At 40.1% G+C, this 144,179-nt stretch overlaps 1 protein-coding gene across 1 annotated transcript; it reads right to left on the bottom strand.

Annotated features, from left to right (window-relative positions):
- Positions 1–31,301: 31,301 nt before the first annotated feature.
- LOC124795822 (peptide-N(4)-(N-acetyl-beta-glucosaminyl)asparagine amidase) lies at positions 31,302–100,187 on the bottom strand. The gene is made up of 9 exons (XM_047259904.1): positions 99,860–100,187; positions 92,501–92,688; positions 81,951–82,217; positions 81,523–81,583; positions 69,370–69,552; positions 59,208–59,555; positions 35,115–35,376; positions 32,200–32,358; positions 31,302–32,110 (listed from the first exon to the last, which is right to left on the bottom strand). The coding sequence occupies exons 1-9, from the start codon at positions 100,070–100,072 to the stop codon at positions 31,938–31,940; spliced, it is 1,854 nt and encodes a 617-aa protein (XP_047115860.1). The 5' UTR covers positions 100,073–100,187; the 3' UTR covers positions 31,302–31,937.
- Positions 100,188–144,179: the final 43,992 nt, after the last annotated feature.

Raw genomic sequence — 144,179 nt, forward strand, 5'->3', positions numbered from 1 at the left:
AAACAACAACAACATGTCAAATAGCCATTGTCACAGCAAATCAGGTATATAAACTTCCATGTGACAACTGCCCACAATTCTATATAGACCAGTGGTGTACTGTAGGTCTCTAGAAGAGCATAGCATTCCAAAGGATTGGAAAAGGGCACAGGTCATCCCCGTTTTCAAGAAGGGACGTCGAACAGATGTGCAGAACTATAGACCTATATCTCTAATGTCTATCAGTTGTAGAATTTTGGAACACGTATTATGTTCGAGTATAATGACTTTTCTGGAGACAAGAAATCTACTCTGTAGGAATCAGCATGGGTTTCGAAAAAGACGATCGTGTGAAACCCAGCTCGCGCTATTCGTCCACGAGACTCAGAGGGCCATAGACACGCGTTCCCAGGTAGTTGCCGGGTTTCTTGACTTTCGCAAGGCGTTCGATACAGTTCCCCACAGTCGTTTAATGAACAAAGTAAGAGCATATGGCCTGTCAGACCAATTGTGTGATTGGATTGAAGAGTTCCTAGATAACAGAACACAGCATGTCATTCTCAATGGAGAGAAGTCTTCCGAAGCAAGAGTGATTTCAGGTGTGCCGCAGGGGAGTGTCGTAGGACCGTTGCTGTTCACAATATACACAAATAACTTTGTGGATGACATAGGAAGTTTACTGAGGCTTTTTGTGGATGATGCTGTAGTATATTGAGAGGTTGTAACAATGGAAAATTGTACTGAAATGCTTGAGGATCTGCAGAGAATTGACGCATGGTGCAGGGAATGGCAACTGAATCTCAATGTAGACAAGTGTAATGTGCTGTGAATACACAGAAAGAAAGATCCCTTATCATTTATCCACAATATAGCAGGTCAGCAACTGGAAGCAGTTAATTCCATAAATTATCCGGGAGTACACATAAGGAGTGATTTAAAATGGAATGATCATATAAAGTTGATCGTCGGTGAAGCAGATGTCAGACTGAGATTCATTGGAAGAATCCTAAGGAAATATCCAAAAACAAAGGAAGTAGGTTACAGTACGCTTGTTCGCCCATTGCTTGAATACTGCTCAGCAGTGTGGGATCCTTACCAGACAGGGTTGATAGAAGAGATAGAGAAGATCCAACGGAGAGCAGCGTGCTTCATTACAGGGTCATTTGTCAATCGCAAAAGTGTTACGGAGATGATAGATAAACTCCAGTGGAAGACTCTGCAGGAGAGACGCTCAGTAGCTTGGTACGGGCTTTTGTTGAAATTTCAAGAACATACTTTCACCGAGGAGTCAAGCAGTATATTGCTCCCTCCTACGTATATCTCACGAAGAGACCATGAGGATAAAAGCAGAGAGATTAGAGCCCACACAGAGGCATACCGACAATCCTTCTTTCCACAAACAATACGAGACTGGAATAGAAGGGAGAACCGATAGAGGTACTCAAGGTACCCTCCGCCACACACCGTCAGGTGGCTTGCGGAGAATGGATGTAGATGTAGATGTAGAGTTTGACTATAAGATACCAGGAACACATGGATGCCTTCTGGTTAAACAATTCTTATAAAAACATCGCTGCAACACATCAGAAGGAACATGACCACTCAGTCAAAGCCATTAATGATAATCTGTAGATACTACTCACTCACAGGAAAGGAAATAGAATGAATCTTCCTCAAGAGCTAAACATTTACATCTATAGCTCCCACCACACTTAATTCTCAATGAAGAAGACCTTGCAAACAATTTCTTTCTACACATCTTTAATGAAATATTTTTAAAATCAGAAACTGTACCTCATGGCCCTATCACAATTAGCAAATTTTTTGAAGGAAAAAAAGACAATGTCTATCTAACCTTATATAATTTGCAAGCAACCTTTTGTAAATTATAAATGACAGTGTGGTTCCATAATCAAGTAACAATTTCGCTTTCATTATTTGTAATATCTGTATGTATAACATATTTTCACTTCTTTGACCTAAGCTCTTTGACTGTAACTTCTGTTTTCAATGTAAACACATTGGATGTTGTGAATGCATGTGTTTCTGAAGTTACTAACATCCAAAGTGCACTACTTAATTAAGGAAATGGTATGGAAGAACCAATAATTAGTGTGGTGACTAATATACAGTTAACATGTAAAAAATGAAATATTTTTGTAAAGCAAATGTGATAAATGTAATGCGAAAACAATATGGATATATCATAGCCACTTCCAAATGTTTCATTTGAGTCTATTTAGCCATCATAAGATTCTTTTTTTATGGGATTATGTACATGGAATGTAAAACCACTTGAAGATGAGCACAAGCCCGAGACCAGTCATGTGTTAAATAAAATCACCTTGTTTAAGGTGCGTTGCTTATCATACAGCCTTATAAAGATATTTTATAGCCTCGAGTAGCCTGACTTGGCGCATTTATGTTGTTTTTGACATAGTCAAATTGTAAATAAGCAATCTGTGTTTGTAGAAAGTTGTGAATACAGGAAAAAACTCTTTAATAGTCAAGATCACATACATAATTTTCTATTGATAGCTAGTTTTGGCTAAGTTAGCCACCTTCAATACAAAAAACCTTTTTGTTTGGTGTACTTCATCAATTAGTGGGACATATGGTCATAATCTTGTTTATGCTGTGTTGGTTATTACACGGCCTTACACATTTTTTTTATAGTCTCCATTCACCTAACTTGGCACATTTATGTTGTTGTTATTTTGGCATATCTCCAATATGGCTGTGTCCAATAACAACATAAATGGGCCAAATCAGGCAAATGGAGACTATCTCCATCTCCATCTCCATCTGCACCTGCACCTGCACCTGCACCTGCACCTGCATCAGCATCTTCTGCAAGCCACGACATGGTGCGTGGCAGAAGGTACCATGTGCCACTACTAGTCATTTCCTTTTCTATTCCAGTCACAAATAAATCAAGGAAAAAAATGACTGTCTGCATGCCTACTTATAACCCCGAATTTCTTGTATCTTATCTCTGCAGTGCTTATATGAAATGTATGTTAGTGGTAGTAGAACTGTTCTGCAATCAGCTTCAAAATGCTGGTTCTCTAAATTTTCTCATTCCTTGAAAAGAAAGTCCCTTCCCTCCCTTCCCGAAACATATCTGTAATACTTGCTTGCTATTCAAACTTACCATAACAAATTTAGCACACTGCCTCTGAACTGCTTTGGTGCCTATCAGAAACTTTGTAAGGCTGTATAATAATCAATGCGATTTAAACAAAATTATGAGAATGTGTCCCACAACTGGTGCTGTACACTTTCTTGACCAAAAAGACCTTTTTCTAAATCCACAACTTTCAGTAGAATATATGATTTGGATTATTATTTTGGCTGTTCTGATTCCATTTGTGTAATTAACTTGCATTAGGGCAGTCATAATTGAAAAATATAATCAACTGACATTAGTGCTACATTTATATACGAGAAAGACTTTGTGAGCTAACTAGCATAATTCAATATAATAACCCACATCAACAGACAGCTAAGCATTCCAACTTTCCTGTAAAGTATTCTGAATCACCTAAAATTAATTATCTTCCACAGCAATTAAAATCTAAGCTTTAGGCGAATGATAGTTTTCATCACGGATTTTGTAAGAACCACTGTCACGTTCTGAACTTTGACTACCTACATTTGTTACCTTCATTTTTCTGTGCAAAATGAATGTAGCATTGATTGAGTAACTCAATAATTATTAATTTCATGTAATTAAATCTAATTTGCAATATGGTGTTCATTCATATAAACAAGGGGATGCACAATGCATAAGGATGATGGTGACCATACATTTTCCCTCAATTTGTGATTTGCAACATTTTTTTTATGAATCAAAATTGCATTAGTTCTTGTAGTTCATCAAAAACAGCAAAATCCTACCTAGCCGAATTTTAAAGCATAATGTAGTTTTCAAAATATCAGTTTGTTCCTATACCAGTCTTTATTATAAGTCACAAAATAGTCAGTCCGCAATTTAAAACTACACAAGTAACATCTATGTCGGGTGCACTCTCAGCGTTGACTCAAACCACGATTTTAAAAATTTTGTTTGTGAAAATATGTGCACCAACAATCACAAAAACTCATTAATATTAAAGCCTAAAGACTTCAGAGTGATTACAGCACCTTTACTTAGTGAACATTGTGACTGTGTTGTGATCAAGTATTATGGAATGTGATTGTCAATGAATTAGTGATTGTTAGGCATAGTGAATCTAATTATGGACCAACTTAAATGAACTACAGTAGTGTAATTCTATCTGACAAATTACTGAAAGACTATGCTAAGTGTGAACTTTGTCATTTTTATATTAATGTGAATGTCATTTTTGTACCACGCTAGAACGTTCAGCTTCACTACTGGACAGTGACTTAGGCATTGTGCTAATAATTTTTATGTAGCAGATAAACTGGTAATTGTATTTAATAACTGAACAATGAAAGAAAAAAAATGTATGTGTTAATGTCAACTAAAATGTGGTGTTGTGTATACCTTTGAGCAAACACTATCCTATAATCACCTAAACTTTCAGCTTTGAGGTGATCAAGACTGGTGCTACCAGGGACGAGACTACAAAATCCACGTCAGTTTTGATACATGGTACCCCAGGTGCAGACTGTTCCACCCTGGCACAGTAAGGACTTATGAACTTTGCAAAATGTGGCTTTGTAGTGGAACTCGCAAATAGTGTAAGTGATGGTGAATGATTTATATACAGCAGTGAGTGACTACTGCACAGTGGACTATAATTTTGTGTGGTGTAAATGAACTGAAATTATAAATAAACTGCAAATAGGACAGTGCACAGATAAGTTTCTGGAACAGAGGAAATTTTATTATATGAAACATGGACAGAAGCAGGTGCTATTACATGTAGAGACTTTTGACCAACTTGGGATCAGGACTGCCTGACATCATCAGTGACACCATTTTCTATAGCAACTGATGAGGAACTGGCAGGGTGGAGTTTTATGATGTAAACAAAGCAGCGCGTGAGTGCAGAGTTACGACAAGGAACAATGAGCTGACAACATATTTCAATGGTAGCAACACTTGGCGCAAAAACAATTTAGAAGTAAAATTGTCTTGTTGTTTAGGGGCAACTAACTGGGCTCAGCTACGTATTACCACGATTGTTTTGAGTACACCACAAAAGTTTAGCGATAGTTCAGTAAGACAAGACTGTTCCAAGACGATGGCACCGTTTGCCAATGCATTCGAACCTTTGCTAGCCACTTTGGAACAAGAGCTAAGAAGGCTAAACATAAAAGTCAAAATATCACGTGTAAGGCATACGCTGATGAGATGAGTCTCGTGGCTGCAACTGACAACAATGTAGAGAAGGCTCTACAGATCATTGCCCTATAAAAACTGGTGTCAGGAGCAAAGTTAAATAAATCAAAATTAAATATTAAGAATGTTTGACAAGGAGTACCTGTGCAAAGCCTGAGACAACTAAATGTGGTCTCCAATATAAAATTATTAGGTGCTGACTACAGACACAATATAAAACACACCATCTCTGCCAACTGTAAAAAAATCCTCAAAAGCATATGAGTGAATGTGCATGGGCATACATGAGGAAACTCTATGACCTTCAAAGCGCATCCCTGGAAAACATGTATATTATTTCAAAACTAAGCTATGTGATGCAAGTGATACTTATTCCTTGTCAGCCTTAGGTCACTTTTTAACCCACGCAGACATTTTCAAAGTTAAATTTGAGACTCTAACTCTCTCTGCAAAAAATGGTGGAGTAAAGTTTGTGGAAATTAGTATCAAGTCCAAAGCTTTATACTTATGTGCAATTTACAAGCTGTGGAAGAGATCATCTAACAGCCTAACATCTCACCTGTGTAATGAACTTACTCCCGTCAATGTGAATCCACTTATAAATGTGTAATATTTACCAGCCATATTCCACCATCTCAAGAATTTTTAATCGAATTCAGTTATAACAGGCACACATTCTAGCAAATAACATGATGAAGGCGAAGGGAAAGCACTTAAGTACCTCCAAGAAGATTCTGAGATACTCATCCTCCCTGCAGACAAAGGAAATTCTATGGTCCTGATACCATGATTAGATTAGATTAGATTAGATTAGATAATACTACTTCCATGGATCATGAATACGATATTTCGTAATGATGAGGAACAAGTCAAATTTTCCAATACATGACATAATTAAGTTAATTTAACAACATAATTAAATATACTAGAGGGAAACATTCCACGTGGGAAAAATATATCTAAAAACACAGATGATGTGACTTACCGAACGAAAGTGCTGGCAGGTCGATAGACACACAAACAAACACAAACATACACACAAAATTCAAGCTTTCGCAACAAACTGTTGCCTCATCAGGAACGAGGGAAGGAGAGGGAAAGACGAAAGGATGTGGGTTTTAAGGGAGAGGGTAAGGAGTCATTCCAATCCCAGGAGCGGAAAGACTTACCTTAGGGGGAAAAAAGGAAAAAAGGACAAGTATACACTCGCACACACACACATATCCATCCGCACATACACAAACACAAGCAGACATTTGTAAAGGAAAAGAGTTTGGGCAGAGATGTCAGTCGGGCAGAAGTAAAGAGGCAAAGATGTTGTTGAAAGACAGGTGAGGTATGAGCGGCGGCAAATTGAAATTAGCGGAGATTGAGGCCTGGCGGATAACAAGAAGAGAGGATATACTGAAGGGCAAGTTCCCATCTCCGGAGTTCTGACAGGTTGGTGTTAGTGGGAAGTATCCAGATAACCCGGACGGTGTAACACTGTGCCAAGATGTGCTGGCCGTGCACCAAGGCATGTTTAGCCACAGGGTGATCCTCATTACCAACAAACACTGTCTGCCTGTGTCCATTCATGCGAATGGACAGTTTGTTGCTGGTCATTCCCACATAGAAAGCTTCACAGTGTAGGCAGGTCAGTTGGTAAATCACGTGGGTGCTTTCACACGTGGCTCTGCCTTTGATCGTGTACACCTTCCGGGTTACAGGACTGGAGTAGGTGGTGGTGGGAGGGTGCATGGGACAGGTTTTACATCGGCAGCGGTTACAAGGGTAGAAGCCAGAGGGTAGGGAAGGTGGTTTGGGGATTTCATAGGGATGAACTAAGAGGTTACGCAGGTTAGGTGGACGGCGGAAAGACACTCTTGGTGGAGTGGGGAGGATTTCATGAAGGATGGATCTCATTTCAGGGCAGGATTTGAGGAAGTCGTATCCCTGCTGGAGAGCCACATTCAGAGTCTGATCCAGTCCCGGAAAGTATCCTGTCACAAGTGGGGCACTTTTGGGGTTCTTCTGTGCGAGGTTCTGGGTTTGAGGAGATGAGGAAGTGGCTCTGGTTATTTGCTTCTGTACCAGGTCGGGAGGGTAGTTGCAGGATGCGAAAGCCGTTTTCAGGTTGTTGGTGTAATGGTTCAGGGATTTCGGACTGGAGCAGATTCATTTGCCACGAAGACCTAGGCTGTAGGGAAGGGACCGTTTGATGTGGAACGGGAGAGGAAATTCTGGAGTTCTTCTTCACTGTGAGTCCAGATCATGAAGATGTCATCAATAAATCTGTACCTAACTTTGGGTTGGCAGGCCTGGGTAACCAAGAAGGCTTCCTCTAAGTGACCCATGAATAGGTTGGCGTACGAGGGGGCCATCCTGGTGCCCATGGCTGTTCCCTTTAATTGTTGGTACGTCTGGCCTTCGAAAGTGAAGAAGTTAGGGTCAGGATGAAGCTGGCTAAGGTAATGAGGAAAGAGGTTTTTGGTAGGGTGGCAGGTGAATGGCGTGAAAGGAAGTGCTCACTTTGCCACGAAGAAAAATGATCCTAATCCTACTCCTAATGGTCCAACTCCCCAAGACACTATCCAAATGGAACCCTGCCTGGAACAGTTCCGTCCTCCGTCACAGCGGGACCCACCTCCTCTTCCTCAAAATCACCCTCTCCAAACTTTCCACGAATTTCTGACTTCCAGCCTTGCCTCTCAATCCTTCTTAAAAAACCTTAATCCTACTCCTAACATCACCACTGCTGAAGCCCAGGCTATCCGTGATCTGAAGGCTGACCGATCCATCGTCATTCTTCCGGCGGACAGGGGTTCCACAACCGTGGTACTTGATCATCGGGAGTATGTGGCTGAGGGACTGCGTCAGCTTTCAAATAACACTACATACAAAGTTTGCCAAGGTAATCCCATTCCTGATGTCCAGGCGGAGCTTCAAGGAATCCTCAGAACCTTAGGCCCCCTACAAAACCTTTCACCTGACTCCATCAACCTCCTAACCCCACCTACACCCCGCACCCCTACCTTCTACCTTCTTCCTAAAATTCACAAACCCAATCATCCCGGCCGTCCCATTGTAAATGAGGAAAGCCCCCACAGAACGTATCTCTGCCTACGTAGATCAACACCTTCAATCCATCACATGCAGTCTCCCATCCTTCATCAAAGACACCAACCACTTTCTCGAACGCCTGGAATCCCTACCCAGTCTGTTACCCCCGGAAACCATCCTTGTAACCATTGATGCCACTTCCTTATACACAAATATTCCGCACGTCCAGGGACTTGCTGCGATGGAGCACTTCCTTTCACGCCGATCACCTGCCACCCTACCAAAAACCTCTTTCCTCATTACCTTAGCCAGCTTCATCCTGACCCTAACTTCTTCACTTTCGAAGGCCAGACATACCAACAATTAAAGGGAACAGCCATGGGCACCAGGATGGCCCCCTCGTACGCCACCCTATTCATGGGTCGCTTAGAGGAAGCCTTCTTGGTTACCCAGGCCTGCCAACCCAAAGTTTGGTACAGATTTCTTGATGACATCTTCATGATCTGGACTCACAGTGAAGAACAACTCCAGAATTTCCTCTCCAACCTCAACTCCTTTGGTTCCATCAGATTCACCTGGTCCTACTCAAAATCCCATGCCACTTTCCTTGACGTTGACCTCCACCTGTCAAATGGCCAGCTTCACACGTCCGTCCACATCAAACCCACCAACAAGCAACAGTACCTCCATTATGACAGCTGCCACCCGTTCCACATCAAACGGTCCCTTCCCTACAGCCTAGCTCTTCATGGCAAACGAATCTGCTCCAGTCCGGAATCCCTGAACCATTACACCAACAACCTGAAAACAGCTTTCGCATCCTGCAACTACCCTCCCGACCTGGTACAGAAGCAAATAACCAGAGCCACTTCCTCATCTCCTCAAACCCAGAACCTTGCACAGAAGAACCCCAGAAGTGCCCCACTTGTGACAGGATACTTTCCGGGATTGGTTCAGATTCTGAATGTGGCTCTCCAGCAGGGATACGACTTCCTCAAATCCTGCCCTGAAATGAGATCCATCCTTCATGAAATCCTCCCCACTCCACCAAGAGTGTCTTTCCGCTGTCCATCTAACCTGCGTAACCTCTTAGTTCATCCCTATGAAATCCCCAAACCACCTTCCCTACCCTCTGGCTCCTACCCTTGTAACCGCCCCCGATGTAAAACCTGTCCCATGCACCCTCCCACCACCACCTACTCCAGTCCTGTAACCCGGAAGGTGTACACGATCAAAGGCAGAGCCACGTGTGAAAGCACCCACGTGATTTACCAACTGACCTGCCTACACTGTGAAGCTTTCTATGTGGGAATGACCAGCAACAAACTGTCCATTCGCATGAATGGACACAGGCAGACAGTGTTTGTTGGTAATGAGGATCACCCTGTGGCTAAACATGCCTTGGTGCACGGCCAGCACATCTTGGCACAGTGTTACACCGTCCGGGTTATCTGGATACTTCCCACTAACACCAACCTGTCAGAACTCCGGAGATGGGAACTTGCCCTTCAGTATATCCTCTCTTCTTGTTATCCGCCAGGCCTCAATCTCTGATAATTTCAATTTGCCGCCGCTCATACCTCACCTGTCTTTCAACAACATCTTTGCCTCTTTACTTCTGCCCGACTGACATCTCTGCCCAAACTCTTTGCCTTTACAAATGTCTGCTTGTGTTTGTGTATGTGCGGATGGATATGTGTGTGTGTGCGAGTGTGTACCTGTCCTTTTTTCCTTTTTTCCCCCTAAGGTAAGTCTTTCCGCTCCCGGGATTGGAATGACTCCTTACCCTCTCCCTTAAAACCCACATCCTTTCGTCTTTCCCTCTCCTTCCCTTGTTCCTGATGAGGCAACAGTTTGTTGCGAAAGCTTGAATTTTGTGTGTATGTTTGTGTTTGTTTGTGTGTCTATCGACCTGCCAGCACTTTCGTTCGGTAAGTCACATCATCTGTGTTTTTAGATATATAACAACATAATTAAGTTAATATAACAAGTTTCTAATTTTTTTTAAATTTTTATAATTTTTTTGTTTTTTTTTTGTTTTTTTTTCTTAATTTATATCTAAAACTTCCTCTATGGAGTAGAAGGAGTTGTCATTCAGAAATTCTTTTAATTTCTTCTTAAATATTTGTTGGTTATCTGTCAGACTTTTGATACCATTTGGTAAGTGACCAAAGACTTTAGTGGCAGTGTAATTCACCCATTTCTGTGCCAAAGTTAGATTTAATGTTGAATAGTGAAGATCATCCTTTCTCCTAGTATTGTAATTGTGCACACTGCTATTACTTTTGAATTGGGTTTGATTGTTAATAACAAATTTCATAAGAGAGTATATATACTGAGAAGCTACTGTGAATATCGCTAGATCCTTAAATAAATGTCTGCAGGATGATCTTGGGTGGACTCCAGCTATTATTCTGATTACACGCTTTTGTGCAATAAATACTTTATTCCTCAGTGATGAATTACCCCAAAATATGGTGCCACATGCAAGCAATGAGTGAAAATAGGCGTAGTAAGCTAATTTACTAAGATGTTTATCACCAAAATTTGCAATGACCCTTATTGCATAAGTAGCTGAACTCAGACGTTTCAGCAGATCATCAATGTGTTTCTTCCAATTTAATCTCTCATCAATGGACACACCTAAAAATTTTGAATATTCTACCTTAGCTATATGCTTTTGATTAAGGTCTATATTTATTAATGATGTCATACCATTTACTGTACGGAACTGTATGTACTGTGTCTTATCAAAATTCAGTGAGAGTCCGTTTACAAGGAACCACTTAGTAATTTTCTGAAAGACATTATTGACAATTTCATCAGTTAATTCTTGTTTGTCAGGTGTGATTACTATACTTGTATCATCAGCAAAGGGAACTAACTTTGCCTCTTCATGAATATAGAATGGCAAGTCATTAATATATATTAAGAACAACAAAGGACCCACGACCGAACCTTGTGGAACCCCATTCTTGATAGTTCCCCAGTTTAAGGAATGTGCTGACCTTTGCATATTATGAGAACTGCTTATTTCAACTTTCTGCACTCTTCCAGTTAGGTACGAATTAAACCATTTGTGCACTGTCCCACTCATGCCACAATACTTGAGCTTGTCTAGCAGAATTTCATGATTTACGCAATCAAAAGCCTTTGAGAGATCACAAAAAAATCCCAATGGGTGGTGTTCGGTTATTCAGATCATTCAAAATTTGATTGGTGAAAACATATATGGCATTTTCTGTTGAAAAACCTTTCTGGAAACCAAACTGACATTTTGTTAGTAGTTCATTTTTACAGATATGTGAAGCTACTCTTGAATACATTACTTTCTCAAAAATTTTGGATAAAGCTGTTAGAAGGGAGATTGGACAGTAATTGTTGACATCAGATCTATCCCCTTTTTTATGCAAAGGTATAACAATAGCATATTTCAGTCTATCAGGGAAAATGCCCTGTTCCAGAGAGCTATTACACAGGTGGCTGAGGATCTTACTTATCTGTTGAGAACGAGCTTTTAGTATTTTGCTGGAAATGCCATCAATCCCATGTAACTTTTTGCTTTTCAGCAAGTTTATTATTTTCCTAATTTCAGAGGGAGAAGAGGGTGAGATTTCAATTGTATCAAATTGCATAGGTATGGCCTCTTCCACTAACAGCCTAGCATCTTCTAATGAACACCTGGATCCTACTATATCCACAACATTTAGAAAATGATTATTAAAAATATTTTCAACTTCTGACTTTTTGTTCGTAAAGTTTCCATTCAATTTGATGGTAATACTGTCTGCCTGTGCTCTTGGTTGACCTGTTTCTCTTTTAAATGTCACGTATACAAGCAAAAAATGTACAACTTAATAAAGGATGACACTTACAGGATCTTTAACACGCATTCCATGGTAAGTCGGTGAAGAGACTTCATTTATGAGCAGCTGCGTAGCCTAGACTTTATAAACTACCTAAAATTATGCAGCAACATATGAATTATAAAAACATCTGACAGTGATGCTCAGCCCCTTTTTGGGCAAATGGCAGCACCACACACAGAATTTTGTACAATCCATCCAGCAGCTCCAGAACTTTTGACTGGGCAAAGAAGACCTCATGGTGAGATTGAATGTGGTATCATTTTTTAAAGGGAATCTCTAAGAGACATCCTGGACCTCATAACAGGAAAGCCTGTGTCAACACTGACAAAACTGCTTGAAATTGTGCTTACATCAACATACTTTCTATCTGATGGAAATTATTATGAACAAGCAGACAGAGTGACTATGTGCTACCCACTATCACTAGCGGGACAACTATGTCTATGGAGGCATTTGAAGAAGTAGTCCTGGAATCAGCAGTCTACAAGCCCTCATGGTTTTTCTTTCTTTCTTTTATGATTTGTAGATGATACATTCGCAATCTGGCTGCATGGGTGACAAAATCTGTAAGACTTCTTCCAGCACCTTAATTCACTGCACCAAAACATCAAATTCTCAATGGAGATAGAAGAAAATAATCCACTTCCATTTCTGGAGATGGGCTCATCCAGCAAAGACTCGATGGCACACTTAGACACAGCATATACTGTAAACTGGTGCACGCAGATTTGTACAGGCAGGTCTCTTCACAACAGAAGGCATCCTAGGCACACTAAGGCACAGAGCACGCGAAATCTCTGACCATCCAGTTTAGCAGCCAAATTACAGCATCCACAGGTTGTGATCTGAATGAATAGTTATAGCAACTGCCAGATACAATGTGCCATTAAAATGAGGAAGCCAAAGCCAGCCTGGTGAGGGTGAAGAGAAAACTGTTGCCATGGCAATCATCCCGACATTGGGAACGCATTGGTGAAAATCATACGAATGCTCTGGAAACATAGTGTCAAGTTTGTATTCCGCCCACCAGCTGAGACAAAAACCTTGTTGGGGAGAATCAAGGATGTCTAGGACTCTGAAAACAGTAAGTCTGCCACATCTCCTGCCAGTGCTGGAAAATATACAGAAGCCAGACTATCTGGATAGTACAGGAGAGATGCACAGAGCATTAATGCCACAAACAGCCGGCAAAGTCTACTGTAGCAGAGCAGTGCATCTTCCACAGACAAATCATGAATTATGACAGCACCAAGTTGTCACAACAGTCCAATATCTCCTATTCCAAAAGATGCTGCAGAAATCTGGCTACACAATGAACTAATAAATAAAGACAACAGTTTCTGGTTAAGCAAGGTTTGGGATCCAGCCTTGAGCGTGGTCAAAGCACAAGGGCAGTCTGCATGGAAACTGGTTCCCATCACAGCAACTGAAGAGGGTGAGAAAATGTTGCCACAGTGCTGGCACGGATCTGTGGCCAGTGCTGTTGGCAGTGAGACTGAGGACAACAGACCATGCCCCAGCGACATGCATCCACCACCTCTACACCAGGTCTGCACTCACCGATGGCCAGCTACAGGTCACTAGTCGAAGGAGGATATAAAGACGGAAGACACATCACAAGGAATGTCTGGAGATGGCAAAAGATCGTCTTGTTGAAATAGTCTGCCTTTTGGGTGACAACATCTGGCTGAATACCCGAGAAATATTTAAAAGGGAATTTACCTTACCTTACATTCAAATGGGAATTTACATTAAACAGATGGACATAAAGGTACACATGGGATCAAGCTCAAATTCCCAGCCAACAATTGGAAAGCAATCTGGAAAAATATCAGTTACTGTAATCCACTCAAACATGATAGTGACCTGGTACAGCAGGGAAGTTTTGATCGATCAAAAACTTTATGACAGTCACCTAGCAGTCTGACCCATGTGCACGTCTTCCAATTTAGTAAATAATGATAAATATAGATTTTTGTGTAAAGAAATAACTGAAATTACGCAAAGTGTCAGGCTGGTGTTAGTTGTTGTTGTTGTTGTTGTTGCGGTCTTCAGTCCTGAGACTGGTTTGATGCAGCTCTCCATGCTACTCTATCCTGTGCAAGCTTCTTCATCTCCCAGTACTTACTGCAACCTACATCCTTCTGAATCTGCTTAGTGTATTCATCTCTTGGTCTTCCTCTACGATTTTTACCCTCCACACTGCCCTCCAATGCTATTATAAAAACAACAGCTCCCAAATATACAAAACCAGCACATTGTCTGAATCCAGATAATATTCCATATCCAACAACAAAATGCTATGCTGTGAACTGTATTAAAGAACAGACAACACACTATATACTGACACTACAAAATAAAAGCAACAAAGATTTTTGGTTTTACATCAATACACAGCACCACAAAAAAAAAAAAAAAAAAAAAAAAAAAAAAAAAAAAAAAAAAAAAAAAAAAAAAAAAAAACACTTACTATTATATAACAAACAAGTGACTAACTAATATTGACCAGAAGATAGGGAAATTCAATATAGTTCATCATAAAAGTTTCAGCTGCTATTCATAAAGCATTATTTATTTTCATTTTTTTCAAGTAACTTTTTTACAGTTTATCACCAATGCATATTCATTAAAATTTGATAACATTTTTACAAGTGAAGGCCCTGACTGGAGAAACATGTAGAAAGTGTATCCCCACAACCTTCCATACTTCAGACTGGAGGAAAAATGAGCCATAATGTGCATAATAATTTATAAACTGATTTTGCTTTATATAACTGTGATGTGTTTTTGCAATTTTAAAAATTCTTAAATAATTTTTTAAGGGAAAAAAATGAGTAGCATTACAGATTTCAAATTGTACACATCAGTGGTTCGGTTCTAGGTAGTAAATTTTTTTTCTCATTTATTTGAAATGCATTTTTATTATCAAACCAAAATGTCAGTTAACAACTACTACTCAGATTTTTTAATAAAAATAATCTATTTAAATTTAATTACTAAATGCACAAAAATGTGAATATTCATGACAACTGAAGTTTTGTTTTCGAAAATCCTTTACTTGAAATTCTTGTACCATGCTTTCATGCTTTAGCATTTCTGAACATCAGTACAGAAGTTGTTTCCTGGATTTCCATGTTACAAGACATAGTTACTACCTCCACAATGATCTCATTGAAAATATACTGTTAAGGAAAGAAAGTATTTAAGGCTAAAAGGCTACCAACTTCAAAAGTTAATACTCTAGAAGTAAAATCTGAAATTTCTTTGGAGTCTCTGAAATAATAAAAACAAAATTCATTATTTCCAGGTTGATTCTCTTTCTTTCCTGAATGTTGTAATAAATAGTGATAGTTCACTAGTTTTTGCGTTCATCAAATGTATTCACTGCATCAAACCGGACTTTTAATTAATTCCACATTAAATGTATAGTAGCCACATAGTAACAGCCATTTACTTTAGCCACATGCCGAATACTGAGCTAGAAGTTCTGTTATGGTACCACATTTTAAATCAGTGTCTCGTGCTATTCAATAGGTGACAGCAGCACTTCTGAGTGAATTCTGGGAGAAACATTGAGGCCACCTAAGCACTGGTCACTCTCTCTCATTACAAAGACCACTCTCTCTTTTGTCATGGGTCCTGATCAGTGAACATTTGAGGCAAAATATTTTTAAGTGTATACCTGTCCTTTTTTCCCCCCTAAGGTAAGTCTTTCCGCTCCCGGGATTGGAATGACTCCTTACCCTCTCCCTTAAAACCCACATCCTTTCGTCTTTCCCTCTCCTTCCCTCTTTCCTGATGAAGCAACCGTTGTTCGCAAAAGCTTGAATTTTGTGTGTGTGTTTATGTTTGTTTGTGTGTCTATCAACATGCCAACACTTTCGTTTGGTAAGTTACATCATCTTTGTTTTTAGATATATTTTTCCCACGTGGAATGTTTCCCTATATTATATATATAAAGAATAGCAAACAAAATCAATTTCAGATAATGTTGAATGTCATCTGGAGGTATTCAATGTTAAAGTCACGTGATACCTGATACTCAACAAAAAATTATATACTCCACCAACATCATTAGAACTTTCACATGTGAAACATTCTGGTCTTCCATATGACTGATGATACCTAATTCCCAGATTTACCTGTAGAACTGAATTTTATATCTGGTCTTACATCTGAGAGAGAGTTGTGATCACAGATTGCAAAGCACAAATTGCATCAACATAGTGCAAACGATAAGACCGCAAAATCTGTAATACCCACAATCTCAAAACAATGCAGCAAGTTCGATGAGCAGACTCACAGGTACTTATATAATTCAGAACTGATCAGACGTTTTCGATTATTATTACTCATACACAGAATCATAACATCAAACAAATAAGATTCCATAAGAACTACAAACAATTATTTGACAACAGGTTGAACATAATGATGCCACCACCATACATGAAATAGTAGGTAGGGATGGAAGGCCACTCCAGCCATCTTTCCCAGTCCCTGCCTGTTATCTATCCAACAACATGTATACATCTGGCATGCTGCATCAATATTTGGCACAGTTGTTGCCGAAGATCACATGACACATTGGCAAGTTGGAGGCACGTGTGCTTGAAAACAGGTCCTTTTAAGTGGTGTGAGGTGAGATTGTGGCCAGTCACGTATGAGTGAGGATGGTGGGTGCTAGAGGGAGCTGCTAGGAGAGTGAGGCAGGTCTATGGCGACACCATCTGACCGCTGACCGCTTACCGCACCAGCATCCTTGTATCCTAGCTATCATGCTCCAAAAAAGGCACATGTAAGCGTTTCAATGGTAGCAGATAGTGTTGTTTTGCTGGGGGCATACCTGGGTACCTAGCAATTAGTGAGCTAATAATAACAAGTACATTTGGCAGAAGTTTTATGCGATTGTATACGCTTTTGCAAGTTTGTATGTTACAAGATTTTGTGTATTTGAACTGTTGAGCTGGGTAAACACGAGATCAAGAAGTATTGTGGGGATAAAATATTTACGAAAGGACCAATAAGTATACGAATTAAAAATACGCAATGAAGTGGAAGAGGGTGGCATGGCCAAGTTGTGCTGGTATTTTCACTGCCCATTAGGCAAGCCAATAAACATCAATACTGACACCAAGGGGAAAGTGAGTACTGTTGCAACTGCATGATGCACCTTGTGTACCATCCAAGCCAGCCTTGTGTTGCTGGAAGGGACCTCCCCCTCATATTCAGATGTCATGGTTGCAAGCTCTGGGGGATCACATTGCCAATATGATTAGGAATATGCAGATGCTTGCCAAAGATTTGTAGTTTTCTCCTGAAATGCAGGCCTTGCTGAATGAACTGGTGGCTACACAACAATGTCTTTCCATTTTGCATTGGGCAGAAGGGAGTGAAGCTAGTGAAGATCAAGATGGAGAGGATGCAGGGTGTCTTAGCATGCAAACATGTGCAAGCTGACCTCTAAGTAAGCTTCCAAACCCCCTTCTCCCCATTATTAAAAATATTCAATTCTGTAAATTGATAAGGTGAATCAGACAGTGGAAGTGCTGTGGTTGCTTGTGCATGTGGAAGATCAGGCCAACTCGTTGCACATTCAACACAGTGTAATATGTCAACTAATACTACCTTTGATGCAAGAACATTTCAATAAGTTGGTGACAGAGATTATGCAAGATACTTGTTCTGTGGTGACCCTCGCAAAACAATAGTATTTGAATATTTAGGGATGAGCGTGCACAAGGACTTGATAGAAAGATATTTCTATCAGATGCACACAGCAAATGAAAATCTTACAGATTACACTGCATGGGTGAGGGTAGCCATGACTGTGTTGTCTACAGAATTCCCAAAAGGGAAGCTGTTATGAATTTTGTTGAAGGCATGAGACCGCAGCACAGATCACAGGTGTCATTCGCAAATAAGCCATAGTCTTTCATTGATTTAGACAAAATGATTGTCAGTATAGAAAACATCTGGTATGAGGATGAAAAGAGGAATTGTGAGGGATTAGCTCGTGAAGACAGTGTACAGATCACTGTGTGGCACGAGTGTTTTCAGTGTGGAAATGAAGTGTATCTGGCACATGATTGTGGGGAGCCCCAAGAGCAGCTTATGAAAAGCTGATGTCGGAGGGTGCTGCGGTGGCATATGAAGCTTCCATTGCCATGTGGTTGCCACAGTATGTGTGCAGTGAACCTCACGCACCTACCTTACATACGTGCTGTGTTAGGGACTGAGCCAGCTCGTGCATTAATAGGCCCAGGAAGTAGCACTTCACTGCTTAGTCACACATGGTATTGTGAGCATAAGCTCCTGGCTAAACTTCCTAATTTGCAGCCAGTTCATGAGCGCTGCCATTCTGTGTCTGTGAAGCAACTTGGATTAGTGGGATGCATGAGCTGCAAGTTTAGGATTGACAAATTTACCTGGTCTATGGATTTTTTTGTAGCTAGGGGTCTGACCATAAGATTTTTGTTAGGATGCAGTTTTTTTATGGGCATTGGTTGTGTGTTGGATTACAGAAAAAGGGAGCTACAGTATAAGTTCTGTCTGAAGGAAAAGATTGGGGTTAGTAGTCATGGGTCCAGACTATGAGTATGTAACGTTGGGACTGTCAGATCAGGGTTTGAATTTGGTCACTTGGGTGAATTGCAGGCCTCTCAGCTGCTGGCAGGTTTGAATCAATTCCTGGAAGCTCTAACATACAGATTAGGGGTAACCAATAAGATTCAGTATGAGATTAGGCTCACTGATACAGAACCAGTGAGGCAATCCTCGTATCGTCTGTCATTGCCAAAGACAAGGGAGCTTAGGAAAATTACAGATAGATTTCCTAAGGACAGGGTAAACAGGCCTTCCTTATCTCCTTATGCCGCTCTCATGTTTCTAGTACTGAAGTATAATAGTACTTTAGGCCAGTAGCTGATCTCTGTCGACTAAATCAGAAATTGGTCCTTAAGTCTATACCACTGCCAGATCTGCATAACTGTTTTGCTTGGTTTGCTGGCACTCATATCTTTACGGTGCTTGACTTATATGAAGCATACTGTCAGATTCCACTCACTTAGAACTCTGAATCTTACACCACCTTTTGCAAGGACAATAATTTTTTGAGTTCTCCAAAATTATTTTGGATTATCCACCAGGGCGGCTGCCCTGTCCCGGCTGTTGGTTTCCATGGTTTCCATTTTGAGTGATTTGAAGTGCATATACAATTATTTGGACAATGTGGACATCTACAGTCTTAGCTTCAGCGAGCACCTTAGGCTTCTTATGTAGGTCTTGTAATGGTTGTGAAAGGCAGGCTTCAGTATCAAGCCAAGCAAGGTAACCTTAGCATGGTAGAAATAATGTTTTTACAGAACCTTGTGGGTGAGAATGAGTAGACCAGTTATGGATCCAGGCCATATATAAATTTACAGTACCATGGAATAAGAAGATAATTGCTGTATTTGTAGGCATGATAATTTTTTTAGGAAGTTCATCGTCATCTTCACCCAAGTTCCATACCCACATACCTACTAAATCAGCTAAGGAAAATAGACATGGAATTTAATTGAGGGGAATCTCAGCAATCAGCCTTTGACTCCTTAAAACAAGCACTTAGCAATGTGCTGTTTCTAGGTATACTGGATTGCAATCACTAATTTGTAGTGAAAACCAGTGCATTCAACTCTGGAATCACAGCTATCTTGTTACAAGAACAGGAAGGGGGGAGGCAGTAGTTGGCACGTGCCTCAAGAGCACTGACGGGGCCTGAATATAATTATTCTGTATTGAAGATGGAAGCTCTGGTAGTTCTGTTCACTCTAGAATGATTTAAATTCTACTTTGTACATCAAAAGCTCCTGCTGGAAACAGATAAGACAGGCCTAGAGTTGGGTATTGGCTACATCACGCAAGACCGGCAGGATAGTACACTGGACCGTAAGGATTTCAGGCTTTCAACTCAAGGTAGCACACATTTGCAGTAGACAGAACCAAGCTGCTGACACTCTCAGTCCCATGTTCGAGGAGGAAGGCAAGGTTGAGGTGGAAGATAGTCAAGAGTCATCAACATCTGCAGTACAGGCAACGATGCTGGGCTTCCAAGTAATCACAGCTGTGTTGGCTGATGTTTCTGCTTCATTTACAAAAATCTAGGAAGAACAATGCAAAAATGATACACTGAGGGCATTCAGGAGAAATGAGAGCGGTGGCACTTGGTTTCACGCTACTCTCTAAAGAAGGGAGTGTTGTGCTTCCACATGAGGTATGACAGGAGGGTAAAGATCTACCTACCAAGGGAGTTGATAACAGTGGTATTTAAAATATTTCCATCAGTGCTTGTGTTGTTGGCATCTGGGATACCTGAAAATGTAGTCGAAGATTCAGGAAAATGTCATGTGGAAAGGAATGGGTGCTGAGATTAGGCAGATGATCAATATGTGCCAGAGATGTAAGGCAGCTAAGCCCAACACTGGATCCAAGAAAGGATTACACCATTCAATGGGGGAAATGCTACCCTTGATAAATTCTTTATTGACTATTCGAGACCCCTTCCATGCACCAGGAACAGGAACTTTTGTGTTTGTGGTTGTTGATGCTTTCACCAGGTTTGTGTGGCTCATCCCAATCTGAAGGGCAACTAGTATGCTGATCATCAAGCATTTGTCCTGGCAAGGGACAATGCTGCTGTGTTCATGTCACGAGAGATTCAAAAATTTTGGTTTGGCAATGGCATCCACCACATAATTACTACCCTGTATTATCCACAACTGTTATTCACCAAATGCATAAATAGAAATTTGAAGCTGGCTCTGATAATATACCATTTGCAGACGTAGAAGCAGAAGGTCAGGTCCCTAAATTGGCTTACCCTTGCTTCCAATATTGTGTATCGTGAGGCAAAAAAAGACCACACTATCTAAGCTCAGGTTTTTGGTGGCTTAGCAATCTATCACCGCAGCATGTTCGCCCAAACGATATGAGGACAAAGTGAGAGTCTGCTTAGAAGAATATATTACTGGTCCAGCAATAGGCGGGGCCAGGAGTTATAAGAAGGAGTGGCATGCAGTGAAAGCTGCACTGGTGGATGTAGTCTCTTTGAAGAAAATTTAGGGGCAGAATAGGTATGCGTGCAATTACGGGGTAGGTGCTGCCTCACTTCGTGGGCCTATACAAGTAATTAAGGCTCTGACCCCAGTAAGCTTCTTGCTCTTAGAAAAATGAATGCACAAGACGATTCTGGCCCACCTGAGCTAAATCAAGATGGGGAGTGTTACGAAGAGTCTGAGGAGTACAGTTTGATGAAGTTGGGGCAGCACAGATTTGGAACCTGCAAATGAAATCCTTCCCTGGCGTATTTCCATTTAAGTGGGGGATGTCATGATATTTGACGTGGTTGTTGCCAAAGATCGCATGGTGCAGTGGCATGTTGAAGGCACATGCACATGAAAACGAGCCCTTTCATGTGGAGTGAGGTGAAACTGTGGACAGTCACCTACGGGTGAGGATGGCGTTCACTAGACTGGCGGAGCGAGACAGGTCTGCATCGAGAGCATGGTCGAGAGTGAGTTCATGGTGGGAGACAATAATGGAGCCTAAGTGTCTGCTGGCCCTTGAGAGCACAATGCACAATAATGCACACAGCAGTTAGTTGTGGCTCACAGGACTTGTCAACAACCGTGCTAGAGGGAATTGTGGTGAGAACTGTTGTATTACTCCAAGAGCTTACCTCTGTGATAAAGTCCTGTATTTGATAATAATCAAATGAGAGTGCACAATAACTGACAGTTCAGTTCTTGTAGCTATCTCTGGAAGAGCAAATGCTGTTTGACAGGTGTGATTATTCTCAGACTTCCAGCTGTTCCAACACACCTCATTCTGGTTAAGCCAGGCACTGTTCTCATTTAGCACTTACTCCTGTGCCGAGAAGTATGAAGTGATAAACTGATTTTCCTTTCTTTACAAAACATTGTTCATTAAGCAGGCTTTTTGCTCCCTCTCATCTTGGAAGTGTGTAATCTCATATACCTTGCCTGTTTTTTAGAACTCAAACCGGCTGGCCATTAAATACACACAAGTTGTATTGGTGTGGTACTTTGCTGCAGGCAGTAATGACTTACAATACTAGACACCTCCTCCCCCCCCCTCAAATGCTCAGCATTTTGGACAGCTGTGAACAGGCTTGATAATTCCAGCATTGCACACTTGCAACACTTACACACTGCATAAAGGTTTGGTTGAGTAAAATTCGCCAAGCGCTCTGTTGGTACAGTGAAACTGATGCAAATTTCCATTGGCCTTCTGGCCTTTTTATTACGAGTAATAGTCTATAAGCCAGTTAATGGTTTGGAAACCACGTCAGATCAAATAAGGGGCAGTGCCCACATATTTTTTTCTATACTGAAATTTGTTCATGGTGTATGCACCCCAGGACAACCAGAAAATCTGGGAAAAACCCCAAGAATTTTTTCATCCTAGAGAAAACCAAGAAAAACCTGGAATTTTTTGCAATTCAGGGAATCTTTCACTCTTTTGGTTTCAGTTAAATGTTTGTAATTTTGACTGGTAAGAACTGATATTCCAACAAAGAATTTTGCTTTAGCCGGCTACTGCAGAATAATACTACAATGATAAAACATAAATGAACGAAAAACGCCGAAATAAAACTTATGTTGCAAAGAAAATGCTCTATTTACAAAAACAAAACACAGTGCACACGCAAATGTCTGCCAACAGCAAAATGTGTCAAAGGCTTCAGGATGAAGATTATGCAATACTTAGTAACAACAAACTGCTTTTGAGGAATGTGATGCCACAACTGTTTACATTAGGTTTGTTTCAGCAGTTGCCACCAGGCTCTTGCACATGCACACAACTTTAGTCGTGTATGAGCAGCGCCTTCTCCTGCTTCTGACTGCTTGAAGTGTAGCTGTTAAGCTGTATAAACAGCAGCAGCAGGCAGCCAGATGTACACCAGGAAATTTTTTCTAGTGTGTCCAAGCTGCCAGATTCACACATGTGGAGAGCAGTTTGAGTTGTAGTGGGGACGGATAGAGTCCACGAGACCCATGTTTACGTTTCATGGCTTTGATGTATTCATTTACAGTTCTCATGGCAAATGAAAACAAAACAGATTTCTGTGGCTGAGAGTTATCAAATGAGTAAAGATACATTCACTTAACTATGGAAGGCTGAAATATGTTATTACTTTCAGTTTTCTGATTTTATTTTATTTCCACATTATTGGCGATCAAGCATTAGTCACCTTGGAGAATAATGAAGTTATTTTTGTCAGTTTGCTAAAGAAATTTGGCTTTTATTAATCCTTTGCAAAGAGGCAGTCAATTTATTTGAAACAAATTGTTTTATTCCACACTGTAGGTTAGTTGGGAGCTTCCAACGTTAGGCGCATAATGGGGCCCCTTAGGAACATGGCTGCCATGGAGGGGAAGGAAGAGAGTGTGCACCCCGTGTGCATACCAGGAGGAGTCATTCCGGATGTGGAAAGGGTGCTTCTGGATGCCATGAAGAGTACAGTGTGCAGCCAACTGCAGGTGGTGGCTCATGTTGGTACCAATGATGTGTGTCACTCTGGATTAGAGGAGATTCTCTCTGGTTTCGGTCAGCTAGTGGAAATGGTAAAGACTGCCAGTCTTTCTTGCGAGATTAAGGTGGAGCTCACCATCTGCAGCATCATTGATAGAACTGACTGTGGTCTTTTGGTGCAGAGCCGAGTGGATGGTCTGAATCAGAGGCTCAGGCAGTTCCGTGAACGTGTAGGCTGCATATTCCTTGACTTGTGCCATTGGGTGGTGGGTTTCTAGGTTAGGTTGGTTGGGTTGTTTTGGGGGAGGAGACTAGACAGTGAGGTCATTGGTCTCATTGGATTAGGGAAGGATGGGGAAGGAAGTCGGCCATGTCCTTTCAAAGGAACTATCCTGGAATTTGCCTGGAGGGATTTAGGGAAATCACAGAAAACCTAAATCAGGATGGCCGGATGTGGGATTGAACCACTGTCCTCCCGAATGTGAGACCAGTGTGCTAACCACTGCACCACCTCGTTCGGTGTGTGAAATCCTATGGGACTTAACTGCTAACACACACACACACACACACACACACACACACACACACACACACACCATGCCCGAGGGAGGACTCGAACCTCCGCGGGGACCAGCCACACAGTCCATAACTGCAGCGCCTTAGACCGCTCAGCTAATCCCGTGCGGCGATACAACAGAAAGGGCATCCATCTAAAAGGGAGGCAGGTAAAACACATTAAAGTAGTTGTAGCAACAATCAGTATTGAAGTCATAAACTGTTGTATCTGCATTGGGAAAGAACCAGAGTTCCAAGCCCTAATAGAAGGCACTGAAGCTCAAATAGTTATAGGTGCGGAAAGCTGGCTAAAGCTAGAAATAAGTTCAGGTGAAATTTTTTTCAAACGACCCAACAGTGTTCAGAAAGGATAAATTAAATACAGTTGATGGTGGAGTATTTACTGCTTTTAGAAGTAGTTTACCTTGTAGTTAAACTGAAGTAGATAGTTCCTGCGAATTAGTATGGGTAGAGGTTATAGTTGACCCCTCGACTCATAAGATATAGTTGCTGAACAGTTCAGTGAAAACTTGACTCTCATTTCGAATAGGTATTCCACTCACACAAATACTGCTGGTGGTGAATTCAATCTACCCTCAATATGCTGGAAATATTATATGTTTAGACCTGGTGCCTGGCACAAAACATCATCCAAAATTGTACTGAATGCTTTTCCAGAAAATTATTTTGAACAATTAGTTTACGAGCCCACTCGAAGCATAAATGGTTGTGAAAGCAAACTTGACCTCTTAGCAACAAATAATCCTGGACAAATAATGAGTATCATGATGGATACAGAGATTAGATTAGTGACCACAAGGCAGTTGCTGCTAGGCTGAATACTGTAACACCCACAACCATCAAAAAGAAACGCAAAGTACATCTATTTAAAAAAGGTGATAAAAATGCTCTTAATGCCTTTTTAAGAGACAGCCTCAACTCCTTCTGATCTGATAAAGTAAGCGTAGAAAATATGTGGAACAATTTCAAAGAGATAGTATCGATGGCAATCGAGAGATATATACCTCATAAATTAATAAGTGATGGTACTGATTCCCCATGGTACACCAAACAGTTCAGATCACTGTTGCAGAAGCAATGAAAAAAGCATGCCAAATTTAAAAGAATGCAAAATCCCCAAGATTGGCAAAGTTTTGCAGAAGTTTAAAATATAGCACATGCTTCAATGCAAGATGCTTTTAATAATTTCCACAATGAAACTCTGTCTCAGAATCTGGCAGAAAACCCCAAAGAGATTCTGGTCTTACATAAAAGCACACCAGTCGCAAGATGCAATTAATATCTTCGCTGTGCAATAACAATGGCCACTAAAGCAGAGTTATTAAACCTGGTTTTCTGAAACTCCTTCACCAAAGAAAATGAAGTAAATTTTCCTGAATTCCAGTCAAGAATAACTGACAAGATGAGAAACATAGAAGTAGATATCCTCGGTGTACCAAACCAGCTTAAATCCCTTAATAAAGGCCTCTGGTCCAGATTGTATACCAGTCAGGTTCTTTTCAGAGTATGCTGATACAATAGCTCCATATTTAGCAATTATATACAACAGCTCGCTCATAGAAAGATCCATACCTTAAGACTGGAAAATTGCTCAAGTCACACAAATACCCGAACAGGGAAATAAGGGTAATCTACTGAAGTACACGTCCATATCACTGACATCAATTTACAGTAGGGTTTTGGAACATATACTGTATTCAAACATTATGAATTACCTCGAAGAAAACTATTTATTGACACTTAGTCAGAAGGGAATCAGATAATATCGTTCTTCCAAAACACAACTAGCTCTTTATACTCATGAAGTAATGAGTGCTATCGACAGGGGATGTCAAATTGATTCCATATTTTTAGATTTCCAGAAGGCATTCGACACTGTTCCTCACAAAGATCTTCTAACCAAACTGCGTGCCTATGGAATACCGCCTCAGTTGTGCGACTGGATTTGTGATTTCCTGTCAGAAAGGTCACAGTTCATAGTAATACATGGAAGTCACCCTGTGAAACAGAAGTAATATGTAGTGTTTCCCAAGGAAATGTTATAGGACCTCTATTGCTCCTGATCTATATTAATGACATAGGAGACAATCTGAGTAGCCCTCTTAGATTGTTTGCAGCTGATGCTGTCATTTACCATCCTGTAAAGTCATCAGATGGCCAAAATGAATTGCAAAATGATTTAGATAAGGTATCTGTATGGTGTGAAATGTGTCAATTGACCCGGAATACAGAAAAGTGTGAAGTTATTCACATGAATACTAAAATAAATCCATTAAATTTTGATTAGGTGATAAGTCACACAAATCTAAAGGCTGTAATTTCAAATAAATACTTAGGGTTTACAATTACGAATAAGCTAAAATGGAACAATCACATAGATAATGTCATGGGCAGAGCAAACCAAAGACTGCAATTGATTGGCAGAACACTTAGAAGGTGCAACAGGTCTATTAAAGAGACTGCTTACGCCACGCTTGTCGCCCTACCCCGGATTCCTGCTGTGTGGCGTGGGATCCTCATCAGGTGGGACTGACAGATGACTTCGAAAACGTTTAAACAAGGGCAGCTCATTTTGTATTATCATGAAATAGGACAACTGTTTTTTTATACATATTTTTTTTATTTTTGAAAAAAAAATTGTATTTTTTCTTACTAGCTTATTGCAGTGCTGTGTGGCTGTAAAAGTAATTGGAAATGCTGCATAACAGTATTGCAGAGTACGAATTAAAAAAAAAATGTTAAAATCACCACATAGCAAAATATTTGGGTACTTTGAGCTGTAGAGTCTAGTTTTGAAATGAATATTATGCCAAGAACTGCTTCCTTATTTTGCATCCCTTATCTGGATAGGATATGGCCCTAAGTACAACAAATCCCTATGTCCCCCAGAACAACATGCCACAATGCTGCACATGGTCATGTGATGTACCACTATACAAGAAATTCCAAACATAAATGTGGTGAAAAGCATATGAGCAGAGCAAATACCAAGAGCAGACTTCCTATGGCATCAAAGCTGCGCATGTGCAGTAACAGCTATTTTCTGGTGCTCTCTTGCAACTGCTCAAACGAACCTAAAATTCTAACAAGTCACAGGAAAATATTGCAAATGGTGATTTGAGAAGCTTTACTTTCAAAGTAGATTTCCTTTTACGCATTGTCAATTGTTATGTGTGAGAATGTGCAATGAATATCTTAAAAGATAGACAGTTTGACTCTCATTCAAAACTTAACACTTTGAGGACCAGTCACTTGCAAAAATTTTGGGCACAAAAGAACAACATTTACGTCATTGTTTACAAATTTTACTGGCACATTTCTGTTTGATATATCTTAAAGGATAACACACACAAAAAAGATCAATGTTATATGTGAAACCTAGCTTTCTTGTAGCTATACCTCAAGTATATTAATTTAAACCATTAAATTTTTCCGTTTGTATGTTCGTGTTACTTAGCAGTGATGTTACTATGGCTCACTACATCACATATCCTGTGCCGCTGTCACTGGCTGGAGAGATCACACGATGGGAGCTGTGATTAGCTGGAGAGATCACGTAATGTGAGCTATGATCGCCAACAAAAACAAATCGCTATTCCAATTTCAATGCTGTAGCCACTAATGTGCGTGTTTGCTGGAATTTGTATATATACTTTCATAATATGAAAAATGCAGTGTATATGTTGCTGCACACCAAAGCTCTTCCCAAAATGTGTTTTTTTTCTGGGTTTCAGTTCCTAAAGTACCACAAAGTTCTGTGTCAATATATAAAACCTTTATTCATTCAAAGAATTGATAAAATTATTTAATTAGATAGATAAAAAATCTACTCACCAAGACGTGTCGGAACACAAACATAAAAGACTGTTGTAACTGGCAAGCTTTCGAAGCCAATGTCTCCTTCTTCAGAAGGGTTGAAGAGGAAGGAAGAAGGGTGAAGGAAAAGCACTGGAGAGGTCTAGGAAGAAGAGGTAGATTTTGGGAAAGTCACCCAGAACTGCGGGTCAGGAGAGACTTACCGTGGGGATGAGAAGGAAAGACTGACTGTTGGGGACTACATCAGATGAGATTTGAAAACCTGAGGACTTAAAGGTGGAAGACAGTGTAATATGCAAGATAGCAATTACTACTAAAACATCTTGTACAAGTTAATAAGAGTGAAAAGCCGAGTGCATTGTACATAACGGAGGTGGGAGGTTGGTGGTGAAAAATATATGGGAAAGACAATGACAGATGAAGAAAACTAAAATGGAGTGAAGCAAAAAGTTGTTACAGTGAAGAAGTGCTTAGATGGAAGAAATTAACGTAAATTAAGGCCATGGGGGTGGCGAGAACCAAGGACATGGATATCTGCCTTAGTTGATGAACACCTGCTGCCTATAATACAAAGACTCCAACCTACATTAAAGATGCCAACTATTTCCTAGACTGTCTGAAATCCATGCCCATCCCACTCCCACCACACACCTTGGTTGTCACCACTGATGCCACCTCGCTCTATACCAACATCCCCCACGGACATGGTCTGTCTGCTGCTGAACATTTCCTCAATCAGTGCCCCCTGATTCCAAACCTATGACTTCCTTCCCGCTCACCTTAATCAACTTTATCCTTACCAACAACTACTTCACCTTTGAGGGGCAGACATACAAACAAATCAGGAGTACAGCCATGGGAACCAGGATGGCTCCTTCCTATGCCAACCTTTTCATGGGTCGCTTGGAGGGGGCTTTCCTGGGATCCATAGGTCTTCAGTGCCTGGTTTGGCTTAGATTCATTGATGACATCCCTACCATATGGACTCATGGTGAGGCTGACCTGCTAAAATGCCTGGAATCTCTGAATACCTTCTCCCAATTAAATTTCACATGATCCTATTCCGAACCCCATGCCACTTTCCTTGATGTTGATCTCGTCCTAACCAAAAGCCAGCTACACACTTCTGTCCACATTAAACCTACCAATAAACAACAGTACTTACATTTTGACAGTTGCCATCCTTTCCATGTCAAATGTTCCCTCTGATACAGCCTTGGCATCTGAGGCAAACGTATTTATTCGGAAGCAGACTTTATACAGCAATACACCACCATTCTCATCTCAGCCTTCATTGCACATAATTACCCCACCAGCCTAGATCAAAAGCAGATTTCCTGGGCAGAGCAATCACATCCAAGACTGGTATGCTGGTCCCTTCAAAAAACAACTTTAGAGCACTCCACTCGTGACTCAGGATTATCCTGGTCTAGAATATTAATCAACTACACTCATGCTCATAAATTAAGGATAATTGCAGAATGTGGTGCCACACATGTGTGAAAATGTCTGCACCGTACTCCGACATGCACCAACACACCTCTGCGTATGTGGGCTGCTGCCAGCACCATCATGCGATGACCGCAGGTCAAATGCACCGCATGGTCATATCCTGAGGTGATTTAAACCCACAAACTCCCCACCAGAGTGTTGTTTCACCATGTATCAGCAGTACCCTTAATTTATGAGCATGAGTGTATTTCTACAGGGCCATAAATTCCTAAAATCATGCCCTGAAATGAGAACCATTCTGTTTGAAATTTTGCCCACCATGCCTAGAATACCTTTCCACCACCCCCTCCCAATCTCTGCAGTATTCTTGTCAGACCCCATGCTCCTTCTGCACCCATCTCCCAACCCTATGGCTCCTACCCCTATGACCATCCCCATTGCAAGGCCTGCCCTATGCACCCTTCTAACGCCATCCATAATAGCCCTGTAACTGGCAAAACATATACTGTCAAAGGGAGAGCCACCTGTGAAACCACATATGTCATATACCAGCTATTATGTAAACACTGTTTGGCCTCCTACATCGGCATGACTACCACCAAAGTATCAATTAGGATGAATGGGCATAGGCAGAGGGTGTATAGTGGCAACTAGCAACATCCTGTTACAGAACATGCTCTACAATATGACATTCCTGACCTCTGCGCCTGTTTCACCACACACGCCATCTGGATTCTTCCCCCAGACACCAGTTTCTCAGAACTCTGCATGTGGGAACTAGCACTACAAGATGTCCCTGGTTCTTGCCACCCACCTGGCCTTAATTTATGTTAATTTCTTCTGTCTCAGCATTTCTTCATTGTAACTACTCTCTGCTTCACTCCGTTTTCGTTTTCTACACGTTTCATTGTATTTCCCGTCTATTTTTCATCACCCCCCTCCCACCTCTGTTATGTACAATGCACTGAAATTTGTTTAACATTTAGAGGGACTAGTGCCCAGCATTTATTCAGTTATTTTTCTGCATTAATTATTTTTAATCACAAATCATTGAAAGAGGATAGTGCTTGTGTTATCTTTTCAATACTGAAAATTGTTTAATGTTCAAAGAAATGAGAGCCCAATATCATATTTAAATTTTCTTAACATCTTGCAGAGACTAGTGTCTCTTTACTTGCTATATCCAAATCATTTTGGTATTTTGAGGGGATAGTTCCTGACCTTTACTGATTACAAGTCATGTCTTGGATTTAAATGTGAGGTAACGCCAGGTTGTAGCTTGTCTTATGTAATGTTACTGTTAAAGCAAGTTGCAACAATGGTTGGTTCCAAAATGCTGAGCTTTCATTCATACAATGGAAGAAACTCCCAGATACAGCCCAAGGCAAAATTTCTGTGTGGTAAGACAAGGAACAGTTTCTGTGTGATATCATGTACAAAATATTATTATTGATAAATGTTTGTTCTATGTAAAAAACACTATGAGACAGGAGAACTTCAACTAATTATTCGTACTAACTGAAAATCAAATCAAATGAATCTGAATCTTCCACTCAACCCATAGTACTTATGGCACAGAGAACTTAGGTAATGCTTATTGATTTAAAATCAAACAATAGAATGTCCAGCATGGAATATTAACAATATGGAAAAGACAGATTGCTACTCACCACAAAGAGGAGACATTGAGCCATGACTCAACCATTACTGATGTAACATAGAGATGAATCAATTTTATTCTTAGGAAACTAAAGCAATATCTTCCAACATAAACATAATTGTGATGTCAGAGAAGTAAGAATGGCAGAAATATGTTTTACCAGTTTGTTAAGATCGTAATTTTACATATGGAGAATAAAAACATGACTCTCCAACATGCTCAAAATAATAATGCACATAAAACTTGTAATTTATATTTTTACCTTGTGCACATCATTCTCTTCATTTCTGTAAAATGCAGAAAAGTGATGAGGAACTGTGCACAAAGTGCCACCTACTCCAATTTCCCAGTGTAAAGACCATCAACTCTTCGAGAAGTTTCCATTGGTAAACCATACTAATCTCTTATTTGTGGACCCTCCTTATTACAACACATTGCAAACACTTGCCAAACACAGCATGCAAGGGGGGATCACGTGCATGGTCCCCTATAAACTTCACCAATACAATTTATGTTTGGATAAACACAAATTAGTTCTGTGTATCACTTGTAGACAATGCCACAAAATCAATTTCCACAAGATAATCACAGAAAATGAGTTCACATAAGATAGTACAGTGTCTCTTTTTTTTTTTTTTTTTTTTTTTTTTTTTTTTTTTTTTTTTTTTTTTTTTTTTGAGCAATGTTTTGCTATTTACATTTTCCTTAGTTTGATAACAATGTTGAATGGATAAGTCGTGCTGCCAACTGGCTCACGGAAAAGCTGTGCATGCTGCCATGCTGTTGCACCTCTCCCTCTACTTAGTTCAGCACTCAGGGTCAAACACTTGGAACCATCTAAAACCTTTGTGGAAACTGCTGTTTCATCTGCAAATGGGCAAAGCCATCAAACATAAGGAAATAAAATGTGCAATTGCCTAAAACAATAAACTAAGAAGTTGTCCGAATCTCCTTACTTGGTGGTACTTCCATGTTGTTTGTATCCCCTATCATTAGTAACTTAATAACACCATTTTCAAACACGCTTCTCACAAACACAAGATTCACTGTTTCTATAACTAAGCCAGAGGATGAAAAGTCAAATTTCCATGTAATGGTGCCTTTTGGGCTTCCCTCTGTTAAAATGAGAAAGAAAAAGGGCAAGTTAATGCAGATATGTGAAAAGAGAGAATTTATATACATTATTACAAATTAAACACATTTTCTCAAAAATATGGACGGTAACACTATCAGCAATACATGAACCTCATTAATATCAACTGATACACTTACACAATTAAGGTTAATTTGCATACTATGAAAATTCATGCAAAACAGATTCATTGCCAGCAAAAAATACAAATAAGGAACAGAGGTACAACAAAGGAGGTGTTATAATAAAACATAAGGCAAACAGAAGACAAAAACTGCAAGTGTGCAATTTCTACATCCCCAAGTACAGCTCTAAAAGTACATTTATATTTAAGTAATATACAACAACATTTTGAAGAAATTAGTTGTGCTTTTAATGCTGCACCAAATCAAGAGAAATATCTGACTGGGAGAACAGAACATGAATTCCAAAATTCACACATGGAGCGATGTACTGAAATGCGAATAAATGTAATAAAGGAAAAAAATGAAGATGGCAGAATCAAGTGCTCAAGAATAAATCAAGATTTCAAATTATGGTATGGAAAGTATGTCAGACTAACAATGAAACTTAAATGCAATTGCAGACTCATATTAGTTGACAGTTCCACTATAAACCAAAAAATGGCAGTTCTATGTCTAGCTTCAGATTTTCACCTCATGGAAACTTCATCATGTGTGCATGTAAACAGTGATGAATGCCAAAAACAGTCTGCCATTAGTAGTAATGTGTGCCATGGTCGTGTCTGAGAAATGCTTTTTAGGGACGATTTGTAAAAATCTGAGGATGACGTGGATAACTATGATTCAGATAAAGGTACTATGTTCCTTAACACAAATGAGATTCAAAAGTTGCTGTTAATCAGCTAAATGTGAATAATTATTTAAGCAATTAAACACTATTAACTTGTGTTGCTTACCACAATTTATGTGACTTTATGTGACAGAGTGATGGAAGAAATGTTAGGGGTTATCCTTAACACTATTTACATGCTGTAGTAAGGCAAGAATAAAATTAATTTTGTATGTTCTGAATCACACATTACTTTTGGGGTTGTTACGGCTTATTATGGTAAAAAATGGTAAAGTGAATCTTAGTATTCTAAATAGAAACAATTTGGATCTTTCAAATTTGTGAAGTTTCACAGTAATATTTCGTTAACTCAACCAACAAGTAAACAGTCGCAACTCAATGCTAATCCACGTTAAGTCTCCTCAGTTAGCAAGTTAACATCGTTAAGTTTCCACTTAAGTACTTTTAAGAATATGATTTTGGATAGATTTTACAATTTCAAAATCATGTCATTACTCTAGATATATTAGAAAAGATGACCTATCTGAATAAAATAAGCACAGTGGATGTACTTGAAGCCTCTTACAAATAAGATTTTATTGAAACTTTACTGCCCTGTTTCTCAAAACAACCAACTTGTCCCTTAAACTTTCAAAACAAGTACAGTCAGCAGTAAAACAGTGTGAATAACTATTTCCTGCAAAAATCTGATGATAAATACTTCTTTATTATGATCATTTTCAGTTGTCAGGCCGTTATAAGGTATCATAAACGCATTTAAAAGAGCTTAAATGACTTTATAAACCCTATGGCATCAAATAACATAAAATCCATCATAAGTCATTGCTGGCATGTAGTAATATATATTATACTGCCAATAATAAAAAGTTACTCAGCATTGTCAATCTTCCTTCCATACAAGGTCCAGCTAAAAAATAACTGTACTGATTTTTTAACACACAACCAGCATGGGCCACAACGTCAAATACTATACTGCTGAGTCATGGAACATCTCTTCTTGCCATTTCCACTACCCACTCCCTGCCCGACCCTCTGTTGGCCCGTGGCCTTCATTTGTGTCAGACAATGTACCTGCTGCCTGTCAAAAAAATGCTTAGTGTAGATTAATGTGAAATTTTTTGTGAAACTTGGACAGTCCGCCACAGAGGTCCATTCTTTTTTGGAACAAGGATAGAGCAATGCATTCAGGTTTTTTCAGTGGTTTAAGTGGTTCAAAGAGGGATGAGAAGCGAACGAAGGTGAGTCATGTCTTGGACAACCCTCTATGTCAACCATGGACAAAAAACTGAAAAAATTGGAGATTTCATCTAAAGAGACTGTCGGTTGAGTATGTGAGAAGTTGTCAATATTGTAAGAACTGACAAACAGTTCTGCAGATTTTACACGAATGTTTGCACATGTGGATAGTATGTTCAAAAATGGTGCCCAAGAACATGACACCTGTCAAGTCACTTTTGGCAAGCAGGGATACCATAAGTTGGAACATTCATCCTACTAACCCAATTGTGCTGCATGGGACTTTTTTCTATTCCCAAAACTGAAATCTGCTCTGTAAGGAACATGATTTGAGAGACTTGAAGCCATGAAAGAAAAAGTGATGGAGACCATAAACAAGCTTTCAAAAGATAACTTCGGACGCTGCTTTGAGCAGTGGAAAACACGCATGGTTTGGGCGTAAGACTCGTGAAGTCTGTTTTGGAGTGAATAATACAAAAGTTGTGAAGAAGTAAAAATAAAGAATGATGTATACCTAACCTGATTATTTTTGGCCAGATATATATTTGCTGTGCCTTACTTCAGTTAGAACACACGTTAATAAACAGGCAAAGAAAATAGAGGCACAAATCCCAAGGAAAATCATTACCAATTTCTTTTCTTTTCTTTTAAATTTAACTGATTTCAATAGCTTAAAACACTAATACTTACCTGTTCTTGATAAATAGAACATCTTCCAGTCTTTTTCTTCTTTTCGAAAGACTGAATCAAATTCAAACACACCATTCTGCCATCCAGAAATGCAGGCCTCCTCAGTGTTAGTACTTCGAAAATATTTGTCCTTTTCACAGGAGTAACTTAACTGAAATCTTTGAGCTGAAATTTCTGCAGTGTTTGGAGCCCAAACATATGTAACTTTTTCTGTAACCTCTCCCCTTGCAAGTCTCCAGAGCAGGGAACCTGAGGTGCGCCCCTAAAAATTTAATTTACATCATTTACTTGAATATTTTAATATCTGCTAGTCTGGTTGTTATCACAGCTAATATTATTAATAAGGTATTACTAAGATTTTCTGTTACATGAGCATCATAGGGTAATTATTTAAAGCTATGTGTTTTGAACATATTTACTTTTCGCAAGGTGTGATTGGGCATATATAGGGCTTAAACATGTTCAACTGTGAAGCACACATTTCTGTTTGATAAATGACATATTGCTTGTTCCACATCTACATCTACATCGATGCTCTGCAAGCCACCATATGGTGTGTGGGGAACAGTACTCTGTGCCACTTTTAATCGTTCCATTTCCTGTTCCACTCATCAACAGAGTGAGGGGAAAACAACTGTCTATATGCCTCCATATGAACCCTAATTTCTCATATCTTTATCTTCCTGGTCCTTATGCACAAAGTTAGTTGGTGCCTAGAAGCACTTGGCAGTCAGCTTCAAATGCTGATTCTCCACATTTTATCAATATTGTTTCTTGAAAAGAACATTGCTTTCCTTCCAGGGATTCCCATTTGAGTTCTCAATGCATCTCTGTAACACTTGTGTGTAGTTCGAACCTACTGGTAACATAGCTAGCAGCCTGCCTCTGAATTGCTTCGATGTCTTCCTTCAATCTGACCTGGTACTGATCTGAAACACTCTAGTGGTAATCAAGAACAGGTCACACCAGCATCCTACATGCGGTCTAAAAATTTGTTTGGGATGTAACGTAATAGTATAGTCAAAAGGATATTTGCTACTCACCATACAGTGGAGATGCTGAGTTGCAGATAGGCGCAATAAAAAGGCTGTCAGAGAGTGAGCTTTGTCAAAAATACACAAAACACACACACACACACACACACACACACACACACACACACACACACACAAAATACACCTAACACATGACCAGTCTATGGCTGCTGAGGCCAGACTGTTAGCAGCAGCACATGATGGGAGAGGCAACTGGGTGGTGGGGGTAAGACAGAGCCTGGGGTGGGGAGGGGGAGGGATAGCAGGGTAGGGGTGGGGGACAGCAAAGTGTTGCTTGTGGGAGCATACAGGGACAAGGTGGAGAGAGGTTATGGCAACTAGGGGCAGTATATTGCGTACAAGATGTGATCTTTTATTGTTTTGTGTCCTGAAGCTGATTTGCAGTCTAGTTTTTTGAAACAAATGACTTATTTTGTTGGAAATGTTACCCCAGTATGGTAAGGTTATAAACTTGTCTTTTTCTACTTGCTTGGCCTTTTCTAATTTAATCTGATTTCTATTGTTACCATGTTCTTTCTGCTTTTCTTTTCTTTTTTGGATAATTTCATAACTTTTGATTCATAGCCACAGTGAGATGCTACCTCCTCCAGTGTTGGCTGGCACTCAAGAGGAGGGCCAGAAGTGACCTGGTCAGTGATGGCATGGCTGACAGCGGATATCTGGGGGGTGCAACGACAGCCATTGGGAGTGCCAGTACCAGAACTGGATCCAGGGGGAGGGGTTGGAGGGGGGTCCTGGGGCATGGGCATGGCCATCTTTGCCCAGTCTCTGATCTTCTTGCAGAGGGCTGGAAATGAGAATGCAGGAGGGAGAATGAGGCAGAATATCACCCTGAGGTAGATGTTGGGGCAGAATCAGTGAAGGACACACCAATGATGGAGGTGAATGAGAAGATCTAGATGTGTGAAGAAAGGGGAACCAACGTAAGTTTGCATGGAGGCTGCAGAGACTGGTCCTCCACTCTGAGGCAGAGTTGATTTCGATGGTGGGACACGAGTCTGTCCTCTGCTTGCAGCCTGAAAACCTATCTCTCAGCGCTGGCCATGCATGACCACCAAAATCCAATACTCATTGTGGCCAAATGCATTGGCCCAGACTGGAGTCCAAAGTGTGTAGCGCATGCAGGGAGGCCACAGGGTGGGTAGCAGGAGATTCAACATCATGCACAGCTGGGGTCCATGTAGCAGTTCTTCTGGGCTCTTCCCACAATCGAGTGTGGACCTATATGAACTGAGAAAACGTTTGAGTGCCTCTTATACTGAGTCCTCACCAATGTACGACTTCTTTTGCATATTGAAAGTGCATATGAGACATTCCACTTCCCCATTCAAATGCGGATAGAGAGATGATTGCGGGCTGTTGTCAGTTAACAGAGTGCAGGGCAGGCCTTTGACGGAAAAAAATCCGAGTGAGAGTCCACGCCATTGCATTTGCTGTATGGGAGCAACAGTAGACGATGTACGGAAACTGACAGTAAGCATCAATGGCCACTAATGAATAAGCATCCAAGAAGGGGCCCACAGAGTTGAAGTGGACATGCTCCCAAGGCTGTGACGGCTCAGGCCACATTGAATTACACTGCCAGGGAATCACCTGGTGACCTGCACACTTAGAACAAGCAGTTATTAAATATTCCAATTTCATGATTGATCTTGCACTATTAGACACATCAGTGAGCCAGCATCTTCATCCGTGAGATGCCTCAATGACCATGGTGCACGAGGCAAAAAATGTCCCACTGGAGAGATGTTGGAATGACCATCCATAGCATTTTCTATAGACAACAGAATACCACCATCACTGAGTGTGATTCTCTGTTGTAACATAAAATAGTTGTGGATGAGATCCAACACACAAGGCTAGATCATTCCAGCCGAACTTGCTAAATGTACTGCCACACTTCACGAAGAGCAGGGTCAGAGGGTGACAGCTTGAGCAATGCAGCAACCAGTAGTAGATAATTCATCAACTGTCTATAAAGCTTCCTCATCAAGGTAAAAACAAAGTACTTCATCCTGATCGAAATCAGGGTCAGGTCCCACTGGTAGGAGCGAAACAGCGCCCACACTGGAGTGCTGAACCATGAGCCGGAAATGAATCTCATACCCACTGAGAAACAGGGCAAGTGTTGAAGTATATGGGCTGTCTTATCTGACAAGTGTGCCACTGGACTAAGTAATGGCTTATGATTAGTCAGCAAGTGAAACTGAACACCATAAAGAGACACATGAAACTTCTTCATAGCACAAGTAATAACAAGGGCCACCTCCTCTATTTCCAAGTAATTCTTCATGTATCATTGGGCACCTTCGATGCCAAAGCAATGGGATGCTGACAACAAAACTCCACGAAGTATGTGAGGTGCCCTTGCAATCACAAGCCAGCACCCCATTTGACATGTGACCCTTTGGGACAGAATGCAAACCAGCTTTCAACATCCGAAATGTGTGGTCGCAGGCTGGTGTCCAATCAAATGATCCACTCTTCTTATGCAGCTGATTTAAGGGGTGTGGAACGGTAGCCCTTACAGCAGGAACTTTATAATGTGATTTCACCTATGAATTCTTGGAGTTCTGTGGGGCGGCGGGTGGATTGATTGTTTATATAATGTAGAATTGTAATGTAACTGCAGAAAAGATGCAATTCCCTGCCATTTTAACCATATGTGGGGCGGCGGGTGGAATTAATTGTTATGTAAATGTTCCTATTATTTATGCTGTTGTTTAGCCATTCTCAACACTGGCTCTCTAACTACAATTTTGGCAACCAGAAAGTGATTAGCAAAACGTGAAGCCTGTAATTAGAATTCCTAGTGCCCACTTCATCTGAGAAATACACTTATAGCTACAGCTTATAGCTCTGAAGAATTAGGAGATTGTCTGGGATTCATAATCAAAAACGATCTTGAAAAAACGTTCGCTATATTCGGAAAGTCACAGATGAAAAAAAAATTCCACACAATCTGACTAACAGAGCAGTTCAGAGTCTAATGCACTGATGCAACTATAACTGTCCAAATTAAATGTTTAAGTGAATGCTCGCCATAATTTGATGATAATGCTCATCAAACGCCACGCTAAATAATGGTAGAATGTTTGTCCCGTGACGGCACGTGAAAATACGACATACGCAAACTGAAGACATATCATTAAAGTCATCCCAGAATTAACACTTCACTCAAAAATGATTTCATGGTTACGCGTATCCCGAGTAACTTAATACGGCATCCGAGGCTGTTTATAGCAATGATACCGACGCGATGCGACTCCCGACACAGATGGTGTGCTATTCAGCGTCTGGATAGAACTGGGACCTTACTATCTCACACGCAGCATTGTTATATATAAAGCCACAGTGCGGACGGCTAAGGGAATGCCTGATCAAGTCCACTCTCCCGACTAGCCGCTGGGCTAGTAAAGCACCAGTTTAAGTTATTGAATAAATCATCGTTTCCTTTGGTGATGGCCAATGAAGCTCTCAATTTAAATGTGCATTCAGCACACAGGTAAGTAATCATAATAAAAGTCTGACGTGGCTAAGTCAAATATTTTGGGCGAGAGAATTAATTTAATTACACTACACACAGTAGACGAGCTCTGAACTTGTCCTTTGGAGATACGCTATCGCTATAGTTTTACAGTTATTCAATTGAAACTTTTCACATCTTTATGATTATAGCGGATCTCCCTTCTACTTAAATTTAAACATCCTAGCCTTATTTATTCGCCTACTTAATCTATCTTGCTTCCTTAATTTTTAAGACAAAAACCAGAAAATCATGAATTTCAACTAAAATCTTAATTTGTGAGATCCAAAGTACTGTTTCTATTAAATTATTATGAAAAAGGAATCTAAATATAAATTTTTAAGTCTCTAGCTCTTTTCTGTTGCGCCAATGATTTTTACAGAAAAACGTCCAAATTTCGAAAATGGTTAAAGTTATTGAACTGACATTCAACACATGTTGATTTAGTATTACTCCTGACATGCTAGAAACGTTTCAGGTTATTTACTTGATTTTTAAAGTACTGCGCAACATTTATGACGTCAGAGCTAGTTACAGCGGACTAGGCTGGCACACAATGGAAAGACTGATGTGAATTTTATACAGCGGGAGTAGGCTGCTTCCCTACATCACCCTCTACTTAAATTTTTTTTTTTGAATGTTAATGAACGAAAAAAAAAATTTAATTAGAAAAAGGGAAGCAAGAGTACAGCTTAACTACCTATGAAAATTTAAAATTGAAATGTGGACATATAGAAATATTAAAAGAAAACTGATTACCTACTTCAATTATTTAAATTACAGGCATGTTCACTGCCTCTTAAACAATATTATCCCTCAAAATTTAAGCAAAATCAATGAAACACTTTGGCATACATATTGCCGTAGACAAACAAACACACAAAAATATGTAAAATTATGAAAATCTTAAATCCATTAAATACATTTTTACATACACAAATTCAAAGAAAATAACACAGTTATTCATGATACATAAACAGATGATTATATCTTAGCAGTCTTTTCTAAACCTGAAAGACAATTTCACAATCATGACAATTTCATTTTTACACACGTGGTTGTAGCAGCTTTGGCTGGCGTTCTACACTTCCATTCACAAGGGTAGAAGAGGGGAAGTTGCTATGGTGTGCGTCCTTCATGTTCACTCTAAATTACATGGGGAAAGGGGAGGGGTCACTGTGAGTTGTGTCCAAGTCACTCCACGCTTTCACGCAGCTACCAGGCTGCCATTATCTGGTTTGTCCTGTAGAACAAACAAAAAGAGTGCCTCTGACTCTGTTCACTTAATATCTAAGGGTGGGTCACAATGAAATAGGGATATATACATTTTATCTTCCAATATGTTACTGGAACAAAGTTAACAGAACTTTTTCAATTTTACTCGCGCGGTTAATTAACTGTCATAAAATCGGTAAACAAATGGCTCAAAACGCCGTTAGTCACGTACTAGAGAAAATTTATGCTCAAGGCATACAATCATGAACCCTATTTAATTTCAATTTATTATTTCTGGCCTGGAACACTGAACCAATGCTTGGTACATTCCTGATACATTTCAATTTTACTTACTTAGCTGATCATCTTTGATTACCTTATTCTTAGAGATAGTATGAGTATATTTTGATTAGTAGTTGTCTTCTCAGCTTCTTTGTATATGCGAGTAACTTGTGGTAATAGTACATTTCTGAGTGTTCAAAACACACTACGTTTAGTTGACTACTAAATCCACTTATTGGTACTCTGCTACTGTGTCAGTTCCACATCTGCAATTATGTACTTACTTCATCGAAGTGTATTTATGCTGAGCTATAAATAATAATTCACGTCTGCCATTATGTACTTACTTACTTTGCTAGTGCATGAACTTAAGTAATGCTCACTCCATTAAAATTTAAAGCACAGGATAGCACAATTATTTCATATCTATAGTGTATTGCAGCTGATCAGTTTGCTCACGTGGCAATCCATTTCCACTCGATTGGACGCTGAAACCACAGGTAGTCTCTCTCGACCTACCATTAAAGTGCCTTAAGTAATTATGGACGAGTGTAATGCTAAATTCCTTAAGCCTATAGGACACCATGAGCTGCTCTGTCTCATCTAACATAAGGGTACCTATGGTCGCATTCACACCTCCAACTCATAACCTCAATACATGTAGGTGTGTCCTGTCACACACTACACCAAATAACGGCCAGCTCCAACCTTATAAATATTTCAAAGACGTGTCCTTTACGTCTCAACCACAAACACTGTTCAATTCTATTACACTGCCATTCCTTGCTACACAAGGTGAGTTCATTTTTACAATTTATCTGCATATTTTTCATAACACTACTATTAATTAGTTAGCTCTACAGCATACAATAGGTTTCACTGCAAATAAAAAAACAACTTTGTACTTATAATATTACCAGGTTTCTATACATACTTGTTACTCAAATACATTTGTATCTTAATTACGTCATACTTCTCTATTGTTTATGTCACTGTTAGGTTTGTCACATTAGGTATTTTCTTCACTAATCGGTGGATAGAATGGTTACAGAACTCATCGCTTGATAGACATGATGGAAAATTCTTGTATTGCAAAGAACGAGCCGAAACTTTGGTGGATAGGAAAGATGAAGAATGAGTGAGACCTGAAATGGAAAGAAGATCTCACACAGCTGGGACTGCACAGCTGCCACACTGTGTAGAGGTTTCAGAACAACCTCCTCGCTATAGAATTCATTGGTTTCAGAAAATTTTCGTATTGGAAAGAAGGGGTCAAAATTTTGGTGGATAGGAAAGATGAAGAATGAGTGAGACCTGAAATGGAAAGAAGACCTCACACAGCTGGGACTGCACAGCTGTCACACTGTGTAGAGGTTACAGAACAACCTCCTCCCTACAGAATTCATTGGTTTCAGAAAATTTTCGTATTGGAAAGAAGAGGTCAAAATTTTGGTGGATAGGAAAGATGACGAATGAGTGAGACCTGAAATGGAAAGAAGACCTCACACAGCTGGGACTGCACAGCTGTCACACTGTGTAGAGGTTACAGAACAACCTCCTCCCTACAGAATTCATTGGTTTCAGAAAATTTTCATATGGGAAAGAAGGGGTCGAAATTTTTGTAGATAGGAAAGATGACGAATGAGTGAGACCTGAAATGGAAAGAAGACCTCACACAGCTGGGACTGCACAGCTGTCACACTGTGTAGAGGTTACAGAACAACCTCCTCCCTACAGAATTCATTAGTTTAAGAAAATTTTCATATTGGAAAGAAGGGGTCGAAATTTTTGTAGATAGGAAAGATGAAGAATGAGTGAGACCTGAAATGGAAAGAAGATCTCACACAGCTGGGACTGCACAGCTGCCACACTGTGTAGAGGTTACAGAACAACCTCCTCCCTACAGAATTCAATCACTACCTATGAACTTCTTTAGGTCGATCACGTTCCTGAGACATAATAGCTTTTTACTCTTAGGGTACTCTAGCCTATATGCATTGGCGTGTGGTTTTCCTATGACCCTGAAAGGTCCTTGGTATTTACTAAGATTAACACATTCGTCCCAATATCTCCTATTTTTCAGAACTCGTATAGGCAGTTCCCAAGTTTCATCATTAGTTCCTACATGTTTATCACTAAAAGGTACTGTAATTACTCCGGTGATCAGCAAGACCATTTTTAATTGGCTTCTTCCAAAGTCCACAACACTCTGATATTTCAACAAGAAATATATGCCAATTAAAACCTCAATACTGAGATTGTTTACAATCAAGCATGGATGATCAATTAAATTACCATTAAAGTTAAAGGGCAGCAAAGCTTCTTGCTTTACCGTTTTTGACACCTTGCCAGTAGCACCAATTATTCTTAGTCCTGATACCCTCATTACTGTAAGCTTGTCTTTACAAGGTAATGCATCAAAGAAGGACTGAGATATCGCACTCACCTCACTTCCACTGTCTAACAGACAATGTACATTGATACCCAACATATTCACTATTATTATAGGGTGGCTTATTCTAGGTTGTACAGGTGGTTCCTCAAATTCATCCAATAGTTCCTTTTGGATTTGTCTCCAACTAAAGTGATCGACATCTGTCTTCATTACATTTAGGTCAAAGTGTGTAGGGGTTTCCTGAATTACATTTTCAGCTGCCTTTTCCAGTCGGTTTATTAATTTCAAATCGAAACACCGCACGACTTCATTACATTTAGTTTGCTGAACATGACCCAAATTACTGTAGTCTGAGCGATTCTGCGCCTCCAGACCAGGCATAACACTAGTTACAGCTAAACCAATTTCACTATTATCGTCGGGTTCCTTCTCAAGTGACAACTGGTCACAGCTACTGGGTTCATCGACCCCCAACAGGCTACCCTCTACATTCTCACTTACCTCCTGTCCTAAATCTATTAGTACAGTATCAACATCCTGCACAGGCACTTTAGATAAGAGCACATCATCCTCATCGTAAATATAAGCATGAATTTCTTCTGCTTCTTCACCTGACAATTCAGTAATTTGTAGCTCCTCCCTACCATTACACTGCTGCGCCTTCTCTTTCTCTTCCCACTTAGAAAGCGTCTCCAACACGGTATCTATCAAATACTGTGAGTGACCTAATATTTCTACTGTATCCTTAGATGCTACCGACCCTTCTTCCACATGTTCAGTCTGAGTATTCTGATCTGTCTTACCAATTACTGTAACTACTGGCTTACGAAAAGTAACCGCCTGGTGAGTGCCAGTGTCCTCATAGATGGGAACTAGTTTTCCTGCCTTTGCCTACTACTGTTCTTTATTTCCATTATAGTTAACTGGCACAGTATTGCTTTCCGCACTGTTCGGCACAAAATTACTATCATTTGGATGAGATTGTTGGTTCTGATAATTATTTCTCCAATTCCTACCTCTCTTAGGATGGCAAACACCTACTGTTCTGATGTTTACATTGCCATTCTGCTTGTTCTTAAAATTACTACTAGTGTTATTAGCATTTCTGTTATTACGTGCTTGCTCCTCATTGGCAGCAACACGCTCTACACATTCCAAATACTCAATGAAACGATCAAGATTGTCTCTAGGGGCAGATATAATTCTAGTTTGCCAATACCATGGCAGTTTGGCTTCAAGACCTAGTATTATCATTTCAGGTTTCAGCTTTTCGGCCAAATGTGACAAACGTGAGATCCATGACCTGGCAAACTCTTTAATAGATTCCTTGGCTACATTGAAGCGTTTCCCACTCCAAAATTCTCTTAACACTTCATTTTGCCTATTACTAGACCAATACTCATTAATGAAAGCTGTTTTATATTCCGCTAATGTTTTACATTTCAACATAACATCAGCTGACCAACACATGGCGTCACCTGCTAAATGGCTTCTAATAAACGAGATTTTCTCTCGTTCAGACCAAGTTGGTGGAATCACATCTTCAAAATCATTCCAGAAATCTAGCAGGTGGATATTTTTATCTGGATTGAACCGCAAGAGCTGCAGACACCTGATAAAAGCGGTGTTTGCAGCTACAACTTGTTGCATACTACCATTACCAGAAGTTACTGAAGCTACTTTACTCTCAATGTTAGCAATGTTAGTACTAATATTTTCTACTCTCATTTCAACATTATCTACTCTTTGCACAACATGAGTAGTATCAGTTTTGATTGCATCTACTTCTGCTTGACATATGTTTACTTTTATATTAACATCTTTAATCCTATCTGAGCACAGTTCAGATTCTGCCTCGATCTTTTCTGTTAACTTGTGCTCCAGCTTCGCATCTTCCATTTGGAAGTCTTTGCGAACCTCAGCAACTTCGGATTTTACTGTTTTATACATCTCAGATAATTGTTGAGCAACCTTTTCCTTACTAGCCTCATGGTTGTAATCAATTTTATAATTTAAACTGTCCAGATCCTCTTTCAACTTATTGCAACCAGCCTTGAATGTATTGTCCATTACCTCCAATCGTTTATTAAAATTAGTTTGACTAGCCACAATCCTGTTATTTACCTCAATTATATTAGATTTTAATTCGGCATTACTGCTAGCTATTGCTTGTAATATAACATTTAAATCAATAGCCCCAGTATCTTTGGGTTGCTCACTAGCTGGTTTCTTATCACACTCAGGTGACGAAAAACTAGCTCCAACACCAGAATCATCAAAACAAAATGAAACTTCTGATTGATCAGTCATATCTAACTTCTCCTGTTTAAACTCTACCACCTCTGATGGCTGTTTCGTTTTTAACTCATCAGATAAACTATCATCCAATAAATTAACGATTTCTGATTTCTGCTTTACTACAGGGGTCTCTATTATTGAATCATTGCCCCTTCTCACACTACTGTCAGGAGACAATACTTCATATTTCACTTTAACATTACTATTTTCATGTATATTTACACTTGAACCGTTGTCTGGATTTACAGTTCCCTGAACAGACATAGGTTCTGATTTAAGTTTAACCTCAGTTTCTTCTGGCAGTTCCATTTCCGACAGTCTTTTAGTGCAGGTTAGTAAAATTTTTAACAGCTTTTCACTTAACTTAGTTCCTTCTGCACGACGTATGGTGTTGCCGGCGCGGCGTACCAGGATTACTGATGCGATGCGGCGCGCTGAACTGCAGACGGCACTCCGACGGCTGCTGTGTGGCCCGCAACTGCAGGCGCAGCTCCGGTTGCTCTGGTGGACGACTGCGGTGAGGTGAAACTGGCTTCTCGCGATGCCGGCAGTGCCGCTAGGCTCAGTGCCGGCTCAGTCAATCCAGATGCGTTGTTAATCCAGTTGCGTCGTCCACATACACACGTAACACTATCACTGTTTTATATCTCAGTTGCATGTCGCATTTCACTTCCGAATTCGAATATTTAAAAATCACTTTCACTATTACTCAGTTTCTTTCCCGGCCGATGCACCAATTGTGGGGCGGCGGGTGGATTGATTGTTTATATAATGTAGAATTGTAATGTAACTGCAGAAAAGATGCAATTCCCTGCCATTTTAACCATATGTGGGGCGGTGGGTGGAATTAATTGTTATATAAATGTTCCTATTATTTATTCTGTTGTTTTGCCGTTCTCAACACTGGCTCTCTAACTACAATTTTGGCAACCAGAAAGTGATTAGCAAAACGTGAAGCCTGTAATTAGAATTCCTAGTGCCCACTTCATCTGAGAAATACACTTATAGCTACAGCTTATAGCTCTGAGGAATTAGGAGATTGTCTGGGATTCATAATCAAAAACGATCATGAAAAAACGTTCGCTATATTCTGAAATTCACAGATGAAAAAAAAAATCCACACTATCTGACTAACAGAGCAGTTCAGAGTCTAATGCACTGATGCAACTATAACTGTCCAAATTAAATGTTTAAGTGAATGCTCGCCATAATTTTATGATAATGCTCATCAAACACCACGCTAAATAATGGTAGAATGTTTGTCCCATGACGGCACGTGAAAATACGACATACCCAAACTGAAGATATATCATTAAAGTCATCCCAGAATTAACACTTCACTCAAAAATGATTTCATGGTTACGCGTATCCCGAGCAACTTAATATGGCATCCGAGGCTGTTTATAGCAATGATACCGACGCGACGCGACTCCCGACACAGATGGTGTGCTATTCAGCATCTGGAGAGAACTGGGGCCTTACTCTCTCGCGCAGCGTTCTTATATATAAAGCCGCGGTGCGGACGGCTAAGGGAACGCCTGATCAAGTCCACTCTCCCGACTAGCCGCTGGGCTAGTAAAGCATCACTTTAAGTTATTGAATAAATCATCGCTTCCTTTGCTGATGGCCGATGAAGCTCTCAATTTAAATGTGCATTCAGCACACAGGTCATCATCATCATCATCATCATCATCATCATCATTTAAGACTGATTATGCCTTTCAGCGTTCAGTCTGGAGCATAGCCCCCCTTATAAAATTCCTCCATGATCCCCTATTCAGTGCTAACATTGGTGCCTCTTCTGATGTTAAACCTATTACTTCAAAATCATTCTTAACCGAATCCAGGTACCTTCTCCTTGGTCTGCCCCGACTCCTCCTACCCTCTACTGCTGAACCCATGAGTCTCTTGGGTAACCTTGCTTCTCCCATACGTGTAACATGACCCCACCATCTAAGCCTGTTCGCCCTTGACTGCTACATCTATAGAGTTCATTCCCAGTTTTTCTTTGATTTCCTCATTGTGGACACCCTCCTGCCATTGTTCCCATCTACTAGTACCTGCAATCATCCTAGCTACTTTCATATCCGTAACCTCAACCTTGTTGATAAGGTAACCTGAATCCACCCAGCTTTCGCTCCCATACAACAAAGTTGGTCGAAAGACTGAACGGTGCACAGATAGTCTTGGTACTGACTTCCTTCTTGCAGAAGAGAGTAGATCGCAGCTGAGTGCTCACTGCATTAGCCTTGCTACACCTCGCTTCCAGTTCTTTCACTATGTTGCCATCCTGTGCGAATATGCATCCTAAGTACTTGAAACCGTCCACCTGTTCTAACTTTGTTCCTCCTAATTGGCACTCAATATGTTTATATTTCTTTCCCACTGACATTACTTTCGTTTTGGAGATGCTAATCTTCATACCATAGTCCTTACATTTCTGATCTAGCTCTGAAATATTACTCTGCAAACTTTCAATCGAATCTGCCATCACAACTAAGTCATCCGCATATGCAAGACTGCTTATTTTGTGTTCACATATCTTAATCTCACCCAGCCAGTCTATTGTTTTCAACATATGATCCATAAATAATATGAACAACAGTGGAGACAGGTTGCAGCCTTGTCTTACCCCTGAAACTACTCTGAACCATGAACTCAATTTACCATCAACTCTAACTGCTGCCTGACTATCCATGTAAAGACCTTTAATTGCTTGCAAAAGTTTGTCTCCTATTCCATAATCTCGTAGAACAGACAATAACTTCCTCCTAGGAACCCGGTCATATGCCTTTTCTAGATCTATAAAGCATAGATACAATTCCCTGTTCCACTCATAACACTTCTCCATTATTTGTCGTAAGCTAAAGATCTGGTCCTGACAACCTCTAAGGGGCCTAAACCCACACTGATTTTCATCCAATTGCTCCTCAACTAATACTCGCACTTTCCTTTCAACAATACCTGAGAAGATTTTACCCACAACGCTGATTAAAGAGATACCTCTGTAGTTGTTACAATCTTTTCTGTTTCCATGTTTAAAGATTGGTGTGATTACTGCTTTTGTCCAGTCTGATGGAACCTGTCCCGACTCCCAGGCCATTTCAATTATCCTGTGTAGCCATTTAAGACCTGACATTCCACTGTACTTGATGAGTTGCGACTTAATTTCATCCACCCCAGCTGCTTTATTGCACTGCAATCTATTGACCATTTTCTCCACTTCCTCAAACGTGATCCTATTTCCATCATCATTCCTATCCCATTCTACCTCGAAATCTGAAACATTACTGATCGCATTTTCACCTACATTGAGCAACTCTTCAAAATATTCCCTCCATCTGCCCAAGGCATCCACAGGATTCACCAGCAGTTTTCCTGACCTGTCCAAAATACTTGTCATTTCCTTCTTATCTCCCTTTCGAAGACTGCTAATTACACTCCAGAATGGTTTTCCAGCAGCTTGACCCAATGTCTCCAACCTGTTTCCAAAGTCTTCCCAAGATTTCTTCTTGGATGCTGCAATTATCTGTTTGGCTTTGTTTCTTTCTTCAACATAACTTTCTCTGTCTACCTGAGTTCTAGTATGTAGCCATTTTTTATACGCCTTCTTTTTCCTTTTACAGGCTGCCTTGACTGTGTCATTCCACCAAGCTGTTTGCTTCCTCCTACTTTTACACACTACTGTTCCAAGACATTCTTTAGCCACTTCTAGTACTGTGTCCCTGTACCTTGTCCATTCCTTTTCCAATGACTGTAATTGACTACATTCAACTAATTGGTACCTTTCTGAGATCGCTGTTATGTACTTGTGCCTGATTTCCTTATCCTGAAGTTTCTCCACTCTTATCCTCCTACATATGGACCTGACCTCCTGCACTTTCGGCCTCGCAATCCCAATTTCACTGCAGATTAAATAATGATCAGTGTCATCAAAGAATCCCCTGAATACACGTGTGTCCCTCACAGCCTTCCTGAATTCCTGATCTGTTATTATATAGTCAATGACAGATCTGGTTCCCCTGCTTTCCCAAGTATACCGGTGAATGTTCTTATGTTTAAAAAAGGAGTTTGTGATTACTAAGCCCATACTGGCACAGAAATCCAAGAGTTGCTGCCCGTTCCTGTTGGCCTCCATATCCTCTCCAAATTTACCCATAACCTTTTCATACCCTTCTGTTCAATTTCCAATCCTGGCGTTAAAATCACCCATGAGCAGAACACTGTCCTTGTCCTTTACTCTAACAACTACATCCATCTTATCTTGATCAGTCCCTTCACAATGCGAATATACTGACACAATCCTAATTTTATTGCTAGACACTGTCAAATCTATCCACATCAGTCATTCGTTTACATACCGTATTGCAACTACGCTGGGTTCCATTTCTTTCCTGATGTAAAGCCCTACACCCCATTGTGCTATTCCTGCTTTGACTCCTGACAAGTAGACCTTGTATTCTCCCACTTCTTCTTCTTTCTCACCCCTTACCCGAATGTCACTAACAGCTAAAACGTCCAGCCCCATCTTACTTGCAGCCTCTGCCAGCTCTACCTTCTTCCAAGAGTAGCCCCCATTGATAATAATAGCTCCCCATCTCATTACCATTTGTTTGCCAAGTCGTATCTTAGGAGTCCCTGGTTTGTCAGTTAGAGGTGGGACTCCGTCACCTCCAAAGGTCCGAGGCATTTTGCTCTGATTGTTGCCAGCATCATATTTAAAGTACCAGGGAAGCAGGTTGCTAGCCTTACTTGCCCCGAGTCCCATTGGGTTTTACCCCTAACGGCTGAGGGACTAACCGCTGGATTTGGTAGTCTTTGCCGTATGAGCACAAAGGTGACCACGGCTCAGAATATGTCTCTGACATGCCCAGCCTTATTCCAAAGTAACTGGTATCCCGACTGTCGGGACCACTTACTTGGCCACTCATACGTTGCCCGTGGTTCATGAACTAGGACATGACTACGGGAACCCACACCATGAACCACACAGGTAAGTAATCATAATAAAAGTCTGACGTGGCTAAGTCAAATATTTTGGGCGAGAGAATTAATTTAATTACACTACACGCAGTAGACGAGCTCTGAACTTGCCCTTTGGAGATACGCTATCGCTATAGTTTTACAGTTATTCAATTGAAACTTTTCACATCTTTATGATTATAGCGGATCTCCCTTCTACTTAAATTTAAACATCCTAGCCTTATTTATTCGCCTACTTAATCTATCTTGCTTCCTTAATTTTTAAGACAAAAACCAGAAAATCATGAATTTCAACTAAAATCTTAATTTGTGAGATCCAAAGTACTGTTTCTATTAAATTATTATGAAAAAGGAATCTAAATATAAATTTTTAAGCCTCTAGCTCTTTTCTGTTGCGCCAATGATTTTTACAGAAAAACGTCCAAATTTCGAAAATGGTTAAAGTTATTGAACTGACATTCAACACATGTTGATTTAGTATTACTCCTGACATGCTAGAAACGTTTCAGGTTATTTACTTGATTTTTAAAGTACTGCGCAACATTTATGACATCAGAGCTAGTTACAGCGGACTAGGCTGGCACACAATGGAAAGACTGATGTGAATTTTATACAGCGTGAGTAGGCTGCTTCCCTACAGTTCCTTCAGTAGGGTGCAAGATAGCCTTAACAGCCACAATGTGACTGTTGGTGGGCTGACTCCCCCAACAAGAAATGGTATGTCCCAAGTATCCTACAGGTGTTGGAAGAAACATGACATATCGAAAAATGCTTCTGGCATGCTCAGTTTTGAAATATACCATTACTGTCTGGTTGCCAATTTCATCATAAGTTCATCCAGGTGAGGGAAGTCATACATATTGATCACTGATTGGGAATTAATTGTCACCTGCAAATCACCGCAAAGAAGTAGCTTGCTCATCGATTTCTTGTTAATATCTAATGGTAAGATTTAAGTTGAGTGTTGTTTTGTTACTACTCAATCTAAAGAATCTTACTTGGACTCCATGGTTTGGAATGCTATCATTAGGTCTGTCCTCGATAAGGAGGTCTGTCAACAGGCATTGCTGTTTGAAGACCCCCTCTTTCGAAGAAGTACTTAAGATAACACAAGCATGCTACTGTTCAAGAAGAGGAATCTCCTGCCAATTATAAATGAATGAGATTGGCACCATAATGCTTCAAGCTGTCAGATGATCCAGTTCTTCCGTTACTTGAACAAGAAGTGCAAGCGGCACTGACCTGGCAAAAAAAGAAGAGCTAGGTCTCACCATGGATTTGAGAGTGATGTGTGCCACTTAATCTGTGCCTTTGCCAAGTCCCGGCAAAAATGAGGTAGAATACATCTTGCACAAGGCACCCAACTCCTGACAGGGCACAAGATCAGACACTAAATTGGCTACTGTAAATCCAAATGGTGTAAAAACATGTGAGCCCAACAAATTTTCCATAAATGCACTGTCTACTACAAGTAATGTCACTGGCCAGACCACTGTCTTGTGAGCAGTCTCTGTTGTAAACTGTTCAAGAAGAGAAATCTCCTGCCAGTTATAACTGACAAGACAGCACAAAGTAGCCAACAGCGGAGGGGAACCAATGCATAGATAATGTTAGAATTCAGAAGTAATGATGCTGCACCCATATCTACTTGTAATCTTAAGAGCATACTGTTGATACACATATTACTGAATGGTTTTATTACAAACAGTTGCAATATCATCACTTGACTTGCTAAAAACATTAATGCCCATAGCTTAAGATGTTGAAGTCAAAGCAGGAGCTGACCAAGCACTGCATACCATAGCAATATGGCCTTTTATTCTACAGAGATGGCAAGTAGCCCAACACTGAGGACAGGCCAGCCAGTCATGTTGAACAAGGGGGTTGTGGTAAGTCATCCACCTTGGATATGTTTGCTGTATTGTCATGACTTCCGCTTTTGAAAGCATGCTAGATTGTGTGTGGCAACTGTCAGATAAGTGAACAGAGACCACGTTTGCCCAGAGCCTAAATGGCAACCTGTGCTACAGGAAACTTCAAATGCCTGTGCTATTTTAAGTACTACATCTAAAGAGGTGATCTTCAAACTGCAATGCCTGTTGATGGACCTCCTTATTGAAGACAGACCTAACATAGCATTCCAAACCATGGAGCCCACATAAAAATCTTGCAACTCTCCAGCTGAATTTCCAATATGATAGTCCTTTAATTGAGTCTGTTACCTATAACGCCAAGAAGAATTTCTCATACGTTTTCGAGTCCTCGGGCACTCTGTCATAGGCAGATAAAGGTGGCATGTAGGCCAGCAAATTTTGAGGTTATGTTATCAGTCCTATGAACATTCTCTCCAACAGGTTCACGTGTTCTTGCAGCTGATCCAGAAAACTCGAAAAGACAGCTTCCAAGGTTGCCTCTCTTGATATAGTAACTTTGTCAATAACATATGTGAATAGCAAACCTTACCCGTCATCGTTTGTGTAGTAACACACACAATTGAGTATGCCAACAGTATGCAATATGGATATGTTGAGTACGTCATTCTTTTACCTAGGTTGGAACTTCAATAGTGGCAACACTGACGTGGAGACAGTATGCAATGGAATCTACTATTGTCGCTGATAGCACATGTTGACATACCTACCTTACCTCTGAGCAAATGAAATCATCCATCCCACATCACCAGCGTGCGCACAATCAAGGGAAACACAGTCACTTGTGAGCGAGCAGTCTAACGTAACAGTGTCACTATGTTTTTGAAACAGGAACAACAGAACTGGATCAGGATTGAATGTGTCAGATGTCGTACAGCACGACAGTGTCATGAAGGTCTTCAAGAGGCATGTGGGGAATCAGCATTGCCATACAGAACAGTGCCACATTGGGTAAAAGCCTTCAAAAAACGTCGGCAAACTGTGGCAGTCATGCATTGGGCAGGTTGTCCTAGCATCTCTGAAGTAGTTGCGCACGCTGTTGCCACGTCAGTGGACAGCAATCGATGTCATACGATTCATGAGCTTGCCCACAAAATCAGATTAGCATATATGACTGTGCTTCGCATCCTGAAGGAATGCCTGAGCATGCAAAAAATTGCATCATGATGGGTTCCACATGACTTGACGGAAATGCAGAAATGGATGCGTTACAACACCGCTTAGACGCACTTGGAGTGCTATGAGCGTGAAGGAGAGGCTTTCTTGTGCCGTATCGTAACACTGGATGAAACATGGGCCACATCGTATGAGCCAAAACTGAAATGTCAATCCAACGAATGGCATCATTATGAGTCACCACAAAAGTCAAAAGTGTGTCAGAGCCCCAGTATGGTTAAAGTTATGGTGATTCTTGTGTATGACTGTGATGGTGTTATCCTAATGCATTACATTCTCCATGGCAGACTGCCAATGTACAGTATTACTGCATTTTGGAGCATCACCTGTGACCAGCTTTGCGAAAGATGTGGTGACACTTTCTGCACAACCCACCCATCATTTGCATGACAGCCCAAGCTGTGGCTGTTCTGTTCAGTCGATGGGACTGGCAAATACTGTACCACCCACCATACTCCCTGCACTTAAGTCCTTATGACTTTGATTTGATTCTGAAGATGAAGGAACTACTTTGTGGCATTCACTTCAGAACTTTTCCAGAGATCTGACAGGCAGTAGACTGCTCCATTCGCACCATCAACAGACTCTGCTAACTGAATACTATGCCTTCCACATCACTGGTAATGGGTTCTACACAATGCGGGTGACTACTTTGAGGACAGTAACAGGTGCAAACATGTAACTCTTTTGTATTGGTTGTGAATAAATAGTTGCCACTATTTAAGTTCCAATCTTCATACATAGCAGAGTCGGTACTAGTGAGACAAACAGTATTCTGCAAGCGAAGTGAATTTAATGGGAGTATAAACCACTGCAGGAAGAGAGAAGCCACTCTGCTCCAGGATTATATAGAATGACATGTGGCAGATTTTCAAGTGGTGGTGCTCGGTGGCACCTGCATGAGCTGCCTCCTAGCAGCCAAATTCAGGCACCTTGAAGCATTGCTTACTAGTTGAATTAACACATGATAGATCAGCACTGGCACGATAAAGTTTGAAACTGTGGGTTACCACAGTTACATTATTATTAAATATTTTAAATAAAAGCATTTGATTTTAAGTATTTGATTTTAAATAATCAGCTGTTATGGAAACCTTGTTGTACGTATGGGCATATTTTGCCCCACTTCCTCCACTGAAAAAGCTCATTTTAATTCAAAAGACAGTTTTCAAGAAATATCAAAAACCAAGTGGTTCAGTGTTTTCATATCAGGCTTTGTGGCATTAGATCCTGGATGCAATCTCCCAGAAAACCTTTTGCTTCACTGCAAAATAAAGGTGGTTTTGACTTTCAATGTTAGCAATGTTAGGCATGATTTCTAAAAAGGATATCAAATCAAAAATTCAAATCACATGACGACAGCTCATAGCCTAAATACAAATCAAGTAAAATGATATGAAAAGACATGGATAACATGAAGCAATTTTAAGTTTTAGCTCAGTCTAAAGCAATCTAGCAGATGTATCAAGTGCTGGAAAATCCATCTCTGGCTGTTAAAGAGCGGTGAATTCAAAAGAATTATATAACAATATCTTTAAAGGCTTTAAGCACCTAATTCAAACTTGCTCAGAGAATGTAATTATCTTCATTAAAAGTTATCTGTTTCTGATTCATCTCCTGAGTTATACAAATATTTTGAGAAAACTTCAAATGTGTGCAATTTTAAGTCTGTTGTCCATTTCTGTACCATCTGCCACATTAACTGAAGAAATGTGGCCTGCACCCAACATAACTACCTGTTTTTGTTTTATAATCCTTTTTGTGAGAGCTGTTTCTTGATCAAATTTTCTTTGCATCCTTTCACATATTCTCAAATAGTTTTATTCAATTCAGGAAACTCCAACATGTCATGTATGGGAACACATGGGAAGTTTCCCATTGTAAATTTGTTCTCTTTTCACCCTATTTTCTGTTTAAAAGCTGCTATTATCATTTTCTAATTGTTTTCACTGCTATTTATAAGTTTCTACAACTCTTCATAGAGATTTTCTGTGAGGTGTGATTGGAAAGTTTAAAGAATGGGCTTGTAATTGTACAATGGTGGTACTTACATGCTACTGTGATGCATCTCCTTCAAAATAGTCCCCTTCTGACTGAACACACCAACTCCAACGGTGTTTCCATTTTTGGAAACATTCACGGAATTTTTTTTTCTGAAATGTGTTAAGGACGTGCTCTGTATTTGCCTGGATGTCTTCAATCGAGTCAAATCGCTTCCCTTTTGGTGAAAATTTCACAGGGACCAAATCAAGGGAATATGACAGTTGTGGAAGCACAGGAATTCAAAAGAATTATATAACAATGATGGAGAAGGCACGATGAGCTGGACTATTGTCATGGTGTAGCACCCAACTCCTGTCTTTCCACAATACAGGCCTTTTCTTCCACACCTTTTCACGCAAACACTCAAGGACCCATTTGTAGCATTCCTGGTTAACTGTCTCTCCTCCACCTGTAAATTCATGATGCACAATACTGGTAGAATGAAAAAAAATAACCCACATTATCTTCACCTTCGACTGACTTTGCTGTGCTTTTTCCACTCATGGTGAACCTGGAGTCTTCCACTGCAAAGACTGCACTTTGGTTTCAGGATTATATCCATATAGCCACAATTCGTCACCTGTAATTACCCTATTTAACAAATCTGGGCCATTTTTAGTCCAATTAATCAGTTCTTTGCACACTTCAAGTCAGTATTGTCTTTGGTCACTTGACAACACTTTTGGAACGAATTTTGTGGACACTCGACGCATGTTCAGATCTTCAGTTAAAATTGACTGAACTGCATAGAAACTTAAATTAAGTTCTTCAGTCATCTCCCTAAGTGTAAGTCTATGATCAGAGTGCACTAAGTTGCAAACTTTCACAACATTTTAATTCATTTTTGAGGTGGAAGGACGGCCAGACCATGGTTCATCTTCAAATGATTCACGGCCATTTTTAAATCTGTTGAGCCAGACAAAAACATTTGACTGGCTCACACAATTATCTCCAAAAGCTGTTTTAATAGTTTGTAAGTCTCAGAAGCTGATTTCCTGGTTTTAAAACAAAATGTTATACAAACTTGTTGCTGCATTTTTACATCCATTTTCACGCAGACAGAATCCGGCAACAAGCCCTAACAGACCCGCACTCAACCAGCTGCCACAATGAATTGAATAAAGGAAACACAGTGTCCTGTCAGAGGGCATTCCCCTCCCTCCGTGGACCCGCCCACCAAACCAGTAAGCAGTAGTGGATCCATTCTTAAAACTTTCCAATCACACCTCGTATATCTTCATTACATGTTTGTGCATACACTTAAATGATTTCCATGGAATATGTTTCATATTTTAAAACAAGTCTGGCTATTCTGTCTCAAATTTCTTCAATATCTGTAAGCTTGTTTTTATTTTCCTTGTTTACAACACAGTTTAAATCTGGCTTTTCCCCGTGTTATGTTCCTTACACTGCAACGAATGTTCTGATTTTAATTCTTTTTGGTCTTCTTTATTTGGCACACTTCTAATAACCCTACAAAATCTTATTTCTTGTTTATTTAACTTCCTCTCCAACACCATTAGCCTATTTTTGAATTCTAATCTGCAATTTATTCTTCATAAATAAGAACAACAGTAGAAGCATTTGGGGTTCTAAAGGCCATGTTATTGTCTATTTAATCAAACTGCATGTAAGAAACTGTGGGCAAAGGAGGAGATGGACATGTCCAAAGCCTGGTGCAATGTGTTTTCTCAGTCAGCTACTTGCAGAAAATTTTTATCCAGGAACTTTAATGGGGCATTCAATGACCCTACCTATAGTACACAAGACTGCCAGGGCTGGAATAGTTTGACGAAATATTCCAAAAGGGCTTTACCTCAGCACAGCTATGCTCAAAGCAGTCTCTTTTAAGGCCTTTGTGAGTTCAGTTCACATGCTGATCACATTCCCGAACTAGATAAGGAGTAGCTGACAGGTTCCCAAAACTGTCTTCATTCACACTGATGAACATGCAGTTCATTCACAAGTCACTTCCTCCTACCGAACAAAGGTTAGCCCACATTTGTACATCTATGTTGTATTCCAAGCTAAAGAGATACTGTCAGTCACTCATCAAGTTTGTGCTTTGAAACAGATAAAACTTGCCTTAATACATTCTATCACACATATCTACACAAAGGCAGCTATTTTCTCTAACATCATATTTACTCTTTTGATTGGACCCACCTGAATTCCATCTTCCCTTTCACATTCCTTTTTTGGATGACCCATGTCCATCTGCATTATATGCAGTATAATAGTAAATTCTTACTATGTTAACCTTCCTTGTTTCACCTTTACAATCACCAAGAGTTCAGTTGTTATGACCCTCACAATCGAAGTTCCAAAGCACGTGTTTCCATAATCTCTAGCATACAACACTCAAAGTTTACAGTGATGTAACAGTCTAGTACTGGATGAGCTCTATCAAGTACTCATTGTCAGGTGTCAACCTATAGCACAGATAATTTAAGAAATATTATGGACACTATTTGTCTCCCTCAAAAAATTAAATGTCAGCACAAAAAGCAAACTGTACACCTCTTTGTAAATATATTCGGTAACCATTATATAACACTGAAAAATTGACACTTCCTCATGAAAAGGATCACAAAGAGACCAGCTTTGCTTAAAATAATAATAATAACAAGGAAAATGATAAATGGAAAAAACTGCTCAAAAACTAAGAGATGAACCAGATACCAGTTTAAAAGGACTTAATATGTAATTTGAAAGCACAGATGGTGAGAGATTAACTGATTAAAAGCCCATCTTGATTGTGGGGTGGATACTACAATCCATTACACATGGTTCTACAGCTGAACAGTGAAGAAAGTAGTAGACTTCATATCAAATATATTTCATGTATTAAAATAATTCGTTTAACTTCATATGTACTTTATCTTTAGTTACAAACTTTCAGCAACAATCACTGTTTCCAATCTTCCCTGAGAAACTTTCCGTAGAATTAAGGAAAGGTAATCCCCCTCCCAGAGCAGATCAATGCGCGGAGCACAGAAACACATAACAGAAAACAACATTCACACTAGCTTTAGAGCACTAGTTCTTTATCTAGCAATATTACTGACATTCACACACAGAACCACACAGACACCCAAATGCACACTTGCGTGGCCATGGCAAGAGTAATTTAGTGTGTATGTATTTCTCATGTACCAGTGTAAATTTTAATACATTGCATGAACTCACCTCATATGCTGCATCAGTCTGCTTTGGAGGTGTTAGAAATTCCACAAGTTCTTTTAACATTCGCTTCTTGAGGTACTCTTTTCTTGCCAATGACAAACCACGTTGTCTTTTCTCTCTTATAGCAAACATAATATCCAAGAGCTGCTGCTCAGAGCACAAATTTCTGCGCCTTAATACTGAATTGAAATTGCAGGTATAGCGCCAAGTGACATCTTGTACATCATCATAAGAAAAAGCAATCACGTATGAAAGATTTTTCTTCCAACCTACTTCATACATTAAAGGTTTATCATAGGCATTTTCACAAGGATCACAGTGTATCCACCTTTGTTGACTTACAGAGAACACCTAAAACAGATCAATTAATTAGTCATTTGGTCTTTTGAAGAAAAGCAGATAAGATTAGAACACTAATTGTGATATCCACTGTCTGTTTTCAGAGAATTTAACACTAGAATTGTAAAACTGGCAAAACGTGATTTTGGAGTTTTGTCTCCCTACACAAAAAATATTTTTTTAATAAAACTCAGAAATTGAGAGACATACATCTTTTCAATAGAGACTGCACTGTATAAATTACAGACCTATACCTACACTCATTGCTTTTATTTCTCACAGAATACTTAGAATTGCAACAGCAGTCATTCTGGCTGCATAACATTTATTTACACATCTATGCACCCTGAGTGGACTGAAAACACTTACTTGCATTGCAGATGACGTGACATGATGCATTGATGTGTGCGATGTTTTTCAGTTGTTATTGTGTCTCACAAAATCTAAAGTGCTCAACTGTTTGAATGTATGATAGAGATATCGAAAGTGGCTTGTAAGTGGCCAGACAAGGAAGTAATGGAATATTTAAAACATCTGTAGCAAGTTTAACAGAGAGGGTATGAAGGTAATGAAATTGGAAGACAAGTAAAAACTAGAATTTATTATTATATTCAAGGCAATGTTGAAGCAAGGGAAAGTAAATGTGATGCATCCAGAAAAGTTACATGAATGGCTGTTACAACAATAAGAGGAACCCCTCCATCAATACCAGTATTTCATGCAGGAAGGAATTAGCAGAGGGAGACAGTGATGAAAAGGTAGCTGAACCATTTTTTGAATGCCGAGGGCACATTCATTGTCAGTTATGTGAAGTCTACAGGTCACAGTGTGCGGATGTCAAAAATGTGCAAAAATGGGTCACAGAGCTCAAGAAAGGAGGTATAGATACCCACAAATAGTGCTCTGGTTGGCTTTTGGCTTCGGTCAAAACAACTGGGCAGCTGTTGCATGACCAGAAGGTGATGGTAGCCTAGGTCAAGCCATGATGGAAACAGAAGCTGTGGCCTGGGTCAGGGCCCACTGGCAGGTGACAGCAAGCTACCCCATCCTCAAACAAATGGAGCATTAGAGAGGTCTCATCAAACACTAACTGAGATGGTGTGATAGTATGTAAATACAGCCCAGATAAGCTGGGACAGTTGAGTTTGATTCATAGTTTTTATGTATAATACAACACGACATAGAGTGACAGGTTACATGCCACATGGATTGTTCTTTGGAAGAATATGTAGCATTCCAGGGATACTACAAAATATCAAGATGGTGTGAGGTATAATCTTGATGATTATTTGACAGAGCTACAGGAACACATTAAAGAAATGCACCAATGTGCAAGAACACAGAATGCAGAATGTAAGATAAAAAAATATGTAATATTAAGATGGGACCCAGAAGCCAAAGTGATTCCGTTGTGGGGATAAGGTTCTATTGTTTAACGAGAACTTATGAGGAGGTAAAACATGTAAGTGAGATAAACAATGGCGAGGTTCATTCATGGTGATACGAACAAAGGGGACTAATTGACAATTTATCCGGTAATAAATATGCAACCACATGTTGTTGTTTTTTTTTTTACGATTTATTCAAACATGAACATGTTTTTGAGCAACTGCAGGCTTATCATCAGTTGGAGGTGTTACAAGAACATTATGATGTGGATCAAGTGTAGCTAGATGCAGTGCTGGTGAGTGTACTGCCTTGTGATATCCATATCTGATTGCTTCGTATAACAGAAATTATTAAACACTGTACACAAATTGCACAGTATTTAGCTACACTTGGTTTTACACCGCTTCACAGAAAGTAAACATGTGATGGTCCACAACGTAATGTTCTTGTAACACCTCCATCTGATGATGAGCCTGCAGTGGCTTGAAAACATGTCCATGGTTGAATAAATCGTAAAAAGGGACTGGTTGCATATTTATTACCAGATAAATTGTCAACTTAAATCACAGTCGCAGTTTGTCATCCACAATGGATATACAGGAAAAAAAGGGGGACTAATGTTGTAATCTGTCTCAGACAAAATAAATATTTTGCATTTCATGCAAACAGACTGCAGGAATTTTTCTCATTCCAGATGTCAGCATCTTACTGTTACGTCAATGTTATCCTACTCCTCACTGGGGTTGAGCACTCCAGGCAAGAACTGTACACGCAAGTAACAAAGTTCCAGTTGTCACCTGGACTGTATTATGATAATGTGGACCAAGCGAAAATTTACAATGTAATGTGGTAAATTGTGTTATTTTTATTTAATGGAACTGAGGTGTCACAAGGTGAGCAATTGGATATTGTAAAGACAGGTTGGCATTATTGAATATGATGGCAACAGAATGTAACAGTGCCGAACTTGCATTAAAATGGAATGTAGGAAAAATAGAAAAGTCACTGGGCCTGGCTAGGCAATTGGCATGGCATTAATCCCATGCAAAGAAATGAGGAATCTTAAACTTCATGGGCGAGGTCCATAAAATTCTGTTTAGAACACTAGACAAAGATGACACCACATACTTCAATAGATGTCTTAGAAGGAGAACAGAAACAGCTGCTCCAACTTTTGAAGGAGCAAGTGACAACAGCTGAAGAAACCTTGACTTTTTTATTCAAATGGTAAGCTCCATAGCCAAAAATGAGGAAATTATCATGCATGGAATGAAGCAATTAAGCTGGCACATCATAGAATTTGAGAACATTATTGGCAAACAGTTTCAGAGAGTTGTAATTTTGATCACAGTTACCGAACAGCTGATACAACTGATGGCCATTTTCAATGGGCTAGAATGGGAAAACGACTGTCAACAATGCTCTGAAACTGGAACTGCATCTGATCAGTCCAGTTCAGATCGTGAAGATCTAGAACTAATAAAAAAAGACATCAAAGACAAGCAGTTCCCTGTCGACATTAAGGTAGACAGAATGATTGATCTGGATGTTGTTACTGGTGGAAACGTCTTAAGTTATGTGTTAAATATCCCACTAGCAGAGAAACTATATAAAATACTACCATTACTGTCAAAAGTGGACAAAATGTGACATCTATTTACACAATTGCCCCACAGAAAGAGCTACTGCTAACTGATGATGCAAAATGTCAGTATGCAAAGTTAAATAGTGAGCAGTTACAGAAGGACTGTGTGCAAAAGCTAATAGTGTTAAATGAAAGTCTGTGGACATCAGTAAGTAATAATGAATGGCTGTTGGTAGTCGCAGTAGATGAACGCATCACAGTCATCTGTCACGACGTAAATCACATAGATATCATGCTCTGAGGCACAGGGAAGATACAACTTTTAAGTAAATGTTGTGGGTACATGGCTCAGATGGTATACAGTCTGAACATATAATATGAACAAATGTTCCCAGTAGTGATATAGTGCCGAACATAAGCACAGAAAGAGATTGCTGCATAGTGAATAATGAGAGGAAGAATATAAGTGAACTGAAACTTGGAACTGCCATTACAACTAGCCATTAGCCATTGAGATGATCTAACAGCTGAATGACATAAGTTGGATGACCTACAAAGTGAGACTGAATACCAGGAGAGAAGTGCCTTCAGTGACATCTCATTGAGTCATTTCTCTTTCTTGAGTCTAATAGGCTCTGGTGTAGTAATTATAGTAATATTATGTTGCATATACAGATATTGTAAATGTTGCAGAGACTGTTTTAAATGTGTGTGCAAAACTATAGATAATGATTGTTTCACTAAAATATGTGTAGGAAACACTATAATAAATCAGTGCCCAAAGAGGCATAGGGTCAGGTACCACCCTGCAAGAAAGACTTCTAGAGACAGTGAAGTGCCTGCTAGAAATGTTAGAAGTGGTGTTTATCAAAGTGTTAAGACAAAAATGGACAAATGCTGATGAACAATAACACTGGTAGAAAATGTGAAAAACTAGTGCAAAGTGTTTTCTCTTTCAAGTACTGAAATTGTAATTATGTTATGAAGTGTACACCAATGTGTCAAGTGTAATTCATTGCAAAGTTGACTGTAAAATAGTATATATACCCAATGTACCAGAAAAGAGAATTAGTGGGGTAATACAAAATGTCTCATATTGTAATATAAAATATATCTGATTTCAGGTATTAGAATATGTAACAATGATATTAAATGTGAAATGTAAAAATATAAATGTTTCTCTTACAGGAAAAGATTGATTTATAAGTATTTCTGTCATGGACAGCTGTAAAGCAGTTGTGTGTCTCTTTTGAACATTACTGTGTAAAACAAATGTGTGTGTTTCCCCATTAATGGAATAAAATTTGTGAAAAACCTCATATAAAAAATGGTAGTTGCTGAGGACAGCACCTAAAAATTTTTCCCTAAAGGTGGAAGGTGTCACATATTTAAAAAATGCAATGCCTGAAAGGCAACAGAACAGCAGCCAGAACAAATAAATTTTCTAGAAAGTACTCGAAGTACAAAGGAGATGGCAGAGGAAGGGTGCTGGTTTGGGCACTAGTCAGAAATATTACATACACTCACAAAGTATCACATGAGTTCACATGTAGAGCTTTGAGGCATAGCACTCCATTGCAGTGACCATATATGGTCATACGAGGCTCCGCAGGGTGGTGTCTGGAAGCACGAAACGTGGAAGGGGCGACACAGCCTACCGCACGGATAAAAGGCAGGGGCAGAGTAGCCCACAAGAGAGTTCAGTACAGACAGTGGTCCTAGAGCAACATCTGTGTAGGTCAGGTTGGCTGTGCTCACGCTCATACTTAGCCGCTTTTGTAATCAGGAGAACTATTATTCAAGTCATTGTCCGATTCTTGCACAGAAGAGCAATTGAAGATTTTAGTTATTCAAGTAATGCATAAGGGGTTCTCAAAACTGTTTCATAATGACATCGAGCTGAGCAGATTTGATATTCCAAAGAGAGGTGACCTATTCCTATAACACGTGGCATGCTAACTATACACTAATTCCATGACCTAACCCCACATCTGACACCAGAAAAATATATCCTTATGTTGTATCCAACAAGTGGTGTAGACGCTCAGTGACAATGGAGACTGGAGAAGGTCCATCCAGTCAGCTAATGAGGAGATGACTATGTGGAAGTATGAAAGAGTTATGGAACTCAGTCAAGAAATAAATGAACAAGGATAAAACTTGAATAATTACAATCTTCAATTGCTTGTCTGAGGAAGAATTGGATAGTGTCTTGAATGAGAGTAAACTGCTCCCAATTGCAAAATCCCATTGAGAGAGGTACATGGCTACCAGAGCAAATACTGCAATTCCAGGCCCCAGGTCTCAGGCCTGACCTACAAAGACATCCCTCTTGGATTGCTGTCTGTACTTAACACTCTCATGGGCTATGCCGCCCCTGCCTTTCATCTGTGCAGCAGGCTGCATTGCCCCTTCCACACTGGCACTTCTGGACACATCTGTAGGGCCTCTTGTTACCATATATGGTTACTGTCAACGCACTGCTGTGCCTCATGGCTCTCCACATGGGCTCATGTGATACCTGGTGAGTCTATGTAACATTTCTGGTCAATGTCCAAACCAATGCTCTTCCTGTGGTGTCTGTTTTGTAATCCGAGTACTTTCTAGAAAACTTATTCATTCTGGTGGCTGTTTAGTTGCCTTTAGGCATTGTATTTTTTTAATTATGCAACAAACCTGAGATTCCAATGGGTATCAGACTCAGAATATTAGGAGATTCCAACACTGTTTCAGAGCAAATGGACTGCTACTGAACAGGTTGTAAAGAATTTGAATCACACTGAAAAAAGTAAATGATTCGTGACACCTCACAGCTGCATGGACACCACAAAAGGTTGTAACAAACACACATTGCTAGAGGATTTCACTGAAGAAAATGTGTCTGAGCTCCTTCATAAGACCAGTTAATTTTACTTCAGTTATCATAAACTTGTCTGTGTCAGTCACTAATTGGAACTGAATGTTTCACAAGTGTCGATCAAATTAAATGTGCAATAGTAACTCTCAGTTTCTGATTACAATCTATGAATTCCAAACCCCAATCATTTATTTCATATTTATCAAGTTCCCTCTTGAAGTAAATATAACATAGGATAAATGATGTTTGTTCAATATGATTTGAGTCAGGAGTTGCATCAACAAAAATTGAATAATACTTCTCATTTCCTCTGAGTTATAAGATGGCACCCCTGACATGATAGGCTTGACTAGAAATAGGGCATTCCTGACATGACGGGCATAACTATAAATAAATTTATTCTGAGTATCACATGACAGATATGCACTTTTAAAAGCATTCCAGACCTTGTTGGTCTCTGGCCCTGCTAATGTATTTTGCAAGAATTGGATCATAGTGGATCAAGAGCTCTAATACCCTAAGGAAATTTTCATTATTTACATCTCCAATTTTCTGAGCTGAACCTCCAAAGTCCAAGCCTCTTTGACCAAGAAATAATATCACATCAAGTCACATGAGGTTACCAATGTAAATTAGCTATTCTATGGAAGAACAGCATCAACATGGCCAATGTACATCTTTCGTGATATTTCATTTCTTCAGTTTCATGATTCTCCCAGGAGAACTATACACACACAGAAATGTTTTACATTGTGTTTACTGTTGAATGCAAAATGTTTCCTGCATGCTCATTTTTCATGTAAAATCACCTTGTGAAGGAATCAGAAGTGCCTTATCTTTAAATGTTGTTGACAGACCTACCAAATTATAAGGATATTTCACAGCTGTTGCTGAGTACACTTGCGGAGAAAATGTTTTGGTAGGATTTCCAACGCCATTTAAGGAAAGTGCATTTTCGGATCGATCACATGATAATTTGAGTGCATGATATCTAATGAAAAGATTGTGCATTCAAGATTAAGCATGAAATAGAAGTGTATGCTACTGGTCTGTATGATTCATAAAACTGAAGTGGAAAGGAGGAGCTCGATTGGTTATGCTAGTGCTGGTGTAATGTTTTTTTATTTATAATATGATATAAAAGTTATTTCGCAATAGCAGGTTGATTTTTGCCAACTTAGCACCCCTGGGGATCTAAACCCTTGAGAAATTTACTTGGGCCTCAGGGATTTTGCCCCCCTGCTCCCTCATACCCCCTCATCAGGCCTGCATGTGCCATGCCATTAGTGCTGCTGCTGAGGGTCACCGTGGCTGGGAGCCAAACAAAAACTGTTAGCTAAGAGGACCCTACATTACACTGTTCTTGTTTTCCTCTATGTCTAATGACAAGAAGTGTGGTGTTCCATTCTGTAGTTAGAGGTAATTCTGAGATCCTATTTCTCAGATTACCTGCCACCTGCATATGCGTGGCCTCCTTCATCACATAGTTCAGTTCTAGAAAGCTAAGTATATAATTTTTGCCTTCTTGTCCATCATGTGACATCCTGTGCTAAGAGGAGGCTCCATTATTCCCAATTTATATAACTGTCCCACTGTCCCAGACATATATGACAATGAATCTCATCAGGTCAATCTTGCTCTGTTCACATCTGGTTAATATATGCATTCCACAATTGCAAGGATATATTGTATGCATGTTGTTTCCTGAAACTGAGAATTTCTTTTAAGGGGCCCAACACTGGTTGTTTGTATTTGCCAGCAGTAACCAACAGGTACCACTTAACAAGGTTGAGCAGCTGGCTAAAAGAAATATTGTGGGATTTATGAAATGTGGTGTGGTGGTAGACTTGAGAGGCATATATACAGGGTGATCAAAAAGTCAGTATAAATTTGAAAACTGAATAAATCACAGAATAATGTAGATAGAGAGGTACAAATTGACACACATGCTTGGAATGACACGAGGTTTTATTAGAACAAAAAAATACAAAAGTTTAAATAATGTCTGACAGATGGCACTTCATCTGATCAGAATAGCAATAATTAGCATAACAAAGTAAGACAAAGCAAAGACGATGTTCTTTACAGGAAATGCTCAATATGCACACCATCATTCCTCAACAATAGCTGTAGTCGAGGAATAATGTTGTGAGCAGCACTGTATAGCACGTCCAGAGTTATGGTGAGGCATTGGCGTCGGATGTTGTTTTTCAGCATCCCCAGAGATCTCGGTTGATCACGATACACTTGCGACTTCAGGTAACCCCAAAGCCAACAATCGCACGAACCGAGGTCTGGGGACCTGGGAGGCCAAGCATGATGAAAGTGGCGGCTGAGCACACAATCACCACCAAACGACGTGCACAAGAGATCTCTCACGCATCTAGAAATACTTTTTTTCTTTTTGTTCTAATAAAACCCGATGTCATTCCAAGCATGTGTATCAATTTTTACCTCTCTACCTACATTATTCCGTGGCTTATTAAGTTTTCAAATTTATACTGACTTTTTGATCACCCGGTATATTGAACATATTCACAAGAAAAGCTTATAGAGTCACATTTGATGACACATGTTTGAGCTCAGAGCAGAGAATATGTTTTCTTGTATGGCTTTTGTAGAGAATGTGAACATGAAAAAGATATGAACATTTCTACACAAGTTCTTGATTAATCTCTTTCCATTCTCTCTCTTTGTAACTACAAGATTTTTTTTGCAAAGCTGACATGATCACAACAGAACAGGTGGACACATAATCTTTACCAGATTTCAATTAAAGACCCATAATGGATTAAGACACACTAAGGTTTGAAACAAATTTATTAAAGTAAGCAAGTGTGCATGGATACATATGAAAGAGCTCCCTTCCAAAAGTTCCAATTCACATCATCTTCTATGATGAACACCTTCAGATGCACTGTCAAGCACTACCAGGACAGGAAGAAGAAAAATGAGTCTTCAAGTAAAGTAGAGGGAGGGAGGGAGGGAGGGAGGGAGGGAGGGAGGGGGGGGGGGAGAGAGAGAGAGAGAGAGAGAGAGAGAGAGAGAGAGAGAGAGAGAGAGAGAGAGAGAGAGAGAGAGATATCAATAATTGTTAAACATCTTGGTCACTTTTACCCTTCATATTATCTTAATGAAAGGGACATACATTATGTGAGAAAAAAACAAGGCACCAATATTAAACAAGTCATACAACAATAATTATTAGAATGAGATTTTCACTCTGCAGCGGAGTGTGCGCTGATATGAAACTTCCTGCCAGATTAAAACTGTGTGCCCGACCGAGACTTGAACTTGGGACCTTTGCCTTTCGCGGGCAAGTGCTCTACCAACTGAGCTACCGAAGCACGACTCACGCCCGGTACTCACAGCTTTACTTCTGCCAGGACCTCCGCAATATCCTTTCTTTCAGGAGTGCTAGTTCTGCAAGGTTTGCAGGAGAGCTTCTGTAAAGTTTGGAAGGTAGGAGACGAGGTCCTGGCAGAAGTAAAGCTGTGAGTACCGGGCGTGAGTCGTGCTTCGGTAGCTCAGTTGGTAGAGCACTTGCCCGCGAAAGGCAAAGGTCCAGAGTTCGAGTCTCGGTTGGGCACACAGTTTTAATCTGCCAGGATGTTTCATATCAGCGCACACTCCGCTGCAGAGTGAAAATCTCATTCTGGAAACATCCCCCAGGCTGTGGCTAAGCCATGTCTCCGCAATATCCTTTCTTTCAGGAGTGCTAGTTCTGCTAGGTTCGCAGGAGAGCTTCTGTAAAGTTTGGAAGGTAGGAGACGAGGTCCTGGCAGAAGTAAAGCTGTGAGTACCGGGCGTGAGTTGTGCTTCGGTAGCTCAGTTGGTAGAGCACTTGCCCGCGAAAGGCAAAGGTCCCGAGTTCGAGTCTCAGTCAGGCACACAGTTTTAATCTGGCAGGAAGTTTCAACAATAATTATTGTTGTAATGCTTCAAAGGTCAAAATTACATAGCTATATTTCTATTAACTTAAAAGATAAACAAACCTCCACCCAAAGATGGTCTGTCACATCATAGACAACACGAACATCCCAACCAAGTGATTTGCACAACAGAGCAAAACAATTTGCCCATTCTGAACAACGTCCTTTCCTTGTCTCTAGAAGTTTTTCAGTTTTATTGTACCGAACAAAGAGTGTTACTTCCTGGCACAAGGTGCACATATATACCTGCAACATAATTTAAAGCATTGCTTGCATCACAATTCAAACCCTTGTTCAATTATAAAAAAAACAGGAACATACATCACTTGTTGTGATTGTTGTACATGAAAATATAAATTTTATAACAGACCACTGCAACCATTCAGAACAAATATTTATCTGCACAAACTGGCTTCAAGAATCCACATCTTCATCATTTGCATCTATAAGTGCTAAACCCCATTCATCATGCCAGTCCACAGAGAGAATTAAAACACACTGCAACATTCCTTGCTGAGCTAAACTAATCTAAACTAGACTCCAACCAAATAGGCCAAGAAGGTCCAATGGTACAGACCAGCCGCTGCGTCATCCTCAGCCCACAGGCGTCACCATATGCAGATATGGAGGGGCATATGGTCAGCACACCGGTCTCCTGTCCATATGTCAGTTTCCGAGACTGAAGCCGCTACTTCTCGATTAAGTAGCTCCCCAGTTTGCCTAAAAAGGGCTGCATGCATCCCACGTGCCAACAGCGCTCAGCAGAGCGGATGGTCACCCATCCAACTGGCAGCCCAGCCTGATAGCGCTTAACTTCGGTGATCTGAGGGGAACCGGTGTTGCCACTGAGGCAAGGCTGTTGGCATTCCTTGTTGAAGAAGGTGTTGAATTTAACAGTACAGTTGTGAAACCAAACATGTTTGCAAGTTTTTTTAAGATGCATAAACCATAATTCTTTGAAACAGTGATTTTGTATCAATATTACTTCAGAAAATATTCACTCTTTAGCAATAAATTAGCAAATGATTTGCTAAATAATAAGGCCATGCCTCAGTAGCATACTATACTGTGGAGCAGCCACAGTAGCAGTGTGGAGGAAGACAACAATCTCGAACCCTTCACATTCCCTGTTTTTGAGAGTGTCAGAAGTTTATTCCTCATCCCACAAATGTAAATGCACACTGTTGTTAGTGTCACTTGTCTGAAGCCAATATCAAAACAATTATGATTTATACTGTAGCATGTGCCTGATTCACTCAGCTGCTGTCGAACAACTTCCTTGTGTTGAACAATGAAATTACAGCTGCTATTTACTTCACTGCTGTTGGTTCACTCTGGAGAGAAGGTGTGTGCCAAAACTAATAAACCATTTAGCCAAAGACTTTGGATATCTCCTGAACACCAGACTGAATATGTAGGTTGGGTAGAAAACAAAAAGTTAAAAGGAATATGTTCCTGATCTGCCCCTCCAGCCACCACTTTCGCTGCTTCCAAGTATAATGCATCAGCATAACAACATATATGAAAATCTGTAATTACCTCATTACTTTAGCACAGCTATTTATACAAAGATTGAATATTTCAGATTGCTGGTATTTAAGCAAACACTGAATGTTACAGAATACACAAACAATAAAAGTGTAAGGTATTCCAAGTATCTTCCAGAAATGATAGCAACTAAATAACATACAATTACTGAATTACTGGTGGTCATATTTGAACTGGCAACCCACAGCACACCAGCCAATGAAGCTAGCCACTATACCACACTGCATGCACCACAGTTTACAGAATTTCTCCCTCTTCTAGAAAAACAGTAATCTGCTGTTTAGAAGTTCTCATTGGGACCAATTACATCATCTGGACCATGGATTTTGTCAATGCTCTCTTATACGGGAGCACTGGTAAACTCTCATGTGGTGATCATGTTGTTACATTCTTGTCACTATGATGAACATCGACGGTAGCCCCTCCTGTCCAAGCTTCGTGATTCAAGTAGGTTACCCATAACCTCCCATCATTTATCTGTGCTTCTTGATTGCAGTAGGGCATGGACAACACCCTCACACTTCAGGCTTCTTGATAATGGGTCATAATCCTCAACTTCATATGTGACATTCAAAAAGCAATGAAGGATAAGATACCCCCAATTAGCACTTTCCTAACTTTTGCAGCAGCCTTATTTTCTGCACAGGTGTAAAAATCCATACCAAGTCTTCCAGGCTGTGTCTCACTGGCCAGTGCTTGGCGTTCTAGTAACTTATTTGACTTAATTCCTTTTACTCTGATGTGGAGCACAGGGCACACATTAGAGCTCTCCATCTGACCCTGTTCATTTCCATCTTATTGATGTTACTCCAGGAGTGGCCAACAGCTGCCACCTCAGCTTCAAAAGTCCTGCGCCAGGTTGACCTTGGTCTGCCTCTCCTCCTTGCTCCTTGTGGGTTCCACTCTAAAGCCTGCTTTGGAATGTGTTGCGGACCTCTTCTCAGAGTGTGTCCAATCCATCTCCATTTCCTTTCTTTTATGATCATCTCGACTATCCATTGTTGGATGTGTTGCCATAGTTCTTGGTTTGAGATATCATTTGGCCAAACATTTATTTATGAAGGTTTGTACTCTCATTTTAATTTCTGCTGTAACCTTACACATCTCACACCTATAAAAGAGAACAGATTTTACATTTGAGTCAAAGATTTTAAGCTTTACCTTCAACAATATTTCATGAGATGTCCAAACTGGTCGCAGCTGGGCAAAAGCCCCTTTTGCCTTTTTGATCCTACTTTCACGGTCTTCTGTCACCCCTCCATTCCTGGAGACAATACTTCCCAGATAACAAAAGCTCTCCATCTGCTCAACCCTCTGAGCTTCTGTTTCCAATTCCTTAAGCTTTTCACTCATATCCTTGAAAGTGCAGGACAGAAGGGAGATGATGTCCACAAAGTCCAGGTCCTCAAGGCGATCATATAGAGTCCACTGTATACTTCTCCTTTTCTCTCAGGTTACCTTCTTCATGACATCATCCTGGAGGACCAGGATTTGTATTAGGTTTACTCCCCTAGGGAAGCTGGCTTCACCATGCCTCTAGAGCCCTCCCTACCCTGTGTTGTGGGACACACTTCATCTGGCTCCTCAGTCGAGACCAATCCGGCTTGGGTGACCCCCGCCTGTAGTTACGCGCCACCAGCACAGCTCTCGACTTCACACGTGACATCCTTCTTCATCATATGAGCCACATGAAAGGACCAAGGACTCTCAATGATGTCATCCAGCAGCATCTTCTCCACTTCCTCTTGGATTATCTATTGTTCAGACAGTGACATCCAATAAAAGTGCTGGATAATTCGTGGATGATTCCCTGCACTGATAGTGTTTTACTCTGAGCTGCTTGGTCTATCTTTTATCCACTACGGATACGAAAGCATCCAAATGGCCAACACCCACTGATGTATCCCAGTCAGCCCAGATCCTATTGACAGTAGCCAATAAGTAGTTGCTCCCTTCCCTTTGTTGCCTGTAATGGTAGTGAAGTACGATTCTTTGTTGATGACACTAAGCTGCCATTCCTGCACTGGTCCAGTAGCCCTATGCATGTACCTTCAGGGCCTGCTCAGACAGTTAGTTATCGAAAGTTCTTGGCCATCTATAATGTTTACAATCATTAATGGCATGTAGCTTTTTTTTTTTTTTTTTTTTTTGTTTTTTTTTTTTTTTTTTTTTTTTTAGCTGAGTTACTTTTAGCAGTCAACAAAAGTTTCACTATTTAATTGCACATTTAGACTCCCAAGTGGAAATTGTTTCATTGAGGATGGCAGGTAACAATGTCTTCAATGGCAAGCAACTGCCCAGAGTAATCTTTGTTATATGTGCTTATTGAAATAGCTTCGTCAGTCTGGGGTTCTGATCTACCACAGTCTATTACTGCTTGTGATGCCTGCAAGAATGTCCATCTGAGAATAACATTATGACTATATGTTGCTAAAATGACAAAGTTCAAGGGCTGCACTCTGTTGTTGATAGTTAATCTTGGGATACATGTTCCTATCAGCTGGATGCATTTCCCATTTGCAGCCATAAGTAGAATCAAACAATGGAAAATCCAAGATGGAATCACTGTTGCTACTCACCATATAGTGGAGACACTGAGTCACAGATAGGCACACCAAAAAGATTGTCAGAAAGTGAGCTTTTGGTCAACAAGTCCTTAATCAGAAATAGGCAACACACACACACACGGCCACAGTTTCTGGCTCTGTGTGTGTGTGTGTGTGTGTGTGTGTGTGTGTGTGTGTGTGTGTGTGTTGTGCAGCCGGTCCATCATATGCCTCTGCATCAGATGTAGACAATAGGGACCAGCATACAATCATAGTCTCCTTTCTTCTTGTAACAATCAGCACGTTCACTCAACAAAAGTACTGGTGGCCCCTTCACTGAGTCAACTTTCCAGTTAGCTCATCTTCCTTTGCCCATGCTGCAGTGCAAAATGATGACAAATTTTGCTCAAGTCATAAAAACTATTTTCCGATTGCCAGCAACACAAGCATGCCTTCTCAGCTCTCCTTCAGTCTCTCAGAAAGGTGTGCAATAACAGCAATCTGCTCGCTTTGGCTGCTCAAGGTGAACTCATCCATCTGAGCTCTCCCCCCCCCCCCCCCTTCCCCGAAACATAATTAAGGGTGAAGACAGTAACAGAGTAAAGAATGCCTTCTAGTCAATAGATCACAAACAGTAAAATGGAAAAGCTATGAATGTATTGAGTATCAGTTGGACTGTCAATAATAAAACAAGGAGAGAGAAGTAGTTAATGCTGCACACAGGAACCCCCTGGGGCTCTGCATATGAAGGGTTTGGCCTTCCCACAGATGTCCCAACCCCAACCTTCAGGGGCAAAGTTCCAAAGAACAGGATGGTAAAACCCACTAATCATCAGATAGTTACTTCTAAAACTGGAAACAGAATGTGGCAGAAAAGTAAGCAAACCTCCTGAAGGCAATAAAGGCAATCCAAAATAAAATACAATACGTTGGATCATCAGAAAATTGTTGAATGGCAACTGCATTGGTGAGGAGGAATTGATACCATTGGAACTAAAGGGGGAAGATCCCCACTTCCACAAGAAGACTGCCTACAGGACTAATCTGGAAGGTGCCTGTGGCAAATCAAACTCCACAAAGATGGACTGGATATAACAACTGCATAGCCGATGGCACTGCTGAGCCATAAACCTTGCAATCACAGTCCAAACAGAACTGGACCAGATCCCACTAGATACGAAGGAGACTAACGAGATCTGCTTCCCAAGAGGCTTGGACAAGGAACCAGAGAGCGTTAAGCTTTTGCACTCTGTTAGTCTTTAGTTGTCAAATTTAGAGTAGCAAAGTCAGTTTCTTGTCAATGAGAGACTCAAAAAGTGCCGGGCGCACAGATACAGTTCTGGGTCAGAATGAACCATAGTACAATGACAGAAATGCCTGACCCACATTTTTTCAGGAGAGAATTGAAAAGCATCCTAAAGGGACCAAGCAGAGGCCTGTCGGATGGCACCTTGGAGCTGGCATGCAGCCAACGTTACAGAGTGGGAGCTGTACCAAATGCAGAAGTTTTCGACATACAATGCAGGGGTGACAAGTGGTCTGAGAGACCACTGATGCAATGAGGAAGAATGTGACACTCAACATGGAGTCCTCCAGGATACCATTCTCTTGGACCCATGGAGAGATGAGTGAAGTACGAACCTGAACCTGGAACAATTGGTGGGGTAAAAACTGATGAATAAAAACTGGTAGGGAGTCTCGAAAGCTCCAGAGATTGAGACTAAATAAAATGTGATGGTGCCAGGTCTTGTCATATGCCTTATCTAGGTCAAACAAGACTGCAATGAGGTGTTTAGGAAAAGCCTGTTGGACTGCCATTTCCAACCTAACCGGATGGTTTGTTGTGGATCGTTCTTCCTGGGAACCACACTGGGGTACAAAAGGTGTAAGGAAATAGCATAAACATTGGGCAACCATACTTTCAAGCAGTTTGCAGAGCACGTAGGTGAGGCTAGCCAGCCAATAACTGTTGACGAATCTTGGGTTTTTACCGGTCTTAATGATTGGAACGATGGTACTATCTCACCATTGTGAAGGGAAGACACTGTCAAGCCATATATGGTTTAAGACCCTGGAGGAAATGAAGCCAGTAAGTACCGGTCAGATCTTGTACCATATGACTTTGAATGGAATCGGGGACTAGGACCATACTGTGACACAATGCAAGAGACTGAAGCAGTGCCCAGGCAGTGAAAGTTTCATCACATAATTTGTCAAGAGGTGAAGGAGAGGGGGCTTCTATGTCCCTTGCATGTCAGGAAGGCTGTCATGTAACAAAAGAATGCCGACCTGTTAAATCGTGGGTATCAAGGTGTTCAGCAATAGCCAGCTTGTCAGTACAGAGACCATCTTGAAGGAAGAGGCCCAGTACAATTTGGCAGCCCACAACACTATGGAGCTTGGCTCACACCTGGGATGAAGACCCATATGTTCCCAGTGAAGAGATTTAGTGCTTTCAGTGCTCCTTCCTAATCTTTTTAATTAATTAGCGTGAGCTAAGATTTATGAGCTTTGGGGCACCGCTTTCTGAAAATAGATAGCAAGCCTTAGCATGAAGTCATTTAAAAGTGATAAGGCTGGTCTATGAAGGATGTCACTTGAAACACTGCAAGGCACATTGGCAATCATGAGCAGCAACTACAATGTCTTTGGTCCACCATGGCACTGGCCAGCAATAGAGAGGACTTGTAGAAAGAGGAATAGCAGCTCCAGCTGCATAAGTAATCAAGTTGGAGATGTTACGCACAGCCTCGTCAAAGCAGTCAGACAGAGAGGAGGCAAAGGTAACAGCAGAGGCATACAACTGGCAGTTGGCTCTTCAAATCAATCAATGTGGTAGTTGGTCCATCTGGCAGTGGCAAGGAAGCGACATGACAACCGGAAAGTAGTCACTGTAAAACAGATTGTCACATAGCAACCAACAAAGCAAAGCCACAAGACAGGCGAAAAAGATTGTTAGATCTGATAATTTGAAATGTGCAGCACTGAAGTGGGTAGGTGTACTATCATTGAGGAGGCACAGATCAAGATCAGTAAGAAGCTGGTTAAATAGAAGGCTCCTATCAGATGAAATGGCACTGCCTCACAGGAGTTGGTGTGTGCTGAAGTCCCCAAGTAGGAGAAAAGGGAGAGAAATTTGTTGAATTCAGGTGATCAACTCAATGTAAGCAAGCATGCCTGGAGGTAAGTAAACATAGCGAATGGTTATTGCTGAGGTCATCTGCACCCATACGCTATTGCTTCCACCATGGTATGAAGGGGAACCCACTAACTAACAACATCTGCAAAAACTTACAGATATCATCACGGTGTCAGCATGGTTCCAACAGCATGCACAGTAACCATGGAGTGTTGAGGAATGGTCATCAGTAAAATTCATTTCTTGTAGAGCAACATATATTGCAGAAGGAGGAGGAAATGAAGTACTGTAGTTCCAGCAGGTGACAGTAATGACCGTTACAGTTCCACTGAATGATCACATTACAGGTCAGGCATGAAGAGGCCAGGAGGTTCAGTTATGCACCACAATCATTGACTGTCACCGAGCAGGATTGAACAAAATCAATGAGCATTGGTTCAGAATCTGACAGTGTGAGGGGATCTGGCACCTCTGTGATCACCAGAGTAGCCTCGTCTCGACTCTTCTCCCCCTACTCTCACTCCTCCTCCTCTCCACCTTTGGGGCAAGGATTCTTGCAATGGCCTACCCACCATTAGCCTGGGGACAGATGACAAGCACAAATCCCTATGCCTCACAGAAGTGGTTCCTTCAGCTATTAGCTGGTGTCAGGCCTCTGATATGTGGGGTTCTGGGGAGATGGGTCCTGAGAGGGAGCTCTGTCTCTGGTAGATGCCTCAGGAGAAAGCTGCTCCTCCAGCCTGGTGCGAGAAGTGGTTTCCGAAAATGGTGCTGTGGGAACCACAAGATGCGACTGGCCTTCATATCAATAGGTTTTAGGCATTCATATTTTTTTCGTATCTCAGTATACAACAGACAGTCAATAGATTTATACTCCTATATTTTCTTTTCCTTCTTGAAGACTAGGTGTACCAGAGGAGAATGATGCTCCATGCAACTAATACTGGAAGGTGTTTGTTCACAAGGACTACCTCCACGGAATGATTGTCCACAGTTACCACATTTTGGGTCTGCTGTGCAGTGGGATGACATACAATCAAAGCATAAGCATTGAAAGCATCTCACCAGTGGTGAGATGTAAGGGTTCATGTCATAGCAGTACACCATGACTGACTTTTTCCAGGGGAACATTCCCCCAAAAGGCTAAGATGAAGGCACTTGTATCTGTCTGATTACCCTTGGGACCTTTTTGGGCATGTTGGAAAAACCGTATGCCCCCTGCTCAAGATTAGCCCGTAGCTCCTCTTCTGTTTGGAGTGTATGGCCTCTGTCGAAGATGATTCCTTGGACCATATTCCAAGTTCTGTGTGGGGCAATGGTCACTGGTATGTCAACCAGACATTCACATGGGTGAATAGCTGTAGAGTGTGTGGCAGAGGTGGCTTTAATCAATAGTGAACCACTGTCCATTTTGCCCAATGGCTCAGCTTGCCCAAACTTATCTTCAATATGTTCCACAAAAAACGAAGGCTTTGTCAGGGTACAAGTGTCTCCATCAGTTTGAGTACATACTAAGTACTGGATAAATTGTTCCACTCCCAGATGTCTAGCTTGTCCATCTTTCCTTGAGGTAGCCAGTGTGGAGAAAGCAATAGAAATATTTTAACTGTGCGCATTTAAATTACTATTCCTATGTGATGAGATGGCCAGGTCAGAACGGCCACCATTTTGGTGTAATTTAAGATATTTCATATGCAAAACATCCACCCTGATGCCACTTATTCTGATCAAGGGACCTCCCCACAGGCGCTATCCAGCTGCAGCAAATGTCATTGGGTGCAATGGTCCTTGCTTGGAGCCTTGACATTCCAGGAAGACAGGCATCTACTCTTTGGTGCGTACGGAGAGCTAGCAGCAGAGGAAAACAGCAGTGTGATCCCTGGGTGTCAGGATGCTTAACTGAGAGGGTTTATACTGACTCCTCCAGATCAGATCAACTACCACTTTGGCTTTGAAGCCCACACAAGAGTCTACACAGGTATTGTGTGCACCTGAACCCTAACACTGTATTCAGTGGGCACTATTTAAAGTGTACTCCCCAAGTCAGTTCACACTACAGAAAAACTTTGGAAAATGAAGGTCAAACCCAGAAGGGGTTGAAAAATTACTTCAGCCAAAAAGTGCTGAATGAATTAATATACTAAGAAAGTAAGCAGAACCTAGGAAACAGCTGGGTTGATGTCGAAGACTGCCACCATGAGAAAGAGAGTAAGAGAAGAAGGTCTTGCCATGGCCATGGGAGTGTACATTTGGGTGGTTGTGTGTGTGAATGTGTGTACTTCTGCTCAAAAAAGAGCTAGCACTCGAAAGCTAGTGTGGATGCTGTTTTCTGTTGTGTGTTTCTGTGCTCCACATATCAATTTGTTGTATGTGAGTGGTTCCCTTTACTTTATTATACATATTGGTCCATCTAGGATTTTCCATTATTATTATATGTAACAGAAGGAAAGATAGTAAGAGATGAGAGATTGCACCACAAGAAAGGAAGTATGTGCTGTAACAGCTTCGGGCCCCGCACTCACAAGTTGTAACCTCCACTGAGGGGAGCATTACATAGACCACCAATGACCAGTAATTCACACTCAAATCTGCTTTGCCTTCAAACTGCAATCAGGAGTAACTGGTGAGGATTTCTGCTGCAGTGTTTTGTTGGAACAAAGCAATGCTTGTCCCCATATTGCCTATTCAATCATCAGAACTATACAGGATATAAAATTTGAATGTCTCTAACACCCACCTTACGCACCAGCATTCACCTAAGAGTGACTGTCATGTTTAGAAAGCTCACAGAAGCACTGCAAGGCAAGCATTTCAGAAGTGATAAAGAGGTGAAAACTCTAGCCCATAAGCGGCTGCATTCATACTCGAAAGAATTCTTCTCATGCAGTATCTGTGCCCTTTTTAAACAATGGAATGGATGCAATATAAGTCATGGTGGACTACACTGAAAAATTATACATCTGTAATTTTTCTATCTTAGCTCATTTGCATAATAATAAATAATTAAAGTTTTCATTTGAATTATCCTGGTACATCGGGCAGTTTCTTATTCTGTATACATGTAAGTGACCAAAGGAGCAGTCTATATCTCTTGCATCTGCAACACACTGTTTACATTATGTCATTTGCTGAATATGTCTTTGGAATGTTCATTCACACAATACAGAGGTGGTGATTTTTTTTAACTGGCCAATGTGTGCCTTCACTCTATCACCTAATGGTAAAATCATGATATAAAAGCTATAACATGCTCAATACACACTGATGGCATACCTCTACTTGATTTAGCGCTGCTTGCTGATCACCAACACAACACCAACACTCACTCACACTTTTGATACCCTGTGATTCCAAAAATTTCTAGCATTTGTTTGTCAGTTGCACATACAGCTTGAAGGAAGGAAATTAATATGTCTCCAGTAGATGGCAACACTGCGTTAAGAGATAAACACATGTGCAGACATGAGATTATAACGGCTGTCTGAAAAGTTCTCGGCCTCGTCCCAGAGATCGCAGCACTACTCACATGATTATTCCCCCTTATGTTCGTACATGTGTTAGTAGACACCACATAAAACTGCAAGTCATTTCTGGCAGCAGTTGACAGTAGGCAATCGTTTGAAGCAGTTAAATGGAAAAAACTGAGTATTGTACAGTGATTAAATTCTTCATAAAAGAAGGTTTAACGCCAAAATTCATTTGCAGCTAGTAAATGGATATGGTAACTCTTCACCTTCAGTTTACACCATGAAGAAATGGGTGGGCCGAGTTTAAATGTTGGCGTAAATGTGTCCAAGGTGATCCACATGAAGTATGTCCAAAAAGTGCAAGCACACTGGAAATCATTGACAAAGTACAGAGTATTACTTTTGAAGGTTGGCGTATAAAGGTGCATGAAATTGCTAATGCTCTAGGGATATCAAAGAAATGTGTCGATCACATCTTGCACCAAGAATTGAACATGAGCAAGCTTTGCACAAGATGGGTGCCAAGTGCTCACTGTGACTCACAAACACATTCGCATGACACTCCGTGCTTGGTGCATTTTAAGGGAAACTGAAGAGGCTTTTTGCATCAATACATGACAGTGGATGGAACATGGATTCAGCGCTATGTACACTGAAGAAGGCATAGCTGCTGCCATTGCAGGCAAAGGTCCTGACATCACTGTTTTGGGAAGCAAAGGGAATTTTATTGATTGATGATCTTGAAAATGGAAAAAACCATAACTGGAGAATACTACTCCCAACTTCTAATGAAACCAGATGCAAGCATTCGTGAAAATAAACCTAGCTTAAAAAAACAAAAAAGTCATCTTCCATTAGGACAATGCACCTGCCCATAAAAGTGTCTTGCCAATGGGGAAATTGAGAGATTTTCACTATGAAGTGCTGGAACATCCACCCTATTCTCCAGATTTTGCTCCCTTGGAGCATCTGTTCTCAGAACTGAAGAAATTTCTTGCTGATTGGCACTTTTCATCCAATCGAGAAGGCACTTTGGCTGTAGATGGATACATTGCAACACTTCCAAATGAATACTACAGAGAGAGGATAATGGCACTGGAAAGCCACTGGATGAAATGTATTGATATTCATGGAGATTATGTTGGAAAAATAAAATTTCTTTGAAAGAACTTTTCAGTCCATCCTCGTATACATATGTTACTACAAAGATATTGAAGAAGTATGGAACAAACCAGTATCACTTCCAAAAACAGTGAGTTGGTATCAGCAATTCAGTGGTGCCCATACAGACATAACAGATCTGGAAAGGCAAAGGAGGTCACTAAATGGGAACACTCCAGAAGTAGCAGACATGGTCTGTTTCAATCAGAGAGCGACCTATCACACAACAAGGACTTAAGTGGACATCACTACAGTTGATAAGGCATAGGTGCACCATTTCACCCTAGAAACAAAGCAGCCATCAATGGTATGCAACACACATCACAGTCTATGTACTTTCCCAGATCAGGGTCACAATTTTCTTTGAATGTAAGGTGCTTGTGCCCAGTAAGTTTAAAAATGGGCTGCCACAATTGCTGCAACATTTTGTGAAACACTGATGGCTCTGAGGTGTTATTACTTAACTGTGAGCCAAATATTACACAACCAATAAACCATTTCTAATAATGTAGCAAATTAATCAAGTAACATAAGGCATAGGAGAAAACTCACTCCCCCCCCCCCCCCCCCCCCCCCGCATGCATTCACACAGACTTTTGAATGCACACATGTATGTGTACACAAGTAAAGGTGCGCATGCGCGCACGTGCACGACCCCCCCCCCCCCCCCCCCACACACACACACACACACACACACAGGTTCAGGTACAGAAATAAAGAGTGGATTGCATAAGACAAAACAGTGACTTACCTCTGCCCGGTCTCCATCATATTTAGGATCACTACTGTGGCCACGAAATTTTTGTTTCTCCTTGACAAAACCAACATTTTGGAGAATCAACCCATGAGAGAAAAATGATTCTTTTAAACCATGCCATCAATTCTAACAAAAGTATGTCCCTGCACATCTGCTCCATTGTCCTCTGCACCATTTTTAATGGCTTTTTTGTAAGGATCGCATGTGTTTTAACTGCTTTTATCTCCAGCTCTGTTAGTGGAATTAACTTCAAGGCCTTCTTCTGTAACAATTTGTTTTTCATGGCCCCAGCACTGTCTCAGAAATAACCAAAAGTTGACTCTTGAAGTGTGCAAATGAGGTCTGAAAATCAGAATATTGTAGTTTTAGTTTTTGTATATAAGCAATGCATATGAGGAGAGAGAGAGAGAGAGAGAGAGAGAGAAGAGAGAGAGAGAGAGAGAGAGAGAGAGGGGGGGGGGGGGGGGAGTGGCTTGGGGGGGGGGGGGGGGGGGGGTGAGAGGGGGAGAGAGGGGGGAGAGGCAGGGGACGGGGGGGAGGCAGGGAGGGGGAAAGGCAGGGGAGGGGGGGATGCGGGGAGGGGGGGGGATGCGGGGGAGGGGGGAAAGGCAGGGAGGGGGGGAGAGGCAGGGGAGTGTGGGAGGGGGGAGGCAGGGAGTGGGAGGGAAGGGGAAGGGGGGAGGTGGGAGAGGCAGGGAGAGGGAGGAAGGGGGGAGGGGGGGGAGGGGCGAGGAAAGTGGGAGAGGGAGGGTGGAGTCAGGGAATGGGGTTGGGGAGTGGAGGGGGGAGGGGAGGGGCAGGGAGGGGGAAGAAGAAAGGCAGGGAGTGGAAGGGAAGGGGAGGGGGAGAGGCAGGGAGGTGGGAGGGAAGGGGGAGGGGGAGAGGCAGGAGGTGGGGAGGGGAGGGGAAGGGGAGAGGCAAGGAGTGGGGGAGGGAGGGGAAGGGGAGAGGCAAGGAGTGGGGAGGGAGGGAAGGGGAGAGGTAAGGAGTGGGGGAGGGAGGGAAGGGGAGAGGCAGGGAGTGGGGTGGGGAGGGGGAGAGGCAGGGAGGGGGCAGGGGGCGAGAGGAGAGGAGAGAGAGAGAGAGAGAGAGAGAGGAGAGAGAGAGAAGGCGGGGATATGCTTTGTGCATAAATTAATAAATTGACAAGCTATTATTATTTTAGCTTCTATTCTGATATAACTGTCATAAAGGAGTGTGATTGTAATATAACTTAAATGTTTATTTGACACTACAGTAGTGAAGCCATAGTCACAATGCATAAAATTTTTCGTTAAAAAAAAAAAGGGCTTACATTACCAGTTTCAAGTACTACGTCATCATTTTAAAATGTAAAACATCAGTTGAAGAATATACAGGGTGTACATAAAGTTCAGCAACACTTTCAATTATTTATTGCACATGAACTAAACATTGAACAGATGTCATACATATTGCATTTTGAAGAGAAACTCTTAAAGTTTTTTTTTTTTTTTTTTTTTTTTTTTTTTTTTTTTTTTTTTTTTTTTTACAAACATTTGATATGCAATCATGAGTGACCCAGCAGACGTCAATACGGTAATGGAATTCTTGTCGTCATTGACTGTGGCAGTCGTTTCTCGTATTCTGTCCTGGAGCTCTACCACATCATGTGGTACAGGCAGTTCATATGTCAGATCTTTAATGTGTCCCCACAGAAGAAAATCACACAGAGTGAGATCTGGTGATCGGGGAGGCCATTTCATGAAATAGCTGTCCCCTTCTGTAGCACGGCCGATCCATCGATGTGGCAGCTCCGTGTTCAGGTACCCACTACTTCACAATGAAATGAGGTGGAGCCCCACCCTGCTGAAAGATGAACAGAGAGTCCAATTGCATTCGAGGCATCAGCCATTACTGCAACATGTGCAAGTACGACAAGTCTCTCATACACGTTCCACATTCACTTCACTCACACTAGGATGTCTGCTTCTCTTTGCCGGGTTCTTGTGCAATAAATAATGAAAGTGTTCCCAGACTTTATGTACACTCTGTATAATGGGAATTGTGATCATACAACTGACAATAATTACGAAAAATAATGAGACCAGGCAACCCAGGCAATGGTTTCACAACCAAGTCACTACAAATTATGCCCATGTTTGCCTAACCTTTCATTCCATGTCATAATGTAGAATAGATAAAAACTACACCAGGGCAAAAAATGCCAAAGATTCTGCAATGTGTCTTGCTGTGACACAATGATCGTATGGCTGATATACATTCACAAGTCTGAAAATTAAACACACATGGGTATATGAATCATTATCATGATGCAAACTCCATGAGATAATACATATATAACCTCACCATAAGTGTATCAAGCACTGCACATGATTTTACTATTTTCCGAAAATAGAATCTCAAAACACGCTGTACTCTCATGTAGGACTGACACACTACTAACTTGCTAACATAACATTGCTCCATTTGCCTGCTAACCCATTCTGTCACTAGAGGGCATGAACATAGTACAGACACACAAGAACAAAACAGAACCTACATAATGTACAATACAGGCATTAGATGGCGCACAGTCCAGTTTTATGAAACTATCAATTGCAAATAATTGCATTATGCTTTAACAGTTTTGACAAATTAATTTATCATCTTCAGAAGCTTTTATTGGTTCAACATATGCCACTATCTTCTTCTATATATTGTGCTAACAAAACAGATGCATACATGTGATTCAGTTACTGTAAATTTTCAATCAGTGCTTACAATAATTACATACAATATGAACATTTCTGGACATACCATGGCATTATGCTTCAATGAAGAAGATACTCAGATCTGGTAAACCAATACTGAGATTCTGAGATGACAAATTAGTTTGTCAAAAGTCATAAAAAATAACAAAATTCATTTGCAACTGATGGAATTTTATCCTGAAAATTCCTTTCTTCCACAACCATGACTGATTTCAAGTTTAGCCCAATGAAACAGTGAATTCAATAACTGGTTAGAAAAATAGAGTCCCCTTGTGCCTTCTTCTTGCTCTTGCAGTAACAGCACTAATGATTCAAAAAGCTACACATTCAATACTCAATACCCTCTATCTGCCATGAAAGCAGGAGATCCCAGATTCAAGTCCTGGTCGGGGCACACATTTTCAGCTGTCCCCATCGAGGTATATCAACTACACTTGTCAGCAGCTGAGGTTTCAATTAATTACCATTTATTCTAGTGGAGCTGCACAGGTATCAATGGTATCTGTTCTTTCAAGAGCAGTTACTATCTCCAAATATAGTTAAAGGCTACCCATCCATTGACATTCATCTGTGCGAATGCGCACAGGTTGCCTGAACTCTTACACGAATTGTCACCTTAGTTTGCGCGAGTAATGAGTGGATGGGCAAATATCTATTAGGTACATTATGTATGTAGATTGTGGACAGTTGGGAATGTGGGTCTCATGGGAAGCGTGCAAGGGATAAGTCACTGCAGTCGCACTATTCATCTGTGGCCTCGGTTGTTCAGATGGATAGTGTGTCTGCCATGTACGCAGGAGAGCCCAGGTTCGAGTCCCAGTCGGGGCACACATTTTCAGCTGTCCTCATCGACGTATATCAACTATACCTGTCGGCAGCTGAGGGTTTCAATTAATTATCATTTATGAGGATGTATGATCTACTGACAACCTTGACGAACCACCAGCAACAAGCGACATGATCAGTCAGTCCAACTGGTACCAAACAAAAGAATCCCAATTAGATGTGCAAACAGCAAAGAGTTAACAGGTCAGTGATCCACTTCACACAAGAAGCAGCTACATGAGTAGTGTGTGGGGAGGACTGGGTGGTTTTTTTTTAGGTTAGAAGGTCCGAGGAAACCAAGAAGAGGATGTCAATAAGGGGTGCAGGGCACACACAGGACAAGGGCAGACCTGGCAAAAATCAGTATTGTAGCTGTAAATTGTCATAGCTGTGTTCAGAGAGAACCAGTGCTCCAACTGCTAATTGAAGGCATTCAAGCACAAATCATTATAGGTATCTGGTCGTGGTGTGTTTATTACTGTCAAAAGCAGGGCACCTTGTAGTGAAACTGAAGTAGATAGATAGTTTCTCTGAGTTAGTATTGGTAGAGGTTACACATGACAACCGGTTCCTTTTAGCGCCATCTCCTCCGCCCCCCCCACCCCCCTTTGGCCATGTGATGCAGTTGTTGAACAGTTCAGTGAAAACCTGAGTCTCATTTTAAACAAATATCCTACTCACACAATTATTGTTGGTGGTGACTCCAATCTACACCTGATATGCTAGCAAAAGTCACATATATTATTTCTCTATTCAACACCTCTTTTTCTTAAAACATATTCATCATATATGGATGACTCAGGTATCACGAGAAAGGTTTTCAGTTGGCTTCTGACAGTGCATACCAATTTTGCACTAAAACTTACTACTTGTGGAAATTTTTTTACCATAAAAAGAGACTTTCCACTATCATACACAAAAGGGCATCACGGATGCTCAGCTTCATACCTATATTTTATGAAGCTAACTTTTTAATCATGAACAAGAGACTTTATTTTCATGTTATTTTATTATAAATACTATTTTATTTGTTTTAAAGTACTTATCACCTGGATAATTTGTTTGCGACGTTGTCATAGATAACAACCAAGACCTCCGCAGTAGTAAATTATCTCTGTCCATCTGTCCAAAGTAAAAGTTGACTTTTCTAAATGAGTATACTGTCTGACTTCGCCCCCCCCCCCCCCTCCCTCCCATGAACCATGGATATTGCTGTTGTGGTGTGGCTTACGGGCCTCAGCAATGCAGATAGCCGTAATGTAGTTGCAACCATGTCGGAGGTGTATTTGTTAAGAGCGTGGACATAAGTATGGTTCCTGAAGAGGGGCAGCAACCTTTTCATTAGTTGCAGGGGCAGCAGTCTGGATGATTGACTGATCTGGCCTTGTAACATCAACCAAAAACAGCTGCAAGCAAGAAAAAACCACAGCCACAGTTTTTCTCAAGGATGTGCAGTTCTACTGTATGGTTAAATGATGGTGGCATCCTCTTGGGTAAAATATTCCAGAGGTAAAATAGTTCCCCCCCCCCCTCCCCCCACCCATTCAGATCTCTAGACAGGGGCTACTCAGGAGGAAGTCGCCATCAGGAAAAACAGAAGTGGCATTCTTTGTACTGGAGCATGGAATGTCATATCCTTTAATCAGGCAGGTAAGTCAGGAAATTTAAAAAAGGGTTAGGTTGTAGTTAGATGTAGTGGAAACCAGTGAGGTTTGGTAGCAGCAGGAACAGGACATCTGATATGAGTAGGTTTAATAATGAACAAGAAAATAGGAATGTGGATAAGCTACTATGAACAGAATAGTGAATGTAGCTAAGATAGACACAAAGTACACAACTTCCATAGTAAGTTTGTATGCCAACAAGCTCTGTAGATGAAGAGATTGAACAAACATACGATGAGATAAAAGAAATTATTCACAAGGGAGACCAAAATTTTATTGTGATGGAGAAATGGAATTCAATAGTAGGAAAAAGAAGAGAAGGAAAGAAATTGTGGGTGAATATGGACTGGGGGGAAAGGAATGAAGAGGGGAGCTGCCAGTACAATTTTGTACTGAGCATAATTTAATTATTGCTAACACATGGTTTAAGAATCATTAAAGAAGGTTGTATATGTAGAAAAGACATGGAGATACTGGAAGGTTTCAGATTGATTATATAATGGTAAAACAGAGATTTCAGAACCAGATTTTAAATTGTAAGACATTTCCAGGGGCAGATGTGGACTATGACTGCAATTTATTGGTTATGAACTGTAGATTAAAACTAAAGAAATTACAAAAAGGTGGGAAATTGTGGAGATGGGACTTTGATAAGTTGAAAGAACCAGAGATTGTTGCAAGTTTTAGAGGGAGCACTGGCCAATGACTGATTAGGACAGCAGAGAGGAATACAGTAGAATGAATGGGCAGCTTTAAGAAATGAAATCATCGAGGCAGCAGAGGTTCAAATAGGTCAAAAGACAAGGCTTAGTAGAAATTCTTGGATAACACAGGAGATAATGAATTTAATCGATGGAAGGACAAAATATAAAAATGCAGCAAATGAAGCAGGCAAAAGAGAACACAAATGTCTTAAAAATGAGATTGACTGGAAGTGGAAAACGGCAAAGCAGGAATGGCTAGAGAACAAACGTTAGGATATATAAGCGCATGTCGCTAAGGTAAAGACAGATATTGCCCACAGGAAAATTACAGAGGCCTTTGGAGAAAAGAGAAGCAGCTATATGAATATCAAGGGCTCAGATGGAAAACCAGTCCTATGCAAGAAGGGAAAGCTGAAAGGTGGAAGGAGTATATAAGGCTCCTATACAAGGGAGGTGAACTTGCAGGCAATGTTATAGAAATGGAAGAGGACATAAATAAAGAAGAGTGGGAGACGTGGTACTGCAAGAAGAATTTGACAGAGCACTGAAAGACCTAAACCAAAGCTAGGTCCCAACAAGGATTAGGCAACATTCTGTCAGAGCCACCAATAGCCTTGGTAGAGCCAGCCATGACAAGACTCTTCCATCTGGTTAGTTGGTTGGTTGATTTGGTGGGGAGGGGACCACACAGCAAGGTCATTGGTCCCATTGTATTAGAGATGGATGGGGAAGGAAGTCAGCCATGCCCTTTCAAAGGAACCATCCCAGCATTTATCTGAAGTGATTTCGGGAAGTCTCGGAAAACCTAAATCAGGATGACGGGACATGGCTTTGAACCGTCATCCTCCCAAATGCGAGTCCAGTGTGCTAACCACTGTGCCACCTCGCTCAGCTCCATCTGGTGTGCAAGACGTATGAGACAGGCAAAATAGCCTCAAACGTCGAGAAGAATGTAGTAATTCCAATTCCAAAGAAAGCAGGTGCCAACAGGTACGAATCTTATCAGACTACCAGTTTAGTATGTCACAGTTGCAAAATACTACCACAAATTCTTTATAGAAGAATGGGAAAACTGTAGAATCCAACCTCAGGGAATATCAGTTTTTATTGCAGAGAAATATGGGAACACATGAGGCTATACTGACTTATGACTTATCTTAGAAGAAGGTTAAGGAAAGGCAAACCTATGTTCACAGTGTTCGTAGACTTACAGAAAGTTTTCGACAATGTTGACTTGAATACTCTCCATGAAATTCTTAAGGTACCAGGGCTAAAATACAGGAACCAAACAAAAATTTGGCAAAGGAATTAAAGTGAAGCTTTTGAAATGTGGTGATACAAAAGAATGCTGAAGTTTAGATGGACTGATCACAAAACTGATGAGGAGAAGTTGAATACAACTTTGGAGAAAAAAAATTTGTGGCACAACCTGAATAGAAGAAGGAATCAGTTGATAGAAAACATCTTGACACATCAAGGGATAACTGATTTAGTGTTGAAGGGAATTGGGGGGGGGGGGGGGGGGGAGAGAGTAAAAATCATAGAGGTAGGCCAAGAGATGAATACCATAAGCAGATTCAGAAGGATGTAGGCTGCAGTAATTATTCAGAGATGGAGGGGGAGGAGGAGATTAGTGTTTAACGTCTCATTGACAATGAAGTCATTAGGGATGGAGCACAAGCTTGGATTGGGGAAGATGCGGAAGGAAACTGGCCATGCCCTTTCAAAGGAACCATCCCAGCATTTGCCTGAAACGATTTACAGAAATCACGAAAAACCTAAATCAGGAAGGTTGGACACGGGTTTTAAACCGTCGTCCTCCCGAATGCGAGTCCAGTGTGTTAACCACTGCGCATTCCCGCTCAGTATTCAGAGATGAAGAGGCTTGCACAGGATAGAGTAACCTGAAGAGTTGCATCAAACCAGCCTTCAGACTAAAGACCACAACCACAACATACCTTCTGAAATGACAAACATGTCTGTCATTGTCACCTTGAACTGGGAGTTATCTATTGCAACTAAGGCCTTATGTACTTACATAAAGTACAAAGTACAATTAAAATCTCAAAACACAGATAGAGGTTATTGTGGCCTTAGTACTATACCAGGTAAGAAGTGTACACTACATTCCGACCTATAAATTTTACATTTATTTATTTACTTTTGTATTTTTTATTCATGTTTCTCCTTAAACTTGTCTTCAACAACAGGTAAAGGTAAGTATTATGGTTGAAAGTTAGGAATTACAAGCAATAATGCATGTATAAGAGGCGTTCAAAAAAAAACAAGCCAGAGGCATAATTACAGAAACCAGTACCTGTGTGTTAGAAGTATTGACCCTGGCTGTTGGGACACTTATCCCACTGTGATGCAAGACGGTGAATGGCTGTCTCATAAAATTACCGGGACTGCAATGTTAACCAGTTCCGCATGTAAGCTGGACGTCGTCATCCGAGGCAAATTGTTTGTCCCAAGGGGACCAAAAATAGCGTAATCACAGGGAGAGAGGTTCTGACTGTATGGAGGGTGGCTGAGAACCTCCCATTTTAATTTCTGCAGGAGTGCTGTGACTGTGTTGGTTGTATGAAGTTTTGCATTGTTGTGGAGCAGAATGACCCCACAGGTGAGATTGCCTGGTCGTTTTGATTTGATCGCTTGGTGAAGGATGGTCAAGGTTTGCAAGTAACACTGGGCACTCACTGTTGTCCCAGGATGCAGGAAGCGAATCAGAAGGGGACCATCTTGGTCAAAGAAGAACGTCAGCATAACCTGTGACTGACAGCATTGGACAATTGATGCATGCTGCTGCTAGGTCTGTATAGTCATGTGATGTGCTCGCATGCCCTCTAGCGACAGGCTGTGAACTTCCACGCTCTGGGTGGAACCACACCTAGTTACACACGCCACGATATTACCCTCCTGTCACCGGTTTGTGCATTTCAGACTCTGGTTCGTTTCTTTTTGAACAGCCCTTATAAATGTATATTCAAGGATGTATCATAAATTTATGATTATTATTTCCCATCATTTGGTTCATTTTTTAAGATGTCCCTTCATTCCCATAACTCTCCTTGTCCAAAAATATACACTTATTTCACATACTGTCATTAAAACTATAAAAGTGCGAAAGTTTCACATGGATCTCCTGATACACATTTTAAGTTGGTGGTAAGCATAAAATGTTGCCCAAAATCGGACTGAATGCTTTCTCCTGATACAAGGATTAGTGAGCACCAGGTCACTGTAATAAGACTGAACACCATAACATCCAAATCCATCAAAAATAAATGCAAAATATATCTAAAAAAAGCAGTTACAAATTTACTTGACACTTTCCTAAGACAGAGTCTCCACTCCTTCCAATCTGACTATGTAAGCATACACCAAATGTCAAACAACAAGTATCAATGGCAGCTGAGAAACATATGTCAAATAAATTAATAAGAAATGGTACTGATCACCCTTGGTATATAAATCGGTCAGAACACTGCCGTAGAAGCAACAAAAAAAGCATGTCAAATTTAAAAGAACTCAGAATCTCCAAGATTGGTGATGTTTTACTGAAGCTCAAAATTTAGTGTGGACTTCAATGTGAGGTGCTTTTAACAGTTTTTACAACAAAACTTTGTCTTTAAATCTGTCAAAAAAACCAAAGAGGTTTTCGTTATATGTAAAGTACACCAGCAACAAGACACAGCCAGTACCTTCACTACACAACAGCGATGGTAATGTCACTGATGACAATACACCTAAAGTAGAGCTACTGCACATGGTTTCCAAAACTTCCTTCACCAAAGAAGACAAAGTAGATATTCCAAAACTTGTATCAAGTACAACTGCCAGCATGAGTGACTTAATCGTAGATATCCTTGGTGGAGCAAAGCAACTTAAATCACTTAATAAAGACATGGCCTCTGGTCCAGATAGTATACCAGTCAGGTTTCTTTCAGAGTATGCTGATACAATAGCTCCATACTTGGCAGTCATATACAAGCACTCACATGGCAAAAGATCTGTACCTAAAGACTAGGAAGTAGCATAGGTCACATTAATATTCAAGAAAGGAAATAAGAGTAATCTGTCAAATTGCAGACCATATTGCTAACATCAATTTGCAATAGCTGTAACAGAAAGTTTGTTAAACCCAGAAGTAAATCCTACAGCCATGAAATAATAAACTCAGAATGAAACATAACCCAAAAGAATGATTAGAAAAGTCAAAAGTCTTAGTCACGTGCTACATTATAAAAACTGGTAACCAGTTTCAGCTTTGCAGCTATCATTAGATTAATGATTATGACAGCAATGTGTAGGCACACAGTCAATTCTGACTATGTGCAAATGTGTCACTTCTGCAAGCATTAGGTCCAATGTTGACTGCAAAGCCAAAATCGGTAATCAGTTTCAATAAAGTAGCATGTGACCAAGAGACTGACTTTGGTGATCTAATTGGATGGACCTCCACAGCTCCAAATGGCCTCATTTTTCATACATTACAATGAGTTTCCTATTACGACTACTTAATGTAAGAGTACTAGGCAATGTGTGATGAGAACACATGTTAATGTTAGCTGTAATCAACACAAAAATAGTAATAGTAGTAGTAATAATAATAATAATAATAATAATAATAATTTACAATTTGTTTCACACATCCATGATGAAATGACTTACATGCTGTGTAGCACTAGCACCTTCAGAGCTTGCTGAAGACATTTCACTGGAATTGTTAACAGCATTGAATGTTTCATAATTACGCCTTCTATTAACTATTTCTGAGCGTATCTGTCTTATGTTCTCCAGTGACGCTTCTGGTGATAGAACCAATTTGTCATTCATCTGTAAACAGGTCAAATAGAGAACATAGCTCCAATTAAAACCAACACATTATATAAAATAAAAAAAGAATGAAACAAAAACATATTGAAAGTGTTAACATGAACCAATTATCTGACTTCTTGCTTCTGTTTTCATCCTCAACAAAGTATTAAAAATTCAGAGACATCTTTACGCACTACTTTATTAATTCTTCTGAAGGACTGACTTTAAAGATCCTTCTGAGAAAGAACTAAACTTCACTATACATATAACAATATTCTATTGTGAAAGGTGGAATTTTGGCACATATTACTGAAGGTACGGTTAATTAATGTTTATCCCACATTCATAATGAGGAACAAATTAGAACACTCCATCAGTCTGCACACAGAATCATCATCTATTTGCAGACAAATCACCACTAGAATTCTATAGAAATTAGTGTTTAGTAAATGTATGTTTTTGTTGCATATAATAGATTTCCCATCTTACACCTATAAAGTAGAATAGCCTATTTTCTAAGTGTACAACAGTCTCATTTCATATAAAATTACTGAAAATAAAGAGATCTTGTTGCCCTCATGTCACATATGTTTTTTGAAAAATTGTTGTTAGAAAGGAGTACATAATGAAAGAGGGTTAAAATAATTTTTCAAGAATTCCTGGACCAGACCCATGTTTAGGGTATAATTTTTAAAGTAAGTTTGTTTTCACAAACTTTCTAATTTATGAGGCCATTTTATTTGGTATTGTGCCATTGGAAAGATAAAAGGACCAACTATTATATAAAATTATTGAAATGTCGGAAGTATGCATACAAATATTTACAAAGCTGTGAAGACAGTAGTTTCTAAAGATTTATTTTCTTAAATTGCTGAAATTTTTGTCAGCAAGATCACAAGTTTTACAATATTAAATTTTTTTCACATAATGTCTATTATCATACTTTTCAAAATTAAAAAACTAGGATTGTGTTTGTTCTGTTCAGTGATCTGGAACTGACAGAGCATAAATAAAAATATATTTATTTCACTGTTTCACTCTTAGTTAGACTACAACAAAAGATCTTCAAGTCACATGAAGTACATACGTAACATACTAAAATTGTTGATTATAATAGAGGGAAACATTCCACGTGGGAAAAATATATCTAAAAACAAAGATGATGTGACTTACCAAATGAAAGCGCTGGCAGGTCGATAGACACACAAACAAACACACGAAATTCAAGCTTTCGCAACCAGTGGTTGCTTCATCAGGAAAGAGGGAGGGAGAGGGAAAGACGAAAGGATACGGGTTTTAAGGGAGAGGATAAGGAGTCATTCCAATCCCAGGAGCGGAACACTCGCTCGCTGCGCGCGCGCGCGCACACACACACACACACACACACACACACACACACACACACACACACACACACACACACACACACACACACACACACACACACACAATGTCTGCTTGTGTCTGTGTCTGTGTATGTGCGGATGGATATGTGTGTGTGTGTATGCGAGTGTATACTTGTCCTTTTTTCCCCCTAAGGTACGTCTTTCCGCTCCCGGGATTGGAATGACTCCTTACCCTCTCCCTTAAAACCCACATTCTTTCGTCTTTCCCTCTCCCTCCCTCTTTCCTGATGAAGCAACCGTTGGTTGTGAAAGCTTGAATTTCGTGTGTATGTTTGTGTGTCTATCGACCTGCCAGCGCTTTCATTTGGTAAGTCACATCATCTTTGTTTTTAGATATAAAATTGTTGATTGTTTTAAATTAGATATCAATGGGGAATATTGTGTCTGATCCAAAAGTATACATGGTATAACTAAATCCCTTTACAGACTTTGAGACTACGGACCCAGACGTTTAAGTTTAGCATGGAAACTCATTCCAGAAATGTACCAGTTTCCCTTTACACCCAAAATACCACCAACAAGTGTTATTTCCTCATTCCTGCTGCTTGTCATCCAGGTCCACTTTCAAGTAGGGCTTGGTCTGATGATCACTGATATCAACACGGGTACAGACCTCTGTACCACATTCCAATACATGCAGTCACCAATCCCTAAACTTTCAGCATCTGGCACAGCCAAAATCTGTGCCAGGTCTTACTCGGATGCCAAAAGGGTCTTGTAAAACAAGAATTTCGTATGACCTCACAGGTAGTAGTCTAACGGGTTCAAGTTGGGAGACAGTGGAGGCCAAGCAATCAGGCTATTATGACCTATCCACTGCTGCTCAAATCACTGGTTCAGATGATCTCTGGCCACCCATGAAAAATGAGGTCGTATGCATCTTGCTGAATCCATATTTTCATGGACATGCTGTGGCACATCTTCCATGAGCCCATGTAGTATGCTGTCAAGCAATCAAAAGAGCACAGCACCCACAAGGTGGGGTGGGACAAAGTATGACCCAATTATATGTCCATCCACGAAACTTGTCGAAATGTTCAGATCATATCGTTTGTGAAACACATGAGGGTGCTCAGCCTGTGGGTTTCCACCAGCCCACATGAGACTGTTGGGAACTGTGAATAACTTTCTTGGTGAAGTTGGCTTCATCCGTGGAAAGGATCTGCCATGGGAAGACTGGCGTTTCTACACATCAGTGCAAGAACCACTTGCTGGAATGAGCTGAGACACAATCCTGTGGCTGCATTGTCTGTACCTCCTGATGGTGGTTTGAGAATATCTGCTGCTCATGAAAAAAATGCCAGACAATTTGGTGATACACATTCAGTCTATCAGTTATGATTCTGGTATGTCATCCTGTCCTCTTCCACTGTATAGAGTTCAATCTCTTCAAAGTTGGGCAAGCGGTGCTGCCATGGAGCACACGTTGTGGTGGCGGATGTACCTGTCTCCAAGGCCTGCTGGTACACCAGAGCAAAGAGGGAGTGCAAAGATGTCTGTGACGTGGGAAATGCTCCACATACAATTGACCGGCAACCCTCCCATTACACTGAACTTCATCGTGCAATAACATCGTGTCATCGTAATCCATAGACATGTATTTCATCAAGGTCAACAGTAACACATTAAAATTAAATGTAAATACTGCTTGTTTCTGTGCTGTAGTGTATGATTACTGTTGTACAGTAATACAGAATGAATAAAGACCACAAGCAAAACAGCAGATACAAACCACTCTGGGAAGATCAGACTCAACTGAATCATATGTAAACAAACCTGTAGTGGGCATGAGACACCAGGTGATCAGTTAATGACATACGTAATACCCTATTCACTGGTCCCGAAAATGCAGGAGATCTGAATGGGTTTTGCGGTATTTTGTTTGTAGCTGGAAAATGGTACAGTCCCAGACATGAGTACTCCTAGTGCTAAACTTAACCATCTTGGTTCCCACTAGAAGTTCTCAGCAATAGTAAGGGGGACTCAGTTAACTCTGCTTAAGCAACTGGTGCTTGTGCTAAAGGCAGGCAGTCATTCAAATATTTTAATAAGGAACCCAGCAAACATCAGCTTGAAGTAGCAATGAATAAACTGAGGTAGGTTCACCTGGTCTCATGAATTAGACCCTCTCCAATATCCAAAATTTCTTCAACCCTCTTCTGGTTATTGTACATAGCCCCGACAAACATTTCTTCTTTAAAAATGGCCGAGGCCTTGTTCTGAAGCCCAAAATGAACTTGTGTGACTTTAATAGATCGTGAAACATGCTTTACGAGTAGCCTGCTTTCATTAAGTGGCTTGAAAAAATGATTAACCCTCAACCTAGGGATGGAAGAACCTGTTCCATATCATTTTTGTAATATATCTGTGAATTTTGCTATCTCCTCTGCTGCAAAAAACAAAACGTTTGTTTTTCTTGTACATTAGTTTTGGCAAATGTAAACTGGTCTTTTGGACTCAAAATGTAATTGTCATATGGATGCTATAAACTTGCTATTGTTGCTAAATGTTTGGTAGAAACATGCCTGCCTCTCTCTCTCTCTCTCTCTCTCTCTCTCTCTCTCTCTCTCTCCCCCCTCCCCCCCAATGACTAGTGGCAAACAAACCTTTCTGGAGATACCCAATGATCTTGCTTGTAATGGCACTAATGTACGATGTTGTTACAGCTTTTATACTGTGTAGAGCCGCCATCATTGAGATAAATGATGATGTATGTGTGGTGCTTCAGTATTTATGTGAGAGCAGTTTTCTGGAAAACATAGAATGCGTCTGGATTATGCTGCAAATAGTCACTTACAAAACACGACGACAGTGGCTTTCTGCATCTTTCGCTTTACTGTACACAATGAAATGAGGAAGAGTTATTTAAATGTTCTGCCAGCGAAATCCTTGTGCAGCATCATGAAGCAAACTTGTATAGTTTTTTGAAGAGTCCATGATAATGATGCATAAATTATCAGGGAGTGTCTCCTTCCTTGATTTTAAGTATTGAATTTTATTGTGATATGTAATGATGTTGTGTCAAGTTTTGACGTTCTTGGACAAGATACTCAACAAATTTATTGACTGCCTTCACTAATGTGTCCAATGCAACTCAGTAAGTTTGCATCCATTGCTTGCAAACAACATTTTCACAATCTGATATTCCAGCTCTAGCAAAAAAATTTACACTGTTCATATTCATTGGGACACTGAAAACAACATTGCAGCATACATTCCTCATTTTCCAGATTGCAATGTATCTGTATAACGTGCAGTGTACAGTTCTTTCACATGTACAGCATGCATCATCAGTTTTACATTTTGGTGATAAATGTATTTGCAAATATTATTCATTGCATGACTGTTTAAAGTAAGCATTCTTTTCATTGCAGTTTTTCTTGAAAAGCTTAGTGCACTTCTTTCAGATTACACAAAATGAGTCTTCTGTCTTACACATTCTTTTGCCATTTTCTGAAGGGACAAGGAGACAGTCTCTTATTAGCAGAAATTCAACTTATATCTTCATCATGATAAAAAGTCTGACCATATGTTTCTGCATCCTTACCTATTCGGTTTCCCACTTTACAGCTTCCCTTTACCTTGCTCAACTTCCATGATGAAGAGGATTAAATATGCAAAACTGCACACAAATATGGCAAGAATGTAAACATTAAGCTTTGCTAGAGGTCAGTCTGTCACCAAAATCCTTATTTGGTAATCACATTCACTGGCTTTGCCAACTCTCAACCAAATTATCTTTCAACCTAACACAGACCTTGGGTTACACTACTAATCAGTCTGTCAACACATTAAGATTTAAGAGAGGATGGACGGGGGCAGACGGCCTGTACCACACTTGAGTCAAGTGTTTTCTGATCCTCTAAACAATCAGAGATGTATTATGAAGAAAGTGTAAGGGAAAACAAGAAAGAGTTAATTACTACTTTACTGATCTCTAAAATCTATGTTAGAGAACAAACAAGATTTAAATCTGACACAGCAGAAATCTCCCCGTAGAACAGTTATAAAACTGTTGCCTATCCACAGCAGTCATGTTTCTGTTACCAGCTAAAACTTGTGTATTACTTTCAGCTAACTTGCCAGACAGAAGAGGTAGGCTACTAAGAAAAGCTGACAGGCACATAGTAAGTACAAAATCAGAAGACTGAGATAAAAAACACACACAGGGCCAGTGTTGTCCGACTCATGCTGCTACACTGAATTCATTGTTATTTTGTGTATTGATTGATTTTTTTATGTTGAAAAGTATGATAACAGATATTATGAAAAACAAAAATTGCGATAGTTAAGCTTGATTTGGGTTACAGATTTGTACATATTTCAGTTTATTCTCTTATCTTTTTATATGACACCAAATTGAATGCAACATTCATAAATAAAAAAAAGTCATAGTGGTTACAAAATCATAAGTCACTGTCTCTCGGCACCAATTTGTGAAAATTGTTCACATTGCAACCCGGTTAAAAAATTCTTGAAAAATTTTATCAACCCCCTTCCATAACGTGCTTCATAATACCAAATTTTCACAAACATCTGTGATCTGCATTCAATGGCAACTACATGATTTCATGTAAAACGAGGCAAATGTGATAGCAAAGATCATGATACACACAACAACAGGATGAAAAAAAGGACTGCTCCATGTTAGTATAGTTTGGTTTCAAATTATTCCCTATCAAATGTAAGAAAGTATATTCAAAACATACCATACAGTTATAGATGTTACTCTACAATCTACACAAAAGCTTGATAAAAAAAAAAGGGACGGAGAGAGGGAGGAGAGGGGGTGGGCTTGGAGACAGAAAGTTAGTTTTTTTAGGAGAAACTGAAAAGAACTCTGTGAATAATTAAAAGTCACTATCACAGGAAATAAAAGAAGTACGCTACTGCTTAATTTTTTTTTACAAAAAATGCATACAGCAGATTACCAAATATTTAAACGATTATTACGCTGCTACAAGTATTAGGTCATATAATAAGAAAAGTTCCCGATCAGTTATGGACAACAATGCAGGAAATCCAATTCCTCTCCAATGAGAGAATTCTTCAAGGTTGTACAGCGACTGGCTTATCGAGCAGCGCAAAGAACAACTGCAATTATTTTAACTAATGCTTTCAGCACAAACCACCTGGATATTTAAGTTATATTTTCAACCCTTGGAGGCTTCTTGTGAGCAAAAAACTTGTTTCTCAAAATTGCAGATTCCAACATTTCTCATGCAAACATTCTACATCATAACTATGGAGAACTATTGCTACTCTCCACACATAGGGATGGCGATACTCTCTCAGTTGTCAACGCAAATGGTGGCATATTCACACCTCACCAATCGAAGTGTGCTTTTGCCAGGACCCTTGAGAAGCTACTTCGTTGTAAAACACGAATGTTGATATTTTATTTTCTTTTATTTATTTTATTGCTTATTATACTTGTTAGTTTGCAACTGTTCCTGTATGAGAACTCTAACTGCTACTGATCAAAAGCATAAAATGCTAAATACAACTTACACTACGTTTACGGCCATGCCCTATTTCGCGGAGCAATTACAATATAAGAACGAAACTGCATTATTTATATGTGGCTAGAGCATCATGCAAACTCCACATGGCTACGCTCGTTGGTACAGGAGAAAACACAATAACCAGCCTGTACATATCAGTGTTGTATATTAAGTGGCAATTCCCTCATTCAACATACGAAATATTATTAGTACCCAGAATAACCATAACTACAGAATCAATTCGTTTGAACTCAGTAGGTCAATCAAAATGTCAACCACCTCTTGGAAACCCATTTCACGCAAACATTCCATAGCTCCAACGGTAGCACGAAGTTTCTCTGAAACAGCTGGACTAGCTAGCTTATATGTCCTAGCTTTCGGACTCGAAGGCTCCTGCAGTACTGCGTCTACAATTTTCAGTAACAATTCCGTAGTACTGAGGTACATGTTTGTTTCATTTCTCTCAAGTAACACAACACAACGCCTAGTCATTTTGTCAGAAAACTTCTTCCTAACTTATTACAAAGTGCGTCACTGATGTGATTGGTATCATTGCGCTGTCGACAGCTGATAACAACACAACACGCGTGCATGATAAACATATGAATAGACGTCATCAGTGACAAGTACCAACCTTGGTACCAACCCTACATAGGCACCAAATGCAGGCTTACCAACGTGAACAAATCTGCATGCTTCACAAGGTACCTAAATGAAAATTAGTACGAAGACTACCTGCATCATCACATGAATTGTCAATGATAAATATCAAATAATAATGATAAAAGCATTTTTTGTTTAATTCTTTCGTAACCAATGGGAATTATAGTCTCCACTTTTTTTTTTTTATTTTCGCTATAAGTTCATGTTCATCAGTGTTCCCCCCACAGTCTAACATAGACTGTGGTTCCCATGGAGGTTATTTTTACCTTCCAGCTTGATGCTGCCATCTCTGTTGTAGTTTGCCAACTGGTAGTGGTGGGCAGGAAATCGCGTATCTGTTAGAAATCACAGTGACTGAGAAGTCACAGATATCACAGTAGCAACTTTGCAGAATCTAACTGCGACTTCAGTCACAGTTAGCAGTCGCAAGTAGTATTTCACATTGAAAGACGTGAGCCATCTATTGGTCGAATTTAGCACTGCTTTCTGCGATTTCCGTGACAAGTCGCAACTAAGAGTCGCAAGTAGCAACTAAAAAGCGCGGTTAACAGTGCCATCTGTGGGTCAAAGTTCGTACTACGTCCATCTCTGCGATACGCTATGGAGTCTAACTGCGATTTCCGTGACAAGTCGCAACTAAGAGTCGCAAGTAGCAACTAGAAAGCGCGGTTAACAGTGCCATCTGTGGGTCAAAGTTCGTACTACGTCCATCTCTGCGGTACGCTATGGAGTCTAACTGCGATTTCCGTGACAAGTCGCAACTAAGAGTCGCAAGTAGCAACTAAAAAGCGCGGTTAACAGTGCCATCTGTGGGTCAAAGTTTGTACTACGTCCATCTCTGCGATACGCTATGGAGTCTAACTGCGATTTCCGTGACAAGTCGCAACTAAGAGTCGCAAGTAGCAACTAAAAAGCGCAGTTAACATACTTCTCCTAGTGTCATCTGTTGACCGACGTATGTACTTCGTTATGAGAGCCTTGTGCCTCACGAGATCGATGTGCTGTGTGTGCATGTGAAGGGCTTATTTCAATAGTGGTACAAGTCCATTTTTGTTAATTTTGAGATATAGAGTCGTAAAGTTAAATGAGTGCTGAAAAATCTGCAGTTGAGATACCAGAAATATTCAAGCATATGGCTTCTTGCTAGAGATGAACCTTTATTTATGTTTGTTTGGATCACTAATTTCAGAAGCATTATAGACAGAAAAGTGTAGGTAATGGACTTGTACCACTATTGAAATAAGCCCTTCATATTATATGACGACATGCACATTCAGCATCAGTTATGGTTGGTCAAATACTGCTGTGACTCTGAATGTATTATATTAATAACAAGCGACATTGCCTTTTCCTCCTGAAAATATCGAGTAACGTAACAAATGTGTTTGATTCTGCTTCCAATATGACAGTTTTGGTTAATACTCCACATGCCTACAGGACTTCGCAATGTTAACACAGCAGAACTCAGACATCTGAGAAATGAAAACAGTCATATGAATGCCTCACTTTTGTTCCGACACAGTTCAAGACTCGGGAGAAAAGCTTTACACCTGGTGTTCTACATGCCAACTTCACACACAAGAACTTTTTGCCGACACTACTACCACCTACATAAGTAAGCTTTTCCTGTGTCACTTTCAAGTAATGCACTTAAGCTATTCCTGATTTAACTGGAAGATCTGTACTTCCCACTTTCATATCAACAGCCTCAAAATGCATATTGTAGACTTCGGGATATGTTACAGGTCAGTGTCACACCAAGATTGTGGAGAAAGGGGGGGGGGGGGCGGCATGTCACTCTCCAACAAGTGTTTACCAATAAATAAGTGGCGGAAAATTACGGGTATAGGACGGCTTAACATGTGTAAAATGAGATTTTTATTATTCACTCAATGTATTTAACATTTATTATTCCCTTAAAATCGCACAACAACTTCAATAAAACACTTTAATCAGTCACACACTTATTTCATAATTATTTCACTTTTAAACTGCAAATCCTCTAAGAGCGGTCTTGAATCTTCACGAGTCTCTCTCAACAGCCTTGATGTGGATAGATATGTACAGCAACCAGTAATCAGTCAGAACTGCGTCTGCAAAAACACAAGGATTATTAAACAATTTTTGCTGTCACTAATTACTAGCAATATAATTGACAGAGTAGATTGCTAATATTTGCTATATCACATTTGCTAATATTTGCTATATCACATTCACAAGAACGATCTCACTGAAGTAATTAAGTCCATCAAAACGCTTAGAAACTAACCTGTCGTCTGACGAAAACGGTCTAAAGACTGGCAATTTCTTCAGATCTGTTGACAATGATATTTTGAATTATCACTTTACTGAGTGACTGAAATGTAGTTCAGGTACCTATGAACATAACAATATGTTAGAATTCATTTTCTAAACACGAACTATTACGGTACTGTGCGGCTACTTACATATTAATTACACTATTAATATTTGAAACAAATACTAACAAAGAGATAGAGGGGCTGGCCAGTACTTACCTCAGCTCAGTACAGCCGATAGATACACATAAAACAGAACTGAAAATTTACATTCCTAGCTTTCGGAACTTTGTTCCTTCATCAGGGAGGAGAGAGGGGAAAAAAAGGGAAGAAGGGAAAGTGGATTCAGTTACTCACAACCCAGGTTATGAAGCAACAGGGAAAGGTAAACAGGGAGGGTAGCAAGGATGGAGGCATGGAGGATGAACCATGCCTCCATCCTTGCTACCCTCCCTGTTTACCTTTCCCTGTTGCTTCATAACCTGGGTTGTGAGTAACTGAATCCACTTTCCCTTCTTCCCTTTTTTTCCCCTCTCTCCTCCCTGATGAAGGAACAAAGTTCCGAAAGCTAGGAATGTAAATTTTCAGTTCTGTTTTATGTGTATCTATCGGCTGTACTGAGCTGAGGTAAGTACTGGCCAGCCCCTCTATCTCTTTGTTAGTATTTGTTTCACATCTTATATGAGATTTTCCATTAATCATTTAGAACACTATTAATATTTTCACAGTTGTTTCTTTAATACAAAATTAAAGCCAACGGAAGAATAAACGTAAAACATACTTACCAATGACAGGTTTGTTGAGATACAATTTTCTGTGTGGACAGATGTAACTTTTTCATACGGTGGTACGTCGCAGCAATCGCAGGAGTCACAGAAATCGCAGAAGTAGCAGAAATCACAGAAATCGCAGAAGTAGCAGAAATCGCAGAAATCGCGGAAGTAGCAGAAGTAGCAGTGGCGGAGGGATACGCGACTTAGGTTCCTTAACTGCGACTCTTAACTGCGACAAATCACAGTTAAGAAGAACAGATACTGAAAAGTAGCATTCACAGAAATCACTGATATCGGAAAATCGCAGTTTAGCCCATCACTACCAACTGGGAGGATGCTAAGTTCACCCAACCTGGATATGATGTGACGTCATTATGACGTATACACGCTTTAGTCGATTAACGCACCTATCGACTCTTACGAACGTTCGAGATTCTGAACTGTCGTCAGCTAGTGGTTTGTTTTGACACGTGCGATTCTGAAAACAGCTCAGTGTGGCAGCGTATATGTATTTCGCCAAAATAAAAGAGCTGGATATTAATAGAAATATTCCTGAACGTGGCCTTGAAAACACCACGTAAAAAAGTGATGTCTTCTTATGTCCCGACCAGATTAGATTGTGTGATTGTTGTATTGAATGCTTACGCCGAAAATAATATTTGTTTATTATCAACATTTTAGTCTGGTTTCATACAATTGGTCTTGTCAGTACATATTAGATTGTAGCAGCATACTCTTGCTGACATTTTTTTCTTAATTTATATAGCTGAAAGAGAACTCGTGCAAGTTTGTTAGCTAAGTAATTTATATGTCCATCCCAAGATAGTCTTTTATCAACCATAATTCCACGTAATTTTACACTCGGACCGCAGAGACAGGTACCTTAGTGTCCAGTAATGACTGATGTGTAGAATGATTGAATTTCAAACTTAAAAAGAAAAATATGAGACATTGTTGAAGAAAAATCGTCGACCGGGGATGAAATACGAGGGGAAGTGGATTTCTCAATGTAATCTTAACCAAAGGTTAGTGTCTAGTACTGATTGACGTATGAAATGATTGAATGCAGTGTCAAAACATTCCATGGTGGTAAGCTTTTCTCTCATTAGTCTCTCGAATGCTGAACACATAATTAGAGACAAGCAAACGAAAAACAACGCACAGGACACAAACACAGTACAATACACGATTTAAACGCAAGGAACGCAAAACACATCTAAACGAATGGCGCAGAGCACAGCGCTACCCTGTCACAACCTCTCGAAAGTTCACAAAAGTCGAATAGTCGATATACGGTTTCTATCGTTTTCGATGTAGCGTGTATACGTCATAATGACGTCACATCGTATCCAAGACCGGTGAACTTAGCATCCTCCTGCCAACTGGTGCACAGAAGCTGTTGTATGTTTACATCTTTAGTTAATCAATGCAGAGAGTTGCGTTTTCTGCGTGAAATGGAGCCATTATTTTGACATCTACAGCATTTTTGTATTCTGTACTTTTATTTTGTGTGTGAAGTGACTTGTGTTATATTTTTCTATTTTTGTATTTACCAAGGAGACAGTATACGTCTGCATATATTTATTTAACATTGAATAATCAAATACAATCCTTAGAAATAATACAATTTCAGGATATCATACATAATATTCTTCTCAATACATCATTTTGTAAATTACATTTAAGATTTGACCTTTGAGACTGAAGATGGGAGTAGAAAGCAAGCAAGCAAGCAGGTCGGGGCCAGAAACAGTAATGGTTTTGTGCTGAGGGGAACCAACCCAGCCTTTGTACAACAGTTTGGAGAGTGACCACGATCTGCTGTGGGCGCTCTGGCCACGTGTTGGGTCAGTGTGTGTTCGGAGAAAGATGACTCGTGACCATTGGGTGCGGTGGATGACCTACCGAGCTCACAGGAAATATCTAATGCTGAAAGGGGCATACATGGTGCATACGTTCATGCCACCTGTCTTTTTGGTATATGTACAAGTCTCTGGTGGTCGATAGCTATATGCAGCATGCAGAAGCGGCGATTTTGCATGGTGCTGGATAGGAATTGTGCGTTTACTACTTCAATATAGTATATGGTGATAAAGCCTGTTGGAGATCAGTTTCATGCTAAGATATTAAAGCGTTCATTGTCGGAAGGGCAGCGTAATTGAGGAATTGTCTTCCCATATTTCATGATCTGTATATCACTTTTGTGGGGTTTAACTGTCAGTGTGACATGACGATCTGCACAAAATAGTTTTGCCACTGACAGTCTCCTCTGCAGGGAAAAGTGGCGGACAGTGCTCCCACACTGGCAGCATCAGTAATTCTGTGGGTAAATTCAGTAAGAGCCAATCAGTATGCTCCATTCATTCACAATGCATCCTTCATGCTGGGGCATAGGAGCCTCTATGGATTGGTTCGAACAAGATGGGGGCAAGGTATCTACAGAAAGTTCTGAGAGTAACATGATGTCTTCTTTGATCAAGTGCTCAAAGACAAGTTGAAGCAGACCATCCATCTCATCCGCCATTGTAGCATTAGGACATCTCCAAGCCGGCAGCTGTAGGAGACCGAAAATTCCAGCCATTTTTCTCTTCTGTAGTACAATGCTTCAAATTTTGTTTCCGTAATTGTTCTGATTTTCCCGTCTGTGCATAGACAGTGCTGTCTTTCAAAAGAACAAGAATGCGTTTATGATTAGCAGTGTTTCTGCAAGCATTCACAGATGTGATGAAGGCTTTTAGCGATCATAACGTCTACCGTTTCTGAGAACGAAGTTGAAAGCAGGACATTACGTTTCCAGGAAGAGTGCCTCATTAGGACCATCAGGAAGAATTCAGCCGATGTTATTCTAGGCTATTTTCATAAACAGGTCCTGTTAGGACAAGAATTTCTATGCAGACAAGCTGAGACATTGTGAAAAGTCCTTCAACAACAAAAGCGACCATTAACTATTTCTGCGACACTGTGATTTCTGGGAAGGGTTGATATGTAATGGACAGGCTGTCACGTTAGGACTGTTAGGAAGAATGCATCCTGTGTTATTCTGGGATATTTTCGTAAACAGTTTCTGAAAGCAGTGCAACAGATTTCTATAGCACATCCAGAGGGAGACATGGCTGTTATTTACATAAACATGTGACATAAGTATAACATTGACAGTAATTTAGCCGCACCTGTGTGGGTTAGCCACTATGCAAATATCTCTCTGCACCCACAGGTACAAAGGCTATGCGTCAGACATGGTGGCTAGGTAAGAACATGTTTCCACAGGAATTTCTCAGGTATCAGTTATGAAAGGGATGTCGCCATCTCATCCCTGCGGGATCCAAACAGACAACACCTGCATGTGGCTTGGCAGCTGACAGCTGTGTCGTCGCTTTGTGGCGAAGGCCGCACTGGCGTGTTCATGCTGCCCTGGTGTGCGCACACTGGACCTCTGTAGGGAACAGTTTGCTGATATGTTGCGGTCGAATTTCTTAATGATAGTTCGAAACCTTTTGTACATGCAATGAGTCTTTGTGCACTGCATTTTTTTTTTTTTTTTTTTTTTTTGCTGTTTACGGGCTGTGAACACATTTGCAGAGCGTTATACATGCATTACTTTTTGAAAATTTTATGTGTAGGGAACGTGTCTCTGCATCAATGTACTGCATTATTTTGTGAACGTGTCTGCAGGTTGTGCAAACCATTATTTTGACAGTTTATAATTAGTGAGACTGTTTGAAAGGCATTATACAAGCATTATTTTGACAGTTTACGAGCTGTTTGAGTCTGTACATCAGTGTGCTGCATTATTTCGGTAATTTACAAGCAGTTTGTAGGTCTGTGATGATTGTGACCCCAAGCACTTCAGGGCGAGTGTTTTGTATCAGAATAATAAATAAATAAACTATGTGAAATTCATCCCTAAATAAACTGTTCCAACTTCCTACTGAAAATAAGTACACTCTTTTCTCTCTCCAGCAGCGGAACACAGACTGAGTCCTTTTCCCACCATTTTTTCCCCAGACAGCCATCTTGAACTATCTCAGGGGAGGGACAACAACCCCCTATAGTGGTGGTACTGTGTACTAGGTCAGCTATATGCCGGACTTCATGGTGAATATACTGGATGGAGCTACTGCCTATGACAACTCAAATTCTTTAAATAAGCACTGCATGCAAAACAAAGACTTACATCCATCCTATCCAGCAGCCCAGCACAGACAGTCCTTTTCCTACCAAGTCCAAGGAAGAGGTGGTAGTTGGATGACTTAGATTAGTGTAGGTAGCCCAAGTGACTTTTTTCCTGCCATTTTTTCCTGTCAAAAATTTTTCCCACCATTTTCTTGGGGAGGGGGGGGGGGAGGGGTTAGGTTAGTGGAGGTTGCCCAATTGATCTATTTTCCAGCCAAAATTTGAACTTCCCACCATGACATCATTCTGATTTTGCAACATATATCGCCGCCGTCTTGAATCCGCCATCTTGAATAAATTAGGCAACAATGCAACATGTGGTGGTGCTGCCTTTGTCCTACTACTCATGTTCAGTACTCCATCAACATGAACTATATTGGTAATGAACTGTCCAATATAGTCAAGTTGTCATAGCTGATGATGTGACGCTTTCTCAGGACGCTGGTGGAAAATGTATATTAGTGACTTGTAGTCTGTGATGAAAGTGAATTGCCTAGCCCTGTAACAAGTGACAAAATTTCTTAATAGTGGCATAAGCAGCATACACTTCGCAACCATAGGAAGACCAATTCTGTTGAGATGGCAGTAACTTTTTAACGAAAAAGGCTAAGAGCTGTCAGTGTTCACCTGCTTGCTGTCGCAGAGCAGCACTGATTGCAGTGGCAAACACATCGACCATCAGAGCGAGAGGCGCCGGAAGAACTGGGTATGCTAACAGTGTAGCTTCTGTGATGGCAGTCTTCAACTTGGTAAATGCCGACTCGGCCTCATTATTCCACTGGAGTTCGTCCTTTGCTTCAATGAACCACTCACAAAGTTATTCAGTGGTGCAACTAGGAAGGCATGATTGCGAGCAAACCGACAGTAAAAATTGGTTTTGCCAAGAAATCGTCCTAATTCTTTAACTGTTATAGGCTGTGGAAATTTAAGTGTAGTTTTTACTTTCTCTTGTGGTGGCCACATGCCTTGCATGTTGATCATGTAACCTAGGAGCTGTACTTCATCTGCTCTGAAGAAGCTATTTGATGGGTTGATGAGCAGCCCATGTACACAAAGACAATTGAAGATAAATTGTAAGTGTGCCTCGTGTTTTGCCCCTGAGTTTGACTTAATCTGGACATCATTGATACACACATAACAAAAGTTTAAGTCACATATGACTTCATCCATGAATTGTTGAAATTTTTGGTCAGCATTACAAAGTCCAAAAAGCTATCGGGTAAAATCAAATAGTCCAAGCTGCGTGCTCACAGTGGTCTTATTAACGTCGCTCGGTCCCACAGGTAACTGGTAGAATGCATGAACTGAGTGCAGCTTAGAAAAGATGTGTTTACTATTGACAATGAAAGTAAAATCTTCAACAGATGGTATTGGATAAACTCCCCCATCCATTATTCTCCATGTGTAGTGGAGATGACCAAGTGCTGCTCGATGTGCAGCAGATTCCTTGTGTAAGCATTGACGAGAATTCCTCCTTAACTATCTTCAGTTTCTGGGGTGTCAAGTGGCACAGACGAGCATGAATTGGTGGTCCAGGTGTAGTCAAAATTTAGCATGCAGTCGAGTGCTGCACAGATTCCAGTGATGGAGCCTGGCATGTGATCTCTGGGAACTGTTTGAAGAGCTCTATGAATGGAGAATCACCACTAATCATCTGTCTTGCTGTGTCTTCCACACAATGCACTCTACCTTAGTATGTCAGGTTGGTAGTAGCGCCAAGAAGGCGTCGATGATGGACATCAGGCAGGACAACACGATAAAAAGTCCACACCAAGTATGATGTGCGTCACCCCCGCCACGATGAACTGCCATTCAAATTCGTGTCATAGGCCTAAGTTCAACGCTAGTCTGACATGACCATAATAATACAATACATTTGGCCTTGTTAATGTACCTTTTTTTTTTAAATATACATTTGGAATAACCAATAAGAGAAGGAAGCAACGTGAAAAGCTTGCTTTTTTAAATCAATTATTCCACTTTTAACTATATTTGTATCGATAGGAAACGAAGCTGGAACTCCAAAATGAATGCTTATTTGCCTACTGATACTGCTTCTTGTTGATTACATTTTCAGCTTTCAAAGCGTACACACAACATTTTTAATGATCACATTTGTACAAAAAACTTATCTATGTGCTCTTTGATAGCTCATAAATATGGGCAATAAGGAAAGAAGTAAGGCATGCTATGGTATATTGTGCATATCAACAAAGTGAACGATTACCTAAATGTGGAAGAGACAAAACTGTATAGTGGTATAACTCCACGCAGTATAGAGTTCTTGTTTTATCAGATTGTCATTGCATTAGTTTCATTGTAGTTTACACATTATCTCACTTTGAAATCTTGGGTAAGAGATCAAAACTTTTGTTTACAGTATTGTGGAGCCCTGTTTGTGCTACAGACAACCTTAATGTGGTGTAATGAATGTAATTTTCTTCTTCTGGTATTGTACATATGTATATTATTGTTCCTGTTGAAGTGCAGTGGATTATTTATAACAGGTGTCACAAAAGAATAACTATGCTTTGAAACAGATAGATTGCTACTCAGGCACTGAACAGCAGGCAGGCATGACGGAAAGAGTATTCAGTTTTCATTAAAAGCCTTCTTCACAAAGGAAGCAAAGTGCACATGCACACACACACACACGCACACACACACACACACACGCACACACACACACACACACACACACACACACACACACACACACACACACACACACGACCGCTGTCTCTGGCTGTTAGAACCAGAATCTTTTTTAAAGAGGGAGAAAATATGAACAATGAATAAAAATTGGTGGGAGGAATTTAGAGAATGTCAGTGGAAAAGTATCACCATGATGAACATAATGTTTTGGATTACATAAGATGGCGAACGTCAACTTCAAGATTGTGATGTAATGACATTTCCATTCCTTTTTTACCTAAATGGTAGTAAGGTAATGCTCGTTTGACAACACTCCCCACAAATATCGACGACGCCATGATCGGCTAGCGACTTTGTGACAGGGAAGAATGTGAATATTATTGCTCCTCAATTCGGTCGCATCAATTTAAAACCGAGCGAGGTGGAGCAGCAGTTAGCACACTGGACTCGCATTCGGGAGGACGACGCTTCAATCCTGCATCCGGCCATCCTGATTTAGGTTTTCCGTGATTTCCCTAAATCGCTTCAGGCAAATGCCGGGATGGTTTCTTTGACAGGGCACCGCTGACTTTCTTCCCCATCCTTCCCTAATCCAATGAGACCGATAACCTCGCTGTTTGGTCTCTTCCCCCAAATCAGTCAATTCCAGCAATTTAAGCTGTCCTCTTCCTGCCACACTAGGAGGTCGTCACATATTCGGAAATAAAGAGCCAAATATTTGTGACAAGGAACAATGTGCATGCTCCTCATTTCACTCGCAGTAGTTTAACTGTCCTCTAGGGTTCCTGACTAACCGTATACCCGGATATCGCTAAATATTTATTTCAATCTTCATTCTCAGATCAGACTGAACATAAATAACATCTAATGTTTCAGAAATACTTGTATTACATTCATCAGAAAGTCGCTGATCATGTTATCAACACCTACATGAAAAACATTATTTGCGTATAACAGGATGCAAAACGACAACTTTCAACTCAAGAAACCACAACGTTATCCATTACACTAGCACTCGTCACTCTGATATGTATCTTCTGTCTTGGTTATCATATTCTTTTTTGAAGGACTATATCGTTGATGCTTTATTAAGTGACATTTAACGATAGTGGTGACGTGTTTAAGATAAATCTTCAGTGGTCCGTTACCTTGAAACGATAATCCTGCAAATTATAAAACAAGCGTGTTTCGTTCTTAATTTGTAAATTGTTGACGATAATACCTCACTCCTGAGTGAACACACTTATATGAAGGCATTACCCGCCGATAAATCATTATGTGACATTCTATTAGGGCAATAATTGTAATAAAGCATTCCAAGAATTTTTTTTTTTAATGTCCGATACGGTCCCAAGAAATCCTGTGAGGCCCATATCGAACGGTAAAGAAAGTCGATAGCCGATTTTGCGGTCGTCGATCTTGCGTGTGATGACAAATGACGTCACGTTTGCGCGAAGTAGTACGAAACGAGCGTTACCCTTGGTAGCATGAAGGTGGATTCACGTTTGACGGAGGGTCACCGCGCGTCCGTCGCGTCAAAAGATTCTCCTCTGTAGTTCAAATGGTGACATTCACACACGTTGTCAACAGAACTTTATTGACTCGTTACGTCATGTCAGCATCATGTCAAATTTTCTCTGGAAGGATGTTTCGACAGGACAGTCACAGAGTCATGTGATATTTCCTGTTGCTTCCAGCAAGTAGCACCTCCATATCTGAAGGAGAGTTCCACACTCTTTACAAGAACCTGAGAGAGGAGGAGTCTTCGTTCCATAAATATGTCTACACAACAGTTTCTTTACCTGTTAAGCGCCGAGCGAGGTGGTGCAGTGGTTAGCACACTGGACTCGCATTCGGGAGGATGACGGTTCAATCCCGTCTCCGGCCATCCTGATTTAGGTTTTCCGTGATTTCCCTAAATCGCTTCAGGCAAATGCCGGGATGGTTCCTTTGAAAGGGCACGGCCGATTTCCTTCCCCATCCTTCCCTCACCCGAGCTTGCGCTCCGTCTCTAATGACCTCGTTGTCGACGGGACGTTAAACACTAATATCCTTCTCCTTGCCTGTTAAGCAAACTATAAATAAAAACTACGAAGATAAATTCAAGATTTAGGCGTCCAGTATCACCATGGCAGAATATGATGGTTTGCCTAAGCTTTGGGCCGTTTTACTGAACTAAATAAAACAAATATGGAGGTGCTACCTGTCGGCAGCAACAGGGAAATATCACGTGACTCCGTCCATAGCGCGTCGAAACATTCTTCCCATGAAACCTCGACGTGATGTGTCGATGACGTTCCGTTGACAGCATGTGTGAATGCCACTATTTGAACTACAGAGGAGAATCTTTCGATATGACGGATGTGAAGGTGACATTCCGTGAACTGTGTCCACCTTTACACAGCATATAACACTTAACTTTAGGCCTACTCACCTACATTTACATCCATATTCTGCAAGACGCTGTGAAGTGCATGGCACTCAATGGCAAAAGCAACGCCATTCATAGCAGTAATAATACTCATTCCGAGGCAAAAGGTAATAAAGCTGAATATTAGTACTATCAAAACCTGCTAACAGGGAGTTCTCCACTAAATTCGAGAAAGTAAAACGGATGCGAACAAAAATAATGTAGAATATAAGCAATATATTTACAATGCATTTAAATTGAGTAGCTCACATTCACCTTCGTAAGAAGTAAAAAATACACATACATCTGCAGGACATTATGCTACGAAAGCAGCTTCTTGTTTGCATGAAACAAAAACAAATATTGACTCATTACCCCATAAGTATTACGGTATGCGAGAGAAACAGAGAATACAAGGCAATTCGAAGAGTGCAATACATGCGAGAAGTCGTTATCAGATGCACACTGTGATGAAACCAACTTCTGTTAACTATGAAACGAAAGCAAACGTGGAACACTAAAAATCAGCCAATAAGGACCCTCATAGACGATCAAACAGTTCGTCAAGTTTTACTATGTTCGAAAAACATTTTACCGTGTGCAATGCTGTTTGATTGACGGGAAGTTGCCAAGATGGCGGACGAAATGCCGGAGTTCCACCTCATATGTTTGGTGAAATATAATTTTCTTAGAATTTATCTCACTATGTCACTTTTTCACAGCTATGGAAACTACGATCAAGGCTAAAAACAAAATAGCACTGGCAGTTACCAAAATGGTAAAGCTGCCACACCTTTTGCACTTATATATTACTCAGGAAGAGGTAATTAACAAAAACAATGCTATATGCATAACATGCAAGCAGGAGCACAGTGAGATAAAAAAAGAAAAATCGAAGTTCTTTAGTCCTTCCATGGATGATGTAGGTTACATGCTTCCACATTGTGGTATTTTATTTAACTGCCATTAGAGAACCATGTAGATGAGAATAAATTTTCGAATACTTCTGTCTTCTTTATCAGTGTGAGTGCAAAGAAACTCTAAACAAGTTATTGAAAGTTTCACTCTCCATTGTCAGAAAGTTAAGGACACAGGGTACTTTTCCAGATGAATATTATGTAAAAACCAAGACCTGTTTCTTACAGGCACGGTTTATATTGTATATGCTTTATAGACTTTTTATTGATATCTGGTAATGCAGCACACTTTCTAAACAAATTAGAAGTATTTATTTTTGAACCTGTTTAGGGTTATTAAAAAATTACAAAGAAATTGATGCAATTTTTTTCCAAAATGCTTCCTCAAATTGAGATACCATTTAATCCATTCTTATACATTTGAATGAGACCAAATTTTTACCAGATATCCATGACGTGATGGCTGAGGTACTAACCCATTTAATTCCACCTATTCGGTACATTACAAGGATAAAAAATATCACATCTTACATTTTAATTTTTATAATTTTTTCCTAATAAAAATATCATTTTTTCTATAATTTAGTTGATTCTGCAATAAAGCTTAGGTCTACTACATAAGTATGGACTATTGCGAGTTCCAGAAAAAAGTAGAGGAATGCATTATAAACTTTACGAAATATTTGTACCTGAATTCTGAAAAACATGATTTGCAGAAAATTGCGAATGAAGATATGAGTACAATTAAACTGTGTCTCAGAACATTCCTGAAGCATAGTCTTCATTCTACAGTATTTCTTCATCTTCAAGCTTCCTCTTGGCATTCCTTTACGACTTCTTGCTTCTTTGGTGACTTGAAGAGCGAATCTTTCAGCTTCGTACATCCATTGTCTATCACAGGCAAGCAATTGATCTTCCATATTAGACCCACATTTTATGCCTAAATTTCTCAGGACTTCCAACTTTCCTTTCACTCCATCACTGAAACATATCACTGCATCTAGTACACCAACTTTTAATATATTTAGTCCTACAAAAACTTTCTTGGGTAATCTTTCCCATAGGCAATGGTTGAAACCTTCATATGTATTCTGAGTGCACCCATAAAGACATTTACTAAGCAAAACAGGGCCACTCAGGTCTATAAATTGGTTTTATTTCATTCATAACAGGCTCAGGAAGAGAATGTTTATTTTGGTATATACAATAGTAGTAGTAGTAGTAGCTTCATTCATCTGTAGATCTCTTTTTACAAGGATATAGGACATACCAAAGTATGAAAAATTTAGACCAATTTAAAATAAGCTAATTCGTATACACATACATTTGTAGACTTCTAGTCAGAGACAATCATTAGATTTACTCCTAGTATACAATACTTTCTTTACAAGTAACTTATTAAATAATGTAATGCCACACTGTTCACTCATATATCACCATCAGTCGCTGCACACATTGTTTCATAACACTTCACTCACAACACACACCAACACACACACACACACACACACACACACACACACACACACACACACACACACACACACACACACACACTGGTGATCTTTGGGCCATTTTCTGTGCTGCAACTTTCCCTTTGCTATCCTGAAAAACTGAATCTGCATCCCTCTACAATGAGTGAGATGCTGAGCTCAGAAAGAAGAAGAAGTGTTAGTGTTGAGCTATGGATAGCTTGGGGGTAAGTATTTCCAGAAAAGGAAAAAAGAGAGACAAAAACATAGTGTGAAGCTGTTATATCGAATGTTGGATGTTTTGTAATCATTGTTACTATTTATGTGTATCACATATTTGTTACCAAACTCCTACTCTGTTTTATCTAAGTAATTCTTGAATGTATAAAATGCATTGCATAACAGGTACTACTTAGCTGCCTTTTTAAATAAGTGTATTTTTGGAATTTCTTTAATCTGTTTTGGTAATTTATTGTACAGTTTGATTCCTTGGTAGAAAATGCTGTTTTGAGTTTTATGTTCATTTTTTTCTTGGTAAATGTAAGTTGAGTTTAGCTCATGTTCCATGGGTATGGACAGAATTGTTTGTGCAATAATAACCAATCTCATTTTTCATCTGTACAACTGATGGTAAATGTATTCACATGGAGCAGTTAAAATCCCCAATGTTTTGAACAGATATTTACAATGAGCTCAAATACTATTTTTGGTTATTATTCTTATGGCTCTTTTCTGGAGTTTGAAAATTGTGTTCATATTTTGTGCATTTGTTCCCCAAAAAATAATGCCATACCTAAGAACTTAGTGTACGTATGAATAGTATGTAACTAAAAGACACTGCATGTTACACACTGATGACAGGATTCTAAGGGCACAACATGTCGATGACATTCTGTCTGCAAGTGCCTTTATGTGTTCACACCACTTCAACAGAGAATCAATATTCATTCCTAGAAATTTTCTATTTTTTACACAGTCTATAGAGGTGACCTCTACATTTAATTTAACATTGTCATTTTTCCTCTTCAAACTGAAATTCATGACATTAGTTTTCTTTACATTCAAAGTCACTTTATTTCTTCTTGACCAATCACAAACTTCCTTGAAAATTTCATTTGCTTTCTCTGCAAGGAAATCTCTTGTTTTCTCAGTGACTATAATATTGCTGTCATCAGCTAAGAGAATTTTTTCACTATGAGTAACTCTACTGGGAAAGTCATTGATGTATATCAGGAATAATATTGGCCCTAATATGCTACCTTGCAGAACCCCAATATTAATGTATTTTGATTCTGATAAGCGTTTTATAAATGTTTATATCTATTTGAAGTATGTGTTATCTCTACTCTTTGTATGCTATCTGCTAGGTATGATCGAAACCAGTCATTAGCTATCCCTTCTATCTTATTTAATAGAATCCTGTGGTCGACTGTATCGAATGCCTTAGAGAGATCCAAAAATTTGCCTGTGACACACTCATCTTTTTCAAGAGCATCAAGTACAACGTTTGTGAATTCTACTATGGCTGACTCTATATTTCTGCCACTTTGGAACCAAATTGTTATTCGCTTAAAAGATTGTATTTATTCAGTTAATTCCTTAATTTGTCTTTCATAATTACTTCTGTTATTTATGAGAATGACAGCAGGGAAATAGGCTGGTAATTTTCTATGTCTTCTGCATTACCTTTCTTAAGCAAAGATACAACTCTTGCCTGTTTTAAATGCTCTGGAAATGTCCCTGATGTGAAGGATTCATTTATTATATCTGTTAAGGAACCTTGTATAATCTCTATGCATTGTTTCAGTACACACGTTGGTACTTCATCTAAGCCTATTGACTTTTTATTCTTTAGTTTTTGAACAGTTTTCAGTTTATTGACTTCATTATCTGTGGTTGGAAGTAGTATCATTGTATTTAGTGCAACATTATTTAGAGGTGTTATATTTCTTTTGGGAAATTTTGCTGTAACTTCTCTGCAGTACTTGAAAAATGCTTGTTTACATAGTTTGCTAAGTGTTGTGGATCATTTATTACCTTATCCCTCTCCCTTAGCAGCTTGTTATTCTTCGTTTGTTTGCCTCTCCCCATTTCCCTTTTTATAACAGCCCAGTATGCTTTGCTTTTATTCTCTGCATTATATATTATTTTGTCATTAAATGACTTGTTGTAACAATTAGCACCTTCCTATAGATCTTTTTATATCAATGATATAAATTTAAGAATTCTGGTTTACTGCAGTCTTTTTCATGGAACTGAGGTATTTAATTATTTGGGAGGACTTCTTAATACCTGCTGTTATCCATCTGTTTTTGTGAGATGTTGATACAGACATGTATATTTCATATTCACATTCTTTATACACTTCATCCCAGCTTTGTTTTGATAATTCTTTTGAAAAATATTTTTTTTTCTGATAGATGTCGTTTCTAGGCTTGTAGTTTAGGGAATGATTCGATGCCTGATGTTGCTGTTGTTGTTTGACAGAGATGGTCTAACAGTCTGAGATCTTTTACAGCTACATCACATTTTGTCAGTATTTGTGGCCACATGGCCAATTATTGATGCAGTTGTTGTAGTAGCCCCTGCTGCACTATTGACCAATAGGGACATTCCAAAACTTTGAAGGATATTTATGAGGGTGCTGCTGGATTCATTTATAATATTAGTGTTGATATTAATGTCTCCACACAGAATTATGTTGACCTTTGTACTTGAGACTTTATCTAGAACATCTGTTAATTTATTGAAAAAAGTGTCCACACTGCCAGTGGGAGGTCTATACACACAAAAAATGATTAATTTCTTTGTAATAGCAAGCCCTGTTAATTCAATCGCTGATATTTCAAAGTGTTTGTCTTCACTTACTGTAATGAGGTCATGTCTTGATTTGAACTGTGTTCCTTTTCTGATATAAATGCATGATCCTCCACCCATTGAAGCAGTTCTTCAGTAAGAGTTTGCCCTTTCATACAACGATAATACTACATGTTGGATTTCTGTATCTCTACACCAGTGCTCAATAACACAAACTACTGTGGAGTTCAAAGATTGGAGCTCAGCTTCTAATAGTTGTATTTTATTTTTTATTGATTGCATTTTTAATGTATGATTGTTAAGTTTGGGAAATGCCCCATGTTACTCTTTCCAATGGTTTGTTTTTCTTTGTGACATCTGGTATGTGTGACATTTGAAGTGTTAAAATCTTGTGAGTGATTGTTTCAGTATTTTTTAAACTGCTGGAGATACTTTTTAGGCAGGGGAACATGTTGTCTGGATTTATCCTAAAAAAGACCTACTTTTCCTACCCATGACAACTGTTATTTGATCACGTGTGGCCCGAAATCCGTCCTCTACTTTTTCTTTTGCTTTTTGGTAACCACAGAAAGAATCTGCTCCTTTGGGCCAAAGTCTGTGATCACCATCTGTAGACGACTTACGACAGCAGGTGGCCCATACAGCTTTTCTAACTCCTGAAACATCATTCAGAGGTGCAGCTCGTCTAATGGCCGGTCCATAATAACTCTGAATAAGGTCCATTTCAGTTTCTGTTAATCTGCCTCGGCGAGACAGAGATTTTCCATCAGATAGAAACTTTCCATTCATTTCTCTTTGTAGTTTCCTCAATCTAGCACCCATCCTCTTTTGCATATGTCCACAACACTCCAGTTTTGTTACGAAGATATCACCATAAACAATGAACTCATTAATTTTATTGAAAGCTTTAGAGTCCCCATCGCCTAGGTACTTCGTATACCTAACGTTATAAACGGGCACCGAGCTCTGAAATACTTTTAGAGTTCCATGACACTCCATACCTCCACTGTAACCATCATAATTCTTAGGACACTGATGTTCAATATGTCCTTCAGTGTTACCATGGCAGGTGTGGCAGTACTTACATAAGCTCTCAACATCAACTTTTCCATTTCGACGTTGCCATGTCCCATCAAGAGCAACAGCAGTGTCCCTGGTTCCACTAATATTTACAGTTTCTTCTGCTGCACGTTTCATAGATGCTTTAGACACAACCGTCAAGGCACCTACTACTTTTATGTACTTGCTGAACCTACTGGGAGGAGGAGTAAGGTCTATCCAACCAAAAAACGTTTGAGCAGCCTTTTTTCCTTTTCCTATTGCACTCTTTGTATACACTAACTTCAAATTCACGTCATATGAATTATGCACAATGTTTTAAGTCATTTTCGAGGTAGAATTATCGCAGGATCTACACAGAACAACTAATTTTGACGCTAAATCCTCTCTGTTACTTTGTTGTTCATTTTTTCAAGACAGCTTACACCATCAGATTGTTTACATATCTCCACTTCCTTTATCAAAGAAGATAAGAAGCCCACATCAACAACAACAAATCCACTACAAACAGCGTCATTGTTAACACAAAAATTTGAATCATCCTTGCCATGTGGGAGTTTCTTCCCTGAGGAACTGATACATAGGTTACTTCCAACAGAGTGGCTTGCTTTGTTTGTGAACTGGTTATGACAGAATTAACTTTTACTGAATTTCTGGATGCGTGGCATAGTTCGTATTTATTGCACACTAAAGGATATGTACATCCACAAATATATGTAGCACTTGGGCAACAAACATTCAGTAACACATGAACGAACTGCTTCAGCGAAACAAAAGTAAATACTAGCCAAGATAATAATTTAGAGAGACTAGAAATCTGCACTGTTACCAACATATGCAATATATCATACGTATAATCGCTGGAAACACAAAGTTCACAGCTCTTTTCGAAATAATACTGGTTTCTATAAGAGAAATAAAGGGGGTGTGGAGGCATTCATGACTGTAACTTTAAAATTTGGTTTATATAGGTCATTTTTCATTTGAAACCCTGCAATGTATATATCAATGTAATCTGGAAAGACTATAGAATTTAATAAAGCCACAAAAAATTTCGATTTTTGCACCACTTACAAGTACCCTGTAGCCTTAATGTAATCACCAGGTTCTGAGTGTAACATTTCCATTAACAGGTTTTCATGTGTGCATTTCTCATGTTGACCATTCCCTGGAACAGCACCTTATTTTTTTTCTTCTTTAAACACAGTGCCAGAGTCAATATCAGAAAGGCTTTATCTGTATTGCTAATCACTCCCACTAGTGTCAAAATACAGCATACACGAAAAGCGTCTGCTTCAGTGCAGTGAACGAAGGGTATCTTACCAGAAGTCTCCAAATATGAATGTCACCCCCATGCAGCCACATGTGTTTGGAACAACGAGTTATGACTACACAATTCTTGATCTTTATCAATAAAAGAACAAATAAAGTATCTGTGGGGAGTGACAACACACGGTCAAGTGTCTCTGAGCTCAACAATAAGCTTTACGGTTTAGTCTCTCAGATTTTCGTTGTGTGATTGATTAATGGTGTGTTTCTGGGTGTACAGCCGCATGATTGTTTCCATATTATTTACAATACTTGAACGACTGACCCATTTGGCTCCTTGGCATACTGTGAATTTTGCTGTTATGTGTACTTGTGACTATAGCCCACAATACTGGAGTCCTGGCAGCGAGTACACATAACAGCAGAGCTTACAGCACCTGAAGAAGGCAACTGGGTTGGTCGTCGAAATATTGTACATAAATGGAATCAATAATTCGGTTGTATACATAGAAACCCACTGTTATCCTTAATGGTTGAATGATACTGAGCACACACACCTGCAGTCCAGCCAATGCCTGGCCACGGGCTTGCACTGCAGACAGAGAGAGCGAGAGAAAGATTTTACCAGTGCTTCAGTAGTTAACGTGGAGCCTTCCAATGTTATCGAACATGAACACCTGGTTGGAGGAAATATTCGAAAGAAAGCGAAGTAGTGTACTGAATTTTACATTTGCTTATTAGAAGAATATTGAGCAGTAAGAAAGTAGGGAATGTCCAAGATTTAAGCATTCACGAAACTTGTTACTACCCACTAATATTTAAAGGAATTCAGCACAGTAACTTAAGCTCAAAGATTCATTTACAATGTTCATTACAGTTCCAGCCACAATTATATACACACGCTGCAGAGGGCTGCAAAGTGCAATATTTTCTATATAATGCCAACAGATGGCATTGTTGTTGTGGTCTTCAGTGCTGAGACTGGTTTGATGCAGCTCTCCATGCTACTCAATCCTGTGCAAGCTTCTTCATCTTTCAGTACCTACTGCAGCCTACATCCTTCTGAATCTGCTTAGTGTATTCATCTCTTCGTCTCCCTCTACGATTTTTGCCCTCCATGCTGCCCTCCAATACTAAATTGGTGATCCCTTGATGCCTCAGAACATGTCCTACCAACCAATCCCTTCTTCTATTCAAGTTGTGCCACAAACGTCTCTCCTCCCCAATCCTATTCAATACCTCCTCATTAGTTATATGATCTATCCATCTAATCTTTGGCATTCTTCTGTAGCACCACATTTCGAAAGCTTCTATTCTCTTCTTGTCCAAACTATATATAGTCTATGTTTCACTTCCATACATGGCTGCGCTCCATACAAATACTTTCAGAAACGACTTCCTGACACTTAAATCTATACTCGATGTTAACAAATTTCTCTTCTTCAGAAACGCTTTCCTTGCCATTGCCAGTCTACATTTTATATCCTCCCCACTTCGACCATCATCAGTTATTTTGCTCCCCAAATAGCAAAACTCCTTTACTACTTTAAGTGTCTCATTTCCTAATCTAATTCCCTCAGCATCACCTGACTTAATTCGACTACATTCCACTATCCTCGTTTTGCTTTTGTTGATGTTCATTTTAAACCCTCCTTTCATGACACTGTCCATTCCGTTCAACTGCTCTTCCAAGTCCTTTGCTGTCTCTGACAGAATTACAATGTCATAGGCGAACCTCAAAGTTTTTATTTGTTCTCCATGGATTTTAATACCTACTCCGAATCCTTGTTTTGTTTCCTTCACTGCTTGCTCAATATACAGATTGAATAACATCGGAGAGAGGCTACAACCCTGTCTCACTCCCTTCCCAACCACTGCTTCCCTTTCACGCCCCTCGACTCTTATAACTGCCATCTGGATTCTGTACAAATTGTAAATAGCCTTTTGTTCCCTTTATTTTACCCCTGCCACCTTTAAAATTTGAAAGAGAGTATTCCAGTCAACATCGTCAAAAGCTTTCTCTAAGTCCACTAATGCTAGAAATGTAGGTTTGCCTTTCCTTAACCTTTCTTCTAAGATAAGGCGTAAGGCCAGTATTGCCTCTCATGTTCCAACATTTCTACGGAACCCAAACTGATCTTCCCCGAGGTCGACTTCTACCAGTTTTTCCATTCATCTGTAAAGAATTCGCGTTAGTATTTTGCAGCTGTGACTTACTAAACTGATAGTTCGGTAATTTTCACATCTGTCAACACCTGCTTCCTTTGGGATTGGAATTATTATATTCTTCTTGAAGTCTGACGGTATTTCGCCTGTTCATACATCTTGCTCACCAAATGGTAGAGTTTTGTCATGACTGGCTCTCCCAAGGCCGTCAGTAGTTCTAATGGAGTGTTGTCTACTCCCGGGGCCTAGTTTCGACTCAGGTCTTTCAGTGCTCTGTCAAACTCTTCACGCAGTATCGTATCTCCCATTTCATCTTCATCTACATCCTCTTCCATTTGCATAATATTGTCCTCAAGGACATTGCCATTGTATAGACCCTCTATATACTCCTTCTATCTTTCTGCTTTCCCTTCTTTGCTTAGAACTGGGTTTCCATCTGAGCTCTTGATATTCATATAAGTGGTTCTCTTTTCTCCAAAGGTCTCTTTAATTTTCCTGTAGGCAGTATCTATCTTACCCCTAGTGAGATAAGCCTCTACATCCTTACATTTGTCCTCTAGCCATCCCTGCTTAGCCATTTTGCACTTCCTGTCGATCTCATTTTTGAGACGTTTGTATTCCTTTTTGCCTGCTTCATTTACTACCTTTTTAAATTTTCTCCCTTCATCAATTAAATTCAATATTTCTTCTGTTACCAAAGAATTTCTACTAGCCCTCGTCTCTTTACCTACTAGATCCTCTGGTGCCTTCTCTACTTCATCTCTCAAAGCTACCCATTCTTCTTCTACTGTATTTCTTTCCCCCACTCCTGTCAATTGTTCCCTTATGCTCTCCCTGAAACTCTGTACAACCTCTGGTTCTTTCAGTTTATTCAGGTTCCATCTCCTTAAATTCCCACCTTTTTGCAATTTCTTCAGTTTTAATCTACAGTTCATAACCAATAGATTGTGGTCAGAGTCCACATCTGCCCCTGGAAATGTCTTACAATTTAAAACCTGGTTCTTAAATCTCTGTCTTACCATTATATAATCTATCTGAAACCTTCCAATATCTCCAGGCCTCTTCCATGTGTACAACCTTCTTTCATGATTCTTGAACCAAGTGTTAGCTATGATTAAGTTACGCTCTGTGTAAAATTCTACCAGGTGGTTTCCTCTTTTATTCCTTACCCCCATTCCATTTTCTCCTACTACATTTCCTTTTCTTCCTTTTCCTGTTAATGAATTCCAGTCACCCATGACTATTAAATTTTCGTCTCCCTTCACTACCTGAATAATTCCCTTTACATCATCATACATTTCATCAATCTCTTCATCATCTACAGACCTAGTTGGCATATAAACTTCTACTACTGTAGTAGGCATGGGCTTTGTGTCTATCTTGCCCACAATAAAGCGTTTACTATGCTGTTTGTAGTAGCTTACCCACAAACCTATTTTTTATTCATTATTAAACCTACTCCTACATTACCCCTATTTGATTTTGTATTTATGACGCTGTATTCGCCTGACCAAAAGGCTTGTTCCTCCTGCCAGCGAACTACACTAATTCCTACTATATCCAACTTTAATCTATCGATTTCCCTTTTGAAATTTTCTAACCTACCTGGTTGATGAAGGGATCTGACATCCACGCTCCGATCCGTAGAATGCCAGTTTTTTTTTCTCCTTATAACAATGTCCTCCTGAGTAGTCCCCGCCCGGAGATTCAAATGGGGGACTATTTTACCTCCGGAATATTTTACCCAAGAGGACGCCATCATCATTTAACCATACAGTAAAGCTGCATGCCCTCAGGAAAAATGACGGCTGTAGTTTCCCCTTGCTTTCAGCCGTTCGCAGTACCAGCACAGCAAGGCCGTTTTGGTTAGTGTTACAAAGCCAGATCAGTTAATCATCCAGACTGTTGCCCCTGCAACTACTGAAAAGGCTGCTGCCCCTCTTCAGGAACTACACGTTTGTCTGGCCTCTCAACAGATACCCCTCTGTTATGGTTGCACCTACGGTACGGCTATCTGTATCACTGAGGCACGCAAGCCTCCCCTCCAACTGCAAGGTCCATGGTTCTTGGGGGGGAGGGGCAGATAGCATTAGAGTCTGTCATTCCCCAACATACTCCCTACCCTGATCTGTCTCTAGGTGGACGACCAGCTCCACTGGTCGACAGATGTTTATGCCACTTGACTGACAGAGAATGAAGCATCTTACTTTACAGTCTTGGCCGGGCCACACCTCTTCCACCACTACTTTCTTCCACAAGTGTCATGTTATGATGTCCTCCTCAAATAGAACGACTTATCCAACTTTTGGTCTTCTTCTTGGGGGTGTACCTTCACCTCATGGTAGCTTCTTAGCAGCAGGAGGTATTCGTTTCCCACTTATGCCAAATGTCTTCATTGACCTTTCGTCTTAGTCAGACCTCCTTGGCAGTATCCCTTCCAGTCACTGATTCTAGCCTACATGGAAAGGTTGCTAGTTTGCCATCATTTAGGAAGTGAGCAGGCGTCAGTGCTGTATCATTCTCTCATTGAGTGATGGGTCTTGAGTTTATTGTGACTTCTTTCCTGTCAAAATGATGTTTAAGCTCTCTTCATCCACCTGAGAGTGACCAAGCACCTTCCCCAAGCTAAGCTCGACAGAGACTATAATTCATTCTCACCAGCTTCCCCACTGAGCTGCCCACGGTGATATATACTTCCAGGTGATTTCATGACGGGAGCAGTGGTGCCATATGCCAGTATGCTGTGTTGGCTACATGGAACATCGTAGTATTGTCTGAGTAAATAGTGAGTGTTAGGATGCTATGTCCTGCAAAGCGCTGCATGGTCATCATGTATTAATTGTGGACATACTGGTAACAATTTCAATGTGAATTACACATGTTGTGACGCATGTCAATAGGACCAGATATGACTTGATTTGGTGGCCAATTTTAACACATAATGATACAGCAAAATCAGTTCCTGTTACTGCAAATGGTCTCACAGGTTGAACTCTGTCTAGTGGTAGTGGAAGCTTTATTTATTCCTGTCGATGACTGTGCATTATCTTGCATGGCAGGCAAGAGTGAAGAACTTTCTGAACAGCTTGTTGTCCTTTCAAAATCCAAAGCTCTTCTTGTAGTTCTCCCAGTATGATGAGTATAACAAGGTGGGACAGTCTTACATCCAAAGCAGCCTGGAACATTGTCAAACAGGAAATATCTAACTCTGCTAAAAAGGACCTCAATTCACATATTAAAAACAAAGATGTACCAGTAGGTAACCCTAAAAAATTAGCTGATTTTGCAAACTCATATTTCAGTAGTATTGCAAAAAAATTACAGCAGAAATTTCCAGATACGTATGATTTACCTACTCAGAACCAGCCAACAAACTCAATGGTGCTCTTGCCAACTACAGAAAGGGAAGTGGCACTAGTAGTACACCAACTAAAAAATAAAACTTCAATAGGACTTGATGAAATCCCAGTCTGCGTAATCAAAGATTGTATAGACTCCATAAAGGGCCCATTAACAGACATAATTAATGAATCTTTCGAATCTGGATACTTTCTGGAGTACCTAAAACAAGCAAAAGTTATACCTATCCTTAAAAACGGAGATGTGGAAAATGTAGAGAACTACAGGCCGATCTCTATACTGTCTATCATTTCTAAAATAATAGAAATACTAGTCAAAAAGAGACTGTTAAATTACCTGAATAAATATAATCTTCTTTCCAATGACCAATTTGGTTTTAGGCCCAGAAAAGGCACACAATCTGCTATAGCACAGTTCACTAAAGTAAATTTAGAAGCACTGGACAAAGGTGAAAATGTAAGTGTATCTTTTTAGACTTGTCCAAGGCCTTTAATACAGTTGACCACAAAATCTTACCTCATAAATTAGGGCAAATAGGAATAAGAGGTGTGACAAAGAAGTGGTTCAAATCATACTTGGAAAACAGAGTTCAACGAGTTGAGATATCACAAGTTTCAAACAATTCCCTCATAAAACACCTGTCTGCCCCAGAAAATGTGAATATAGGGTTCCCAGAGGGAAGTGTATTAGGCCCAATATTGTTCCTTATATACATTAACGACTTCCCACAAAATATCAGACATGGCGAAAAAATACTTTTTGCTGATGACAGCAACATAGTAATAACAGGTGAAAATCCAACACAACTGTCAGAAAGAGCAAATGAGGCTCTCAATGATGTCCACAACTGGTCATTAAAAAATAAAGTAACCCTAAATGTAAAGAAGAGTAACTATATTAACTTCCAATTGAACAAAAAACACAATGCCACTAGAATAAAAGTTAATAATAATAAATTAGAATGTGTAACAAGTACCAAATTCTTAGGGATGAATGTAGACAGCCAACTGAAATGGACAAACCATGTCAACATTTTGACAAAGAAATTATCCATAGCATGCTATGCTCTTAGAATCCATGCACCGGTATACAATAATACCTGTCTTAAAATAACATATTACGGATATCTACACTCAGTCCTCAGCTATGGGATCATGTTTTGGGGAACAAGTGCCAGTAACATACAAACTGTGTTCAAAGTACAAAAAAGAGCCATAAGGATAATAACAAACAGCAACAACAGGGCCCACTGTCTAGAATTATTTAGAAAGCTAGGAATTCTAACTGTTTCTTGTGAGTATATCTTTCAGAACATAATGTTCATTAAGAAAAATCTCAACATGTACAACACAAACAGCCTAATACATGACCATGAAACAAGAGCTTGTCACCACCTCCATCTAGATAGAAAGAACAAGGCAAAGACGCAAAAACGTATATTTTATAATGGGATAAAACTGTATAACAAATTACCACAAGAAATTAAAGAAATAAATGAGCCCCTCACTTTCAGACAAAAGCTTAAAACCTTTTTAGTAAGTAAAAGTTGTTATATTGTAAAAGAATATTTAACATAGATGTAGATTATTAGCAACATATGACATTATCGCCAAAATATTATGTAATTATAAATGTGTGTATGACTAGTTACAAAAACTACACAAAATATGAGAAACCTGTTTCATTGTAAATGTAAATGTGTGCTCATGTGTTGTAAACTGACGACATTCATACAATATTTATTGTTCCACGGATGAATAAATAAATAAATAAAATAAATAAATTTATTTGATGAGATGTTGAGCGTGTGGACTGGGCGCTTCAGTCTGGAACCGGGTGACCGCTCTGGTCGCAGGTTCGAATCCTGCCTCGGGCATGGATGTGTGTGATGTCCTTAGGTTAGTTGGGTTTAAGTAGTTCTAAGTTCTAGGGGACTGATGACCACAGCAGTTAAGTCCCATAGTGCACAGAGCCATTTTGAGATGTTGAGTGAAATGATGACTTCTGTCTAATATAATTGGATGCTTCTCAGAGTTGGACACAGTAACACACTGTAGCCTACCACTGAGTCGAATCACACAATGCAACAGCAGAGGATTGTATCGAGTTTTATTTGATGATTTGGGTAACTGTTCTTGCTTACACAATACAGAGAATTCAGTAGTGAAGAGCTCCTCTTGAACTATTCTGATCCAGAATGTTCCGATGTTGTGTAACTCCAGAACACTCAGACTACCACTACTTCTAATCTAGTTCTTTGTACTCTCAATAAATCGAAATACAGAGACAGTTATGTGAAGTATTCGTCAGTAAAAACAAAATTTTGCAATACTGAAAAGGAATTTGGTGATGTGATCAGAGCTATATTTGTCCGAATTTTGGCTCCTGGCAATGATTTAGGTGGAGCTGGGATGTCCAGTGGTCATGACTGTTTGTCTTCCGATAGCCATGGTGGACCACATCACCAGATGTCAAGTGTTACTAGCATGTCTGCCTCCAGTACTTGTGTGAAATAATCTGTGGGGTTTTGACCTCCAGAACAGAGCCTCCGTCAACTGGGTGTAGTGTACATTTGTATTTCCGCAAATGAAGGTTTACCGTTTGTTGGGATTCTTTCATACCCACTCCAAGGTGACTGTTTAATCGCTCTACAAAGTAGCCTCATTGCCATCAAACCCTGATTCCTGACAAAAGTAACAAAGGAGTCGTAAGTCAACCAATTCAGAAAGCAATTCGAACCTAGGTAAGGTGACTATCTAGATTGGTGCCAACTTGTTCTTGCTGCAAACAATACATCCAGTGTAAGTGACTTCAGACCATGTATATAGAACAGCACCATGGGCTCTTTCCAGTGCATCACAGAACACATGCTTTTCTGCAGACTCACTTGTGTCTGTCATACCTATCCATCTGGGAATGTGCAACAATCACAAGTGATGAAGCTCTGAGACCCAAGGGTGTCAACTACATGAAAGAACTGTAGGCAAAACTTCCTCCCACGCAAGATCTCTCAGCCACGTGTCGTAGAAGATGAGTTTGTAACACGCCCGGGAGTATGAATGGGTGGGGTACTTTAAACTGACTTCTCCTTTCGTGACCGTTTCTTTTCTTGACCGTGCGTCCTGTCCACACCACGTACCTGGTAATCCAGCGGCGGTCTTACTGTTCTGCTCTACACTGCTGCTGGCTTGCCTGAAATTATTTATCGAAAAGCGAATAAGGGAAGCCACTCAACGTTAAAACACTACACTGTTCGACGTCTGGTATGAACATCTATATTCTGAGAGGATATGGAAACCACATGTTGCACTGTTTACACTCTAAATCGCAAATGTTTATCCCAATTAACAATCTTGATGATTAACAGTCCGAAAGATCATTCGGACGAGCGTAAGCGTAACCGACACGACGCGGGTGATTGTTGATGATGCGGAAGCCGAATGATCGAACGATAGTTCTTACGCTCGTCACACATACAGATACCTGGTAATAGTCCCCTTGTCTCTAGTAATGATCTAACACTGTTCGTAAAGCTAATTTTTCAGTTCTCAGTTCTCATTTGTACGACCGCGCGCATAACCGTCATGGCGCGGCTGATTGTTGATAATGCGGAAACGCGATGATCCAACGCACGTCCTTACGCTCGCTACAAGACACTGGCACTTGACTGCACTCTTTCATGGTAACTAATTTTTACTGATTCACATTGGTTCATTCTGGGAGACCGAACGCGGCGCGGATGATCGATGCTGTGCGACACGCAACGAGAGGAAACATAAATACGTTATCGACAGCACTGCTCATTTTTTCATTACTTCTTGACACACTTTCCTCTAAATCACTTCCATATTTCATCATTTTACTGTAACAGCACTTGTAGCAACACTTCAACCTGAATACTAAAAAAGCCTCTCACATGCAGAGCTACACACTACACAACATAACACTACCGTGTCCCGCGCTCAACTCACTACAGACACGGCTGCCCGCAAAGATACTCCACAACTAAGCCAGCAATATGACAATACGCTTACAAGTTTAGCAAGAACCCTAACGGTCGTGAATGGATAGAGAGGGTCATAACACTAAGCAGCTGCTTTAGAAACGTTTCTGTTGATTGCACTCAGATCTTCCACTATTCCTTGATAGTCAGTGGAGATGGAATCATCTTCTGTATTCCAACTGATTCCCAAGACTTGTGTTGTGAGCTTGGTTCCAAGGCCTTTGGCATGGGAAATTGCCTTCAGTTTTTTTTTTAAATTGGTTGTGTATTTGGAAAGTATAAGGTTTGTTTGCAAGAAGGGTACTGTCAGTTCCTGGTAAACAGTTGCAGCATCATCACACTCTTTTATACCAACTACAAAATCGCCCATGAATGCAGAATTGTGAACGAGTGCTAACACTTGTGGAAACTTGTCAGCACTTAGTGCTGCTAGCTCCCTTATAGCAGCTTACAAAAAGAGTGGGCTTGGTGCAAGTCCAAAAGGTAAACTTTGAAGTGATATCTTATCACATCATGTGTGGTAGTGTAAGCATCGTTCTCAGTCTATTCCACAAGATGCCAAAAGAACGTAGTGATATCTCTGTCCTCTTCATTCAAGGTCAACTGAAAGAAGGCTTCGCCCACATTATGGACATATCCCACTGGAAATAGTGGAATCGTAACAGGCTTATGAGTAAATGTGGCAGTAAATTTGGACTTGTTTCAAAGGCATCATTCGAAGATGGAGAGTCTGGTTTATGTGACGATGCATCGAACACAATCCTGTACTTGATGCTTCCTCTGCTCTGTTCTTCAACGTGTGGGGTGGCAGGTAAAATACGTTTCCAATGTGTAACCTCAGGTGCAACTTGTAACTGATCCTTCTTAATGTAATTTGACAAGGTCTCGTGATAAATAAACTTCAGTTCTTCACTCCCTTGTGACTTAATTTGCAAGGAGAAAAGACGCACTTCAACAGTAGTGAAGTTGCTGGAGATATCTATGTGTTCCTTCTGAGGCAGCCGTACAGCTCTGCAGCCATTCTCCATGTTGTATGATTCTTGGAGTTCTTGCTAGACACAGTGGTGCATGAGTGTCGATGCACGCTCTTGATGCTCAATTATGCCAGCTGTGCATAAGTCCCAGAAATGGCACACTGACTCATCACACATCTCACCGCAGTTTCCATGAATGAAGTTGACAGTTGCTTCGTTAACTGCAGTACTAGTTTTGTTTTGGAAAATTTTGGAAATTTGCGGTAGGTTCTTGTGGGATCAAACTATAAGGTCATCCGGCCCTAGGCTTACACATTACTTAATCTAACTGAAACTAACTTACACCTAAGAACAACACACACACCCATGCCCAAGGGAGGACTCGAACCGCCAATTGGGGGAGCCGCCTGAACCGTGGCAAGGCAGGTAGACTGAGCGGTTATCCCATGCAGCTTGTTTTGTTTCCACTAAGAACATAACCAAAGACTGTGTGAATCATAATTTTCTAATAGTAATCTGCTCCAATTAGAACTTCAATAGATAGTTCTACAATGTCACTTCTCGAATCTGTCAGCTGTGTACTCTCCATGAAGGCCATATCTCCTTTGTCTTGTGGTACTGTCGGTTGATGTGAGAATTTATTGCTGCTTTCGAAAGCTGCAACTGATACTTGAGCATTGGTAGTATATCCCATCATATCGAGATGAACCTTTCTTCTTGAGAGGGTGAAGAGCAGGTTGACTCTGATATTGTTATCTCCAGAGTTGATTCCAGTGACACTGAACTGGAGAGATTCTATCAGTGCATGGCATATAAACGTTGCCTGACTCCCTGTGTCTAAGATGGCACGTGACGATTTACTTCTACTGGTTGGTCTTCTGATACTGACATGAGCAGTTTGTAAATATGTGAAACTGGAAGTCATAGTTTCGATCTTGCTTACTGTTGTGAGGCGGCTTTTGCAGATGGAAATGTAGTGCTCTCCCTTACATTTCGCACAGGGTACCTTACCTCGTTTAAAGCACTGATTTTTGTTGTGCCATGTCTAGGGCATTAGACTCAGTGGGTCATTTTCCTCAGGGTATCTATGCTAGCCTGCAAGTTTGCCACCTCTTGGCAGTCTTGGCCCCAGGGCTGCGTTTCTTCACAGTAGTCGCGGAAAAGGTCTGGATTTTGTTGTTTCTTCTTTTTGTCAGTCTACCTTTTAACTTTTACATAAAAAGTAGATACTGGGAGTACAAAGTTCTCTTGTGAAACAGTATCTCCATGTATTTTACGTGTGATCGTGGCTCTCTCCACTCATTGTTGAAAAATTCCAAGAATTATAGTATTCCATATCTTGAATCTTTTGACTTGTTGTATGAATGACCAATTTCTTCTGAGAATGCACATAGTAGTTAGGGGTAACCACTCTCCTATAAGAATCCACATTTTCTCCTAGTGCTCTTAGTGCTTGAATCCACTTATGGGACTCAATGCAGGTGGGTGGCTTCTACTTAAAGTAGAGGCATTAAGGTTATCCAGGAGGTCAATGTGGCTTTATGTAATCCTGTTCTTATCTCCATATGTTGATTTCAAAATTTGCTTCATCTGTTCATATGTGTCGGTTGTAACAGCAGTCCCATCTACCAAATCCTTGGATTCTCCATTTAAATATCCACAGAGGAGTATGTGCATGTACATAGGCGACTCCATTGTATTTTCATCTATGGAAGCTGGTAACTGCCTCCAGAATCATGGTCATGCTTCTATGTCACCTGTAAAATGATGATGTTTGATAGAAGGCAACTTGATGTCCACAGGTGCGCTGGTGAGCTGCTGAGGTTGCAAATGGATTTCAGCTATATTTTTATCCTCCGAACGTGCTCCTTCTAAAAGCCCTTTAGTCTATTCAGTGGCACATTTGCATTTGTCAGTGTGGGCTTCACAAGCTTCTGTGTCGGCATCTTACTCCGTGTCAGTTTTGAGTCATTGATTGCAATCAGCTCTTCTAAGGTTTCCTGCAGGCGCTCCTGATAGCGCCAGACTTCTTCCGGTGGTGTAGAAACATGAAACGCATTTATATGGTTCACGGAATGCATGGTGTTTGAGCATAAAGTGCTCTGCATTTGTGTCGCAGTTAGGCAGAATCGTAGCTGCTGCCTCCGTAATGGTATCTTTTGCTTGGTTCCCAGAGAGGGAGAGGGGAGAGGTGGGGGTGCGTCACTCTGTAATGGGTTGTCCACTGTCGCTAAAGAGATGTCGCTGCTGTGAAGTGTTCAACGTTAGAATACCTGAGATCCTAGATATAGCTCTGCACGTTTGGAAAGTCTCCTGAACGTGCTGTTCCACTCTATGACGTCATTTGAAGGCAGTGACACAGTGCGGTTCCACCAAAAACACATCGTTCTTGGTACAATTTGTTATAATTCTCTACAGCTACCTGGATACTCTGCAAATCACATTTCAGTGCCTGGCAGAGGGTTCATCGAACCACCTTCACAATTCTCTATTATTCCAATCTCGTATAGCGAGCGGAAAGAACGAACAAGTATATCTTTCCATACGAGCTCTGATTTCCTGTTACATTTTCTAAGTGTCCTGTCAATAAAATGCATCTTTGGTTAGCCTTCCCCATGACATTTTCTGTGTATTCCTTCCAATTTAAGTTATTTGTAATTGTAATACCTAGGTATTTAGCTGAATTAACAGATTAGACTGATTTATCGTGTAACCGAAGTTTAACGAATTCCTTTTAGCACTCATGTGGATGACCTCACACTTTTCGTCATTTAGGGGCAATTGCCAAGTTTCACACCATTCAGATTTCTTTTCTAAGTCGTTTTGCAATTTGTTTTGATCTTCTGATGACTATATTAGTCGATAAAAGACAGCATCATCTGCAAACAACCTAAGACGGCTTGCGTCGTCGAGTGTCAAAAGCCTTCTGGAAATCCAGAAATACGGAATAGATCTGAAATCCCTTGTCAATGGCACTCAACACTTCATGTAAATAAAGAGCTAGTTGTGTTTCACAGGAACGATGTTTTCTAAACCCATGTTGACTGTGTGTCAACAGACAGTTTTCTTTGAGGTAATTCATAATGTATGAACACAATATATGTTCCACAATCCTGCTGCATATCGACGTTAACTATATGGGCCAATAATTTAGTGGACTATTCCTACTACCTTTCTTGAATGTTGGTGTGACCTGTGCAACTTTCCAGTCTTTGGGTATGGATCTTACGTTGAGCGAACGGTTGTATATGATTCTTAAGTATGGAGCTAATGCATCAGCATACTCCGAAAGGAACATAAATGGTATACAGTTTGGACCAGAAGACTTACTTTTATTAAGTGGTTTAAGTTGCTTCACTACTCCGAGGATATTTACTTCTACATGACTCATGTTGGCAGCTGTTCTCGATTCGATACATGGAATATTTACTTCATCTTCTTTTGTGAAGGCATTTCGGAAGGCTGTGTTTAGTAACTCTGCTTTGGCAGCACTGTCTTCGATATTATACCCATTGCCATCGCGCAGAAAAGGCATTGATTGTTTCTTGCCGGTAACATACTTCACATAGACCAGAATCTCTTTGGATTTTCTGCCAGGTTTCGAGACAAAGTTTTGTCGTGGAAACTGTTATAAGCATCTCGCATGGAAGTCCGTGCTAAATTTCGAGCTTCTGTAAAAGATCGCCAATCTTGGGGACTCTGCGTCAGTTTAAATTTGACATGTCTGTTTAGTTGTTTCTGCAACAGTGTTCTAACCTGTTTTGTGTACCAAGGAGGATCAGCTCCGTCGTTTGTTAATTTATTTGGTATAAATCTCTCAATTGCTGCCGATACTATTTCTTTGAATTCAAGCCACATCTGGTCTACACTTTTACTATTAATTAGGAATGAGTGGAGATTGTCTCTCAGGAAGGCGTCAAGTGAATTTTACCTGCTTTTTTGAATAAGTATATTTTTCACTTATTTTTGGAGGACTTGGGGATTACAGTATTCTCTCTCATTACGACAACCCTGTGTTCACTAATCCCTGTATCGGTTTTGATGCTCGTTATTAACACACGATTATCTGTTATTAAGAGGTCAAGTGCGATTTCACAACCATTTACTATTCGTGTGGGCTCATGAACTAACTGCTCTAAATAATTTTCAGAGAACGCGTTTAGCACAATTGCGGATGATATTTTACATGTATCTCCGGAATTAAACATGTATTTTTGTCAACATATCGAGGATAAATTAAAGTCACCACCAATAAATTATCATATGAGTCAGGTACGTGTTTGAAATCAAACTCAAGTTTTCTTTGAATGTATCAGCAACTGTATCATCTGAATTGGGAGGCCGTTAAAAGGATGCTATTATTATTTTATTCCGGTTTCCATTAATGACCGCTGCCCATACTAACTCACAGGAAGTATCTACTCCAATTTCGCGACAGTTAAACTACTTCTAACAGCAACAAACACGCCACTGCCTACCGTGCTTAGCCTATCCTTTCGGAACTCCGTTAGGTTGTTCGCAACAATTTCGGCTGAGCTTATATCCGGCTTTAGCCAGCTTTCAGTGCCTATAACGATTTGAGCATCAGTGCTTTCTATTTGCGCTTGGAGTTCTGGTACTTTCCCAACACAGCTATGACAATTTTAAACTGTTATACCAATGGTTCCTGTACCTACGTTCTTCCTGTTCAGCCTGCATCCTTTGTGACTGAAGCCCTTCTTGTGTTTTCCTGGGACCCTCTAACCTAAAAAAAACGCCCAGTCGACGCCACAAAGTCCCTGCTAACCGTGTAGCCGCCTCCTGCGTTTAGTGGACACCTGACCTATTCAACAGAACCCGAAACCCAACCACCCTTTGGCACAAGTCGAGGAATCTGCAGACTGGTCGCAGAACCATCTGAGCCTCTGATTCAGACCCTCCACTTGGCTCAGTACCAGAGGTCTGCAATGGTCCTGTCGACTGTCCTGCAAATGATCAGCTCTGCTTTCATCTTGCAAGCAAGACAGGCAGCCTTTACCATTCCTGTTAGCTCTTCTCAACCAGAGAGAATCTCTTCTGATCCAAAGCAACACTCATCATTGGTACCAATGTGAGCGACCACCTGCAGTTGGCTGCACCCTGTGCTCTTCATGGCAACCGGGAGGACCTTTTCCACATCTGGAATGACTCCACCCGGTATGCACACGGAGTGCACATTGGTTTCCTTTCCCTTCTTGTCAGCCAAGTCCCTAAGGGGCCCCATAACGCGCCTAACGTTGGAGCTCCCAACTACCAATAATCCCACCCTCTGTGATTGCCCAGATCTTGCAGGCAGAGTGGTTTCCTCTGTAGCAGGACAGGCGACAGCGTTTGGCTCAGTAATAGTGTCAGCCACATGGAACCTATTTCTCAGACAAACTGGGGAGACCTTTCGTGCAGCCACCTGGGAAGTCTTTCGCCGCCTGCTTCGCCCCAGAGCGACCTCCCACTCGACCACAGGTCAACCTCAGTGCGAGCAGCAACTGAGCTGGCCACCGGTGAGGACCAATCGGAGGACTCGGACGGCCTGGACGTCCGTTGGATCCCCACGGCGAGCCCACAACAGTGGTGCCCACCCGCTGCAGCGTCAAGCTGTGTAACCAAAGCCATCACAGCCTGAAGCTGGGAGTGAAGTCTCACCAACTCGACTCGCATCCGCACACAACAGTCGCAATCCCTGTCCATACTAAAGACCGTGGAAAACTAAAGTAAGCAGATAAACGGACTATCGGCTCGTGCTATGCAACTCTACTGACGAAATCGCAGGAAATGTGTCTAATAATACGCAAAAACCTAACTACCGAAGCATTCAGGTGAAATTAAATAATTCGCCCCTCTTTAGGAACTTTTAATATGTCACAAAATTGGTTTACTTTCCGACGCAAACGAAACCGCGAGAACTGTGGCTATTAGATATTAAATTTACACGCAGAAAATCAAGAAACTAAAATATTAAAACACACAGATGATATAATAAAATTCACTGCTGGTTAGGAACTCGTAAATGTCACACAATTGGTTACTTCCCTGTTGCTGCGTCGGTCTCGGTCGGCTACTACTGCCTTTCAATTGGTAACATAGCTACGATTAAAGAATTTAGGAGGTGGCAACATGTTAGGATTTGCCATAAAAGGATTGTTGTCCGTTTAGCGTGAGCTTTGATTGAAAACTGTCAGTGTAGTATAGACCAGTTCCAGAGAGCACTGTTTATCAACACACGTATTATATCCAAGGTCTACTACGTAGCACAGGTTCTCCCCATTCCATCATTGGTGGCAAAGACGATCATGTCCACCTTAGCAAAGTTTATGTGGAAAGGGAAATTGTTTCGAGTGCCGGTGAAGCAATGGAGGAATGAGACTAACAGACTTCAAGTCTAAAGCGATGGCGTTGTAGTAAAATAAACATGGGGTATAATGTGTAACGATCCAGGGTGCATTACAGCAAAACTATACGACATTTTCAGGTCAGAAAGTGTAGAGCTGCCGAAAAAATATACAAAAAATAAGTTTTCAACTAAAACATATTAGGGAGTATTATCTTGAACTACGCTATCTCAACAAAAAGCTTTTAAACTCCAAAAACGTCACAGCAAAAGCGATTTTAGCTGAAAGACGGAAACATGAAAGGAAAAATAACATAGAAACTAAATATGCTGGAACAGCATGTGATCTGGAAAAACATCAGTAGTGATGTTCTCTCGTCTGACGTGAAAATAGCGTGGTACAAGGTAGTCAATAACATCATCATCACTAGTGAGCGTCTCCTTGCCATTGGTTTAAGTGACACTAACCTCTGTAGCAAATGCAACCTCGTTGATAGTGTGCCTCATCGTTACACATGTGGAGATTGGATTATCAACTGGAGGTGGGCCAGGGAGGAAATTGCTCAAATAACAAGAACTTCAGCAAACAATGTACTGACTAACATTTTTTCAGACCAGAAGAAAGTTACTGCCCTCAGGCAAAAAGAATGCAGTGATTTGGTTAATGGGCAAATATACAAGACACATTTTTAACGTTATTGGGAGCGATGGACATATTGAATACAAGATGTATATGGAAAATGAATTCGATGAAACACTTAAGTATCAGAATCACAATAAGAAATATGGTAACATGCTCCGAATTGTCTTCAACAGAATAGGTATAGGTTAGGAACACATGGATTTCTTGTGGAGGGGGGATGGGTTTGGTCACGTACCTGATCCAAGACCACCTGCAATAAATCAGCCCTTAAGGCAGATATCGATAGTTGACAATATGGCGGCAATCGTTGGGGAAACAAACCAGTGTGCTTGTGTTTCCATAATGCGTGTGTGTAACATTGTATACGTGACGTTCAAGAGAAGCGAAAGCATTTATTACTAGCTGTTATTTATGCTGTGAATGTCGTCAAAAGTGCTACGCTAGTATTTATTTTCTATATTCTCTAGTAAGTTCGGCATAATTTAAAGTGTAAACTGTTCTTGCGATGGGTCGTAGCTGTTGTCTACCAGGATGGAAATCCAATTAAGGCAAAACATACGATACCTCAACATTTAAGTTTCCCAAGGAAACAGCATTGAGGAACAAATGGATTAAACTAATTCATAGAGGTAATTTTGAAGTGAACGATAAAGCTGTGGTGTGCATTAAGCATTTTGAACCTAAGTTTGTGGTTAGGGAAGACATTTTTCCTGTGGAAAATAGTGAACCAATACGTGTGGCGCGAAAAATACCAAAACTAACAAATGATGCAATTCCAACCATCTTTCCTAATCAACCTTCTTATCACACAGTACCAGTTCCTAAGGAAAGGAAGAATCCTGAAGATCGTGTTCAACAGCTACTTGAACGTGATGAATGTAGTTTCAGTAAGTGGTGCGAAAATGACAATATACTTGACTTTCAGCATTTTAAAAGCGAAGTGCAGAAAAGGAATGTTTGTCCATTTACAATTTTAGCAAAGGATGACTATGTATCTTTCATTAAATTAAAGGATGATTCAGTCAGTGATGTGCCATTAGTTTCAGTGTGCTTCAAGATATCAAGTTCCTTGGAAGTAAAAGTGTTTCACAAAAATGTGTGTTTGCCAACGGAAACCTTGAAATGGATACTACAGTCTGAGGAGGAAGAGAACTTGAAATGTGACAAGTGGACGAAATTTGATAATCTGGTGAGTCACCTAAATGGTTTCACAGATAACTCTACTGGCACCATTTACAAGATTATAATTTTAGTCAATGTTCTCAAACAAGCACTAAAAGCTGGTAGTGGTTTTGACGCTGAAAGAGCACCTAAAATAGAATTTGTTTTGGAGCAATTACAACTCGCAATAACAAAGCAAAGTAGATATTCTCCTGAGCTTTTGATATGGGCAGCAACCATTTGCTTTTCATTTCCTGGTGCCTACCATCACTTGAGAAAAACAAATGTATTAACATTACCTCATCCTGTCTATTTAAGGCAGTTTCTATGCAAAATGGGTCCAAATAAACCTTGTATTGGTCCATCACAGGTAGCTTTTTTGAGGGAAAAAAATAAATTTCTTCAGGGAAGTGACAAGGTAATTTCAGTGATGCTAGATGAAGTTTATGTTAATTCAAAATTCTCTTATAAGGCAGGAAAGATACTTGGTGTTGCTGAGAATACTTCAGATAATACAACAGCAGGTACAATGCAGGTTTTCATGGCATCATCTTTACATTCTGATTATAAAGAAGTGATATCTCTCTTTCCTGTAAAAAATGTTAATTCTGATACTCTACTGAAAATGACAATTGATGTATTAAAGTTAATGCATGAGCTTCAGTATGATGTTATATGCCTGGTAACAGATAACCATAGCACTAATAGAAAAATGTATCGGCTTATGTGTGGTGGCACTTTACAGCAATGTATTACAAATCCAGTCGCTCCATCCAAATTTCTCTTTCTTCTGTTTGACAATGTGCACTTGCTTAAGTGTATCAGAAATAACTGGTTGAATGCAAAAAATGAATCCTTCATAATGCCAAATATTGAGGGTACATTTGCTTTCATCAATACCTTTCTACACAGTGATGAAGGGAATGCTGCATGTGAATATACTGTCATTGAGGCAAAGTTTTCAGATTTGAGGAACCTGTTTCATTCTGAGAAAAATAAACTGTTGAAACTTGCCCCAAAGCTAGTGAGAAAGGCAGTATATCCAACTTCTATTGGGAGACAGAACGTTACCCTTGCTCTCAGTGTTTTTGATTCTAAAAATGTGGCAGCACTAGAAATTTTGAAAAGTCAGGGGATTGAGATTTCTGATGGCACTATTCAGTTTTTGAAATTAATCATTAAATGGTGGACAGTTTCTAATGTACAGCATCCCATAAAAGGCAAATACACATTAGATGATAATTCTAGCCCAATCACTGGACCTACTGACTCCAAACTTGTGTTTCTTGAAAATTTGAAAACATTTCTTGATATCTGGCATGCATTGCCTACTCATGAAAAATTAACCAATGAAACATACACTGCTTTCTCTCACACACTTGCAACAACAGTTCAGTTATGTAGATACATTTTTAACACTTACAACTGGTCCTATATTCTTACAGCAAAATTACAAACTGATACTTTGGAAGCAAGATTTGGAGCTTATAGAAGGCAAAGTGGCTGCACATATAATGTTTCAGTTGAGCAAATCTTGGAATCTGAGAGGAAACTGAAAGTAATAAGTCCACTAAAGCTCAGATCTACTAAACATGGTGAATTTACATTAAATGATTTTGCAGCAAAAGTAAATTACAGCATAAAAAACCAAAAGTATGAAAATTATATATATAAAAACAAAGATGAGGTGACTTACCGAACGAAAGCGCTGGCAGGTCGATAGACACACAAACAAACACAAACATACACACAAAATTCAAGCTTTCGCAACACACTGTTGCCTCATCAGGAAAGAGGGAAGGAGAGGGGAAGACGAAAGGAAGTGGGTTTTAAGGGAGAGGGTAAGGAGTCATTCCAATCCCGGGAGTGGAAAGACTTACCTTTGGGGGAAAAAAGGACAGGTATACACTCGCACACACGCACATATCCATCCACACATACAGACACAAGCAGACATATTTAAATATGTCTGCTTGTGTCTGTATGTGTGGATGGATATGTGCGTGTGTGCAAGTGTATACCTGTCCTTTTTTCCCCCAAAGGTAAGTCTTTCCACTCCCGGGATTGGAATGACTCCTTACCCTCTCCCTTAAAACCCACTTCCTTTCGTCTTCCCTCTCCTTCCCTCTTTCCTGATGAGGCAACAGTGTGTTGCGAAAGCTTGAATTTTGTGTGTATGTTTGTGTTTGTTTGTGTGTCTATCGACCTGCCAGCGCTTTCGTTCGGTAAGTCACCTCATCTTTGTTTTTATATATAATTTTTTCCCACATGGAATGTTTCCTTCTATTATATCAAAAGTATGAAAATTTAGATAAATTAGAACCTGCTCTGGAGGAACTAGCAAACATTCCCATGATGGATGAAGACTTGAAAGTCTTGGTTTGTATTGCTAGCTACACCAGCAAAACAGTGCTTGAGAAGCTGCAAAAAGGTGGAAAATGTTCAGGCTGTGAAGAAATGTTGCAGACACAGGATGAAATTTTGTTGCAGTGTGAAACCAAAGAACTCCTTTCCTATTTCAACCAACTGAATCGTGGGGGATTGAAGTGTCCTTCTTCTATAATGATTTCCTTGTGTTGTAATATATATAAACTTCTTCAAGTTCTGATTAGCAGCACATATGAACCAGAATTCCTAAAACTTGAATATCAGAGAGATGCAGTACTTGCCTTAGGAACTGAATTGTGTGAAAATGTCGTTAGTAACTTCAGTGATGTGTGCAAATGTGGCATTCCTTTAAAGACAATAATCAAGAAAAGTATTAAAGTGCTTTCAAATATTTTTATTAATAATTACACAAAACTGTTGAATGAAAAGCGTATTTCAAAGGAAATTACTCGAACACTAGTCAAATAAAAAAGAGGAACTCATGAAGACATTGCAGCAAAAATAACAAAACGCAAAGTGGCCAAGCTAAGCAGCAAATAAATCCAACAGGTACTCAAAATCAAACACGTCTAACATATTACGTAATGACAGTGACTAGAATTAACTGCATATTGTTTAATACAATTTTGTGCTTTAGTTGCACGCTTCATTTATTATTGAAAGTCTTTTCGGGTTTGCTGCCGGATCCTAAAATCAACTTGACTCGATATTTCGGCGATCCAACTGTTCGCCATCTTCAGGGAATGCTGCTTCTGCTGATGAGTCCCGCTGAGAACTGACGCAAGATTGCAATTCGACGTCCTATATAGGCCACCGTTCAGTACACGGCGCATGCGCCGCCCATCACGGTTTCTGGCTTCCAAAACAGGGAGGTGGCGCCGCCCTTAGTGCAACACTGCTGGCAACGATATATCGCAATCAAGGCCGCACCGAAGAACATTCTGTTTTGATGCGAGATAATACAGGATTCCACGTTTTGCTAAGAGGAAACCCATTGTCCCTGTTGATTAAATTATCAGCCAACCTAATTTCGATCGCCTCTTTATACACAGTGAGTGACAGGTGTGTGGAACATCACCGTCACACGAGGCTACAACAGCCGGAAAAATCGGCCGTAGCAGAACACTGTCTGAATGAGAGACACAAAATGAAATTTGAGGAAACTGTTGTAATTGCCAACATTTCCGGTTTTTGGAATAGTGTGTATAAAGAGGCGATCGAAATTAGGTTGGCTGATAATTTAATCAACAGGGACAATGGGTTTCCTCTTAGCAAAACGTGGAATCCTGTATTATCTCGCATCAAAACAGAACGTTCTTCGGTGCGGCCTTGATTGCGATATATCGTTGCCAGCAGTGTTTCACTAAGGGCGGCGCCACCTCCCTGTTTTGGAAGTCAGAAACCGTGATGGGCGGCGCATGCGCCGTGTACTGAACGGTGGCCTATATAGGACGTCGAATTGCAATCTTGCGTCAGTTCTCAGCGGGACTCATCAGCAGAAGCAGCATTCCCTGAAGATGGCGAACAGTTGGATCGCCGAAATATCGAGTCAAGTTGATTTTAGGATCCGGCAGCAAACCCGAAAAGACTTTCAAGATTTATTACGCTGGGAAAGCCTACGTAGTTACTTCATTTATTATTGCTATGTAGCTCCTATTGTGCAAATTATTATTAGTGTCCAAATATGCCATTTACATGTGTTTTGTAGTAGTTTTTTGGATTTGATTTTGAGTTGCATCTCATAATTTTACTTCGTCATAGTTCTTATTACGTAATTTGTAGCTTTAGTGACAACTTTTTATTTAAGTTTGAAGATAGAAAAATACATAACAATACATTTCTTAAGCAGTTTAGAATCTACTTTCCATTTACGAATTTTGTAAATTATTCGTATTAGGGTAGCGCTGAAATACTTGGCCTAAGACGGCCGCCATATTGGTTTCTGTGCTGTGGTCTGATGTATTGTAGGTGGTCTTGCCTGATCCTAACCTCACCTGCAAGTCACACATGAAAAATAATAAAATTTACAAGAATATGACGGCAAACGTCTGGTGTCTGTTATAAAGGAAGATCTTGAAGCCCCTAAAGATGTGTTTAGAAGGCTGGACTGACAAAAATAACAAGGCAGTGAAGGACTTTGCGATGTCACTGCTCAGGACTGCTCTTCTGATCACGTTATTTAGCCTGGAAAGAACACACATCAAGAATTTACTGAATGATTAATTTGGGTCTGGGAAATGATGATAAGGAACCTCAGAATGCAGAAGAAGAAAATGAGCATGCTGAACTGCCACCAGTTGAAGGTGACAGTGAAGGTGCTGAATGTGTGCTACTGCTGAAGACTGAATATCATTCCTCATTCTATTAATGCTGTAAGTTGTGACTGAAATTATCTGTCACCTTATTTATGTGATATCATTGTAAGCTAGCCAATTTTGTTTCGTTTATGTAGAATAAAAATAAGTGTAGTGAGTAGCGTTAATGATGATGATTCGCATCTCGCCACGCGTAAATATTTTTTTCCTTACATTCACGTTTGTAATAGGTTGTGATGCCTGATTAGTTGTTTAATGGATGTATATACAACACTATTTGATGTTATGTAAATATAAGTTCACCTTTTTTTGAGGAGTGAGTTTGTTCGATTGGCTTAATTGACGGAACAGCTTGCACCACTTATATAAAGATACTTTTTTCCTTTTTCTCTTAAGTTTCGTAATTCACATGTTGTAAAGATTCTGCTACTGGGTAGGAACAGTGATCAAGTAAGAATGACCTTAGGGTTTTACTAAAATGTAGGAATGATAAAATAATGTCTATCTTATGTGGAGAACTACTACAAATTTGTGTCGCACTGTTTGTTATGCAACTGTTATAAGCCTTTGTCCTTATTGATTGGACATGGTACTTTTCTTTTTGTCTTAAAGCATGTACAAAGATATTGAAGTTTTTATTTGTGTATATTACATACAGAACAATGTGATTAGGACATGGACAATGGAGGAAACGTGCGTTTTAATGGAGCTAACGTGAGAATTTTACGCGTGCCCGTTGAG

This window comes from Schistocerca piceifrons, chromosome 4, assembly GCF_021461385.2.
Source record: "Schistocerca piceifrons isolate TAMUIC-IGC-003096 chromosome 4, iqSchPice1.1, whole genome shotgun sequence".
NCBI classification, from domain to species: domain Eukaryota; kingdom Metazoa; phylum Arthropoda; class Insecta; order Orthoptera; family Acrididae; genus Schistocerca; species Schistocerca piceifrons.

Coding starts and splice junctions, on each gene's coding strand:
- LOC124795822 (XM_047259904.1), bottom strand. CDS start 100,072: ATGACTAGGCGTTGTGTTGTGTTACTTGAGAGAAATGAAACAAACATG. Junction 69,553..81,522: donor CCTTACATTCAAAGAAAATT/GTGACCCTGATC, acceptor ATTATGTTGCAG/GTATATATGTGCACCTTGTG. Junction 32,111..32,199: donor CAACATGGAAGTACCACCAA/GTAAGGAGATTC, acceptor GCCCATTTGCAG/ATGAAACAGCAGTTTCCACA.